The sequence below is a fragment of the Rosa rugosa genome, chromosome 1 (assembly GCF_958449725.1).
Source record: "Rosa rugosa chromosome 1, drRosRugo1.1, whole genome shotgun sequence".
Taxonomy (NCBI): Eukaryota; Viridiplantae; Streptophyta; class Magnoliopsida; order Rosales; family Rosaceae; genus Rosa; species Rosa rugosa.
In genome coordinates, this window is record NC_084820.1 from 24243534 (window position 1) to 24387712 (window position 144179).

The 144179-nt window shown below is 40.3% G+C and overlaps 6 protein-coding genes, 4 long non-coding RNA genes and 2 pseudogenes across 14 annotated transcripts; 7 read left to right on the top strand and 5 right to left on the bottom strand.

The window, feature by feature from the left end:
- The first annotated feature begins 7326 nt into the window (after window positions 1-7326).
- LOC133724343 (probable glucan 1,3-beta-glucosidase A) lies at window positions 7327-11093 on the top strand. Of its 3 annotated transcripts, none has more exons than XM_062151043.1 (9): window positions 7327-7555; window positions 8456-8565; window positions 8685-8804; window positions 8898-9092; window positions 9326-9481; window positions 9610-9779; window positions 9935-10084; window positions 10194-10546; window positions 10691-11093. In XM_062151043.1, exons 1-9 carry the CDS (start codon window positions 7390-7392, stop codon window positions 10873-10875), a joined length of 1605 nt encoding a protein of 534 aa, XP_062007027.1. In that variant the 5' UTR covers window positions 7327-7389; the 3' UTR covers window positions 10876-11093. The 3 variants fall into 3 exon arrangements, with proteins under 3 accessions (XP_062007027.1, XP_062007029.1, XP_062007028.1); XM_062151045.1 differs by having other exon boundaries at window positions 7467-7569; XM_062151044.1 differs by lacking the exon at window positions 7327-7555 and having other exon boundaries at window positions 8365-8565.
- A 570-nt stretch (window positions 11094-11663) lies between these two features.
- On the bottom strand, window positions 11664-24396 carry LOC133735885 (uncharacterized). Of its 2 annotated transcripts, XR_009859326.1 has the most exons (6): window positions 24179-24396; window positions 14217-14514; window positions 14006-14077; window positions 12410-12474; window positions 11853-12150; window positions 11672-11773 (listed from the first exon to the last, which is right to left on the bottom strand). It is a non-coding gene; the product is annotated as an uncharacterized LOC133735885 (long non-coding RNA). The 2 variants fall into 2 exon arrangements; XR_009859328.1 differs by lacking the exon at window positions 11853-12150 and having other exon boundaries at window positions 11664-11773.
- Window positions 24397-26120: 1724 nt separating this feature from the next.
- On the top strand, window positions 26121-26709 carry LOC133724345 (uncharacterized). Its single transcript, XR_009853631.1, has 3 exons — window positions 26121-26291; window positions 26397-26517; window positions 26635-26709. It is a non-coding gene; the product is annotated as an uncharacterized LOC133724345 (long non-coding RNA).
- A 1578-nt stretch (window positions 26710-28287) lies between these two features.
- LOC133724988 (glucan 1,3-beta-glucosidase-like) lies at window positions 28288-51493 on the top strand (annotated as a pseudogene).
- Window positions 30648-47396, top strand: LOC133724344 (uncharacterized). Its single transcript, XR_009853630.1, has 5 exons — window positions 30648-30919; window positions 31040-31129; window positions 31651-31716; window positions 32382-32472; window positions 46993-47396. It is a non-coding gene; the product is annotated as an uncharacterized LOC133724344 (long non-coding RNA).
- Window positions 51494-52702: 1209 nt separating the features above from the next.
- Window positions 52703-57352, bottom strand: LOC133724996 (uncharacterized). The gene is made up of 4 exons (XM_062151982.1): window positions 54235-57352; window positions 53809-54149; window positions 53622-53745; window positions 52703-53010 (listed from the first exon to the last, which is right to left on the bottom strand). The coding sequence occupies exons 1-4, from the start codon at window positions 57350-57352 to the stop codon at window positions 52703-52705; spliced, it is 3891 nt and encodes a 1296-aa protein (XP_062007966.1).
- A 2943-nt stretch (window positions 57353-60295) lies between these two features.
- On the top strand, window positions 60296-65804 carry LOC133724346 (uncharacterized). Its single transcript, XM_062151047.1, has 4 exons — window positions 60296-60713; window positions 60803-60863; window positions 60974-61118; window positions 65388-65804. The coding sequence occupies exons 1-4, from the start codon at window positions 60515-60517 to the stop codon at window positions 65643-65645; spliced, it is 663 nt and encodes a 220-aa protein (XP_062007031.1). The 5' UTR covers window positions 60296-60514; the 3' UTR covers window positions 65646-65804.
- Window positions 65805-69524: 3720 nt separating this feature from the next.
- LOC133726232 (FCS-Like Zinc finger 5) lies at window positions 69525-71093 on the top strand. The gene is made up of 2 exons (XM_062153775.1): window positions 69525-70010; window positions 70621-71093. Exons 1-2 carry the CDS (start codon window positions 69655-69657, stop codon window positions 70781-70783), a joined length of 519 nt encoding a protein of 172 aa, XP_062009759.1. The 5' UTR covers window positions 69525-69654; the 3' UTR covers window positions 70784-71093.
- A 7613-nt stretch (window positions 71094-78706) lies between these two features.
- LOC133724348 (uncharacterized) lies at window positions 78707-82635 on the bottom strand. Of its 2 annotated transcripts, none has more exons than XR_009853632.1 (4): window positions 82053-82635; window positions 79921-79974; window positions 79503-79627; window positions 78707-79310 (listed from the first exon to the last, which is right to left on the bottom strand). It is a non-coding gene; the product is annotated as an uncharacterized LOC133724348 (long non-coding RNA). The 2 variants fall into 2 exon arrangements; XR_009853633.1 differs by having other exon boundaries at window positions 78707-79346.
- Window positions 82636-82900: 265 nt separating this feature from the next.
- Window positions 82901-85890, bottom strand: LOC133724347 (inositol-3-phosphate synthase). Its single transcript, XM_062151048.1, has 8 exons — window positions 85584-85890; window positions 85384-85452; window positions 85116-85251; window positions 84763-85010; window positions 84371-84597; window positions 83795-84276; window positions 83627-83689; window positions 82901-83276 (listed from the first exon to the last, which is right to left on the bottom strand). The coding sequence occupies exons 1-8, from the start codon at window positions 85769-85771 to the stop codon at window positions 83157-83159; spliced, it is 1533 nt and encodes a 510-aa protein (XP_062007032.1). The 5' UTR covers window positions 85772-85890; the 3' UTR covers window positions 82901-83156.
- A 38680-nt stretch (window positions 85891-124570) lies between these two features.
- LOC133726312 (chaperone protein dnaJ 20, chloroplastic-like) lies at window positions 124571-125322 on the top strand. The gene has a single exon (XM_062153866.1). It carries the CDS (start codon window positions 124639-124641, stop codon window positions 125146-125148), a length of 510 nt encoding a protein of 169 aa, XP_062009850.1. The 5' UTR covers window positions 124571-124638; the 3' UTR covers window positions 125149-125322.
- A 12157-nt stretch (window positions 125323-137479) lies between these two features.
- On the bottom strand, window positions 137480-141795 carry LOC133726397 (D-ribulose kinase-like; annotated as a pseudogene).
- Between the last annotated feature and the right edge of the window lie 2384 nt (window positions 141796-144179).

Genomic DNA, 144179 nt, shown 5'->3' on the forward strand with positions numbered 1-144179 from the left:
GGGAGGAAGTAGAAGTATATCATTCAGTCTCATTAGCCTCCTTTATATAGAGGTAGGGTTTACATCAAAGTACATAACTAATGAGTATTTACATGGACATCCACATAGATAATAATATTTACAACACTCCCCCTTGGATGTCCACCAATAAATGATGGTATTGGACGCGTTTATTGTTGCCTCGTTAAAAACCTTGCTAGGTAACAAAAACCCAGTGGAACAAAAATAGCCCTGGTCGAAGGACAAAAAGAGCACAACGCTCATATGTCCTAGGTAGCATGCTTCTGGATGCTCCCCCTGATGAGAATCTCCCCCTGATTGTTGCAAGCCTCATTTATGTATGCGATAAGCTACATGTACCATGTATAGTAGTTTGATGTGTCTATCACCGAAGTGAGACCACGTGTGCTTTGCATATAGGGGCTCATCACAAATTTTCATACCTGCAAAGTTTAAGCAATAGCAACAAAACTAGACGATTTTCAATAAGCCTTACCTCATATGATAAGGTTAGAAACAATATCATATGCTCAAATTCATACACAAAGTAATAGCTAAACAATATAAAGAAATTGACACATTTAACTTTGTATAGTTTAAAACATTGAAAAATCATCATGGCATACCTAGCCATACACATCAATATCTTTGTGTATTAATATGTCTCATATAAGCTCTTCAAGAGCTCTAAATAATTCATAACTTTGTGAAAGTTAGAATATGTTGCAACATTATAATCATAATTCGAATTCGATAGTAGTCTCGTCATAGTACTCATTAAGGCAATTTAGATCTCGTTGACTAGAACGAAATGAGTACATATGAGCTAGCTTTAGACTCTTTGATTCCATGAGTGAGCTTCAGGCTCTTTAAACCTTTCATGGACTTGCATTTGAATCATTCATGTATTTGAATCCCTTGAGGATTTGATAAGCAATGCGCTTATAATGACACTTTGCTTTTGAGATTTTGCTTTTAGCAATGTGTCTTTAAGATCTTCACAATATACGATGACAAGGTGCCATAAATCTCTCGTCAATATAACAGCTATATGTAACACTGTACTTATAGAAAATTGTCATTCATATAAGAGAAGATATTCATAATCTCATGTCTCTATAAATAGACATTGTGTCATAGTGATTTATCTTCACTTTTGATAAATACCCTTTTGTAACTTGTAGGGTTAAAAGGTCTAAGTATTTCATCACGTTTCAAATATTCAATTTCATTGGAATTGCCTCTTTCCAATTTGGCCAATAATATACTCTGTCGACATTCATAATGAAACGTGGTATAGCATCAGTACAGCCCTCAATGATTTTTGGTAGCTACCATATGTAAATTATCATCGATGATCATTAATCATAGATCTCACACGTTCTTATATGCATTCATTAGCTATAATAACCTTATTGATATTGGGTACCCATGCCACTTCTGGGGCATATATTGTCACTTCTAGGACAATCATCTCTCATAGATGAATTATGTAAAGAATGTGGATCTTTTTACTTATAATCTCCTGTATAGCATTATAGGGCTTGTATAAACTTCCCTCTTTTAGAAGCTTATAACTTTAGACCTGGTGGATACGTTCCACACAAATTCACGCCGTTATTTAAATGACAGTAGTCTTTCCTCCCCCTAACGGCGGGAAGACTGTCTTATTTTGACCATGCTCAGAAAGATGCATTAAAAAATCTATCACTTTCTTTAGTGTGAAAATGTTCATTGGCTGGTGGCGAACCCAAACCAAGTTTTAGGTCAAAAATATTTTGTCCATTAGCATCAACCATATTGATTTATTATTGTATCACTAAGACATCATTTCATAATGGCGTACTTACACCCTTTGTATGTGTAGTCATATTAGGAGCTGTGATATTGTTTAATGACATTCTCTTCAGGAGAACCATGTCAACTGGATACACTTGCATCCCACAAATCAAATGGAGTCTACATTGTTTGTATTAATATGGTTGGTCTCAGGGACATTAATCCAAGCAGATGCCTCCGTATTTAGCATATAATTTCGTCACTATCTTTTATCAAATCACTAGCTTAGATATTTCTCACGATCAAATTGAGATGGTGGATAAATATCTCACACCAATTCATGTCGTTCTTCAAGAGCAATCTTTCTCCCCCTCATGGCAGGAGGATTGTCTCATTAAAGTGACAACTCGCAAATATGCGGTAAATAAACAATTTGATTGTGAGTAATGTCAGTAGTCATCAAAACTTGTAAGTGATTCCATGCGACATGGTAGACAAAGATGACGTAATCGGTCAAGCTAAAATAGTGTATTTGGTTCAATGAACTTCTGTTTCATAACATTATATGCCTTAATTTACTGTAGAAATTTGACACAGTATATATGAGATAGCAAAAAGTCTTCTCCAACTATCTTGAAGGTACTTAGTGCGTCAATATTTCAAATTTGGTAACATGATAGTAGCTCATTTGGAGCCATAGATCAAGAGCTACAACTCATAATATGAGTGTTACCTTAGCTTGAGTAAACATTAATTGTGAAATATTGACAATTGGAATGGACCAAATTCATTTTGAACTGCTGGCCAGAATGATATACTCAAAATTTTGAGTTAAAGACTACAATCCATAATAAAAAAGTGACTTTATCACGTGGAGAACCTCAAGTTCTGCGTCACATATAAATCTGTAGTCATAAAGAGGAGGGACTTCAAGCCCTCATATAATTGGAGATCCAAGAAACTTGAGGTTTCAATTTTTCAATTTATAACAACCTCTTAAGGAACATCAGGTTCCTAGATAATCGGATTCAGAAACATTTAGTTTCAATAAAAACTCAAGAGGTTACAATAAATCTGAGGAATAACACAATAGTGCTTTCAAGTTGCTTATTGTAAGCAAAAGACGTCAGGTATGTTAGATGAATCTCAATGTTCTTATTAGTCATTGCAATTTAATTTGACTAGTGCCATTTTGAAAATGGCTTGATAAAGACTCATATAGTGTGCAAAGTGCAATAGACACACGCCCAATTTGTAATTTCCTCATGTGTGGATGTTAGGACAATATTTACATTGACTCCTGATTTCTCTCTTGCCATGATCCACTTCTGGTGGCATTTCATGGTGTAGCCATGTCAATCAGCTTTCTTGCTATACAATGAGATCCATGAGACGGAGAGGTTATACATCTCTGGTAATATTGGAGGCATAGGATGCAAGAGACAATAATATGTGCTCTTCTGGAGCCATCAATTAGATATGTAAGATCTGAGATGATTGTTATATTATCTTCATGACCATAACTTAGAAATTAGGGACTTTATATTGTCATCTAGTGAGTATGATCATCGAGGAACTTCAAGTCCTCATGTAATTAAGGATCAAGGAACTACAGGTTCTGGTCTCTTTTAATTACAAAATCCACGATCACAAATTTGGGGTATACTTATACTCATTCGTCATAACCCAACGGTTAAATATCTGCTTACTTTTAAATTGGTGTCAAAATAATCCCCTCAAAGCTTCAGGTTTGAGGTTAACCCAGATTAAAACGTTATGATAAATTGTCTATATATTCACTCAAAACTTATGGCTCGAGTCTGCACAATTAGAACTTCAGGTTCTAAGGTGGAATGCTTTAAGCAAGCATAAGGAAGAATGTATCAATCGACATATGAAAATTTACTCAAAACTTCTAGTTCAAGTTGACATAAAGTCAAATAAACTACGAATGAATTATATGTGTAATCGAAGCTTCATGTTCGAATTTATTTCTATGAACTGCAAGTTCTAATATTTCGTAATTTGAACTTCGGGTTCAAACAAATTTGGCGCTCGAAACTTCAGGCTCGAGGTGACTATAGTGAAGCTTCAAGTTCACTTTTAACTAATTTATATTTTATACTCAAAGCTTCGGGTTTGAGTTTTACTGTTAGAACTTCAGGTTCTACTATGAAATTTTGAACTTCTGGTTCAAAAATATTACATTCGAAATTATATGTTCGAGGTATAGGACTGCTGGTCCGTATGAGTAACAAAAAAAATTAATTTAAAAGATAAATACTATAATGAAAGTACACAATAAAATAGAAAAATTGCAAGGAGGAAAAATAAATAGATAAACTATGCAATAAAATTAACTGTGGAAACTTCTGGTTCCATTAATGAAGAAATTACACAGAACTTCTAGTCTGCTTAACTTCTCAAAATGATAATCTTTTTTCTCTCTCCTCTAATCACACAAGAACATAATTTTATCTTGTGGAGAACGTAGCTTCTAGATTTAGCAAGTGTTCAAAATTGAACTTCAAATTTATATTGTCTTGCAGAGGAGGGAACCCCAATACCCAAACATTTTAAGGAACTTCCGACCCTCTTATAATTATTGGGGATAAAAAATATGTGAGTTCATATACTCGATTATATAACTCTGAGGATCTTCTGGCCCTCGTAATTGTATAAATTTGAGAGACTTCATGTCACAATTTTCCAATTTACATTTCATGATCCTAGAGGAACTTCAAGTCCTCATATGATCAGGGATCACAATATGTGGTTTCGATCATTGTATAACTCTGAGGAACTTCTGGCCCTCGTTAAGCTTTGAGAAAATTTTAATTACATAACCTTTGAAAAATTTCAATAAGATCAAGAACATGATTTCGATCTATATTCAAAGGTTCAAAGCCTTAACCAATCGGGAATTGTGTTAGCCTTTCTTTGCTCGGCTCATATGGAAGCATGTATCTGCAAACTGTAGTATATACATAATCAATTGTATATATTGATCGATTTCTTATGTTAGACGATAAAGTCTAACATAACGTCTTTAGCAAAAACTAGCCATAAAGATTAATCATATAGCAATAAACCAACAGTGTGCCATTAAGGAAGAATAGAAAAAGGGACAGAAGAAACCTTATCAACCAAGGTAACCTTCCTTCACATAACCCCTGTGCTTTATACATATCTATGTAATTACAAAAAGAACAAACGTATTCGATCATCTGATTCAATCATATGAACAAACATATTCATGCATGATTCTAAAAAGAAATTGGAATTCAATAGAATCAAAGGCATGCTATTTCAATTATCTAGACATGCATAGTGTGTTATGTAGATATATATAGATCATTAAATAGAATCAAATACATGTACAGTAACTATGACAACTCAAGAATATGCGTACAGAGGATTGAATCATGCATCATAAAATAATTGAGGGATTTATAGAATTATGCCATGAAATCTATAGATAATTGATCGCCGATCACCACATCGCACAATTGAGGGATAATGGATGCAATTAGGTCATCCAATTTTGTGCATATCCTCGTGGGTGGTTTGGATAATTGAAATATAACAAGCAATGAACCATGAAATGCAAATCAAACATATATATAAGTTATTGATCAAGAGCATCGATGAAAATAAAAAAAAAACAAAAATTGCTCAGCGGAGCGTGGTGATAACGTGTTATAAAGTTGAGAAAATATGGAGAGAGAATAGTTGGGAGGAAGTAGAAGTATATCATTCAGTCTCATTAGCCTCCTTTATATAGAGGTAGGGTTTACATCAAAGTACATAACTAATGAGTATTTACATGGACATCCACATAGATAATAATATTTACAACAGAAAAATAAATTTCATCACTTTTTTGGGAGGCTTTTTCCAACAAATAAATCATCGAAAAATGTTTGTACATTTATTTTTATGGGTAGCTTTTGTTGCCGATTGATTCATAGTAAAAAGCATGACTTGTAGGATTGCTTCATTCGCTTGTAATATCCACTTTTCGATCACATATGAGTATATCGACATTTCAGCTTTTAGGTCGTATGAATATATCACTAGTATGTTGATATATATATATATATATATATATATATATATATATATATATATATATATATATATATATATATATATATATATATATGAGGGTCATTCCACTAAGAGATTTCTTTTTTGGCCATTTTAAGAGATTCCTTGTTGGACCTACTTTTCGATCACATTTCAGCATCTCGATCGATTGAATTTTTAAGTCTCAATATGTAGTTTACTTATGCAAATTTTTAGCTAAATTGATGATCATTAAGGTATCGAAATAGATTAAATAATTTGGTTGCAAATTTGCAGAGGTGATCTACTCATATAGACCTAAAAACTGAACGGTTGAGATTTGAATATATGATCGAAAAGTGATAACTGATCCCTTAAAGTTGCCAAAAAAAGGGGATCCCTCACTAGAATATATATAGCCCTTCTAGTGAGGAATTCTTTTTTTTTTTTTTGCCATTTTAAGGGATAGCTCATTAGACCTATTTTTCGATCACATATTCATATCTTAACCGTTCAGTTTTTAGATATATATGAGTAGATCATCTCTGCAAATTTTCAGCCAAATTAATAATCATTAAGGCATTAATAACTTCGATTTACAATTATGAACACGAACGGTTCACGTTGGATAGATTTAGTTCGTTCATTGATTTAATCTAGTTAGATACCTTAACGATCATCAATTTGGTTGAAAATTTGCAAAAATGATCTATACATTAGGACCTAAAAACTGAACAGTATAGATAACGAGATACAATCAAAAAGTGGATCCCACAAGGAGTCCCTTAAAATGGCCAAAAAAGGGGCTCTTAGTGAAATGACCCTCATATATATAGACTAGTGATCTATTCATAGGACCTACTTTTCTGACCATTTTAAGAGATAGCTTGTAGGACCCACTTTTCGATAACATACCGACATCTCGACCGTTGTTTTGGGCTCTCTACAAGTAGATTAATTCTACAAATTTTCTGCTAAATTGATCAAATAAATGGCGAACCGAATCTATACAATTTGAACCATTCATATTTATTATGGTAAACTACAATTATGAATAACTCAATGATTTTTAATTTGACTAAAAATGTTGTTTAAGTGACCTAATTATAGAGACCTAAAAATCTAACTGTCAATTCTCAATATGCATGTGATTAAAAAGTAAGTCTCACAATTCATCTCTTAAAAGAAATGATTCCTACGTGAATATATATTCCGAGAGTAACTTACGCCGAGCTTCTTTTGGGTGTGTTGACAAACTGCTGCCACTCATTTGGGATTCAAACAGAGAACAAATTAGATGGAGTTAAGTCCGTCAATGCTATGGTGAGTGGACAAGTGTCCACTTACACTCACATCAATGCTTTGAAACCCAACGAGATTTTTCTCTTGATCTCTTCTTTTCTGGACTTGTTGTTGTTCTTTTTTTTTTTTTTGATGACTCTTTTCTGGACTTGTTCCATTCCTTTATTTCTTCCTCCTTCACTTGGAATCAACTTTCATCTTTGTAAATTACATTATAGATTCACACTTCAGATTTGTTACATGATTTCTAGATTGATTACTCTTTTCATTTTCCTTATTCTTTTTTTTGTTTTTCTTAAGTTTTGCTTGTTGAATCAATCTCAGTTTCGGGCATGTGTTTCTCATCTTCTTAAGGTTGGATGGTGCGAAGACCAAGGACCAATAGATCAAGGAGTCGCCTATGGAGGTCCGATTGAGAACGTAAATACATATTTTGCTCTCTTTCTCTATAATCTTTACAATTTCTCTTTCTAAGAATGGAAACAATTTTCAGACTATTATTATTTTGGTCATTGGTGTTTGAGAAAAGTCTAGAACAAGTTCAGTTTAGAGAAAAATGCATATGTTAAAATCTACTAGCTTCGTACCAGTACAATGCATGTGTTATAATAGTGAACATAGAAGTGGCTTTGTTACCCAAATCATCATAGAAGTGGTTTTGTTGTATCATAATAATATTTTAAGATGATCCTATTATGAGGTTCTACTGTTTAAGATGAATGGTATTATGAACATTTTATAACTTGGTGAAGTCGATGACACCAGACTTGGCTTTATAGTGTTAGCGTGTGTGCGCACCAAAATTTATTTCCAATTGCTGGCCCACGAGGTGAGTGGAAAATCATTTTTGTTTTGTCATAGAGTGGAAAATCATAAGAAACGGCAAAACACTACACATCCATCTTGGTGCAACTTGGTCTCGATGCATTGCAGCCATGCTCAGTATGAAGCACCCAAACCTAAAGGCACCATCTATAAGACTCTAACCACCCTAACCATGTAATCCCTTGCTTTCAGCTGGAAACAAAATGTTCTGATTAACTAAAGCACAGCAGCCCCATGGTGTCCCCATCCTTGACATATTAACTTCCATCCTTGACATATTGACTTGAAACTATTTGATTAGTTAAGTCAATAAAGTTTGAATAGTATACTTATCTTGTACATGCTTTAACTATGCCAAACTTTTGCTACTATATATGTAGCTGAGGTCTTTCCATTTCTCATTGACATAAGAATATGGCATACTATAATATCTACCCTGTTTTGGCTCTTTACTTGTCATGTTTTGTTTCTCTTTCATCAGCGCAGAACTTGAAGTTGCCATTAAAATCTGTGAATCTTGGGAACTGGCTTGTTGTAGAGGGTTGGATGAAACCTTCTCTCTTTGATGAAATACCTAACAAAGATCTTTTGGTAAAGTAGTTTCTGCTGGCTAGTAGTGTTTTGTCTTAGTTTGTTCCAGTTCTTTAATGGGATATTCAACCATATTGATCAATAATTTGAAGCTTTTGATTTTAATGATGTATTAAAAGGATGGGACAAAGGTGCAATTGAAGTCCACAAAGCTTCAGAACTATTTGGCTGCAGAAAATGGGGGTGATTCCATTGTTGTTATTAATCGCACTGCAGCCTCTGATTGGGAAACTTTCAGGGTGAGCTCTCCAGATCAGTGGTGACTTAGCTTTAGCTTCACATGTACTTTCCATGCTTCAACTGATTTTTCTTCCTTTGTGTAACAAATACAGTTGTGGAGGATCGATGAAAATTCTTTCAACTTTCGAGTATCAAACAAGCAGTTTGTGGGATTGTCACGCCAGGGAACCAACAGGATAGTAGCAATGAGAGATGCACCTGGTGACACCGAAACATTTCGGATTGTAAGAAAAGATGGCGAGCCAAATAGGATTCGCATTCAAGCATCCAATGACTTATTTCTCCAGGTACTTTTCCCTCTGGTAGCATGAGCTAGCAAATTGAGTTTATATCAGATATTATGTTGTTAGATCAGCACGTGTTTGAAAGGGGCTGCTCTAGTACTTGATGTTAATTATATGACAGACAATACGATCAATATTCCATTAACTGTAAATTAGTTATAATTTGGCTTGAACTTTTATAGATTGAATAAAAGAGGAATTAGAAAATTAATGACACAGTTTTTTGTTGTGATCAGGCAATATCAGATACGGTACTGACTGCAGATTATGGAGGCTCGGGTTGGGATGACGGTAATCCATCTGTGTTTATTATGACAATAGTAGGCTCATTACAAGGTGAATACCAAATAACAAATGGTTATGGTCCGGATAAAGCCCCTCAAATCCTGCAGGTAAATTTGCATCTTAACAAAAAGATCAGCAAACTGATCTGATGTAACTCAACTGTTTAAACAGATAGAAGAATGCAGTCAATACTAAATGGTAATTGACGTTAAACCCACCTATGCTTAATATATAGGACCACCGGAACTCTTACGTCACTGAAGAGGATTTCAGATTCATGTCATCCAACGGCTTGAATGCTGTGAGGATACCAGTTGGATGGTGGATTGCATATGATCCAACACCTCCAAAGCCTTTTGTTGGGGGATCATTGCAAGCCTTGGACAATGCTTTCACTTGGGCACGGTAAGTACTGGGTACTGAAAAATCATCAAACATTTATAAGCACACACACTAGCACAGAACATAAAAAAAATGGTACACAACTACAGATAAACCACAGAGAGGAAAATGCTTCAAATTAGTGTAATTACTGTTTTACTCCTTGAATATATATGCAGAAAATATGGGTTGAAGGTGATTATAGATCTACATGCGGTTCAAGCTTCCCAAAACGGCATGGAACACAGTGCAACAAGAGATGGGTATCTGGAATTTGGAGATTCCAGCATACGGGACACCGTGAAAGTTATAGATTTCCTAGCAGCAAGGTCTAACGCCTTTAAATTCTCACACACACACACACACACACACACACACTCACTCACTCACTCACACACTCACGCTAATGAGGCGAGATTGCAACCAACAAATGTGCAGATATGCTAAAAATCCAGCTCTCGGAGCAATTGAGTTAATAAATGAGCCTTGGGCACCACTCGTGACTCTAGACACCCTCAAAAAGTATTACAAAGCTGGTTATGATGCAGTAAGGAAGTACACCTCAAGTGCTTATGTGATCCTATCAAACCGCTTGGGACCTGCTGATCGAAAGGAGCTCCTCTCATTTGCCCAAGGCCTCAGTAAGGTAGTCATAGATGTGCATTACTACAGCTTGTATTCAGACATGTTCAACGGTTTTAGTGTGCAAAAAAACATCGATTTCATCTACAACCAACGAGGTTCTGATCTCGCTGCTGTGACCACTTCTAATGGACGCCTCACTTTTGTTGGTAAGACATGATCGAAGCAATCAGTACTTGTTAATCTATGACTATTTTGTTTGCTTTTTCTTAAAACAAACAAAAATTTACAATACAAAGGCCTGATAAGCTACATTGGTTGAGGCTGTGCTCCGTACTTTGTATACTCTACAGGGGAATGGGTTGCAGAATGGGCAATAAATGGAGCATCTATGCAAGACTACCAGAGATTTGCCAAAGCACAACTAGATGTTTACGGCCGTGCTACTTTTGGATGGGCGTACTGGTCTTACAAGTGTCAGCACAATCACTGGAGCCTCAAATGGATGATCGAGAATAACTATATAAAACTCAATTAGCTTATTCTATAATCTGGAATAATGCTGAATCAGCTGTCTTTGGACTCTATCAAAGAAAAATGAGGAAAATAGAATAGTTCTTTTATCTCTGATGCTTGATGTGGTTTTAAATGCTAATAACCAAGCATTCTTGTACTCAACCTATAAATATTTTCTGTTCTTATGGAACAAACTCGTTTCAGTACCGGTATTATTATTTTTCAATTAATCTTGTGGAAGCAACAGTCTATCTGCAATTATTTTTCAATTCAGTTCAAGGATGAATCACCAACATAGGTTGTGGAAGAACTGCTAAAACCTGGGGTGCAACCATGTTAATTTTATTGGATCAATCTTGTTTACAATAAAGCCATTGATCTAAAGCTTGGGGAAGCCCTACACAAGTGCCCCAACAATACCACTTCACTTTGTAATAGCGAAAATTTATAAGTGTGCAATATTAAATTATAACCTAATTAGTCAAAACAAATAAACGTGCACACCCCATGTATATTCAATATATTTCTATCAGAGCAATCAAATGAAGTGGGAGCACTCAAGCTCTTAAATCTTGTCCACTACAGATTTTCTTAGTTTTTATATCAAATGTCAGAAGCTGAAGTAATGAACATTAAAAAAAAAAATGCTACTTAATTATTTTCTCCTTATTTCTGGAGTTGAATTAAATAATTAATGCAACCAAATGAATCTTATCACTGAGGAAATTGGAGTTCTTGATTGAGATAAAGTTAGTGGTTGCTTTGTCAGCACTCTAGATAGGGAAACATAAGTCAGTTAGAAGGACTTACCTAAATTAGGGCCCTTCACTTGCTTAATAAAATGTTGAGGCGTGAAACTTTTTGAGTCCACAGCTACTTGTCTTCCAGCACTCTATGTTGGATTCGTTCGTAAAGAAAACCTGATAAATATCAGAAAATAAGAAGATGAACCAATGTAATCAATATTGAACTAATACAAACCCGACCAGCTAAACTAACCAGAATGTCAACTGCACAAGATCACAAGACCTCTGTAGATTTTAAAGCTAAAGAAAATAAGGAACCAGCTTGCAGCCAGCCCCATATAGGCTCTGGAGCTTACTAGGTGTCAAAGGATATATAAGGGGTTAGGCATCAGGACTGACTCTGAAATTAATACCAAGTATTTGATCGTTAACCAAAGATTTGATCACAGATATGTTTAAACTTCTTGTACCAATGACACTTGCTTCTAACATATACGTTGCTGAAAACCATGAGAACCATTCAAAAGCGTCATCGATAATAGACATGGAACCTGAGTGTTGACATCAGAAGTTAGAGCAATTGGTATATAACTGGAAATTGACAAATAGTATTTATGCTTAAATGACCCATAAGATGTACAAATAGTATATCCTCTTCCATTACATCCTTAACAGTTTCTGGTATTACTTATATTTCATAATTTGTCAGAAGGTATGGATGAATTCGGAAAAATTCATTCTGCCATCTACATATATGGATACATACCTCCATTACCTGGTACGGGGGAATGAAACGGATACTGAAATTACCTTGATGTATGGTATAGATCAACATATCCTTCAGCCAAACACAGATATGTGGGAGGATTATTCTGCTGAAGAAGAAGACAAAGAAAATGGATCAGAACTTTTACCATCTACTTATCATGTTGGAAGTTATAAAGGATATTTCTAGCTCAGGTTGTTCATCAAGTGTAGATGACTGAATTTGAAAGCCAAATACTGATAAGAAAACATGTCAAGAACATTGAGAAACAATGTATAGATCTCTAGTTTAAAACTATTCATTATTCACAACAGATAAGCAAATCTGCATAAACATAAATTTAGTTCCTCAGCCATTAAAGTTATACTTGTAAGTAGATACTTATGCAGGGAAAAAAAATTAACGCTAAAATTAAGTGAATGAATTCCATGTAATATATTTTCTACTGTAATAAAGGAAAGGATGTAGGTCTATATGTTCAATAGTTACAGCCACATACATGTATTCACCTGAAAGTAAGGAGGAAAGGACAAGTGACTTGAGAAGTATGTGAAAGGAAGTCAAATAGTCCATATCGACAATTTCGAACAGATCAGAGTCTACAAAAACTAAGTAAAAAGCCAGAAGGTGGCAGTTCATAGGAAGACATATCTTATGGGATTTTCTTGAACTTCCCTTGTTTTGGCATGGGATTTTAGGAAAGTAGGAATGGCACCTTAAGTATGACTATTCAGTAACTACAAGTGCATCAATATAAGAGACGTACAGCATGGGTAGTGAGACTGAGTACTGACTATACTGCTCCAATAGTAATTCAAAGCTCATCTAGGATGTCTAGAAGAAATCCATGATGAGATAAACACCTACGAATTTAAATAAAGAGATCTACGTACATACATTCCCTTCATTCAAATTCCTTTTCTCAGTTTCATCTTCATGTTCACTACTTCACAAACCTGTATTATGCAAAAATAAAGACCACCACAAGAATCATCTGTAGAAAATTATACTGGTGACAAAGATTTTTGACACCAAGTTTAACGCTTCTTTCTGATAACTTTCCTTTCCTTCAGTTGTCTCTTTACTTTGATATGAATCCTGCAAAGATTCTACTTGGCCTTTACCGAATAGTGCAGAAGGTATTACAACTCGTATATCACCTATCCCATTCACCTAGCAGATGAACGTAGAAGAAACAAACAGACCGGAGAACCCATTTAAAGTTACCAATTCCGAGTTCAACTGGATTGTTAGTTCCCTAGTGAGTTTTACCATAATAATACAATTCAATGCATTTGAAATGAGGACAGAACCTTTGTGGTTTTTCAGGCAAGGGATTATTGGTGCGGCATTAAATTTTGGGCATGATTATTCGTTAATGAGGTTCATTTTGTAAGTTCTTGTTTTAGGTTTGCACCTCCCACTAGTCTTTCAAGTATATTCGATCACTCACAATTGACTTTTACAAGGAATCACAGGAGTTGCACAAGGAGTCTAAATCAGATACATACTTCTACATTCTGAGTAATGATGAGCGATCTGGTTCCATCATCAATTTATGATTACATACAGTACACAAATCATTCAAATAAACCTAATATATATATATAGCAGGATATTGCAGACAATTCAAAATGTACCTCTTGAGATTTCTGAAATACTTCCACCAATTTCTTCAAAGCCTCTTGATCACTTGCTAGCTAGTAACTACTCTAAAAACAAGATACAAGTAAGAGATATATGAATTTTCAAACAGAGAAGGAAAATGAAATAAAACCAAAATTAGAACCTTTACTTTCTCCAAAGATAACCAAACAAAGCAAAAAATCAAGAACTGCAATTGGATCAAACCTGCCAAGACTGAACGTTTAATACAGTCTCAGGCCCAAATTAAAGCAATCCAAGCTGTGCGGCATCGAAACCTCGCGCTTCTGAGATGATCAAGCATGGCCTGGGAGCCTTGGCGAATGTTTGGGTCGAAGAAGAAGAGGTGATCGGTGGTGTTTGGAAGCGAATACAAGCGAAACGTTTCAGGGTTTGGAAGTTGAAGAAACGTCTCGGAGAGTGTCTCGAAATTGGGGGTTTCAGAGGGGTCGAGTGGATAGTTGGATAGATTCAGGGGTTTACACATTTTCCCGCCATTTTGAGCCTAAAATATATATATATATATATATATATATATATATATATATATATATATATATATATATATATATATATATATTGTTTTAGAAAACTGAAAATGTGAGAGAATTGAGTTGTATTTTCATGGGGAAATGATTATTTACCCATTTTTTGGCTTAATTAATCCCATTTACCCAAACACTCTAAGAGATTGCCCGCTTACACAACAATTTTTATTTTTAAACCCTACTTACCCAAAACTCTAAGAGTTTGACCTGTTTTCTTCATATTTTTAGACTGTTTTGCCCTGATCAATCTCTCTCCTCTCAGTCTCTCTCTCTCTCCCCCTCACCAATTTCTCTCTCCTCCCCCCTTACCGATTTCTCTCTCTCTCTCTCTCTCTCTCTCTCTCTCTCTCTCTCTCTCTCTCTCTCTCTCTCTCTCTCTCTCTCTCTCTCTCTCCAGACGACGTCAGATCTCTCTCTCCCTCCCTCCATCCCTCCAGCAGGTCGCCCACGACGCCGGCTCTCGTCATCGCCGCGCCGGAAGTAGTCGTCGTGCTCTCCGCGGCCAGGCTCGACGCAAAGCCGACGGTCCTCGTCGCTTAGAAGCTCGGCGAGGCCGGGTTGGACCTTCTGAAGGAATCGACGACCGCCAGTAGAATCGGGTACGTCTTCGATTTGCTTCTGTCTCTCTCGCTGGCGACTGATCATCACGGAAATCGCAACTTCATTGTATCTCCGGTCCCGGGCTGCAATCGGAGTCAAATCAGTGTGAAGGCAAATGGTCAACCGGAATTGTGGGCAAAATCGACAACCGGAGTCGAGATTATTGGGGGGCAATAATCGTCCTATTGGGGGGCAATAATGTGTCTTAATTGTTGTAAAGTCTCTATAATTGTGTTCAGTGATATTTTCTTTTGTGTTTAAAGACTGCTTCTAATGTGTTTTGGTATTTCTGATATATTATTGGGGGGCAATAATCTATTTATTGCGGGGCAATAATCTATTGGGTTTTTGTCCATTTACCCCATTTCTAGGGATTTTTTTCCCACTAACCCCATTGAGTTTTTTTAATTCCCTCTTACCCAATACACTCTAAGGGAGTCTTCCCTAATACCCCATTAAGATTTTTTTTTTGTTTTTAATTTTTTTTTAATACCATTTTACCCCTCACCCCTTATTTACTTAGAGAGAGAGAGAAAATAGAAGAGAGAGAAACCATAGGAGACTTCGCCGGAGCCCGTCACCGGTCGCCGGAATCCGGTCACCGGTCGCCGGATTCCGGTCACCGGCCGCAGGATTCCGGCCAACTTTCGCCGGATTCCGACCAACTTTCGCCGGATTCCGATCACAGGCCGCCGGATTCCGGTCACCGGAATTTGTTGAAAATCTCACCGGAAAGGTTTTTTGGCCCCCAATAGACATCTATTGCCCCCCAATAGACCTCTATTGCCTCCTATTGCCCCCCAATAGACGTCTATTGCCCCGATAGTCTATTGCCCCCTAATAGACGTCTATTGCCCCCCAATAGAACTTTCGGTAGCCGAAATAGGAACTAATCTTCCTAAAATTTGACAGATAAAACTTTGATTAAAGAAAAAAACGAAGAAATTATATCAATTTTAAAACGTCTATTGCCCCCCAATAGACGTCTATTGCCCCCCAATAGACGTTTCGATTACCGAAATGAGAACTAATTTTTCTAAAATTACACAAATATAACTTTAATTAAAGAAAAAAAAGAGGAGATTACATTAATTTAAAATATCTATTTCCCCGCAATAGACGTCTATTGCCCCCCAATAGACGTCTATTGTCTCTCAATAAAACTTGTTTTTTCCTTTTTTTTTCTTTCCTTTTCGACCTTCTGCCCCCTATTTTACCAAAAAAGTAAAAAAATAAAAAAAGCAAGAGGGTTGCAGCTCAATCATAAAAAAACAAGTCAAGGTATGGACTATATGCAGGATGAGTAGGCTCCAATCTTCAAAGATTCTCTAATACTAGTTGTTGCAAGTCCATACAATAGATAATTAAGGAAAAATAAAAAGAAAAGGAGAAAAAAAAGATGGCTGCTCAGAAATCAAAAGATTCAAAACACCTACTATTCCCCTCATCTCATCTACCGGCCTTTCTCAGCCCCTCACTCTCTCCACTCCTTATCTTCCTCCTTCGCTCCTCTTCTTCTCCTCCGTTGAGTACATCCAGTGCGACGTTTCCAACGCCGAGGACTCCAAGGCCAAGCTCTCGTCGTTGACCGACGTCACTCACTCACTCACCTCTTCTACGTCACCTGGACCAGCCGATCCACCGAGGTCAGTCACCGCTTTGGAGTGGGATGAGATCGAGTTTCCGGATGCTACTGGTGGACCTGTAGCTCGAGGTGTTCGACGAATCGCCACGGCAGAGGAGGACTTGGGAGTGGAACCGCCGTCGTCGTCGACGGAGAAATTGTCGACTTTGAATTCGGCGTTGTGGTCGTTACTATGATCGACGGTGAAGTGGTGCTGGACTAGGACCAGCCAGTCGTCGAGGTCGACTCCAATCTGGATAGAGTCGTCGAGGTCGATTCCTCCGGTGACGAAGCCGTGGTGGGCGGCCCGAGTCTGGAGGAAAGGGAGACGACCTGGGTCCAGCGCCGGCGGGGAGAGAGAGCCTGGGTCGTGCGCCGGAGCCGGAGGTCAGTAGGGAGAGAGGGAGGGGCATAGAGAGAGGAGAGAGAGATCGGGATGTGTGAGAGATTGGTGTTGAGTGGCAATGGTTGTAATTGTTTAATTGGGCTGAGGGCAAAATGGTCATTTTCTATTAAATTGTGTATGTGGGAATAAAAATCTGTTGCTGGGGTAAGTGGGATAACTTTGGCTCATTTTGGGGCTTTTGGTCAAGATTATTGCGGGGCAATAATATATTTGTTTTGTTATTTTTTGGAGGAATATGGGTGATCCTTTTGTTGTTAGGTGCATTTATTCTTGTTAAGAGGCCACCCGGGAAGCCTAGGGTGAAGCGGTTCAAGTGAAGTGGAGAGTGTGAAAAAAAAAAAGCCAATTCGTTGTGGACTTAAATTCACCAAGTATTGAATTTGAATACCTGTACTTTTGTAAACTAATTTAAAACCAAACTGAGTTACTTCTGACCATCTATAAAAAAATTATTGGGGGGCAATAAATTTTTTTTGACCTCCCAATCCTAATTATTTTGGTTAATGAATCTAGCAGCATTTTGTTGAAATGACCTGTAATAAATGAACCACAGTTAAGACATTATTGCGGGGCAATAATCTGTCTATTGCCTCCCCATAGACCACCCCAAAAATCACTAGTTTCTATCATTGACAGATTATTGTACTTTAATAAACTCAAAACAACATAAGACTTATCAAAACTCTAATTTCAGTGATTAATTAACCACAGTTAAGAAATTATTGGGGGAGCAATAATCTGTCTATTGCCCCCCAATAGACCACAATTTTGACGTCGTCCGAGACCTGCAAGCGAAGCCCAGACCCGATTCCAGCGTGGAGCTTCGGAGCTTCCTGGACATCTGACGAACAAAACCGGCGAAGCCCAGACCCGATTCCGGCATGGAGAGCTTCCCGGACATCTGACGAACAAAACCAGCGAAGCCCAGAGGGGTTGGGATCGTGGAGTTGGATGGCGTCATCCTCTGGTGGTCCGACGGTGGGACAAAGCGGCGGCGGTGGAGGCCGACATCGACGGTGGAGTGGTGGGCGTGGTGGCTTAGAGAGAGAGAGAGAGAAAGAGAGCCTGAGACGAGGTTAGAGAAAGAGAGAGAAAGAGAGAGAAAGAGAGAGAGAGAAATCGATGAGGGGGAGGAGAGAGAGATATGAGTGTAATTTGTTAATTAAAATGAGGGCAATACTGTCAAACACTGTTAGATTGGGTAAATGGGGTTAAAAAACTCTTGGTGGAGTAAGTGGGCAATTTTTGGGCTAAAATTGGGTAAGTGGTCACGACCCCTATTTTCATTGATAATAGGGGCCTTTTTATATAGAAGATTAAAAGCAAAGAATCTGGATCTTACAAGGTAACTGAATGATACAATGATTGAAATATCTCCGTAGATATCGGTAAGACTAACCCTATTACAACTCAGACAAGTAATCAGAGTTTGGGTCAGACACTAGGTGTCCTTAAACAGTCCCCCTTGTGTCGCCCAAACGTGGTGCTCCTCTCGTTGCCTCGTCAAAAACCTTGCAGAGTAACAAAAATCCAGTGGAACAAAAATAACTTCGGTCAAAAGAGAAAAAGAGGATAACACACCCTTCACGTTTCAAGACCAAACATGTAGACATCTTCCCCTGATGTCTACATCTCCCCCTGATGACAACAGTCATGGGAGTTCGGATAACTTCCGAAAATGATGCTACCAACATGTTTCTCGAAAGTGAAATTTAGGTAATGACTTAGTGAACAAGTCTGCCACATCGTCTTCAAATCGAACCTAGTTTACTTTGATCTTGAGGAAAGTCTGTTGTTGCTGATGATGCTTGGTGTTGTCGCCTTTGATGTAGCCTTGCTTCATTTGTTCAATGCAAGCGGCATTATCCTCATAAATGCTCATAGGCTCATATGTGGTAAACTTCAAACCACAATTGCTTCGAACATGCGTAATTATGGATCCAGTCCATATACATTCACGAACTACTTCGTGAAAAGCAATAATCTCTGCATGGTTTGAAGATATAGCGACTAGGATCTATTCTGTAGACCTTCAATATATCGCGGTCTTACCCATGGTGAACACATAACTCGTTTGGGAACGACCTCTGTGTGGGTCAGAGAGGTACCCAACATCAGCAAAACCTTCCAAAACACTAATGTCGTTTTGGGATGGGAATAAAGGACGCAGGCTAGTGTTGGCGGCGTTCCTGTGATAAATCCATCATCTCTCTGTAGGGATAGAACAAGCCCATATCACCAGTCAAATGGCGTCGCGTTGGCGCAGAGTTATATCTAGCTAACAAGTTCACTGCAAATGAGATGTCTGGTCTTGTGCATTGAGCTAAGTACAATAATGCGCCTATTGTACTCAAGTAGGGCACTTCTGCCTCTAGCACATCTTCATCATCATCCTTCGAACGAATAGGATCCTTTCTAAGATCAAGACTACGGACAATCATGGGGGTGCTTGAAGGTTTGACATTGTCAAAATGCCTAAACATCCATCAACACGGTGCTCAAGTTCCAAACCGAGGCAAAATCGTGTTCTCCCAATATCCTTCATCTCAAACTCAGATTTCAAGTGTTCAGCGATTTCCCTTAACTCTTTAAGGGTTTCCAATGAAGATCATGTTACCAACATGAACTGTGATAGAATTCGAAACTTGTCATAAAGACGCGCGGGCATATCCCTTCCCAATCAAGTAGTCACTTTAGTGAGCGATTCAACCACATTGCAAACGCGGTCCGTGGTCTAGAGCCACTTGACTTGAGTGAATGAAGTCCACCAGGAACCTTGATGTATATTCCGTATCTAGATCCCCATAAAGATACGTAGTGACCACATTCATAAGCTACATGTTCAGTTATTCGGAAACTATCAAACTGACAGGGTAGTGGAGTGCAATGACATTCATTACGAGAGAATATGTCTTCTCGTAGTCGATTCCAGGGTGTTTTGTGAGAAGCTTTGAGCTATAAGGCGAGATTACCATCTCTTTTTCTCATCACGTTTTCTAACGAAGACCCATTAGTCAATATGTTTTATGTTAGGAGGTGTTGGCATCACTGGCTCTAAAAACCTTCCTCTTCATTAGAAAATCCAACTTAACATGGATCACATCTTTCCGTTTAGGCCAAATTTCTCTACGTTGGCATCATTCATCAACGGAGAGTGGTTCGATATCATCGGACTCAACGAACTCATGCGCAATGAAATGTGCGAATACATCATCAATCATGATGGAGTTTTCAACCCACGTCTCATGCACACTAGTGTAATTTTTAGATAGCTCTATATTCTCAGGAATAGGTTCTGACGTTGAGGCATCCCCCAACGATAACTATAATCCAGAACATTCTCATGAGACGGATTTTGAGTGTCAATGATCAAAGGATTGGTTGTGCCAAAGTATCCTTCAAACCCACGGGCCTCCCACGCATCCTAGCTGGGGCCATGGCCTGTGATGCCAGAGTGCCACTCTCTACAGCATTGATGTCATGCCTACCTCCGTAGGGTGGTGTTGCATCCTCTCGTAGGGACGTCCATCCTTGCAGGCATGTTTGCAGCAAATATGTGTGATCTCGTCACTTTAGCGGGGATCAAGATGAGACATAGTGGGGACAGACTACGACAATTTATGTCGTTCCTGTTGAACATCCGTGTTCTTATCTCCCCCTAACGACGGGAAGACTGTCTCATCAAAGTGACAATCCGCAAGACATGAGGTAAAGAGATTGCCTAGTAAGGGTATTAAGTGGCGGACGATTGTTGGAGTCTCATATCCAACGTATTTGCCCATTTGTCTGTGAGGACCCATCTTAGTGCGTTGTGGCGGCGCAATAGGCACATAAATAGCACACTCAAATACGCATAAGTATGAGATACTTGTACCCAGACTAACTGTAACGCAGAGATAGATTGAGTGGCGGTAGGTAGTAGACGAATTAGCATAGTTGCAAGCGATATTGCATAACCCAAAGCTGATATAGGGAGATTGGTGCGCATTACCAATGTCCAAACTACCATCATAGTCGTTTTTGTGAGACCATTTGGGTGTGTACATGGGAATATGATGTCTAATATCAGTCCCAGTGATATGCAATAACCATCAAAAGTCTTCGATATAAACTCTCTAGCATTGTCAAGTCCAATTGACTAAATAGGATGATCTGGGGAGTGAGCCCGTCGTCATATAATATATGCTAGGAGTGTAGTATAAGCAGCATGACAAATGGACAATGGCACAACACGTGACCAGCGTGTTTGCATGTCAACGAACATTATGAAATGTTTAAATGTCCGCAAGTTGGTTGAATAGGTCCACAAAATCCCCTCGGATTCTATGTAAGAACATAATAAGTATTTTCGTATCCTTTGCATAGGACAGTCTCAGTCCTAATTTCCATAAGGAATAGGCTTTGTAGAACGAGTGAGAGGCCTTAGAAGCAACCAATGAGGATTTTGGTTGGGCCTGAGCGTCTGAAAACGCTATTAGAAGCAAAAATGGTGATTACATCACCTTTCATGGCCTCATGGCTATGGGAAACATAATCCATGGTGTCATGACCATGGGAGACGCCTACCATGGCATCATTAGAGTGGACAGGGGCGACCCTAGGTCGGAGCCGGCGCCAGAGGCAGCGGCGGCGGTCACACTCAGTCCAGGAATCAACCTTTGATTCTTACTTCGTTTTACTCGAAAGAATGGATGTTCGTGTGAAATCTTTAGCAGACAAATCATCATATCATGACTAGGATGACATATCCTATCGTGACAAAGCCAATAGGATGACCTATCCTATCGTGACAAAGCCAATATGAGTCTAAATCCAAGAGATCTTCTCTCATAACTTTATTGGATTTGATGGCTCGAATAGTGGTGGGACATAAAATCCACGAGAGAGACACATAAGTTTCTCGCCTTTGTTCGCAATCATTAAAGGTATTGCAAATGAACTCTTTTCCGTTCTCTACATGTGTTTCTACATGAAATCCATTGGCACGAATAGCTCAATAAGGTTCGATTCGCCCTAGGAGCATAGAAAGTTTTTGTGACAGTAATCAATGTGCCATTTGGCAAGTGAAATTTGGACCATTCCATGTCTTTGAACTAATTCTGATGACCCAGCCATCGTGGTCACAAAGTAATATATTCAGAATTTCAATTGGAGTCAAAATGAAAAGAACTCAAAATTTTATTCATAAGCAACAGAGTACATCATTGTTTCTTAACCATTGTTTCTTAACCATTAAGAGAATCTAATCCAAATACTAGCTAATGCAAAACAAAGGTATTCGTTTGACTTCTTTCGGTAACTCCAAAACCAATATGACCAGGTGAGTAGAGAGATGTCGGTGGAGCAAAGCTTGCTTAAGTAGCACTTATCTGAAAACCTTCCTACACATCTTACTCACTTTGGATGAGCCTAGTTGAAGAAAAACTAAACCAATGACATTTAGTACAAAATATATGGCAATTGTCTATTATGTACATCTCTTGGAAAATAAAGACTTTATTCAAAATCGCCAGTCTCTTGATCTTGACTTGATTTAAAGTCTTCAACCCTTAGTTCGAGATCACCTTCTTGATCTTCTTATTCCACGTAGTGAGCTTCACAATATGTTTTATAGGCAGTGACAATACTCTCACGAGCTCTACAAATGTATGCCCAATGACCGAATGATCCGCATCAAGAACATACATCTCTGTGCTCATGCTCCCTTGATTGAGGCGCTTTGAAAGCGTCATTAGGATGACTCTTAGTGTTGGTGGCGCCACCAACATCGTCAGAGGCGTTACCTCCCTCTCTCTTTCCACGTTGACCTCTTCGGTTCCATGTCAGCCTATTTTGGCGGTTACCTTCCTCATTAGAGCGAGAATATGGACCAGAATGTCTAGAATTGTCCCTAGATTTAGGGTTTCACTCTTGGCGCCATCTCTTAGGGTGGCAACTATAATTGGACTCCAGAATAGGCTCTATTCCCACATGTCTTGAATTATAGTTCTTCACAAGGATGTTGTCATACTTTTTAGAGACGTTCATAGCTCCAATGAGCTCATGAAACCTTGGGATCCATCCTGCAGTAACATCGATTCGATAGTTCTTAGCAACCATTAAAGTAGAGACGGGGAAGGTAGAGAAAGTCCTCTCAATCAACATCTCATCTTTGATCTCTTTACCACAGAATTCCATTAAGGATTTAATGCGAAGTGCTTCTGAGTTGTAATCAAGAACTGTTTTGAAATCACAGAAGCGAAGGTTATGCCATCTCACTTCTAGGTCAGAAAGTAGGGAGTCACGGACGTTGCCAAAGCTTTCTTCGAGTGAGACCCACAGCCTTCTGGGGTCTTCTTCATTCAGATACTCGTATTGGAGAGAATCATCCATATGTCAAGTCATTGGGATGACAGCTTTCGCCTTATTTGCCTCCAAGGCTGCTCTATTTGCTTTCAAAGCTTAAACTTGCTCAATAGTTAGCATGTCCTGGCTAAGCTCAAGAATCATATCCAGGAGTCCTTGGGCCTTGAGATGCTAGTGGACATCACGAACCCACTTGTGATATCCAGAGCCAGTTATTCCCAATGGAGCAAAGTCCAGTTTGTTCAGGTTACTCATTTTGAAAGAGAACAAGAAAAAATGGTTAGTTTTGGAGCAAAAAGGCTACTACGAAAACAATAAAAATTTCTGAACGTAGTCGCTCCTAAGAAATTAGAAATTTCTGAGTGTAATCGCTCCCAAGAAATTTGATTCCAAGAGGTATTGGATTAGATTGAAACAATAATGTAAGTGGTCGATCATAAATTCTCAACAAACTCTAAGTTTAAAAATCTCAAAAAGCTCCAAGCGTAGCCCAAACCCCCACAGTTCGGCTTAGGTCTCCCCACGAAAGAAGAAGGGGGGGGGGGGGGGGGTAGAAAAAGAGAGGTTGCAAGTCCCGGAGAAAAACAAAAGGAATTGAAATCTTAAAGAAAAGTACATAAAAGCGGGAACTTTAATGAAAAATTACCTTGAAAAGGACAAATGGGGGTCGCCGGAACTTTTGATGGGAAGTTGGCCGGGAAAAGATGCTTCTGGCTGGTGGTGGCCGGAACTGTCCTAAACAGTTTCTGTCCTATTTTTCTGCCTGCGGTTCAGCGACTTAGGCTGCTAGTTCAGTCACTTTAGACCAGTTCTTGAGGTTTTGCTTCTTGTTCCTGAATCTTGGCTTCGAGGTGCTACTGGTGATCGAGTTTGGTGACCGTAGACGGTCTGGAAGGTGGCGAACCAGTGGAGGACGGTTTGGAGCTTTCTAAGGCTGGTGTTTTCCAACTAAATCTAATGGTTCTGCCGCCGGTTTTGGACTCTTGGGGTCGAGGGCTTCAAGGTATGCGGCAGAGGCATAAAGGGTTTCAAGGTTTTGTATTCGGATTTAGGGTTTTGTATTCGGATTTAGGGTTTTGGCTTCTTGAATTAGGGTTAGGGTTTCGTGTTGATAACGTGTTTTAGGAAAACTGAAATTGGGAGAGAATTGAGTTGTACTTTCATTAATAATAGGAGTCACTTTATATAGAGGATGACAAGCAAAGAATCTGCGTCTTACATGGTAACTGAATCATACAATGATTGGAATATCTCTGTAGACATCGGTAAGACTAACACTATTACAACTCAGACAAGTAATCAGAGTTTATGCCAGACACACAAACTAGGTGTCCTTAAACCTTAAACATAATATATATATATATATATATATATATATATATATTTTTTTTTTGAAAAACAGCCTAAGAATTGTGTGTTGTTAGCGCCTGCCACGTGTCTCTTGTTTTTTTTTTCTTTCCCAATGAAATAAATAAACTTACAAAACAAAACCTTTACAAACACTAACTGCCTCATCAAACCAAAACGGACGGTTGCCATGAAACTGTTAACTTTTACCATAGTTGTTCATTTGTTTGATGCAATCGAGTGAGTACACTATAATTTTTACAGAAATGATATTTATTGATTGATGTAACTTTTGAACTGTTAAATCATATATTTAGATTGCCGACTGTATGTAAATAAAAGAGAGTTTGGATGCTCACATACATACTGATTGGGATGCAAGTAAAGAAATCTTCACTTATCATTTTTACTTTTATTGTTCCTTTTTTTTTTTGGCTCAAAAAGAGGGTTAAGAGAGGCAAAAAAACCTTCTTACCGTCGCATGTTATTAAGGAAAAAAGAGATACAAAGAGAAGGAGATAAAGTCAAATCCTCTATACTAGAACACAACATACGTTAAAGAAAACTAGCTAATGAAAACGAGATTGAGGAAAACCTACACAATCACTATTGCAAGTCATCGAAACAATGAAAGATATATAAGTCAAATCCCACCAAACTAAATTCCTTGGGAGCATGAACAGCTTCACAGCGTAATACTTAGAACAATCTCCACTCATCAATCACTTTAATATCTTGTTGCGTTACAAATCTTCGGTACCAAATTCAACAAATGAATTGATGATATAGTGGATGCACCAAGAAAGGTCATCGATTTTTCGATATATCTATATCCAGAATCAGACCAAACATATGTATAGTTGATTTATATATATGAGATTATAAGTTATACATAAGATTTGCGGAGTTTGCGAAGCACCAACGTAAACGCCATCACAAAATATATTCAAGGCTATAACCCAGTCAAGAGTTCGGAGATTAAACAGTTCCTGTACGTCTTTTAGAAAGTACAAAAACTCCAGTTCCTTGATGTGCTTGACTTGAAGTAAAAACAAATTGGATGTGGTCAAGTACTTGGCAATATATACAAGTTGCTTGCTAGTCAAGTCAAGTGAATGGGTGTTGATATGTACAATTAATTCATTGTGTGAATGCATGACCTTGCCAAACAATGGGTTCCTTGTAGTTGTATATATATGTAGCTCATGAATAGTCCCTCAATGAAATAAAGATGGCATTTTATCACTTAACCATTTACCATGTTTTGAGTCTTTACCTCTCCTTTGTTGCTTCTCTTTCCTTGGCACAGGAGTTAAAGTTGCCACTTAAATCTGTGAATCTGGGGAACTAGCTTGTCGTAGAGGGCTGGATGCTATTAGAACTCTAATAATATACCCAGGAAACATTTTTTGGTACAACTTAACTATCAGTTCCTTTAGCATTAGCCCAACTTATCTACTAATTAGTTGTCGTAGCTTTTAACAACAATAAAAGCTTTTGATCTTGTTGATTGGCAGGATGGGACTCGAGTGCAATTCAAGTCCACAAAAATTGCAGAAGTATTTGTCCGTGAAACAAGGTGGTGGTTCCACTATTCTTGTTGACAAGCTTGAACCCAGTGCTTGGGAAACTTTCAAGGTACCATTTTTAGTTCAACTTTTGTTTATTGGTGTACCAAACTATGCTTAGTTCTTGTGTTCAATGCTTTGATTGTTGTTTTTACCTCTGTTTAATCAATAATGCACGCACACGCAGCTGTGGAGGATCAGTCAATCATCTTTCAGCTTTAGAACCTATGATCAACATTTTGTGGGAAGGTCAAAGGTTAGCTGATGTGCTCATATTTTCCTATATTTCTATGCCTCTTAATCTTGGTTTTTATGTTTAGTTCTCCTTATTTATGATTCATTTACATCTTTTAGTGTTTTTGTAGGTTTGTTCCATAGAAAGAAGAAAAGAAGCCAAAATGAGCTAACAAGGATTAAAAGACGCCCAGGTCCCAGAATCTGTCTATGCAGAACATCCAACTTCCTCGAATTACTGGGAGTTACTCAGATTGAATCAGACAATGAACCTTATATGCATGGAAAGCTACGGATGTCTACTTTCTGCAGAATTTTACAGATCTCGATTTCGATACTTCTGGAAAAAGTTATGATTATTTGAGTGAAGATAGGTCGGACAGAAAATCTGCTCGGGAATTTACAACCATTCGTGGAGAACTCAAGTTCCGTGGCACAAAATCATCAATCCTAATGTTTCAAGGAAGTTAATTCAGATGAGTATTAAATGATGAACTTATTCCTACTTCTACAAGAGATATTTCAAGCTTTTCCCATTCCAAATGAAGAAAGGAATCTAAATCCAAGTTTTACAAGGAAACATGAAGCCAAAGATGAGCAGAAATCTTCCCTATATAAGGGAGCACGAATTTACATGAGAGGGGAGTCTCGGAGCACAATGTAGACGCCTAAGGAGCGGAGACGACTCATCCATCTTCCCCATCTTTTCCCTTCCATTCTTTTTATGTATTTCCTATGTTTTATTTAGTTATCTTTTGCTAAACCTTTTTCTAGGGTTAAGATGATGCTCTATCATGATTGTTTATGTACTTTGATATTATATTGATGGATTTATAGTTTCTTTATGATGAATTCTTAGTCACTATTTGAATTGATGCTTTATGTTTAAGTTCTTTGATTGATCACCTTAGGGCTTTGCATATAGTAATTGGAAGACAAATTTGAAGCAGACATGCAATATAATTTGATTAGCTTCTTGTGATTAAGTGTGGTAAATTACATTATTACTTGAGAAAGACTAATAGTTTGCTTGATTCCCTTGTTTTCTAAAGCGTAATGAGTCTTGCATGTTAAATTTATACCTGAGAAGGATAAACTGCATAGTTAGGATATAAGATCTTTACCCGAGAGGGAGAGCATCATAAACTTAAGGAAAACTATGGTCTAGAGTACCTGAGAAGGACTTAGATACGGGAATTATCATCTAAAGAAACAAAAGAATCTATTAATTGCATTGAAACATAAATATGATTGTTAATGGTTGATTCTAAAACCCTAAGTTTTATCATTATTTATTTATTTCTTTCTTTCTTTAATTTTCACATTATTTGTTTAGTCGAAAACCTTAAAATCATATCTTCTTTAGTTTGATTGTTTATGTGTTTTTGTGTTTGGATTAATTAGGTTAGGATTTAAATTGATTATCAATCCTCAGTTGGAACGACCTCGTACTTGCACGTACACTATACTAACGACGACTCGTGCGCTTGCGAGTTTTAATTAAAATTTCACAACATTAGCAGTAAGGTCTTAGCAAAGAGAACCATGTAAGAACTTGGCGACATTGAGATATTTCAGATTGAGACTGAAACTAAGGAACCGCAAGATGAAAAAACCTTTCGAGTATGCATTCGAGCATCAAATGGTAACTATGTCCAGGTAGGTACATTCTCTAATCAAGATTTAGAAGCGGCTAGTATACTTGATATATCAGTGTGTTAGTAAATGGCTTGCCGACATGACAATCATCCCTGTGTATGTTGTCATTAGGCAAAACTGGAGAATGAAGTGACTGCGAATTATGGTCCAACTGGAGTATCAGGATGGAAAGACAGTGATCCATCTGTCTTCATTATGACAATAGTAAAAACTTTACGAGGTGAATACCAACTCACCAATGGTTATTGTAACGCCCCAAACTGCACCTCTCCAGCTTGAGCACGTCACAGTGCCGCGACTCTCTGAAACATAAATCGAATGCTTGATCCACATTCTAGAGAACCGCAAGGTATTTTGTTTTAATTTTTTTTTTGTAAAAACACAGCGGAAGCTTACAAATATTTTTGAGGTGAAAATATTTGAGTCGCTAAAATTTATTTCAGTACGTTATGGTTCAGAAGAAGCTTCCAAAGTCCTGCAGGTTAGTGAACGTTTATCTTTACCAAGCAAGAATTAGTAAATCCATATGCATATATGTATAAGTAATCAACGTTCAAAAAATCGCTAGACACTAGTCGGGCGGTGGCCGAGGGACTAGCGCCTAGACGCCTAGTCGGATGCCTAGGCGGTTTTAATTTTTTTTAATTTTTATTTTGTGTTTATAACATAAAAATATATTATATAAATAAGAATATGAAAAATAATAAATTTGATTGAGGTTTCATGATCTTGGTAGTGGGAATTTGAGCCAATAGCAAGAGTGTAGTGAGGTTTCACGATCCTAGTGACAAATAGAAAATGTCAAATCCCAACCATTGATTAAGGGTAAGAAACACAACAGCCAAACATCATGACCTTAGAATTGAGAACGGAGAGGCCACGACCTTTTCACTCAACAAACTTATCAATTCCCTCTCTCTCTCTCCCTCTCTCATCAGACTGCTCAAGATAAATTTCCCATATTGTTCGCTTGCCTACCAGAGGCAACACTCTAAGGAAACAATTGTTTGCGGCTGCCGGCGATTGGTTGAGGACAGAACTCTTGATTTTGGGAATCAAAACGTCGTCATCGAAGCGGTGAGATGCAGAAGAGGAAGATGAAGTAGAGTTCGGATGGGCGCAGGTCGACAACGAGAACGGAATTGAGGTAGAGATGGTGGTGGTCGACGGTGGCCATAGGAGTGATTTGGGAGAAACAAATAGAAACCCAGGCGAATATATAGCAAACCCGCCTACTCCGCCCAGACGATTATGGCCGACTTGGCCAACTAATCACCCGCCTAGGCTGACTAATCGGCCGCCCAAATCCATGTCCGCCTACCTCGCCGAATAGGTGTTACTCGCGGTGGTCAGCCACCGCCCAGCGCTTAGGCGGCCTGGGCGGCCGAGTTTTAGAATACTACTCTAATCTATGCTTCATTTATAGAATCATTGGGACACTTACATCACTGAAGACGATTTCAAGTACATGTTATCAAACGGCTGGAATGCGGTGAGGATCCCAGTTGGATGGTGGATTGCATGTAAAGATCAAACACGGACATCGCCTTTTGTTGGAAGAGTTAGGGACTCTTTTAAAAGCCTTGGACAATGCTTTCACTTGGGCAAAGTGAGTACTGGAAAATTGATCATCAAACAACACACGTCCGTAGATATACTTGCATACATAAATGCACACTAACACTATGCCAAAAAGGCCTTCAGACGACACACTTCAGACGACATAAGTATTGTTTTATGTCGTCTGAGTTTTTCAGACGACATCATTTTTTTTTCTGTCGTCTGAATATATACTAAAACCATACTGGTTTAATTTGGAAAAATGGTGAGCATTCAGACAACACATTTATGTAGTTGTAGAAGGTGATGATTTCCTATCTCAAATTTGGAGGGATATCCAAAAGTTGATTGAGTCTTTTCCCTCTCAAATAGCCAAGGCCTTAGTTGACTAGAAAATATTGTGACATTGAGACAACATTTAAGTGTTGTCTAAGTGTGAAGGTTGTTTTAAAATTTTCCAAGTTATTTTGACTTGGGCTTTTTGATTGAGCGGGATTTTTGGTGCTCCAAAGGTTTGGTCTAATTTATCATTTTTCTTCGTTTTTCTTACACAAACTCTCTGTCTATCTATTACTTTTTTTCTTCTTCTCTCCTTTGTCTCTATTTCTCCGTAAGACTGAAACCCAAAAAATCAGAAACGCACCAAACCCAAATCTGAATCACACATCCCTTCCCGTTCGTCTTCTTCGTCATTCTTTTTTCTCACTCTCTCATATCCCGATCCATTGCCTCTGAAATTCAATCCAGGCCCAAAAACCCTAATACTCAAAACACAAATCCTAACCCCTCAGCTCCAATACCCCACATCTCTTATGCTCTCCCCTCGATTTTGTACTTTTATGTTCTGTGAATGTGTGAATTGACGACTATCTCAATTTTTATGAGGTTTGAGTTGATTTTTCGATCCATGATAGATTTCCAATTGCCCGGGCAGAAATTTTGGTTTCCAAATCGGCAAGCTGAGCATGAATCTTATTTTCAGTTCATCCTCGCGACTCTGCTTTGCCTCGTTTTGAAAGGTATTATAATACAACTAGTTTGCTTAGGATCCGAATTCTTATTGATAGTTTGTTGTTTTCTGTAATTTGGATTTTCATTTAATCGGAGGTTAATTTTGGTTAACTTTCGATATTTTATAGTGATTCTGTTGAGGAATTCAATGGGTTGCAAGTTCAGCAAATAATTGCTAGTTGTAGAGGTTTTGGTTTCCGGTACATTTGATTAAACTGGTGAGTAATATTGACAGAAATTTGGTATATGACTAGTACATTTAGTTTTAAGGCTGAGTTGTATTTGTATTTTCAGTACCAATTTGGTCAGTTTCTCAAGAGACTACTAGATGTTGGGTTGAGTGGTTTTATCAAATATGAATGATAAATATCATTACGTTTTCCCAACTAAATACCTAAATATGTTCATGCGTGGTAGAATTTGGGCCTTTCAATTGGTAGTGAGCCTTTTCTTGTGGGCATCATCAATTGTTTGAAAGTTTGGAATCTGAATGATTACACATGAAAATTGGATGATCTATGCATGTTTCCAACTTTGTTTCAATAGTCAGATGACTCGGATATAGCTTTTGTTATGTATAATCAATGGTATCAATGAATAAAATGTGTCTTCTTGGCTACTGATATTGAAAATTTGTCAGCAATATTAGTGTAGATTTGTCATCAACTTTCTTCGCTATGTCAGTTGTATACTTGAAAATTGTTCATCTAAGACTGAATTTGGTGGTCTCCTTCCACAGGGTTAGGGTTTGTGGAATTTGGCTGGTAATGTTGCTCAGTGCTCACTCTCAGATTCTTTCATTAAGGTATTTGAATGCATTAGGGTCAGTTTACTATTCTTCACTGCACAACACTAATTGATATGAATGTATTTGGCTTTGACTGTGAATTTGGTTTTCTTTTCTGTGCTTGTAGCTCCGCATTTGACTAGTTTCTTTTAGACTGGGTAAACTTTCGCTTTCTATTATCCAATTTGAAACTGAAATATATTTGAAAACAAAAACCTGTTTATTTGTTTCCATAAAAAATGTTTCTGGGTTTTGTTAATTTCAGCAAATAAAACTAAATGGTAGGAGTATTATGATTAGGTTCGGTGTGTAAAGATAGGACCTTTCATATTCTTTGAAGCATTATGGAGTGTTTATAGAATTGAGTAGTTTCATTTTCATTTTGCATCCCTATACGCATAATTTTTTTTTTTCTCTTTTACTAATGTTGGTATATAGAGTTTGGTAGTCTCGGGTGTTTTGAGTTTTCTGCGTTTTGATTTCTTCAGTTGGGAGAATTACTCATTTCCACTTTTGACTGAATAGTGACAATTGTATACATTCTGCAAGTGGTCTATGTTGGTGTGTCTTCGTCTGAGATGTAATCCTAAAAATATAATAGTTTTTGCTCTTTAGTTTCCAACAATGTAACCCTTATCATATATTGGTTTTGAGATTTATGCCTGACAATTGGTTTTAAACAGGGTGGATGCATGGGCATATCGATGGATTCCGAGAGCAAAGAAAATGCAAGACCAGATGTTTCAATCATTAAATATAATGGTTTTAAAATAGGTGAGCCTTCTTATTTACAATTACATTACCTTTTCTAATGTGGTATTGCATTGCATATTTGAGTCACAAGATTAGGGGCCCTTTAGATTAAAAGGTTTGATCAAAATGAGATCTGTAGCTTGAAATTGAGAGTTTTGCTGCAATTGCTTGAATGTATACTGTGCTTTTGGTTGCATTGGTTGTGTCACTCCTCAGTCCTCAGTAGCTCATTGTTTTGTTTTTGAATGATAGTAATAAACTTTTGGTGTTCATGTTCTGTTTTTGTTGAATAGGTCTAGCATAATAGTAGGTTCTACAATCTTCGAGGTCCTTAATCAAACATATTTGGTTTACTGATTTTATTGGCTATATAAAATCACAGACTAGAATCAAGTATCAAGCTTTGTGATTGAAAGTTTGAGACTTTAAGTTTGGACATTCTCTGTAACATAGCAGAAAAGTTTAGACTTGAATTTTATTGAAACTCTTTTTGCAGGCTTTCGTTTTTGATTTTCAACCTTAAGATCCTAAAAAAATATTTTAGTTTGTGATGTGATATTAATCTCAGCATGCTTCAAACAAGTTATGACTCAAATCCTCACCGGTTTACCCTCTTTCTTCTCTCAGATTCACGGCTCATGCAAAAGCATATATTCACTCAAGTTATATGTGAGAGAGATAATATATAAGAAAAACAAATAGCTCACATATAATAGAAAGAAAAAGCTTTTTCTGAAAATATTTTTTCAAGTATGATCTCATGAAGGATACCAACTACTTGCACAAATGAACTCAAGCCATAGGTTCAACTCTTATAACTCATCTCCACAGATCAAAGGCTGCTCTTTTCAAGGATCAAATAGGTCTTATAATTAAGGTTGTAATGGGGCCAAGGCTTAGGGTTTATAGAAACAAAGGGATAGGAAAATCACAAAGTATCCTAAAAACCTAGTAGAGCTCTTGTTGATTTAGAGAGACAATCTTGAAATTCCACCAAATAGAAACGTCATAGACTCCTTCAAAGTCTTTATAAAGGGCCAAATGTCATCATTGTCATGCTTCATTCTAAACTTCCTTTGAACACTTTGTGAATTGGACAAAGACCAAACTTTTCTTGAATAGGCCTTCACTTCAAAGCTAACTCCAAATCCACAATGAGGGGAACTAAAATCCATAAACACTTATCATATTTTTTTCTTTTGCCGTCACATATAATTTTTTCAATTTTTTTTTTCTTCTTCTCTTCTTTTCACGGCACATAGATACATATATATTTTTTCTATGGACAAGTCTTACCCCCACACTTAAACTTCCTTCTCTTCTCCATCTTCATTCTTTTCTTAACTCGTTATTAAGAGGCATAGAAATATAGGAAAATATGAGCACATCAAATAATCAAAAACTTGTTGGGAAATTTTAATTAAAACTCGCAAGCGCACGAATCGTCGTTAGTATAGTGTGCAAGTACGAGGTCGTTCCAACTGAGGATTGATAATTAATTTAAATCCTAACCTAATTAATCCAAACACAAAAACACATAAACAATCAAACTAAAGAAGATATGGTTTTAAGGTTTTCGACTAAACAAATAATGTGAAAATTAAAGAAAGAAAGAAAGAAACAAATAATGATAAAACTTAGGGTTTCAGAATCAACCATTAACAATCCTATTTATGTTTCAATGCAATTAATAGATTCTTTTGTTTCTCTAGATGATAATTCCTGTATCTAAGTCCTTCTCAGGTACTCTAGACCATAGTTTTCCTTAAGTGTATGATGCTCTCCCTCTCGGGTAAAGATCATAAATCCTAACTATGCAGTTTATCCTTCTCAGGTATAAATTTAACATGCAAGACTCATTACGCTTTAGAAAACAAGGGAATCAAGCAAACCATTAGTCTTTCTCAAGTAATAATGTAATTTACCACACTTAATCACAAGAAGCTAATCAAATTATATTGCATCTCTGCTTCAAACTTGTCTTCCAATTACTATATGTAAAGCCCTAAGGTGATCAATCAAAGAACTTAAACATAAAGCATCAATTCAAATAGTGATTAAACATTCATCATAAAGAAACTATAAATCCATCAATAAAACATCAAAGTACATAAACAATCATGATAGAGCATTATCCTAACCCTAGAAAAGGTTTAACAAAAGATAACTAAGTAAAACATAGGAAAAACATAAAAAGAATGGAAGGGGAAAAGAAGGGGAAGATGGATGAGTCGTCTCTGCTCCTTAGGCGTCTACATTGTGCTCCCGAGACTCCTCTCATGTAAATTCGTGCTCCCTTATATAGGGCAGATTTCTGCTCATCTTTGGTTTCATGTTTCCATGTAAAACTTGGATTTAGATTCCTTTCTTCATTTGGAATGGGAAAACCTTGAAATATCTCTTGTAGAAGTAGGAATAAGTTCATCATTGAATATTCATCTGAATTAACTTGCTTGAAACATTAGGATTGATGCTCTTGTGCCACGAAACTTGAGTTCTCCACGAATGTGTGTAAAATCCCGAGCAGATTTCCTGTCCGACCTATCTTCACCAAAATAATCATAACTTTCTCCAGAAGTATTGAAATCGAGATCCGTAAAATTCTACAGAAAGTAGACATCCGTAGCTTTCCAATGATATAAGGCTCATTGTCTGATTCGATCTGGTACTTTCCCAGTAATTCGGCGAAGTTGGATGTTCTGCACAGGCAGATTCCCAGTCTCAGATTGCACATTGCCTTTTCAATCATACTTTGCTCATTTTATCTTCTTTTCTTCTTTCTATGGAACAAACCTACAAAAACACTAAAAGATGTGTACCTACATGTACGTTGCAAAGCATAATTAGCTATAATCAGACACACTCATCGTACCGCCAGAGGTACCAACTATCGTCAAAGGAGTAACCCACAGATAGGCAGCCAGGCGGACCACGGCCTGAGCACAAGCGTTCCCCAGGATCACCGCTGACGCGCCGCCACGCACTCTGCCAAGACGGCATCAGAAGCTACTGAAACTGGGAACTGAAGCACTTAAGTCCCACATCGAAAACAAGGAGAAGATCAGACCTCTCCTCACCTATAAAAGGTCCTCTCTTCTCCCTTCATTAAATTACGCATTAACTCTCATTTATTACTATGCTGCCTATATATCAACTGACTTAGGCATCGGAGAAGTGAAGACCGCCCAACGCGGTCTCCCTCTGACGCCCTGTCTTTCACTTGGCAGCTAGCAGGAATTACCAAGCATACAGAGTAGTGGTCCGCCAGTCGGACCCGCGTTAAACGGAAGTTTGGCTACCGCCAGACTTTGAGCATTAACATTGGCGCCGTCTGTGGGAAGCCTTGAACAAGAGGTCATCCCATCACAACTACCATGACTAGCGGTAGCGGGGGAAACGCTGATGAGCAGGCAGACCAGTCCGCCATCCCTCAACCATCCAATCCAGCGGTAGGGGTTAACCGCGCACTATTCAATACCCCAACCAACCCCGGCGGTGAGACGGATCCAGGCAGCAGCCGCCCACCAGGCCAGGACCTCGCCGCCATGTACGAGTTGGCACTGGCGGACCTTCACAAGGCAAACAGAGAACGTGAAGAGGAGCGCAGAGAGAAGTCCGAGGCCCAAAAACAGGTGGCCGCGCTGATGTCACGTTTCGACGACCTGAAGAGGACGTTAGAAAGAACCGCCAACCCGGTACAGAGCGAGCATTCGCATAGTACAAGGCGTAGTCATCCCCACGCTGGTACATTGGGACCGGAACCGGTTGTACAGATGCAGGTCCCGCTGGACCCCCCTGAACTACTAGGGATGGGACCACCGCCCATTCCCCAACTCATGTTGGAGCAGGAAGCAGAGTCGGTACCACGCACCAACCGCTCGGAAATTAGGGCAAGAACTGAGGATGGTCCGCCTGCGCCAAGGCATAGGCAGACCCAGCGGGGTGTATATGCCGGACCCACTGGCGACGCAACAGCCCAAATTCTGGAGAGGATGCAGCAGTTGGAACAAAGGCTGGTCCGGGCGGAGTCGGGCGCCGCGCCGTCAACTCAAAGTCCACTTTTCACGTCCAGACCGGGACCCTTCACCGCTGAAATCCTACAAGCTATCAGGCCCGCGTACGCCAAAACTCCAAAGATGTCGCACTACAGCGGTGCAACCGACCCCTTCGTCCACATGGACACCTTCAAGAAGGTCACCAACAATAAGGGATTTGACGACCCCACTCTGTGCCACTTGTTCAGCGAAACATTGGACGGAGAGGCAATGAATTGGTTCTTCGAATGTCCGCCAGGATCCATCGATTCATTCAACGCACTGTCACATACCTTCCTCTCTCGGTTCATCTTACTCTCCGCCGGACATCATAACACGAGTCGGCTGTTCAGCGTCAAACAGGGAGAGAATGAGTCACTCAAGGCATTCGTCACAAGGTGGCGAGCGGCGGCATCTCAGTGCCGCGATCTGGACAAGTCGATGGCATCGGCGGCCTTCAAGCAAGGACTCCTCAAGGGACCATTCCTCTATCACCTCAACTACAATCACCCAAATGCGGCATATGACCATATCATGAGTGAGGCGGTCATTCACGCCCAGGCGGAATTCATTACATATGGAGAAGTCCCACCGCCACCGGCAACGCCAGCAAAGGCAACACAGCCCACCTCCAGTCAGCATGAAACCGTTAACAAAGCACCTGCCGCATCACCAACTGACAAGAAGAGGGAATGGCCACAGGGCCACTACCAGAACAAGCGGCAGAAGGATCAATACCACAAGGGCAACCGCCCAACCCAGGAGGATAACCGCAACAAGCAAACGGAGTCTTCTCAGCGGTATGCAGTCTTCACGGTCCTCACAACCTCGTACGAGGAAATATACAATCAGTGCAAGGATCAAATCCCACCACCTCCTCCAGCAAAATACCCAAAGACGGGCAAACCCAAAAACACCGGCAGATGGTGCAAATACCACGAGGACAGCGGCCACAATACCAACAGCTGCAACGCACTCAAGACGGCAATTGAGACCTTGTACCGTGAAGGCAAGATGGAACAGTTCAAGGTACGCCAACCGCCACCAGTGATCGCCAACGTAGAGACGTTGGGCCGCATTAACACAATCGACGGCGGTGCTCCAATCACGGGCTTGTCTCACAGGGCCAGAAAGCGTTACGCACGCGTTAATCACCCAAAGGAAGTCTGCAACATCCGTTACGAGAGATCCGCCAAGGTCCCAAAGGTTGGTTGGGAACCTATCACATTCTCTGAGGAAGAAGAGCGCGGGGTGCACCTACCCCATGATGACCCCTTCTTGGTCGATGCCATTCTTGGTAGGTTCTCAGTAGGGAGAATATTGGTAGATAGCGGGTCCGCTGTCAACGTCATCTTCAGTGGTTGCTACAGCCATCTCAAGCGGAATAACAAGTTGCTCCAGGATCATGAGCCACTGCTCAGCTTCTCTGGTGACGTCACACAGCCGCTCGGTTCTGACTACATGCGGTTGACTATTGGCACTAGTCCGTGTATGGCGGAGGTACATACAGAATTTATAATCGTTGATTGTCTCAGCTCATATAATGCCATCCTCGGACGACCGGCGCTCAACAAGCTTAAGTGCATTATCGCCGGGTACATGCTTCTCCTGAAGTTCCCCACGCCTAACGGCACAGGCAGTGTGAGGGGAAGCCAGCAGTTGGCGCGCGAGTGTTATTCAACGACCATGGCACGGTCAACACGCCGCCATGATGTCCTAACGGTGGGAAACCAGGCACCGCCACCAAATATCTTCGAGGACCCTAGGGATGAGGAGGAGAAGTATGTGAGGAAGGAGCCAGTCAACCCAGACACATCCTTGAAGGTTGTCTGCATCTCGGACGAGCACCCTGAACGGACGGTCCGTATAGGCGCCCAACTAGATCCAGAAGTTGAAGCAGAGCTCATTCAATTCCTACGTCATAACGCCTCCGTCTTTGCATGGTCCTACGCGGACATGCCAGGTATCTCCCCTGAGATTATCACTCATAAACTGACCATCAAACCCTCTTTTTATCCCATCAAGCAGAAGCGGAGGGCCTTCGATGAGGAAAAATATCGGGCAATCGGAGAAGAGGTCGCCAAGCTCCAGGACATTGGATTCATCCGCCAAGTCGTCTATCCCCAGTGGATCTCAAATTTGGTAATGGTCAAAAAGCCCAGCGGCAAGTGGCGGATGTGCGTTGACTTCAAAAACCTCAACAAGGCGTGCCCAAAGGATAGTTTCCCGCTACCCCGAATCGATCAGCTGGTCGATTCCACCGCCGGACATGAGCTCCTCAGCATGATGGACGCTTTCTCCGGATACAATCAGATCAAAATGCACCCCAGCGACCAGGAATGCACAACCTTCACGACCGACAAAGGCCTCTACTGCTACAATGTCATGCCTTTCGGTCTGAAGAACGCCGGTGCCACCTACCAGCGGTTGATGAACGCCATGTTTGCGGAGCATTTGGGAAAAATCATCGAGGTCTACGTGGACGACATGCTAGTTAAGAGCATAAAGGCCGGCGGACATGTGGCAAACCTCAGGATCATAGTAACCATTCTCCTGGCCTACGGCATGCGCCTCAACCCGGAAAAATGTTTCTTTGCAGTCACCGCTAGCAAATTCCTGGGATACATTGTCAGCGAGCGGGGCATCGAGGCTAACCCAGACAAGGTCCAGGCCATCCTTGACCTGGCGGACCCAGAATACAAGAAGCACGTCCAGTGCCTCCAGGGCAAGTTAACCGCCCTTTCTCGATTCATCTCTCGACTCACTGACAAGTGTGCCCCGTTCTTCAAACTCCTCAAAACAACGCACAAGAAGGTCATCGACTGGAATCCGGAATGTCAGGCGGCGTTCCAGGGCCTGAAGGAATATCTGGCGGCAGTCCCTCTCCTCTCCGTCCCTGTCCAAGGAGAAACCCTATTCATATATCTAGCGGTATCTGCATCAGCGGTAAGTTGCGCAATTGTTAGAAGGGAAGACCAGGATGAGCTCCCGGTGTTCTACGCCGGCAGGGGCATGAACGGAGCAGAAACAAGGTATCCCCCCTTGGAGCAACTGGCCCTTGCACTTATCGTTGCCGCCAGGCGCCTCCGCCAGTACTTCCAGGCCCACACAATCCATGTGTTAACAAATCAACCGCTGAGACAAGTAATGCAGAACCCTGAACACTCGGGGCGCCTCAGCAAGTGGGCCATCGAGCTCAGCGAGTTCGACATAGAATACAAACCAAGAACCTCCATAAAGGGCCAGGCAGTGGCGGACTTCATCGCTGAACTCACCGATCGTCAGCCTGAACCCGGTGTAGAGATGGTACCTGGAGCGGAAGTGGTAACCGTCGGGGAGGCGAGTCCCCTCCAGTCAGATTGGAGCCTACATGTGGACGGATCCGCCAGCACCAAGGCCAGCGGCGCCGGAGTCATCCTAACAGGACCCGGGGGACTGAACGCGGAGTACGCGTTGAAATTCAACTTCAAAGCTTCAAACAATGTGGCGGAGTACGAGGCACTGATCGCCGGTCTACTTCTCGCCATTGACTCGGGGGCTGACAGCGTCAACATATTTAGCGACTCTCAATTAGTCGTTAACCAGGTCAACGACAGCTTCCAGGCAAAGGACCAGCAGCTGGCGGCATACTTGGGATATGTCAAAACGTTGCTCAAAAAGTTCAACTTTCACACCATCACACAAATCCCCAGGGAAAAGAACGCCAAGGCTGATTCCCTGGCAAGACTGGCAACCGCCCAACCACATCAAAGTCCAGCGGACACAAGGGTGGAATGCCTGGATAAGCCAAGCATCACGAAAACCCTAGCGGAGATCTTCAACATTGAAATCAACCCCAGCTGGATGGACGAAATCACTGCATACAAGCGCAACGGCACACTACCAGAGGATAAAGTCCAGGCACGCCAAATCCAGCGGAGAGCAACCCGCTACAATATCCAGAATGGCAAGCTTTACCGCCAGGGGTTCACTCACCCCAACCTCCGCTGTCTGACCCCGGAGGAAGGAAAGCTCGTGCTGGCAGGAATTCACGGCGGGGAGTGCGGAAACCACTCGGGCGCCAGATCCCTGGCCAATCGTACAATGCGACAGGGCTACTTTTGGCCTACGCTTGGCGAGGACGCCCGGCAAGTGTCAAAATCTTGCCACAAATGCCAGCAGTTCGCCGATCTCCCACATGCGCCGGCTGAACCACTTTCAGTCATCATCGGTCCATGGGTCCACTCTACATGGGGACTCGACTTGATGGGAAAATTCCCAACCGCCAAGGGACAGTTCAAGTACATCGTTGTCGCTATCGACTACAACAGCAAGTGGATAGAGGCCGAGCCACTGACGGCCATCACTACCGCCAAAGTCATTCACTTCCTCTGGAAAAACATTTACTGCCGCTATGGTGTCCCACACACAATCATTACAGACAACGGCACACAGTTCAACAATGAGGAGCTCATTTCATTCACCGCCAATCTGGGCACCAGGATGAGCTTTGCCTCTGTCGCCCACCCACAAACTAACGGCCAGGTCGAGGCGGCAAACAAGATCATCAAGAAGCTGCTAAAAAAGAAACTCGACACTGCCAAGGGCTTGTGGGCGGAAAAGCTTCCAGAAGTACTCTGGGCCATCAGGACGACTCCATCTTCCGCCACTGGTGAAACCCCCTTTTGTATGACGTTCGAAACTGAGGCCGTTCTGCCTGTCGAGGTAGCTCAACCCACCGCCCGGGTCGAGTGCTACCACCCAGAGACTAACGGCGATGGCATCAACCTGGACTTGGACCTCCTCGAGGAAAAACGACACAGGGCCCATTTGCAAAACCTGCAAAACAAACAACGAGTTTCGCGTTTCTACAACGCCAGAGTCAAAGCCCGGAACCTCCAACTGGGGGACTGGGTAATGAAGGAAGTCATTCCAGCACCAACAAAACTCCGCCCAACTTGGGAAGGTCCGTATAAAATAGTAGAAGTCGTTAGCCCAGGCACCTTCTACTTAATGGACAAGGATGGCGTCACTACGACCCACCCTTGGAACACCGAACACCTTCGGTATTACTACAAATAGTCGTGTCCCTACCCAGGAGCATCTTGACTTAGCTAAATTTTTGTTTAATATTTAGCTAAGGGAAGCTACCCAACGGGTACATCCCCACTTTTGTTAACGCTGACCAGTCAGTTATCAATGAAATGAGGAATTATTCAAACCATTGTTACCAAGTCTAGCACTGAGGCCAGCTGGCAACGCCGGCAATCGTCAGCGGACCTCGTCCGCTACGTTGTGCACTTGGACCAATCTTAATTCCTTTAATTTTTCATTGATTGCAAAAGAAAATCCTAAGTCAAACTCTAGCGGTATAGACATGTCATCACACAGCGTCAAAAGTTCCATATTTCATATATTCGGGGCTGGGACTCCCCACCCAAAAAAATTGTTCCTTACATTCAAAAAAAAAAAAAAAAAACAAACACAAGTACATATATGAAAAGCCTCGGCGGCTACACGGTCAAAACAGGGCACGTCCGGCATGTCAGGGGTTGGCCTCGGCGTCGCCTACTTCGGCCTGCGACGGCTGTTCACGGCTTGCTTGGTCGGTCCCTCGAGCGGTGGGACTTGGCGTCTGAATGATCCCATCCGCCGGAGTCTGATACCCACTGCCTGAGCTGCCACCTGCGGGGGGACTGGGTACTGGCGGGGGTCTCTTCGCCGGCGCTACATTTTTTGCCTGCGGCGCCTTGGGCAGGGACGCCTTGGCCCAATCAATTGCACCCTTTGCTCGCAACAGCTCGACATTCGCCAGGGCGCCAGCCTTCGCCGCTTCATTCAGCGCGTCTTTATATTCCGCCGACTGCTTAAAATTCTCCACAGCGGCGGCGGCGGCTCGGCTTCCGTCATCCCTCAGCCGGGTCAACTCTCCCTCCAATCTCTTCACTTCCCCTTGCCTGGCGGCAGACTCCCGCTGCAGGATGTCAATTTTCTTCTCCTTGGCGGTCACACGCTCTTGCAGCAAGGCCTTGTCTTGCTCCAGCTGAGAGACTTTATCATTCCATTCTATGTCCCGCTGGATGGCGACGTCTAGCTTGCCTCGAGCGTCCGCCGCGTCACAGTCTGCCTTCATCAGGCGTCGCTCCACATCCACCAGCATGTCCTTGGCCTCCGCCAGCTCCCTCTCCAGCCTCTTCACCTCCTCTCGGAGCTGTCCCTCAATGCGCGGTTGCTTGTAGGCCGCCGAGAACATTTCATGCAGCCCAACCGCCAGATGCCCAAAGGCTGAGCTGAAGGGCGACTGCTCGATCGTCGTTGGCCGCGTCATCCCTGCAAGACCGCCGAACGACAGCCGCTCGCACAAGTGGTAGAGAAACTCCCGCTCGCTGTCGGTCATGAACTCGGTGAAGGCAGCGAACGAGTCCAGATCGCTCACGGGTCTCTCTCTCTCGGCCGTCACAGGAGCCTTCGACGGGTCTTGTCGGCTCCTCTTTTGCCTGTGGACCTCGAGGGTCTCGTCCTCATCCTCCTCCCCGTCCGTATCACACTGGCACCGCCTCCGCAGGATCGACCGGGTATCTCCAGTGGGCGCAGCCCTGGTCCCCTTCGGCGGTTGTCTCCCCACCGCAGCGGCAGCAGCCCCCACTGGAGCCACGACCTTTTCTTTCTGTGGCCCGCGTCGAGTGGCAACCACTCTTTCCTTCTGCGGCCCGGCAGAGGATCCCTTTTTCCCCCCGCCCGCTTGCCCATCCACCTGCACGCTGGGCAGACCGTCGGCCCCTAGGTGCGAGTGGTGCGGCATGGGCAGCGTCACCGGAACCTCGGATGCGCTCACCTCCAGCGTCTCGGGGTTCACCACTGTCATCTGGGCCGCCTCGCCTGAAGCATACATTGTCTCCAGGAAATTTTCTATCTCCGCACGGTCCATGGCTTTGTCAAAGGCGTCACGGCTCGCTTTGTTGCCTGGCGGAGTCTCTGAGAACATGCAAACAACCGTTAGCTTTAACCAAGTTATCAAGCGATACAAGGTGGCGGAAATCTCTTACCGATAGCGCGCGTCAGCTGCTGATCGACCAACAGCTCCCAGCCGGTGAGGAGACGGAAGTCCAACAAATTGCGGTTCTTCCAACAACCTTTGATGCGCGCAACCCGGCACTCTTCCTCTCGCGTCAGATTGTAGCGCAGTCCCGCTGTAAAACAACAGAAGGTGTCAGTCAAACGATTGCAACATATCTACATTAAACCGCCAACTATGTTCAGCGGAGATCGACGGACAACCTCGGATTGGCTGAAACTCCGACTTAATCCTAAACGTCGGCTCCCCCTGGTTGGACTCCGCTTGATACTCCCACCCCGTCGTCGCCACGCAAAACGTCCCCCGCCAGTAGGACATCGAGTCCCTCAAATTTTCTATCAGCTTGGGCGCTCCCTGTCGGCGGCTCAAGTTTACTTGCCCCCTACAACCTTGGCGCTTAACGTACACCAGTTCGTAGAAGTGCAAGACCTCCGCCACCGTCGGCCCCTCGCACCCGGATAGCCGCCACAAGGAGTTCATCGCCAGCATCAACCGCCACATGTTGGGACAGATCTGCCCAAACGCGAGGCCGAACTCACACACCAGGATCTGCAGGTTGGGCACTAGCGGCAACGTCACCCCCTGGCGGAATATTGCCTCGTGAACGGCGGCGAACCCCGCTGGAAGGATAGAGGCCTTCTCTTCCGCCGTCGGTTGACGAAGTTTCACCACTCCCGGCAAACGGTATGTCCGCTTCAGCCGGTTGACCGCGGCGGCAGTCATCCGCCCTCCCGCCTCGTCGACGGGGGTCCCATCGTGGAGAACCCACGCTGACTCTGTTTCCTCCCCCGTCACGTTTCCCCCGCCAGCGGAGCCACTGGCGGCACTATTACTTGCTAGCCGCTCCTCACTCCTCTCCTGCGCGGCAGCTTCCTCACCCGCCCTAGAACTCTCCGGTCGCGACGTACGGCCCATGACAACTTCCCAGGGTATGGTTTGCAGCGGCTCGATGTCTAACGGCTCCGGCAGTGAGGTTCCTGCACGGGCAGACGGACGCAACGAGTCAATAAAAACCCTATCCGCCGCACTGATTGACACGTCAGACCCGGAGTCCTCACTGCTCGAGATCTCTACGACGTTGGCCATCCCAAACCCTAAAACCCAAATCAGTTAGCCCACAGAAGGATCTAACCTACCCCTATATCAGAAACACCACGAACAACTCCCCAGAAATTACCAAAACATGAACAAACCCCCCTCAACCCAGATTCAACCATCTAGCAAAACCCTAACTGACAACTCTCTGTTAAACACCGTCCCCTACCCTCAAATTTCATCTTACACCCCCGACGAGCATCAAGAAACCCAGTTCAAACACCCATCCCAGGCACACACACCAAACCCATAAATCGACAAAAGCACGAAACCAAAGAGAAGGATAACCAGAACACTCACCTCGGTCGTGAACTCTCTGGCGTGCTGTTACTCGCTGTGCCCCGACAACGGAACTCTTTCGTCTCTCCGACCACGACAACTCCACCACCGCACGGCACTCTCTGCAAATCTCGGCTGGGCAGAGCTTGAAGACGACAAACAGTTCGAATGGATTTTCTGATCTCCTTTCTCCATACGTTCCCCCCCTTTTATGTCAACGTCAGAAGCTTTTGGGCCGTCCGCTAGAAAACGACATCACACCCCAGCCGTACACGTGTCCCCTGTCCGCGCTAACCCTCCGGGTTAACCGAGGCGTCGCCTCGGTTACGAAATCCATCATTACTCGCATTAATGACGAGAAGACGGCCGGACTGAGGAGACGCGTCTCCACACGCTAACCCTCTAAGTATTTGCCACGTGTCAAGGCGTATCACGAAAGCAATCCAGGGTACGCCCTTCTCCAAGTGAGTCTCCGCTGAGCGAAACCCCGCCAGCGGAACTTCTCACTTGTCCTCTCCAAGTGAGTCTCCGCTGAGCGAAACCCCGCCAGCGGAACTTCTCACTTGTCCTCTCCAAGTGAGTCTCCGCTGAGCGAAACACCGCCAGCGGAACTTCTCACTTGTCCTCTCCAAGTGAGTCTCCGCTGAGCGAAACCCCGCCAGCGGAACTTCTCACTTGTCCTCTCCAAGTGAGTCTCCGCTGAGCGAAACCCCGCCAGCGGAACTTCTCCCTTGTCCTCTTAGTGAGTCTCCGCTGAGCGAAACCCCGCCAGCGGAACTTCTCTCCAAGTGACCATCTCCACTGGGCGGAACCTCGCCAGCGGAACTTTTTCACTCGCTGTTATTCACGAAGTCTCCCAACCGCGGAACTTCTCCCTTGTCATCATACAAACGGGGCACCTTCCGCTACACACCTCTAGCGGAAACCTCTTTTATCTGGCAAGTCGCGTACTTTGTTCAGCGCGGTACCGCTCAATAAATTAACGCCAAAACACGTCCACAGGACGCTGTTTACTGCTGTGAACCAGCGGGGGGACTCACGCCAGCGGCGGATCCCGAGGCCACGCCTCATTCTGACAAATGACCGCCACGCGGCATTACAGTCAGATTGTCCCTACGGGACACGGGGACTAGTCAACAGTCTACGACGACCCTGATCAGGTACGTTGACCCCCGTCACTCGGGTCCTAAAGATTGGGTTCGCTACCCAACACCCTCTGCTCCGTGCAGCTCCCCCTCACCAAACAAATTTTGCGACCATCCGGAGGTCCATCTTAGCCGGGGAGTGGGGGACTCCCTGGGGGGCCTAGCAGGGGCCCACCCGAAAGGGTATAAAGCGTTTGCTCAGTAATATCCATGGTTGACAACGCACTGACGCTAATTATGCTTTTGCAAAGGTCTAGCGGAAGAAAACACTTCATACCGCCGGTCAACTCCCCAACCAAGATTGCCCTCCTTGACTGGGGACTTGGGGGACTTGTACCTACATGTACGTTGCAAAGCATAATTAGCTATAATCAGACACACTCATCGTACCGCCAGAGGTACCAACTATCGTCAAAGGAGTAACCCACAGATAGGCAGCCAGGCGGACCACGGCCTGAGCACAAGCGTTCCCCAGGATCACCGCTGACGCGCCGCCACGCACTCTGCCAAGACGGCATCAGAAGCTACTGAAACTGGGAACTGAAGCACTTAAGTCCCACATCGAAAACAAGGAGAAGATCAGACCTCTCCTCACCTATAAAAGGTCCTCTCTTCTCCCTTCATTAAATTACGCATTAACTCTCATTTATTACTATGCTGCCTATATATCAACTGACTTAGGCATCGGAGAAGTGAAGACCGCCCAACGCGGTCTCCCTCTGACGCCCTGTCTTTCACTTGGCAGCTAGCAGGAATTACCAAGCATACAGAGTAGTGGTCCGCCAGTCGGACCCGCGTTAAACGGAAGTTTGGCTACCGCCAGACTTTGAGCATTAACAAGATGTAAATGAATCATAAATCAAGAGAACTAAACATAAAAACCAAGATTAAGAGGCATAGAAATATAGGAAAATATGAGCACATCAGTTTGCAGGATGATAATGAGTATTCCCTTTCAAAAATTTGGAGTAGAGACATACAGTGTTGAGAAGGGATTCACTCTCGGATTACACTTTTTCTCTGAATCCCTGTGTATAAATCCGACATCTCCAGCTGCTTTCCAATTCGAGAAGCCTCCATCAAAGTCACCATCTACTGTTACGCAATATCAGGTATTCGACATGTTTAATTAAGAAGATAGGTCACCAATATGTTTACTTTGACAGCTCAAGAGGAAGAAGGTCAACAAAACAAGAAACGGTTATTGGTGATTGCTCTGATCACAATTCCTATGATTATGATCCTACTGAGAACAATGATGTATTTTCTAAAAAGGAGAGTAGTCAAGTCAATTGGTAATCTTCTTAAACTGTTAATATATATATATATATATATATATATATATATATATATATATATAGAGAGAGAGAGAGAGAGAGAGAGAGAGAGAAATGTTGAATCACTGTTTTTTTTTAATTTTTTACTTTAGTTCTTTCACTAAACCTTGGGAGAAGAATCTAATTTGTTCTTACAGAACTTTTTGTTTAGGGATTATAGACAAAATTAAAAGATCAGTTTATAGGCTATTAAATGTAATTCCAGCTACAGTCAGTTTTAACATCAATGCTCCTAATATGTCTACAAGTTGGAGAGGGTGGTTTATATATGTCTACAAGGTACAGACAGTTTCCGTATCTCTGTTTCCTTTCATATATGTTTAGAGCTTTTATATATTTCATAAGTTAGTGATGGATTAGATGCTTCATGATATTATCAAATTGAATGATCTGGTTTGCAACATTTTGGATAGTACAAAAAGATCATGCTTTTTCAATAGATATAAGTTGATTCCTTTTTTTTTACCCTTCTTCTTATTGCTCTTTGGTATCTAAAAATCCATTCTTTACAATCAGCAGCAAGACAGAACCTATGTATATTACATTTCAGAAAACTTAGGCAGGAGAGTGGTAAATTACATAAGCATTAATAACCTAAAGTACATTACATTTAGGTTTCAGATCATTGCTGGAATGCTCTCATTTGAGCTTCCGAGTTATTCATGAATTTGCCTTTTGTTACAGGAAGGATGAGACCTGGGTGAACCAGACAGAATTGTGAGGATTATGATATGCAGTGGCCTTCATCTCTGTTCAACTGAAGCCCCTTAGTTCGATTCAAAGTTTTCATGCAGATCGAGAAGAAAGACATCCAAGATTTCAGAACCAACCCATCTTTTTGAACGAAATTTACGAAAGAGGTGAAATACTACTTCTTTGAGTCTTTCATTTGTATCATTGTAAATAGAAAAACTCTTCTGCTTCTTCATCTGGTTAGTATAATAGGAAAGTAGCATATAATGAATTCTATTATTCTTTTGGATGACTTCTCTGTATGTTTCTTACAATAGTTTGGAACTTGATTCAGCTCCAGTTTTATGATAATGTCAAGTTCCACACTGTGGACTATGGTGATCTTTTAAATAATAAAATGGTCTGAGTTTATGCAAAAGGCTTGGTGTTCAGAAGATGCTCTGTAACCACTGCAGAAAGGAAAATGTAGTTAACCCAGCTTAATCTGAGATTGATTTATTTATGTTATTAACAGAAGTAGTTTTTGCACTATGTCCCATGCCTTCTACATTCTATCATCTGTGTTTACTATAAACTCTTTCAAACATGCATAGCACATAACGGTCGGAAAAGTAAGGTTAGCATAGTGTACCTCTCATTTACAGAATACTATATTCACTTACTGAAAGTACAAAGTGCACTTCTCCTATGCATTTGTATAGCATGCTATACCTTATTAATCTTGTGTAAGAGTCGCTTCACATTGTTGTCTACGATTTGATCTGTGTAGGCTGTTAATGGGTGGCTATGGATTGTATCTTGGATACCGAAAATGATATTCTGATTATGTGGTATGAAAATACAATCAACCGCAGCATAGAAGTAGTAACTGAAACAAGATTATGTTGTGATGATTTCAGGAGGAGAAGGCCAAGGTCAAAGACTTGCACCCCGAGCTTCTAGCTGGGATGTTCTTTTTCTTTTTGCTGGAACAACTGGTGGAGCAACAGCTCTTCTGACTTCTCACAAACCCAATCTGGGAAGCAGTTTCACGTCAATGATTTCTATCGATCTCTATTGCTCTACTGTGGTAGATGAAGTAACTACATGTAATTGTTTAGTTTCTGCAATTTTTTATTTTTTCTTGAGAGGACATCTACATTTGTTCTTGTTTTGACCATTGGATATGAGTCCTGGCCATTATAACCATTAGTATCCAGTAATTTATGCCAAGTTTCCAAACATTTTTGTTATGAATCTGTTTATTTCTATATAAGAAACTAAAATAGGCAACTATTACATCAAAATATCTTCTCGTCTAAGCACATGAGTACCCCTAGTATGTTTGGTCATGTTATATTAGTTCATTTCTACAAGAGTGCCATCTTAATTGAGATTTCCTTTTAACATGTTATGTTTGTTTCTCCCCTATTTTGGTGATAATCATGCATGCTTCTGTGTAGGAAACTGTCAAGGGACAATTATGGAGATTATGTGATCCCCAAGGGAAGCCACCAGGTGTAATATAATAGTACAACTAGCTAGTTCCTATATTTAACTTGTGTCTAGTAGAAATTTTTCCTTCATTAAGAATTTGGACTTGTTTGCAGATTCAAATTAGTAGATATGAGCCATTTTGAATTGATGCTCATGATTAGGTTTGTGTACATGAGATAATGATGGATTAGTGGAAATTGCAATGAATGCTTTTGGATGTGGATTTTATGGTTTCATGAACGAGTAATTTTAATTTCCAAATGCATGCATACCAATTGTAACAGGAGACTAGTAATATTTGTTATTTCAAATTGCAAGTTACAACAAAGGCACACCAAAACGTGTGGTTGCAGCTGCACAAAAACAACACAAAAACCAATAAGAAGTCTATTGTCTTTTTGACAATGGGACAACAGAAAATTGTAGTCTGAAAGGCAAAACAACAACATAAGTTAGTTGAAAGTATTGGCTAAAGTGTATAACAACAACAAATAAGTGTGATTGGACGTGATTACAGACAATATAAAACATGTACTATTAGTAGTCCTTTTTATATTCAGACCACAAATATTTGTCGTCTAAATAATCTCAAACGACAATAAATTGTCGTCGTAATGAGACTGACATAACAGAAAGAATATGATATCTATTGTCTAAACCATTTCCCAACATCACATATGTATAATTTCAAAATCTTTCACACAACACTTAAATGTCATACAAACCTATCCTAGAACGACACTTAATTGTCCTCTGATGCTCTTTACGACCACATATAATTATCGTTTAAAGTAAATTAGCACAACTTTTAATTGTTGTTGTATGAGAGAGTTCCCAAAATGCAAAACTCATCAGAGGACAGAACACTTCTGTCGTCTGATGCCCTCAAGAGACGACACCGTACTAGACGACACATTTTTGTTCGTTCAGACGACAGAACAGTTCTGTCGTCTGAAGGCCTTTTTGGCATAGTGTAAGCATATCCGCACGCTGCTATACATAAGCCACAAATAGAGAATGTAATGCTTCAAGTTAGAACTTAGAACTATTAATTACTGGTTCACAGTATTCTTTGAACATATGTGTAGAAACACTAGAATGAAGGTGATTATAGACCTACATGCTGTTAAAGGTTCCCAAAACGTCAATGATCACAGTGGAACAAGAGATGGCTCTCAGGAATGAGGAGATAAATACATACACAAGACTGTGGAAGTTATAGATTTCTTAGCAGCAAGGTTAATTTTATGTCATGCACCACATGCACATGTATATATATATCATGCATGTTACATTGCCAAACTCTAAATTGAGCACCAAATGAGTGCTGTGGAATAATAGTTTCATAACATAACAAGCTGATATACTACATCTTGTATTCAGACAAGTTCAACGGCTTTAGTGTGCAACAAAACATTGATTTCATCTACAACCAACGAGGTTCTGATCTCGCTGCAGCTGTGACCACTTTTAATGGACACCCCTCACTTTTGTTGGTAAGACATGATCGAAGCAATCAGCACTAGCTAGTCAATCTATGACCATTTTGTTTGATTTTTCTTAAAACAAAAAAAAATTTACAATATATATAAAGGCTTGATAACCTACATTGGTTGAGACTAAGCTCCGTACTTTGTATACTCTACAGGGGAATGGGTTGTAGAATGGGCAATAAATGGAGCATCTATGCAAGACTACCAGAGATTTGCCAAAGCACAACTAAATGTTTACGGCCGTGCTACTTTGGATGGGCATACTGGTCTTGTAAGTATCAGTACAATCACTGGAGCTTCAAATGGATGATTGAGAATAACTACATAAAACTCAATTAGGTTATTCTATAATCTGGAATAATGTTGATAAATTCAGCTGCCTTTTGGACTCTATCAAAATAAAATGAGGAAAATAGCAAAGTGCTTTTATCTCTGATGCTTAATGTGGATTTAAATGCTAATAACCAAGCATCCTAGCTTATACTCAACCAAAATAAATTTTTGTTCTTATGGAACAAACTTGTCTCAGTATTGGTATTATTGTTTTCAATTAATATTCTGTAAGCGACATAGCCTTTTGTTTTTGGACTTAAGACTCTTGTTTCCTCATGCATATTACAAGCATAAATATGTGATCCATTTAATCAAGGATTCAAATTTTGATTTTGGTACTTAATTCAAACTTCAGAAAAAATTTCAAATTCGGTGAAAATTTCGGTTAAAAATAACGAAATCATATTCATTGCATTTATAAAATTATATTTTTGAATGAAATTTTTATATAAACTAAACTAAGTCATAATAAACCTATTTACAACATAATCTCTCTAAAATTGTACATACATAATAGAGTTATGATATTTAATATGGATGAGTAATTAAGTAGTAGGTTGCTAAACTAAAGTTTTCATCTATATGACTATATGAAATTATAAATATGCTGTAAATTGATAATATGAATGTATTAAAAATAATTGATGGCTGGAACTCAGTGAGAGGCTTGGCTCTCACACATTTTTCACTAATAATTAGAAAAATCTAATATGAAAGGGAAGACTAATACCAAAACTACCTAGTGAATGAAAATGAACAAGTACTACAAAAGCAATATAAAAAATCAATATAAAGTACTACTAATAAGAGCTTTTAAGATGTGGTTCGATCCAGCTGGTTAGACTGCTTCCATTTAGTATCATATAATACTTCTACTCCCAAGTACATGAATTTTGATGTCAATGGTTTTTTGGAGTATCTAACTTTGATTGCAGATGAAATCAAAATGCAATATTTTCTCTATAAAGTAAAACTTATTGTCGGTGATATACAAAATTTCAGTGTCAATTTCTTATGGGAGCTTCTATTCATACCTCCGAAATTGGCATTTGGACCTCCTCACTTAATATACCTCCAACTTACTTTTACAAATAACCAATATGCTATTTGCACCTCCCTAATTTTCCCACAATGCCCATTGTCTAATAAAATCTATAAAAACCTCTTCTTCTTTTTTTTTGAAAATTCTCTCACGGAGTCCATGCCCATGAATCAAAGTCGCCCACAACAAGCATGTGATCCATGAATTCAAGGACATGCGGTATATATAATTTTCTGTAGTCAGAGCGTCTTGATACGTTTACATACTTTTCTATAGAGATCGAGGGCTTCTCTTCTTCTCCGTCAAATCATTTCTTTCCTCTGCTAGATCCTTGATCTCTTTCTCTAGAACCTTTCCTTTCTTTCCAAAAGTATGATCCAACTCTGCTAGCTTTTCTTCAAGTTTCTTGTCAATAGCATTTAGCTTTTCTAACAGTTTGTCACCTTTCTCCTTCATGTCATCAATAGCTCGGATGATTTTTTTTTCTTTTTCAAATCCAGCATCTTCTAGAAGATCAAATGAGGGCTTCAGTTGTTCCTGAATGACTCCATAGTTAGCAGGATCATTTGGATCATAGGCTTCAGAGAAACAAAAACAATCCCATGAGATTTGATAGCTCAAAGCTATTTGCAACAAAAAAAAAAGTTTATGGGGTTTTGCCATTTAAATTAGTTGGTAGGAGGGTTATGGAACTCTTTGAAACCCAAACAACATCACCATAATTCATCAAAATTATATTCTCAATCAGCTTTCCTATGTGGGATCGTTTCTAGATTTTCATTCTTTTATTGACGTTACAAAAAAAAAAAAATCAAAGCAAGAAGAAGACGAGGGGAAAGTTTATTTTCTCCCCAAAAAATCTTGGCATCCAATCAAGAAATGTTAATAAACGAAACAAAAACCACATAATTTCTTTAAGTTGAAGACTACTGTTGTTTTTTTTTTTTTGATTGAAAGTAGGATTTTATTAACTCCAAAAGAATACATCAAACTGGGGAAAACTATCCTCAATAGAGGACCCCCACATTAGTACTTAGTTAAGCAACATTAACTAAATCATGGAGCCAAGGAGGCCCAATCTCTTTGCAAAACATAGCCTGCACCCTTGATAATGCAGATCTAGCCAACTTATGAGCCACCTCATTAGATCTCTTCTTCACATGTTTCCAAGAGAGTACCTCGAACTCACTCTTTATCAATCTTACTGCATCAAGGATTCCTCCAATATCGCTTAAGTCCCAGCTAGGCACAGTCAGCCCATTGAGTACATTGAGTGCGTCCCCAAACACCTTAACTCTCCTCAAACCCAGCTCCTTACAATAACATAAGCCATTTCATAAAGCTAAAGCCTCAGTGGCCTCAGCTTTGATTGGAACCGGTAATGGTATGGATAGAGCACCAATTAGTCCTCCCATATTGTTCACTATAACAGCCCCCAAACCAACACATCCTCTCCCCGCATCCGTCGCTCCATCAAAGAAGAGTTTTATCAATCTTATTGCATCAAGGATTCCTCCAATATCGCTTAAGTCCCAGCTAGGCACAGTCAGCCCATTGAGTACATTGAGTGCGTCCCCAAACACCTTAACTCTCCTCAAACCCAGCTCCTTACAATAACATAAGCCATTCCATAAAGCTAAAGCCTCAGTGGCCTCAGCTTTGATTGGAACCGGTAATGGTATGGATAGAGCACCAATTAGTCCTCCCGTATTGTTCACTATAACAGCCCCCAAACCAACACATCCTCTCCCCAAAGTTTAGGTACTCGCTCCCTTCTTGTTGAATCTCGCTCTCTTCCTCACTCTGATGTCCTTGAATCGTTGTAGTATGCCCCAGCACCGTAGAAAGCTCTCCTTGCCATTCCACACATCTCTGCACAATCTGCCCAGGATTCACCTCTTCCTTACCATGTAACATGTCGTTCCTACTTTTCCAAATCCACCAACAGAGAAGCCCAAAAAATTCCAGCTCACTCTGAGTCCCTACATCAGCCACATGAACCAGCAGATCAGTAAAAGACGACTCCCTCCAATGTTTAACAAACCCACTCAACCATGTACCCTTCCAAATTTTTTGGACTTTTGGGCATTCCCAAAGGCTATGTAAAACTGTTTCACCTGGTCTACCACATCTACCACACCCATCATGAGAGCACACTTTGCGCCTAACCAGACGCTCAACACAAGGTAAGAATGCATGGCAAGCTCTCCACAGGAAAAGCTTGACTTTGTTAGGAACACCTAGTCCCCAGATAAGACTCCAGACATTATTGGAGTTTGAAACATCATTCTCCCTACTACACTCAGCTCCCCTATCCACCTGCCTCAGCTCCATCCCTAACCAATACCCAGATTTCACCGTATAATACCCATCCTTCGTATAATGCCAAACAGCCACATCTCCTCCACTACTTTCACACAAAGGAATAGAAAGTATCTTCTCCACATCCACAGAAAGAAACTTATCCTTAATGAAATCAACATTCCACATACCTGGTTTTTCCATTAACTGGTTCACCGTTGTAGCCGAATCCAAAAATCTCAGAGTAATCACCCGAAAAGACCAAGGCGAGGGCAACCACTTATCTTCCCAAATCCTCGTTGTGTCCCCATTACCAATTCTCCTCCGAATACCCGCACATAGCAGCTCTTTCCCCCACATAAGGCTTTTCCAAATAAAGGAATCCTTACTCCCAACCTGCACTGCTGCCCAATTACCATTAACTGCATATTTCTGTTGAAGAATACAATTAACTAAAGAATTGGTCTGAAACACAATCCGCCACACCGTCTTCGCCAATAAAGCCTGAGTAAAACACTCGATGTCCCTAAATCCCAATCCGCCTGCCAACTTGTTCTTGTAAAGCACCTGCCATGTACACCAATGTATCCCCCTTTTCTTCCCTCCATTTCCCCACCAATACTTCCCAATTTTGGACTGGTAAGTGCGACAGACACCCTTTGACAATCTGAACACTGACATAGTATAGGAAGGAATAGCCTGTGCTACGACCTTAATCAACACCGTCTTTCCCGCCTTTGACAACAACTTAGATTGCCAACCCTTCAAATGATAGTCGAGCCGTTCATGAATTTTTTTGAACATTTCTTTTCGATTCCTTCCAGCAACAATTGGTAGTCCCAGGTACCTTTCATGAAACGGGACCACTGGAACACCCAGCATTTGAATTATTGGGAGCTTCTGAGCTTGTGGCAAACCTGGCCCAAAAGAAATGGCCGACTTTTGAAAGTTGATCTTTTGTCCAGCCGCACTCTCATATAGTAGTAGACTCTGCTTTAACTGTGTCGCCTCCTGGATATCAGCCTTCCCAAATAACAAACTATCGTCAGTGAATAAAAGATGTGAAATAGCCGGCACCCCTTCACACACTTTAGCCCCATGAATCAGCCCTTCTCTATCTGCCTTTTGGAACAGCCCTGTCAACCCCTCGGAACACAATAGGAACAAATAGGGGGACAACGGGTCCCCCTGCAGTAGCCCCCTTGTCGGAGTAATTCTGCCCACTGCTGTACCATTCCATAAGATGCTAAACCACACAGACTTCACACACCTCATTACTAGAGCGACCCACCGTTCATTGAACCCCATTCGTAATATAATATTCTGAAGAAAAACCCATTCAACCCTATCATACGCCTTGCTAATGTCATGCTTCAACACACAATAAGGATCATCCCCTGTCAGCCGATTTCTAATAGAATGGACTACCTCAAATGCAGTAATCACATTATCATGGATGCTTCTACCAGGGACAAAGGCACTTTGATAACTGGAGATCACTTCTGGCAATAAACTCTTCATTCTGTTCACCACAGTTTTTGATATCAACTTGTAGAGGACATTACACAAACTGATGGGACGGAAATCAGTCACCACTTGGGGATTGTCGACCTTTGGAATCAGAGCCAATAAAGTATGGTTGAGCCTTGCAACACCTGCACCCTCATTTAAAACCTTTAAGCAAGTAGAGCTAATTTCATCCCCTATCACGTCCCAATAAGTTTGGTAAAACCGTGTCGGAAACCCATCCTCTCCTGGAGACTTATCAGGACTCATGTGTTTCAGTGCTGTCTCAATATCAATTCTGGTGAACGGTTTGGAAAGCCTCTGATTCATCTCATCGGTAACTCGCATTGGGACTGCATCCAAAACCAACTCCATATGATTGTGGCCCTCAGAGGTGAACAACATCGGGAAATAGGCCAAAAAAGCATGCTGGATACCCTCCTCAGAATCTTGCCACACCCCCTCACTATTAGTAATGCCCTGTATACAGTTCTTCCTTCCTCTAGTTTTAGCATAGCTATGGAAAAATTTTGTATTCTGATCCCCTTCTCGTAGCCAGGAAACACGAGACCTCTGTTTCCACAAAGATTCTTCCAGCTCTAGATATTTATTCAATTCACTGACCACCTCCTTCCTTTTAACTTGCACCCCATCATCACAGCTGTCAAAAGGCCATTTAGTCAGCTCCTCATTCTTCTTTGGGATGTGTCCAATTGTAGTTGCATTCCACTGTTGCAGTGCCCTTGAGACAAATGCCAATCTATCTGTAACATCTAGAAGTCCCCCATTACCAGACCAATTCTCCTTCACCACGTTCCCACAGTCCTGCTCTTTCGTCCAGAGAGCCTCAAACTGGAACCTTCTTTTAGCTCTCCCTGCTCTAAATCGTCCTCCATGTGGACCCTCAGCTAATAACACTAGCAGAATATGGTCCGAGGCCCCAACATCCACATGAGCCTCGTGAAATAGTGGGAACAGCTCCGCCGCATCCTGATTAATGAAGCATCTGTCTAGTCTCTCAAAAGTAGAACCACGCTTCCAAGTAAACAAGGGCCCTGAAAACTCAACCTCCTGCAGACCACACTCATCAACAACCTCCTGAAACCGCCGCATTTAAGCCACAGGTCTCTCACCCCCACCGACCTTTTCAGTAATACTAAGAAGCTCATTAAAGTCACCAAAAATAATCCAAGGCCCATGTACCGAAGCTGCAATCCAACGCAGGAGCTCCCAAGAGAAGTTCCTGAGCGATGTGTCTGGATTCCCATAAAAACCTGTAACTCTAATTACACCTCCTTCATGCTCAACCTCAATATCAATATGCCCCTGTGAAGACCCCAGAGGTCTCACCACCATGTGGTTCTTCCAACACATAGCTAAACCGCCACTGCTACGCCCAACCTTTCCTACAACACGTACTACACCCACCAAAGCCCAAATTGTAACAGATATCAGCCATCTCTTCCTTCCTTCTTTTAGTTTCCATTAAGAAAACTAGATCGGGGTCTTTTGCCTGAAGGAATTTCTTCAAGGCTCTGAAGGTGTGCGGGTTCCCCAATCCCCGCACATTCCAGCTAACACCCATCATTGCTCGTGATGGGCCCAAGAACCGGAGCCCATCACGGTTGTATCGTTACCTGGAACCATAGAAGAAACAGCTTTTCGAGGTGAACCCAGATTCCGGCCAGACCTGCAACCTCGACCACCAACTGGAAATCCACGTCGGCCCTTCCCTTTACGCACAAGTCCGCCTGTCCCTGATGCCGTATCCAACTCCGGTGTAACCATGGACGGTGCTATGCCTCCCAGTTGTAGTGACTGCTTCGGTGTCGCACTTTCGCAAGAACGAGCTCCAGACTCAGAGCCCGCTCTGCCACAGCCTCGTTTTCCTTTGCCCCCGCGGCCCCCACTACTCTTAGCTTTAGTCGTCCCCATCGGCTCATCCACCTCCACTCTAGCCAACCTAGACTCCGTCTGCCGCTCACCATCTTCGGGGTCGACATCAGCTTTCCCAGAAACCCCAACCTTAGATTTGGGGAGATGTAGCCTTCCTCCACTTGAGGAAGACCCGGAGCCATCCTTTGGTCCTACAACAGAACTTGCGATCTGGGCCTTGGTGGGCTGGGTGCTGCTTCTGGCCCAGTTGCCCACTTCAGAACCCACCAGGTTGTTAACTGTTATGGGCAGCTGCTTATCACGTGCACCACTAGAAGTTAAACATCCAGCCTTCCCGCCCAACTTAAAGTCGGTGGCCAAACCAGGAAATCCCTCAGACTCCTCCCTGACATTCCACTTAATCAATCCCGTAAAATCAGCCTTCGAACAATCCCCCAAATCACTCGGGATTGAATGCAAAGAGATATTGGGTACCACGTCAGCAATTATCCGGCGTCGACGTTTGACCGGTGGTACCTCCGCCGTATTCTCGCCCTTACCATCAATGTCCATCGCTACCCTGTCAACTCCATCACCCTCCTCGAATTCTACCGTGTTCGAACTGATCCCGTAATGTTAGTCTCACCTACATTCATTGTCCAGCCTTTAGGTTTAGGGATCAATCCAAATCTTTTTCCTTGCATCTGACCATTTGGATCAATCGAGTAGACATCCTTGGAAAGCGTTTTCCATCTTCCAAACCTTTCCTCTGGAATGACTCCCTCCTTGTGCAATAGACATCCTGAACTCACATGGTCTAATCTCCCGCAAAAGAAGCACAAGTAAGGCAGATGCTCATACTCCAAAGGAAATTTCTCCGGTGCGAGCCCGACTGCTAATGAAATATTAACCCATCTCTGCAAGGGTTTATCAACCTCCAAACCCACCCTGAGACGGAGGAATCTCCCACTACAATCTTCACCAACCCCTCCCCCCACAGGATAAAAGGTTCCCAGTTGTCGTCCAATGCGCTCTGCCAATCTGGGGTTCATGAAGGCAGGTTTAATACCTCGAACCCAGATCCAAAAAGCCTGAGAACTGAGTGGAATAGTCTTTGGATCAACTGTTCCATCAGTTGCGGAAAGCAAAAGCAGAGCATGATCAAAGGTCCATAGGCTCCCTCTTAACACTTTCCTCCGATCGGCATCTGAACCAAAGGAGAAGAGTATACGATCCGAATCTTCCCATTGAAAGATGGTTACCTCCTCCCTCAGAGCCCATAGTCTTTTCATAGTACTTCTTAAGGCTTCAAAACAAAACTCCTTATTAGTTAAAAGTCTACCAACCAACCAGAACTTGCGAACCACAATGTCATCCAGATCCGAGATTTGGATTACATTCATATCTTCAGCATCCTCAATCGCCATACGCTTCGTCAGATCCACCAAGGCCTCCTCCATGTTGCACAACCACGTTGAACAGAAGAACCAAATCACCCAAACCCACTCCACTCCTATCCGACACCACCACATACGCTAAGGTATGCCGGCCGAAGAAGGACTCAAGAGATCCACCGCCACTACTTCGAGCAAACCCTAACCCTAAGACTACTGTTGTTCATAGAGGTAAGAAGAGTTTTTTTCTTTCTCATCTTTTGTGTCTTTATTGATAATTTAACATGAGTTGACAAAGTCAACTATCACTTGAAAAAATGAAGAGGTCCAAATGCTAATTTTGGAGGTATGAATAGAACCTCTCATTTCTTATATATGCTACATAAATTTCAAAAGTTAAGAATTTCGCAGAAACTTTCGGGAACTCTTGATAGAAATGATATAGCATATGAGTTTAATTTCAGTACTTCACGATTACGGAAATTTCAATTATTGCATTTAATGAATGAGTTATTTGACTTAGAAAAAAAAAAAAAGAGAGAAAAAAACCTTCTCGCGTACCTCGGGAACAACGCTGGTGGCTCCCTAAGTCTGTAAATTTTGAATAAACCCTAGCATATATGGTTGATTCTACGTACAAGTAAATCAAATTCTCTTAGGAAACAACGATGTCAATGTGGTCACATTGCACTAGAATCCAACTACACATTGCACTAGAATCCAACTACTTCCCACCCGTTCTACCTAGAATATCATTCTCATAGATGGCCTCAAAGTTAGATTTCGATAACTTCAATGCCCTCTGAGCTAGAAGCAACAATCTTTGAACTTGGAACACCCACTTACCCAAAGTTCCAAACTTTATTCCTTTTTTACCACAAATAAGGGACTGTTTTGACTCCATTGAATTTGTCTTTGAATACATGACAGTGCAAATTAGTTCAACAGCTTCTTAAGCAAAAACCCCTGACTTCACTTCTGTCTCTGCGTTTTGATTTTGAAAACAATGTCAGCCACCTCAAGTTCCCTCTTCTCTCTCACTCCTGCTCAGTCTCTGGTTCAACCCAGAAAGCTCCTTCAATCCCCAGCCTCTCTTTCCTTCTCAGCCTCTCCTCTCCCCTCTCTCAAATCCAATCGCCAATCCAATCTCATTGTTTGCTGTTCTTCTCAAGAAGATGCCCCCAAAGACATCCCCATTGAATTGAGTAAGCACATTCTTGATTTCAATTTCACTGCTTTTCTCTGTTTTAGCAAATCATGCAGTGAGACTAATCTGATCTGGATCTTATCTCAGAATTCCCAGCTTTTCCTACAGTGATTGATATCAATCAGATACGTGAAATTTTGCCTCACCGGTGAGTGGTTTTGGTTCCTGAGCTGTTTTTGGTTGGTGGGTATTGGATGTTTTTAGTGATTGTTTGTAAAGTTTTAATCTTTATGGGTTTTGGGTTTTGGGTATTTGCAGGTTTCCATTTCTTTTGGTGGATAGAGTGATTGAGTACAACCCAGGTGTTTCAGCTGTTGCTATTAAGAATGTGACGATTAATGACAACTTTTTCCCTGGACATTTCCCAGAGAGGCCTATTATGCCTGGTGTTCTCATGGTTGAGGTATTACTGCTTAAATCTCATTCTATGGTTTTAGGCTCATATAAGTTACCCAAAAAAATCAGCAGTTGTGTTGATCGAAATAAGTCCTGTGCATTGTGCTTATTTACATGTGCACTTGATTATAGTGTGTGCTTGTGCATAATAATCACAAGCATTCAACATAAATACTTTGTCTTTTGATAGGAAACAAGGCTATTGATAACATGGAATTACAGAGCACAAAGAGTCCCACGTTAAAGGAGATTATAGAACCTCTTACCATCATTTGCATGCATTGTTTAGGGATAATTAATGCCATAAGTAATAACTATTGCTGCTTGACTTCTGTATTAGATTTGTAAATATCGCTGTGTTTCATATGTTTGTTCATTGGCTGGCTGATTTGGGCGTAGCAATGTTGATTTCTGGGATTGGGATACATCGGTGCACTTGTTTTGGTGTCTAAGTGTGTCCAACATAGGAGAGTATACTAGGCTTATGAGCAAGTAGAAATTTAGTCAGGAGAATGAATAGAGATTATTCGATATGCTATGCTAATATGCCTATTTATTGAAAAAAGGAAACTTAGAGTGGTTTTATGTAAAGCCTGTCATCGTGTACAAAAGCATATTCTCATATTTCAATATTTCAACACGCTCTTGGCTTTGCTTTTGTGAATTTGATTCTAAGAAAGATGCTTTTGCACAAGGTAGATTTCACATAATTTGATTGCTCTTCTAATTATAATATAAGTGGATAAGATGGGCATCAAAGTTTACTTGGTTCGATGCCAACTGTACTTGTATTTGGTAAACCAATGGTGCTTACTTCAATGTTTGTCTTATGGACAAATTTGATATAACACTGAGATATGATATGAAGTTTTCTTCAGCATAGAGATATTATATGAAGTTTTCTTCAATTATGTGCCTCTTTACCTCTTCTTTAGACTTCCAATTGTATGAGAATCAAGTTGAATGAGTAACCAGGGAAGAAGGATCCAGGACATTGTTTATTTTTCAATCCTGATTTACATGTTGAGACTGGTTTTTTCTAAATAAATTTGGCACCGACTCTCTTGCAACGGAGTAGAATTGATAATGCAAGAGTGTGCACTGTACCAGATTCAACAAAACATATGAAGTTCCAGGTAGGTTGGGGAATTGCATATGAAGTTCCTGGTTCTCTATAACTCTCAAGATCATTTATAAAAACCAAATTCAACAGCATATGAAGTTCCTGGTAGGTTAGGGAATTGCATATGAAGTTCCTGGTTCTCTATAACTCTAAAGATCATTTATAAAAACCAAATTCAACAGCATATGAAGTTCCTGGTAGGTTAGGGAAATGCATATTGATTAGGGAGTTAGAAGCCACACAAATAGCGAGATAGAGAACCACCCACCTGCTATCAAGAGAGAAACTGCCAATGAGTAGAACTGTATCATGATCCTATCAAATAAGCGATACTGTATCAAGAGTTGTTTGATTTTGGTAGGTACTTGTAAACTCTTTTTGCATCCACTAGTTCACTTGCCCTATGTTTTGTGAAGTCCACTTGTATGGGTCTGTTATATATATATATATATATATATATATATATATATATATATGCTTTATCAGGTTAAGGATATCCTTACCTAGGCTTATGGAACGGATTTCCAGTTTTTGGCCACTTTTTGATCACATATTTCATCTTAACCATTCAGGTTTTAGGTCCTAATGTATAGATCACTTCTGCAAAATTTCAGCCAAATTGATGATCGTTAAGGCATCCAAAACTGCAATTTACACTAACGAACTGAATCTGTCCAACCGGAACCGTTCGTGTACATTGTTGTAAATTGCAGTTTTGAATGCCTTAACGATTATCAATTTGGCTGAAATTTTGTAGAGATGAAGTTCTAATATATATACACCTTGCAAATTCTTGTGAGAGAGCAGCTAATGAAGTTCTAATTGTGTTCTTTCAAAAAGAAGATTTGTGTTCCTAACACAAGTATGGATTTACTATTTTGGTTGTGGTAGAAGGGGGTCTTTAATTCTAAGGCGGAGGGTTCTTTAAGTTCTGTGTGTCTTGTGAATTGTAATTTATGATTTCTTTACTTCACCACATTCCTGTTCTTGTTTCACGAGTGCAATGCATGATCTTGAGCAGCATAATACTTATCAGTGCATGGCCAGAACATATTTGAGAGAAAGACCCAATTCCATTGTAAAAATATACTGCTTTGTCTTTGGGCCAGCTCATGTCCATACTTCATATTCTAGCGATGAAAAGAGTTCCCGTATGGTTCTTTGTTTGTATTTGTGGAAATAGTGCCAGGTTAAGAATGTGTATAGAACACACTTTAATCTCTGTAACCATTTCAGAAAGAAAAAAGAAAGAAAGAAGAAGAAGTTGGTTTTCAGTCTATGTTTGGGCCTTGGGGACAATTTTGGTCGGGGCATATTCTGATTTAATCCATGAAATTTTAAGATCTTAGTCTATGATAAAGCTTTTCATAGGTGCCAGAGTAACTGAGCTGGTCTCCTGGATTTTGTATTGAGAAATATAATAGATTGTTTGACTAGTATTATTGTTAGCAAAAACCAAATGCTGGGTATTACAGGCCAAATTAGAAGGTAGAAATGATTAGAGTATATAAGTTCATCTTAAAACTAGTCATGGTCAGCTTCCCAATTGTCAAAACTTGATTGCACCCTAAACCCTAATTAAAAATTTTTCTATATTTCTATCAAGCAATTCAAGAAAGATTTATTTTATTTGTTTTTCATCTTTTCTTTTCATTATTTATTTTTCATCTTATTGAAGTTTCTGCTAGTAATTGTTTTCCTTGATAGAAATTGTAAATTCACTAGCTAGTTGACTAATTGACTTCGTTTATGACTATCATTTGTAGTAATCATATAACAATTTTCTGAAAGAACACCCTTTAAAACATTACAGGCAACTGCTGTCCTGTAAAGGGTGTTGTAAATCCTGGTCTACCTTTTCAAGTTGAAACTTTGCACTTGAATACACCTGTTTTCCCCTTCAGGGATGCAATGGGCCCAACTTATCAATGATTTGAATGGCAATAAACTATTTTCTGCATTCCATTTTGAGTACTATGAGATGGTACTGGGAGTGGGACTGTGGTTAGATTTTTTTGATGTACATCCCTCTTCTCCTATGATGAAGAAAAGTAAAGAAAAACAGTATCACCAATATGTATGTTATCTCTTTCCTATTTCATACTTTTTGGTTTCGATTATATTTGAAAGAGATGTTCCGTCTATTTTGTCTCCTCAAAAACTTTCTGATGACGAAATATATATTTCAAAGAGTTTTCAACTGTTCCTGGTGCTTGCTGATCAAATCAAAATCAATCCTCAGTGTCCACTTTTTTGCGTCATGTTTTTATGATTTATCAATAAAAGCTGCTTCTTTTAATATATAAATAAATCAACGTCAGTGTTTAGCTGGGTTAACTATATTTCCTTTCTGCAGTGGTTACAGAGCATCTTCTGAACACCAAGCCTTTTGCATTAACTCAGACCTCTGTTGTTGTAATTCTTTTAGCTTCTTCGTTGTGTTATTTAGGGGACACTTCAAAACAAATTTGTTTTTGGTATTCAGATTTTCTCTTTTAGCCATATAGATAGTTGGATAATATTTTGGAAATATGTGAGAGATGGAACAGAGATGAGATGGGATAAAACTATTATTAGTTAATCTATTGCTATTTTTATGAATCATTCTATGTACATCTTTTTCTCCTTCTCTGACATCTTTGGTCTCCATCCTCTCATCTTCCTTCTCTATCCTTAATTGAAAATGATTACAGAATGTTACCAAGCAGGCACTTAGTTTTCATTTCTAGGATAATCATCAAGATGCAATTTGCATTTCAGCAATCCTGCATTGACCGTGTGAAGTAAAACCATAGGAGACTAATTAAGAAGGGGTGGTTCTGGGTCATCCCTCATGAGTAACAACCAGAATATGAATTATGCAACTTCCTTAACAAATACAATATAACATTAGCTTGTGTTTAGCTGGTCTCTGATTTGATTGGTCACATTGACAGTTCTTCTAATTCCATACCTTTTCTAGAGCTGAAATTTTGTATACGTTGTCTTAAACTTTTCTAATGAATTGGTATACATTGTAAGATGAATACAGAAATTTAAAAAACATCAAAGCATTTGATATGTTCCTATAACTCTTTCTGCCTCATGGTTGCGTGGATTATCGGTGCACATGCTTTTTAGTGAGTGCTGATGAAAGTGGTTTTTTGGGTCCAGGCAATGGCTCAAGTGGGAGGCATAGTTATGCTGCAACCTGAAGTGGGAGGCTCTCGTGACAGTTTCTTCTTCGCAGGAATTGATAAAGTGAGGTTTAGGAAGCCTGTGATTGCAGGAGACACTTTGGTCATGAGAATGACTTTAACCAAGTTTCAAAAACGATTTGGAATAGCGAAGATGGACGGAAAGGCATATGTTGGAGGTGAGGTGGTCTGTGAAGGCGAGTTCTTGATGGCTAGTGGGAGTGGGACTGCTTGATGGTGTATGTTCTTTCGTTCTTTCGAATATTCAACTTCATAGTTCTGTATTCTGTTTTCTCTTTTGTTTTCTTCTTGTTTATCATTTTTGGACTTCCTGTGGAGTAAACTACCAATTCGAGAGTCTCAATAAAGACATCATGCTAAGAGTTTTTCTGAACTTGGTTAATTGCTGCCATCTGATCTTCGACTTGCTTTGAATTTTTTTATTTTCTTCAACAACTGCATAACTGATCTTTATGAGAAGGCATAATCATTAAGAAAGGCCTAAATCATTAGTCGATATTTGTGATTAGGCTTCTTGTGACGTACAAATAGGGTGATGAATAATGCATAAGCAAATTGCATCTCAACATGGTCTTGCCATTTCTGCAACTGTAAAACTTGAATTTAACTCTAATAAGTTGCATTTTTTTAGTGAGAAGATTCGGCCTAATTGTACAGGAAGGGAATACTTCTAAAAGAAACAATGTTAAGGTTGAGAGAGATGCAGTTCCCAATTACATAGAAGTTAACTTTGACTTAGAAGTGTTGTTCTTAAAGTCAGTTGCCCAAGTTAAATCCCATATTTTTCATTTCTATATATGTTAAAGCTTCAATTCATTGTTTGGCCTCGGAATTTCTATAAGAGTAGCTTTTGTAATCTTGTTTAGCCTCAATAGTAGCTTTTGTAATCCTGTTTAGCCTCAATAGTAGCTTTTGTAATCCTGTTTAGCCTAAACTAGCATACTTGAATCTTACAAGCAACAACTTCCTTGCATACAAAAACTTCATTGCCTTAAATTATCAACTGAAGTTTGATTAGCATTGTCAATCTCATATATAGTTGTAAGGCTTACTGATTGTGTATGGAACTATAGCTTTTGGCTGGGAGGGGGGACCTTCTGGAGCACCCAATGATGTTCCTGATGAGTGCACGTAACTTTATTTTCCACATAGTATCTAATAAGTGGACTCAAATGTAATGAGGGTGTTTGAGTCCTTTTTGAATCCATCATAACCCCCCATGCCCATCTCTTCTTTTTAAGTTGGTAGGAGACATCAATTATTACTTCTGAATATAATGGAATATCTTGTTCCACAAACCACATTTTAAATCTACAGCATTTTGTGGTTGTGTGGGCAATGCATACCCTCTGAATGGGTTTTTGGGCTCACTGCTGATCAGGTGTTGGAGACTATTTTCTCTTTTAGTGTAGACATGATGTGTTTGGAAAAGGTTTGGCACCTATGTTTGGTGACACTGTAATTGCTTTTGGAAAAACACCCCCCCCTTCTATCTTTCTTGAAGATTCTCTTGAAAAAGCAATTCAAGAAATGAAAACCATAAAGGAAGTTTTACCTATACTACACAAAGAAAGGTAGCAGTTTTCACTACTTTAGCAATAAGATTGAAATCAGAAATTGCTGTTCTATTGAAAGAACGAGTTTTACTGCATGATGTCAAATGACTATGGCTGGTCTGGGATCTTGTTGATTTTGGTCTTTAGTTGGCCCCCAATTCAATAGTTTTCAGTGCATTCAATATGAATGTTAAACAACATAATAAATTTTCCCGAAATTATCAGACAACTTTGGTCGAGCTTTACTACTTATTTTCAGCCATTTACATTTATGTACGTGTCCGTGGTAGAAGTCATTTAGCATGTCATTGATATGGTATTATCCTTTACTTCCAAAGGATTAGAGCTTCCTAAATTGAGATGTGTACTATAAGGAACTTCCTATTATGAATCAGTGGTGTAAATTAGTCATTGTATCCTTTGAATTAATAAGTTATATATTCTTAAAAAAAGAAGAAGAAAGTCCTGGTATTGACAATCAGAGTGGTAATGAGAATTAAAAAAATGATAGTATGCGAGTTGATCATGAAAAATAATGATCAAACAGAAGGTTGAAAGCGATATCCAGCACATAAATGTTGATTCCAATTGTCTCGTATCATAGTTTTCTCACAATAATCATTTGAATGGATAAATCAATAAAGAGCTTTTCTGAAAACAATGGCCGTGATCTCGAAGACTGATTAATTCCTTTTCTTCTAGATGATCAAATTTTGGTTAGTAACGCCCATTACAAACAAATCTACCTAGCTCATTGAAATCCCAATGATAAACTCTTGATTTACCTCGACGAAAGATTATATACTATCGCGTTGCTCAGCTAAGCACGTAACGGAGGGTTTGTATCACGGTAGGGCATTATGAGCAAACAAAGTATTTCTTATAAAGATGGAACATCCTAATCTATAGAGACTACAATAATGAAAATGATTGTAATGACAATCGAAGTAGCTAAACGATTTTTAATATATTGATGTTCCTTGTAATTGAGTTTTAAAGAATGGACTGTTTGAATTATAAAATTGTATTCAGTATGTGTACATAAAATAAATAAACAAATGCCAGACGTTTGTGAAAAAGAAAGAAATGTATATATATACTCAAATGCATGGTTGGTGATGTATCTTGTCCACCCACCAGTGTACACTTTGTCTAGGTTCGTTCAGCTCGTTCTTTGCTCAATGTTCTTATGCACTCTACCTTTCAATAATTCAAGCATAAAAGTATTAATACTATTGTAATATAAAGTATCTTTCCTAAGGATGTCATAAAATGCACTAAGGTAAAACAGACAAAAATAGAGTAAAAATTACAATGATAGAGAGATAAGGTAATTTTAACTTGCCCCTTTCCACTAGAGTTGTCGAACATTAACAAAGAAATGACCTGAGAAGGGTATCTAAACTAATGCATGCAGTGTTCTTTGCATCGAACTGTCGTTAGTTTGTTTTGCATATGCTATTCTTTGTTTCAAACTCTTGATAGTTCTTTGTTTCGAGCTTTAACATTCAGAACTTTTTATTTACTTTGAAGGCATGCTTAAAATTATCATTTAAGAAAATTAACCAGATGAAATATGGTTTAGTTTTCCAATTATCAAATAAACCGACAAATAAGATATTATAGGAGAAAAAACAGATGATATTTTTGTTAATCATTAAACTAGTCACCACGTGTGTTCTATTGCGTAATCGTGCACTAATTAATTAGCTTGGTCGAGAATAATACTTTAAAGGATGAAGTGGGTTAGAAATCACATAAATGATACAAGAGTTCGCGGTTAAGTTGGTTATCATGGACAATTTAATTGCGAGGTTAAACCGACGACCGAAGCACCGAAAATCGTCAGTGTTGGCCACCACGTTGCAGGCAAATTGTCAAAGCATTGGTGCCAAATGTCTATGTCTAATGATGGTTACATAAACAATTCAATAAATTGTGATCTCGAAAATGAACACTTTTAATTGCCAAACCATATAACAGAAGAAAAGTAAAATGAAGAAAATAAACACAATACAGGTCCTGGGTTCGAGTCACCATGGAGATAGAAGTGAAATCCTTTAATCATCTTAAAAAAAAACATGGAAAAAAAGAAGCCAAAAGTTTTTTTTTTTTTTTTTCATTCTTCCTAATTTATATACGTACGTACCAATCTAGATAAGTATAATTAAAGTTCAAGCCGTACCCATGATATGTATTGTTGTAGGAGTTAAAACACATGCTAATCTTATATTCCTTGATACCTGAGAGTATCATGCTATCAATCTATCTGAGATTAATCTAATAATCTATTAATTACACCATTAATTGAGACCTGACAGGTAAGATACCCAGCTAAAGAATCAAAAATTAAGAAACTCAGAAAGAAAGGGAAAGGCCAAAAAAAAAGAGGGCAAATTTATAAAATAAAAGTAAGAGACAAAAAACAAAGAGACAGGAGCATTAAGTAAAATGCTAACGTGGAGTTTTGTTGGCACTCAGTGGTCGCAATAAACGGCCCTGATTCACTCTCCCCCTCCCCACAATCTCATTTATCTTCCTCCTCCCACCTTCCATTCTCACTCCCTTTCCTCTCCTCTCTACCTTGCTCACTCCCTCTCTCTCTCTCTCTCTCTCTCCTCCCAAACCAGAAGAAATTCTGGAACTCTTAGAGCAAAAACCATAAGCATGTTGTTAGGGAAGCGTCCTCGCCCTCCGATTCGGAGAACGACAAGCATGACCGGGATCACCGTCGATCTGAACAACGTGGAAGACCAGGAGCCGACTGAAAACCCTAGCATGATGGATGTGCATGCATCATCGACGGTGGTGGGCCTTGATGGGCCTGTTAATTATAATCAGAGCCCTAACAGCTTGGGGTATCATGAACAGCACCGTTTCTTGGCCATGTTGTCACCCAGAACCAACAGCAGCAACCACAGAAGAAACTCGGCCTCCGACCTAGTCGAAACCGCTCACTTCCTCCGCACCTGCGGCCTCTGCAAACGGAGCTTGGCTTCCGGCCGCGACCTCTATATGTATAGGTATGTAAAGTGTTTGTTGATTCAGAAATGTTTTCTTTCTTGTTTTCGTGTTTTTCTGATTTGAGTTTCGGATCCTCTGCTGATGAACCTTTTTGGTGTTCGAAATTTGAAACAACTTAGTTTTGGATGTAAGCACGATAATAGTGATTTAGTACTGAAGAAAATAAGCAGAGGATCATGTTTCTTCTTGTGTCTGTTGCTATCTTCTTTAATTTTTGGATTTTTCTTCCTTTTTTCTGTTTTCTGATTTCATGGTGCTGTCACATGTACACCAATGATAATATCCATATTGCAAGCAATAGTTTCACATATGTAAAGAAGAAAAGAGAAAAAAAAGCAACCAATAATTAAGTAATTAGTGTTTATGAGATAGTTTTAGTATCTCTTTTTAATTCTCAGATTCACATTTCATGACTTGCTAAGTGATCTTGCTCAAGTATTCTGAGTTTTTAAAATTTGATGTGGGATTCAGAAGGCCCAGAATTTTCAAATATCATGTGGGTTTGCATTGTTATATTGCTACCGGCGATCGATGATTTAGTTAGTAACTTAGTATATTATTATTTTTTCTGGTAATGGATTAATGAAAGTGAAAATGAATTTACTGCAGGGGAGACACAGCTTTTTGCAGCCTGGAATGCAGAGAGCAGCAGATGAAGCAAGACGAGAGAGTAGAGAAGTGTAAGGGGGTGGCCTCGAAGAAAGAGGACCGCCATGCAACTCGATCGAGTTCCAAGGCCTCTGGTAAAACCCAGACTGTGGCCGCTGCTTAATTAATCAGACCCAAAAGGACTGGAGATCAAAATAGTCGATCATATTATGTATTATAGTTATTGCACTACTGGTGCAAACCTCCCATTTTCTCCAAGATTAATGAATTGCCCGGCCGGCCCCCATTGACGTTATTTACATAATAGTACTATATATGTTCTTACTGCCCTACACAGGTCCATACCTGTTGCAGCTCTAGCTAGCACATATGTATGTATGCAAGATGGTTATGTAAACTTAAATGTAAAAAGGTCCGTGGGTGCATTTGTTTTGTTAATGCAAATGGGACAGGCCAAATCGAGCTAGTTGCAATTTTTTTTCTTTGTATATTCTAATTAACCATGTGAAATTGTCAACCGGATTAGCTTCCAGCGTTATACTCTAACCGGTAAGTTAACTGTATTCAAGAAAACCCACAAATTCTGCCAAACCTGACTAGCCGCTCATACTTGAAAAGAACCGTGGCTTCCGCTCCCGCCACAAACTCGTACGTCATTGGAGCAAAAACCTACCAAACTGGGGCCTAGACAGCATGACGGATCCAAACCTGTGCTGCCTTCCCACGACGCACCGTCGGACTATCCAGTGCCATCACCTCTCCCAACGTTGCTCCGATCAACGCCATTGTACCTTCAGTGAAAAGCTTCGGCTGCAGCCCTATGATCTCAACCCATACCGGAATGGATTTGATTTGGACCGATGTAGCTTCACCAAACCCATCAAATTCCGCTGCTGCGAGGTTTCCAGAAAAACAATGGTCCACCGTTCAGTACAAATTCCCAATCCTCTACCGTCGAAAACTGAAAGATATAGCGGTCTCTCTGTTCTCGAATCCTCAACCGATTTCTGTGCCCCCAAACCAAGGCTATAGTGCCCATGAATGCCTTCGGATTTTCGCGCCGTTTTCCCGTAACAGACATCAAGCCCCCAATGGCGAAATGGTGAGACGACACCACCGTTGCGCCCACCGGACCAAAGGAGGTCCTACCCTACTCCGTGATTGCCAGAGATGCTACCAAGCGAGCTGAGACTTCATCAACCATGGTGAAGCCCTAGATTTTGGATGCTGAAAAAAGTGGAGGCAGAAAGAAAAAATCTTAGCTCCGACTTATTCTCCATTATTTGTAACCAACTCATGGGATTAGTAAATGGGAATGACATATGCATTCCCAATCATCATAGCAGACCGAAGGATAGTTCTGGACAGTAATAACTCAAAATGGGAGCAAGTAATTAAGTAATCTGGAAGAGTTACATAGGACTATATATTTAGTTTGTTACTCTGATTGGAAAGTACTTCACCTTGACATTAATGAAGTTGGATTTTATATATTTGCTTGAATATGTTTCTGTGGGGATTGCTTCATGCATCGGTTTCCTACTTTCCTTTTCAACGAATTTCATATTCAACAATTATTATTCATGTCTTTGGTAAACAAACCACAGCTTTAAAGCCTTAGCTCTCCTCTCGCCCACATTCAATTATTACCAAGATAATGCCTAACACAACAGTTTTGTCGTCCAGCCCAGAAAATGCCATCTTATGAAAATGAAATTATTAAATGTACATGGTCCTTGATCTCTATAATCTTCGGACCTTCTAGGGTTCGACTTCACATTCAGCCACCAGTTCTACACCCCCAAAATATACATATAATACTGTGTGTTCACAGTTACACAAATACAAATACGTAGTGTCTTTCAAAGTGTGGACATCCGCAAAGAAATGTAAATGTCTCCCTTATAATATATGTTAATCGTTTACGATGCAATTTAATGATCTAAATTGTCTATTTATTATCTATTTTTAAAGAATTAATTAGAAGTTAATTAAAAAACTATTAGTTATACGGTGATCAATTAAATCGATAAACACAAGGCTGATCTTAGAAAATTATACATATTGATGATTATAATGATAGCAAAGTGAATGAAAAGTCAAATATTAATTATTAATTTTTCATAAAACAACAACTCATAGAAAGATTGGAAATGAACGAGATCAATCATTGAACTCATTGGAAATTATTTTATACACCGACGGTGCAAATGACCCAACAATTATAAGATGATCTCAACCCTTGATATTTATAATTAATATTTTTATTAATAACCTAAGAGTGTTTATGTCGGTACAAGTGCATGTCGGTGCACTGAATCCTCCCCCGTCTCATAGTTAGTAATTTTTTCTATTATACACGAATAAAACACGTATTTACGTTTTTTTTTTAAATACTTCTGTACTTCGTATTTTTAAAAGGGACTCGTTAAATTTCTCGTACTTTTGAAGTCAAGAATATTATACACGTACTATACACAATTTTTACTTTTATCCGTATTTTACACATATTATTGAACAAAAATAAATATAAATTTATTTTTATTAAAAAATTAATAATTTTAATTAATTAAAAATATTTTGCCGAATTTTTCAACGTACTATTTGATAAAATATCCGAATAATACACGTATGTATTTTTTGCTTTACACGTCTCCTTTTTTACTAATATGGTGTGTGTGTGTATATATAGTAGGCCAAAACCAAAAGGAAAAAGTCCACAATTGGTTGGCACTTTTTCTTTATTCACTTGTGATGAACGCCCCAATATCCTTATTAACCTATTTGCTATTTGGTACTTGCCAAATCTAGTGACAGGTGCTTGTGTTTTTCCTTAAAAACAAAACAACAAGAACCAAATACTAGTGAGTGACTAGTGACGGTCACCTTGGTGTTTTCACAAAAGTCTCCTTTCCATTCCCAGTAGTTTCCCACATTTATTTTCATTTCTTACTTTTCTCCAAATGAAAGTGGATTTCATCTACATTTCATTTTATGAACAAGAAAGAGTTTGGGGAATCTGTGGCATCGTCAGCTTAGAATGGACGCTTCCTGAATGAAAATTGAAAGAGATTCATTTGGAGTTTTATGTTGATTGATACATGGGTTGGTGTATATGTGTTACTATGCGACCCCTCGACATTCACATAAAGCTCCCATCCTTTTTGTCACACTGGGACCATTCACCCACTTGGTGCTAGCTCAATGCTCATCTACCTCAGCCTCAATTATAAATTTAACTTTGTGCAAATAGTGAGGTTAGTCTTGTATAGAATCATTGATTGGAATTTGGATGTGAGTTTGGAGAATATTGATAAATATTAGTAAATAAATTGGCAGTATGTTCTGCAAAATTCCTAGTAAATCCACATGATATGAATAGGATTTAACTTGGGGTTCAATGGAATCAGGCCTAGGGTTCAATTATATTTATGTGAATAAGTTTCAGGTTGGATCTGGATCTTAGAGCATTTATGTAGAGGTCCACGTTAATTGAGCTAAAAACAATATATAGGTCAAAATCCAAACCGTACTGCTGGTATGTGTTTCTACTCAATCATTCGTTCATTCTTATATCTTCTTGGAAGGGATTTTTAGTAAACAACCTCAAACTTTGTTTTCAACTATGAGAAGCCTTTAGTCCGCAAGTACTTTTTATTAATGTATTAATATATCAAGTAGTTAATCTAATTTATATGTTCGATTTCTTTTTTATCGTACACTAGCTCAATCTTGTATGAACGCTTTTATTAATGGTTATTATTTTCTTCTTTTTTGCATGTGATAAGATTTTAATCTAATATCTATTACAATTGTCTTCATTATTAATTGTTATGTTGTAAAACATAAAGTACGAGAGTTTGAGAAAAGAGAGAAATGACGCAGAGAATAAGATGTCTTTCTATTCATCTCACCATGAGGTTTATATAGGACTATCTTAGGTATACAAAAGGTAACTATTAACGATTACATGAATCACTCGTTTGATTACAAATAAATCAAATGCAAATTATATTCTGTTGATTACCAATCAATCTTAATTGGTGTAAATCATGCAACACTAATGCTATAACATGAATAGCCACATTAATATTTACAACACTCCCCCTTGGCATGGATATTCCATGTCAATAGTGTTGCCCCTGTTGTGTGGTTCTAAGTTGCCTCGATCGTCAAAAATCTTGTCAAGTAATAAAAATTCTGTGGGAAAAAACAACTTTGGTCGAAGGAGAAAAAGAGCACAACGTGCGTGAATGTGGAGTAGTCGAATCACAACAGAGATAGGTGAAGTCTTCTTATCAGCATAATAAGTAGGTAGTATGTCTACGAGAGGGATGCATTAGAGTTGCCACACCAAAACCTTGCCTGGTAAACCCAGTGGGAAAAACCCGTGGTCGAAGGGAAAAAAATGAGCAAATGCATATATGTCGAATCAAAGTATCTTCAGGATGCAGTAAGTGGGCTGACCATGCCAAAGATGTGCCTCGTTAAAACCTTGCCAGGTAACAAAATCTAGTGGGACAAAATAACCCTGGACGAAGGACAAAAAGAGTACACGATGGTCAAGTGGGTATGCTTCGGGATACTCCCTCTGATTTCGACTCTCCCTGAAAATTACATGTTAGGTAATTCAGATAATTTACGTAGACCAATACCTTGTACATGCTTCTAGAATGTACGTAGACTTTGGTAGTGACTTGGCAAAGAGGTCTGCACGATTGTCTTCATATCGAATCTGCTTGACTTCAATCTTCTGATGCTCCTGTTGTTGCTGATTGAAGAAGAACTTCGGTGCAATATGTTTGATGTTGTCTCCTTTGATGAAATTCGTCTTTATCTGCTCGATGTAAGCAGCATTATCCTCGTAGATAATGGTCGGTTCATCAGTGGTGGAGTGAAATGTAGTCCACATGTGCTTCGAACATGCTTTGTAACGGCTATTAGCCATATATATTCACATACTATTTCGTGAAGAGCTCGAATCTCAGCATGATTCGAAGAGGTAGCAACAATGGTCTCTTTCGTAGACCTCCAAGAAATTGTAATAATCCCATTGGTAAAGACATAACTAGTTTGGGAATACGCCTTATGCGGGTGTGATGGATAGCCCGTGTTAGCATATCCAACAAGGTGAGCATTATTCCAAGGATCAAGGGGGTTTGTTCAATTCCTTTATGCGTAGGGATATAATAAGCCCATATCCGTTGCACTCCTAAGGTAGCGAAAAATGTCTTTTATGCCATTCAGTGGCTGCGTGTTGGCGCAGAGCTAGCTATATCTAACTAACAAGTTCACATCGAATGAGATGTCTTGTCTAGGGCATTAAGCCAAGTACAATAATGCGCCTATTGCACTTAGATATGGGACTTCTGGCACCAATATCTCTTCGTTATCATCTACAGGACGATACGGTTCTCTATAGACTTCAGACGACTATGGGTGTGCTTGCTTTTGTCCTCATTAAAGCGTCTTAATATCTTCTGGATGTAATTTGGTTGATGGACCAAAACTTTATCTGCACTGTGCTCGGGCTTCAGGTCGAGACAATAATTTGTTCACCCAAGGCCATTCATCTCAAATTCCAACTTCAGGTGCTTTGTGGTTTCCTTGATCTCTTCAAGAGTATCAATCAAATTTATGTCATTGACATAGACCGCTACAATTCCAAACTAGAAACTTGTTTCCTTAATAAACACCCATGGGCATAGTTTATTATTCACATATCCCATCCCGATCAAATATTCACTTAGACGGTTATACCACCTCCGTCTAGATCGTTTCAATCCATATAGTGAACGCCTCAAAACTAATGGAGAGCATGCTCAGTGGTCTAGAACTATTTGCACCAGGTATCTTAAGTCCTTCAGGAACTTTCATGTATATCTCTATATCACGATCCCCACAGAGATAAGTTGTGACCACATTCATAAGCTGCATATTTAGTTTTTCAGAAACTACTAAACTGATAAGGTAGCGGAACGTTATTACGTCTATTACGGGAGAATACGTCTCCTTGTAATCAATCATAGGGCGTTGAGAAAATCCTTGCGCCACTAGACAAGCCTTGTGTATCACAATCTCGTTTTCTCATTACGCTTCCTTACAAATACCCATTTAAATCCTACAGGTTTAACATGGGGAGGTGTAAGAACAACAGGCCCAAACACCTTTCTGTTTGTCAAGGAATCTAATTCAACATCGATTGCTTATTTCCTTTTTGGCTAGTCATCTCTTCGTTGATATTCATCAACAAAGCAAGGTTTAATGTCATCGTTTATTATAGTTTCGGTGGCCAGTACAAATACAAATATATCATCGATGATAATCTCATTCCGATTCCAAACCTCACTAAAATTTACCGAGATTCCTCTATTCTCGGGAGTGGGTTCAAATGTTGGAGCGTCCCCCAACATGGTCTCTTCTAGGACGTACCCATAATTCGGATTTATCTCGTGAAATGAATCAGTTTGAGATTGCGATGTCAAAAGGATTCGTTTGCGCCAAGTTTACCCTCTTCCAGGGATACGAATCATTCGAACCTAATGGTCCACCTCACTTCTAGGTAGAGACATATGACTGGTTAGCCGCCATGGTCATACCTCGTCCATCTGGGACACACATCCTACAGGGACGTCTATCATTGCAGGCACATTTGTAGCAGGTATATATGATCTCATCACTTTAGCTAGATTAGAGAAAGTGTCTGGCATATTGTATTCTATACTCCATAGATCTAGAATTGTTTGCACTTCACTATTTTCGTGCGGTTTGGGGATCAAGATGAGACATTGTGGGGACATTCCATGTTAATTCATGTTGTTCATCAGGAATGGGATGTTCTTATCTCCCCCTAACGGTGGGAAGACTGTCTCATCAAAGTGACAATCCGCAAATCTAGCGGTAAAGAGATCGCCTGTCAAGGGCTCTAAAGAACACATAATGGATGAGATTCATAATCAACATACATGCCCATCCTTTGTTGAGGACCCAATTTTGTACGTTGTGGTGGCACAATTGGCATGAGGACTGCATACCTAAATGTGCGTACATGCCCATCCATGGTCACCAGCTGTAACTCAGAGTAAGGTTGGGTAGCAGTGGGCCTCAACGGGACCAACAAGGCTACACAGCAGGTGTGGGACCAGCAGTCAATTCTTCCAGATCGATAACAAAGATCATGCTAATTATGGCGGTGGCGGGTTGGACCAGTGTTCCTTTCCACTTGGGCTTGTTGGACAAGGGCATTATAACATGGGGCCACGCGCTTTAACTCTGTGCCTTGGCTATGCAGCTCATGGTCATATAGTCCTTTTTTTTTCACGGCCGCAATTTCTCCTTTTGCGATTAGGTTCACGATGAGTAACATCATTTGCTTCAAGCAAAAGTGCTGCTCAGGTACCGACGGGCTTGGCTTGACCATTTCTCAACAGGAGGTTGTTGTTCATTTCAGTGAGCAACAAGATAGTGATCAATTTTGAGAATTAGTAAAGTGCCTCTTCTTGTATTGTTTTGGGCAGATGAGCTCGTTCAATATCTTGCTAATCATGTCTTGCTTCAGGCAAGAAAGCATGCCAACTTTAGATAATTTCTTCCAGAAACTTTCAATTGCTAAAATTTGACATTAAATCGTGGATATTACTCAACCCTTTCGGTAACTCCAATTGAATACGACCAGGTAAGGAGGGATGAGGTTTAGGTAGAGCGAGTCTCACTTAAGTACACAGCCTCATCCGAACCTTACCTAGACATCGCATCCAACCGGGTGAGCCTAGTTGGAGAAGATTCATAACATTTCATGACTTAATGTGAAAATATAACTAATGGGAACTTCAGGTTCTATAACATGGCTTGAGAAATCGGATTAAACATGTAAAATCTTCTGGTTTTATCATGTTTGGTGAATTTATATATGTAGGAAACTTCAAGTTCCTTCTATGGCTTTATCAAAACTACAGGTTCGATATTTATGCATAAACTTCTGGTTCATTAAGTACCTGCAATTTTTACACATATATTATAGTGCGAAAATTTAAACAAGTAGCAAAAACAATTATGAACAAAACAAGTTGGAATAATATTTCACAATTGCACAAAAAGAATTCATAATTTAAATGTCACAAAATCTTGCAATTAGAATGAATGCTTCTGGCAGAATATATATAAAATATGGTTAGAGTGTTGATAACGTGTTTCAATGTGCAACATTAGCGCAGTGGGGATGTGGTTCGTCTCACACAGCTTATGCCTGGGTTCGAATCTCACAGATAGCAAAGTCATTTTTGCCTTTTATTTGATGTGGTCTAGAAGGTGGACTGGGCTCGACCACTTGATAACTCGCGAAAGACCATAGAGATAGTGGGCCTGCTGGGCTTGAATTGGGCCTTCGAGCTCCTTGCTCGGCCCATTTAACTGCTGGCATAGTCAGCGGCTTGGCCGATGCATCTTGGGCCTGAGCTTCTGGCTCTGCTTAGATGGACTTGGGTTGTTGGCATGGTCCTAGATAGCGAGGGACCCAGAGTGTGTTATAGGGTTGTTGGGCCTTCTGGGTAGTCCGTGCGGTCAGCCCATTAGCAGCCTTCTAGGCTAGGCAAGGTGCTTTTGGGCCTTGAATTTAGTGGGTCACTGACATGGTTGCATCTGCTCTGCTGGGCAGGCCTTGCTGGTTTGGGCCTTCGGGTCAGCCACTTGGGCTGCAGAAACCAGAAACAACTACAGTCCTACCAACCCTAATTTTTGTTTTTCCAATCAATCAATCCAAAACATGAACAAATATACATATAAATATTCCAAGACTTGGGGTTCATGCATCATAGAGAATTTTTCATGTTCATTCTATAGGCTCAATAAGGATGAATATAAAACTCAAGATTTAGAAAACCTACTTGGTTGTAGAACTAGTAGGGTGATGTTGAATGAATGATGAATCGCCTCTTCTCTGCAATCCAATTAAGAGTTATTTGCCTCTTCTAGTTGGCAATCCGCAATCCGAATCCTAGAGCTATTCGTGCTGATAATGTGTTGTAAAATATAAAGTGTGAGAGTTTGAGAGAAGAGAGAAATGACGTAGAGAATGAGATGTCTTTCTATTCATCTCACCATTAGGTTTATATAGGACTACCTTAGGGAACTAATTACTCGTCTAATTACAAATCAATCAATTACTAATTATATTCTGTTGATTACCAATCAATCTTAATTGGTGTAAATCATGCAACACTAATTGTTATAACATGAATAACCTCATTAATATTTACAACATGTTATTCTTTCTTCTTTTTGGAGTACGATAAAAATCTTAACCTGATATCTATCACAATTGACGCTATCGTAGATCGAGGGCCACTTGAGTCATGCCTGAGAAAAATTGAACACTTTACAAATTGATTCAGTTCATCTAAAATAATTAACAAAGCCAGCTAACCCACAAAGCAGTATAAAGTAGAATCTTACATACGTATGCTCTCTTACTTTTTCTTGACCATAAGACATAATTTTTTCATACTTCCAAAGAAGAAAATAAGGCATTCAACTACATCATCATAATGAAGACATCATAATAATGTAGAACAATAGTAGAACCAATAATACTTAAAACAAGCTCTTAAGTCTCCTTCTCTGAAAACCAACAAGGTCCTTTCATCATCACCAATATTATTCTAACATATATATTGCTTTTACATCACCATTATTATTATAGAGCTCTTGGACATAAAACAAAAGGGAGAGTACATTATAGAATACTTTGAGATCAATTTATTATGCTCCCTGGACCCTTTCAATTTCTCTGGAACTCCCAACTGTCCTATATTCAAAACAACAACACAATGATTTTAGTATCTCTCAATTCTCTTCAGTAGGTCAGTTTAGACTCTAAGGAGTTATAAACAATTAGATCATTTCTATAACGGCTTGTTTAAAAATGTAACAAAATCTTCAACATCAGAACTGCAAAGATCTGCTGTGATTTTTCTATACAGAGTCAATAGCCCTCCAGTTGGTTCTTGCTTTCTCAATAATGCAAAGGTATGGAAATATAACTTTATTTAACTATAAAAGCGTACATTTTACTGTGAGTTTATAAATGTAATGTAATTAATTAAAAGTTTAGGCAAATTTTGTTGCTTTCAAAGTACTATTGAACCGTATATAATAGCCAATGCTGGGGTTTTGGGTGTCATATCATTCCCATGCTTCCTGCTGAGGATTGGAAAGCTTTTCCCACTTGTGAATTTTCTAACTTAATTTCCCTCTATTTTAAGTATCCTTATTTTGGATTTATGGGTAACTTTGTTTCCAGTTTCCCCCACAACAATCCAGGTTTTCTATATTATATTACCCACCAAAACATATTTGATGATATAACCATTGGTTCAGGTGGATATAAGTCATATAACCATTGGTTTAAGTGGGTAACTGTCAAGCCCTAGAAATTGTGACTCAAATCCAATATAGCTAACGGCATCTACTTTAGGGGCACGACAAAAGTCATAACAGTTTTTTTCCGTCAGGGTATTTTTTTTATTAAATAAAAAAAATAAAAAAAAATAAAGACTCAAACAAACTTTGAGACAAGATCATAAACAAACTCAAAGGAAAAACAAAACAAGCCCAACAGTAGCCCATTAAGGGAGCAAAACCCTCCAAGAAAGGCAAAGCCAGCAACACCGGCACCGGCAGTCCTCCAGGTGACACAGAGACGTCACCGAACTTTCCAACAGTAGCTTGCCACTGCCAGGGCAGAGGTCAGGAAATTAAAGAGAAACGGGCGGAGGGATTAGAGGAAAAAAAAGAAGAGAGAAGCTCTCCTCAGCGAGAGTTTTTTTTTTTTTTTACTAAGCAAAAGTCACAACAGTTTGAATTAGATCTGCTTTCCTTGTGTATTATTTGCTTTCAAATTTGACTGCTTAGTATCAAATTTTTCAAAAACTGTGTTGTAATTTTTTTTCTTCATCATAACAATGCCTACATTCTAGACTTGTTTGGGAGAACATAACAAAGTTTTTGGACATGGCATTACTTTTACATAGTATTGAGCCATTGGCACACACGAATGTGTTCCTATTATAGGGTTTTGATCGAGAGAAGAATTCCAAGTCAAATGAACATGAAAAATTAATATAGTTTGAATAGGCTAAAACATCTCATATAAGAAAGAAAGAAAGAAAGAAAGAAAGAAAAAAAAAAAAGAGAATGAACTATCTCACTCAACCCTTCTTATGATGTTATTGAAGCTTGAACTCTGAACCTTCACAATGGTAGTTAGACCAAATAGACAACAGGACACATTTCACCCGCGAAGAAAAAATAATTATGTTGGACACCTTATTCAACATGTATTGCACGGGTATGAAGGGTGAACTACTATGTACTATGTAGCTAATCAACACAATAGAGTAACCATCCTGTATAAAAATTTAAGCCTATACTCGAACCTGATCGGCAAGGCAGAATTAGAATCGATAGATGAGGTAAAAAGAGTGAACATGCAACACAAAAAGCAAATTGGAGACACCTGAACTCCTTTCTCTGTGAGCTTCAAACTAGTGGGGAAACTATCATGGCAAGCTTTCGAAGCACATAACCTTAGGAGAAACCTTGGCCCGTCAAACTGCCCTGGCCTTCACATGGAGTACCAGAATATATAGATAAAAGTAGGAATCGACAAAGAAAATAAATGGCAGAACCTGTGAAACCTAGGAACCAGCGCTCTTATCAGAGTAGCAAGACACGGCTATTCTTATCAAAAGAGGCCCCCCTCCCCATGGGTGTTGATTGTTGAACCTCTTGGGACAACTAAAGAGACCTAACAGAACCCTAAACATATTCCATGATCAAGCTAAAAGATAAAAGACACATGGGACCAGGACCTCACCTCATGAATTATTGAAGAATCTGGTGGACCAGAAATTGGGCTATTTGGGAATTAAGTTCTGGTCCTGAACTTTAACAGCTCCCCACGTATTTGGAAAGCAGTTGAGCAAGATGGGACCATTGGAACTCCTTTAACATCTTTATATATGATTCAACTATATATTTCTCAGTCTAAGCTATAGCTACCTGAATGTTTCTGGGTTTTAGCTTCATATTTAATTCATGCGTTCTGCAGACAATGCACTTGAGATTTGATTATGCCATAGTTATCCCCAAGACCAAATACTTTTCGGTACCTCCCGTAATTCAGCTTTGGTGGTTTTGCAATCTTGAATATGTATGCAGAAGAAATGGATAATTAGGGAGAAAAGGCTCGGCTTAAAACTATGTATGAAAGGACGGTGCAAGATTAGGCACATAACTACTTTCCAATATTATCTATATATTTCAATTACAAAAGAGTTGCTTTGCTTCTCAATGAGCTAGAAGCAACTGCACTACACACATGCCATGGGAACCTTCTCCAGATAGAAAATTAAAAGACTACTCACACCATCTGTGAACAACAACAGACTAAATAAAAGAGAAAGCAAAAGAGAGCGAGATTAATTCTTGAACATTCTGAATCACTCAATTTTTCGAATATCTCTAGCTAGCAGGTTGTTTCATTTGTACTCCAAGATCATGTTGTTCTCTGGAGCCAAGCCAACACAAGCCCTCAGTATGTTCTCAAGCATTGCCCTCTGCTTTGAAAGTGCATTCACCACTGGTGTACCTGGTGGAACCTGTTTTCAACAACACATGCACCACCCTATTAATATTGGCACATTCTACATGTTTTGGTCACATTTTTTATCTGTACAAAGAGGTCATTAATCACTCATTCATGATTCACAGGACAACGTTACTAGATCCACCTCCTTTCCTCACGCTCATGTGAAGTGGCAATGGTTTCATTCATTTACAGAATTAAATGTCATATCAACTAATCCCCCTATCCTGGTTTTATTTTTCCCTTTCATTTCTGGATTTTTAAATAACACTGGATTGCAGAAACAGTGACAAAGAGCTATTGATGTGTACCAATAAAATCATTCATATCAGCAATTGGGAAGAGAATAAATAGTGGACTTACAAGAGGTGCCTTGGTGAGATAACTCAGAATAGTAGCCACAGGGTGGAAAGAGTGGAACTTTCCCTGTAAACATAAAGGGTCATACAATTAGTTTAATGATTATGAATATGATAAAAAATTGGGAACAATGTAATGTATAAATCATCAACTATTGAATATTAAACAGACCTCATCTTCAGATTTGAGCTGGATACGAGTGCTCAGCTCAGCAAGGAGAACCAAATCCAGAATGATAGGAGCAGCCAAGAGGGAGTCCTCACAGGTGTTGTGCATCACAATGGTGTTCCTCCCACCCAAGAATATCTCAGATGTGTACTCATCCATAGCTCTCTTGCTATCCGCCACATAGGGCACATACTTGATCACCACAACGTGATCAGGGTGCTCACCAGGCTCAAAGAGGATGCCATTGCTCGACACCATATCATCCACAACATTGCTTTTGGAAATTTCCTTGGATCTGAAGGTTTGTGGAGCTGAAAGGTTCATACCATCATTGTTTCCAAGATGGTTGTAGCTCACAATTGATGTTGGCTTGATACCAGCTCCAACTAGGAAATCAACCAGAACAGATTTCATTTTGGTCTGACCACTCTTAAAGTCATCCCCACCAATCAAAGTGTTCCTCCTGATGGCCAAATCAATGAGCCCTGCAACCATTAATCATTAGCAATGTAATTACAGTATAATCACATTTCAGTACTAAAATTCATCAAAGGGTAACTGGCTAGCTAGCTGGCCTACCTGGGACAAAAGTGTTTTGTGGGCTTCCATTGATGAAAGGGACATTTTCCATCACACAAGCTATGGCATACAAGGTGGAAGGGGATATCTCAGCTTCATTCTTGTCCACCGAACCCAAAAGGTTCTCAACGGTGTCGTTTAGCCCCTCAATCACATTACTGTACCTTTCAGTGTTGGCAGTCCACAGCACGACCACCTTGTCCACTTTGTTCTTCTCCTTGAACTCTCTAATTCACCACATAAAGTAAACCATATATTAGCACCAAAGCAAGTACCTTTCATCAAAACGACAAAACATCCACTTAATTAACACTATTGGAGTTGTACTAGCTTGTGCATGTTACACTGTTCTTTATAGTTATTAATTAGCAAGGATTTAGTCTCTTTAGTACCTAATGTCTTTGATGATCTGTTGGACTTGTTCCTGCTTAGTCCCTTTGATCACGTTGTTTGCACGCGAACCTTGATTAGCAGCAATGAAATCAGCGTCATAGATTCCAGGGAGTGGGACCATCGACTCCATGTAAGGCCTGAGCTGCTTTTGCAGATCAATGTCCAGGACTCTGGCCCTGGCCATGGCATCTGCTAAGTTCATATCACTAATGTCCCAACCCCCAAACACAATGTCATCAGGGTTCACCTGCATATACCCAATTTCATTAAAAAAAAAATCAATTAATCGATCACTGTATTAATTCATTAAACACACAACTAATAAGCACCAAGAATTTATGATGATTAATACCATGGGAAGAAGGCTCTTGAATGGAGCATAGATCTCTTCCCCATTGAAAGACCCAACACGAATGGATGAGGCTTGCGTGAGTGAGCCAAAGTAATTGGCTTGTTGCACCTTGTCCTTAGTTGCCCAAGAGATTCCTCTGAAAATATCTTGGAATTAATAAAATATTCATATAAGGACAAACTCAGCTGAAACTGAGCACGAACGTCTTTCAAATTAAACAACCAATAAAAATTAAATGCAGGTGGAAGATGACGAGATTGAAACTCACTCTCTGTTAGCAATGACACCAGCAGTGAGGGTTGAGCCATTGTTTCCACCCCAGCCCACAAGCATTACCCTGTTAATTAAACACCAAAAATCAACAAGATTCAACACTCACCCAGAAAAAATCACAAACGAGGAATTCATAACTAATCATTTTAATTTCGTAAACCAAAAAAAAAAAAAAATCATGAACTGGGTACAAACCCTAGTTTGGGGACATGGACATCAGTCTTGAATTCGTATTTGACAGACTTGGGCTTAACAATCCACTGGTAAGTGCCCTTCCTATTCTCATGGACAAGCTCAGTGGTCTCGTAGGTGTACACGGAATGAATCTCATTCTCAGTGTACTCTACGTTAGGGGACTCTACCTTAAAACTCTCAATGAACATTTTTTCTGCTTTGTTTTTCGCCGGAAAATGAAACTCTCTCTCTCTCTCTCTGGAAATGCTACTGCTACCTCTCAATCTCAATCCTTAGGATTGTGCTGCTCCTTCACCGTAGCGCCAGGGCGGTATATTTATAGAGGGTGATACGCCGCTGCGGCTACACGTGGAGCAACCTAGTGGCCCGTAGTGCCCCCGTATTATTGGCCTTTTGGTTTAGAGAAGCCTGACCATGCAAAAACGTAAAAACACATGAGAGAAATTTAAAGGAAAAATGGAAAATGTTGGGGTTGGCACGTGAGTGGCCATACGCGTGGCGGTGATCTGACGAGCCCAATTGGAGAAAGCCTTGCGAGATCCACGGTGGAGGAAGGTGCTAGAAAACACTGGAAATCGGTCCGCGCGGTGTGGAGCGTGGCGTGACACGCTGGAAATCGATGCGTTTGTTGGCGAGTGATCGGGCATGAAAGGAGTTCGTGGATGGTTTTCAAGTGACACGTGGTGGATGTTGATGCAAGGGTATATTTGTAAACTTGCTCCGGTGCATTGTATTTTTCATCGTTTATTCCATATTAGATTGAGAAAAATTTGTCAAATATGCATTGTGGAATTTAATGATCAACCATTTTACCTTGCAGGGACTAAGATTTTAGAACTTTAAAATGGCAATGATGCACTGAACCTCAAGAGAGATCCAAGATTTTGGTCAAGTTTTGGAGGAAGCTTTAGCTTTGTTTCAGAAGTAATGGCTGCTAAATTTCAGTTATCTAAAATTCTGCACTTGAATAAGTTTTTTCTTCCTAAATTTTGTGTATTAGTATATTAACGTGTGAATAAAAATAATTTGGCTTTAAGTTTCAATTTGAATGGAGATCAAACTAATGATGTCCCCTATTATTAAGATCTACTTTAGCTTAATCAAGGCTTCTAATTCATTGATAACACTAAATCCCGCGGTAAAGCGCGGGTAAAATTTCTAGTTTCTATACAAAAATGGGAATTTATTTATGACCGAAATGAAAACTCCGGTCACTTTTTATAATCACAATATTAACGATGACATAATTATAAATTTTTTGAGAAATTTTGAAAAGATGGAATGTACATACTATTAATTAGAATTCCTTTAATTGTAACATCCACTGTTTAGGGTTTTTTTTTTTTCTTCGTCTTCTTCTTTTGAAAGGGGAGGCTAAACTCCATGCCCAGTTTTATTTATTAGTAATGAAAAATTAGGCATCATAGGGGACATAAAACATGAACTCCAATCCAAATAATACAACTTACAATAATTCTCATAGAGAATATCATGAATAATAACAGGAGTTCCATCTAGTCACACGTCATCAAGTAAACTAACCCTAGCAAGATGAGCCAAGCGATCTGCTACACCATTTGCTTCTCTAAAAATGCGTTGACCATGGACAAACTAAAATGCAGGCATGTAAACTTTACAGTCCTCCAACACTCGACCCACTTCAGATAGATCCTCCTATCTTCTATTTAGGACAGTAATTAATAGGATATAGCCACTTTCAATTTCAACTTCCGACCTACCTTGGTGAATTCCAATTAAAAGACTTGCTCTACATGCTTCAACTTCCATATTCAAAGTGGAGTGAGTATGTTCAAACGGCCTAGCTAAGGCTGCAACTCCCAAACCTAGATCATTTCGCACCACCACCCAATACCACCACTACCATCCACAGGACTAAAAGCCCCATTATTTATTTTGAGTCTACCTCTAGGTGGGCATTTTCACTTCACCGAAGGCCTTTTCATCTTCACACTTGGTTTATATCTATGCTTCTATTGTTTAGTTGTATCTATTTATAATTTGAAATATCTAACAAATTAAGAAAACTTAAAATAATATAATAAAAATATTAAAAACCAAAAAGACCTTGATTTGGAAACTAATAATATAATAAAAATAATTTTTTGAAAGGAAATTTGAAACGACACATATTTTGATGAAAATTGAAATGAGGAATTCGGACAAGCAATTCCTTCATGGTGTGTTTGGATGAAGGGAAAAAAGATGAAATTTAGATGAAACTAAGGAATTTATAATTTCTAAACATAAAAAATAACATCATTCTAAATTCATACAAAATGCTCTCTCTCTCTCTGTGGAAAGTGCCTTCTAGGGTTTTCTGTGGCTCATCGGTACTTTGGTCTCGGAGTGGTGGCTTCTGCCCTGTGGGCCTTCAGGCTATCGCTTCTAAATACTACTGGTTTTCGGGCTCTCTGATTTTTATCCATTCAGGGATGTGATAAGTTTCTTTGGATCTGGTGATGGCAGCCTGGGTGGTGTTGTTGGTGCTCCTGCAGGCTACGTGGTGATCGATGGTGGAATCAGCGACCCAGACTTTGTTGGTTTTGGGTGTCGGGTTCAATGTGGCAGCGGGCCTTGACGGTGTAGTAGCGGGTGAGAACGATTGTAGTTTGTCGGTGGCTTCTTGGAAGACTGGAGGTGATGGTGGCCATCACACCTTCTCTGGTGAGGATTGTTGCGGTCCACAGGAATGGAATACTGGCGGCAATGGCGGTTTGGCTTACGGCCATTTCTTCACTAGCGAGATTTGTACATATATGACCATTGCCAAACATTATTAGCTAGACATTTAGGTTGGCTTCAGGCCACTGCCACAAGCATTAACAACTTGAGCTCAGGTTTATTCCAGCATCACTCTTGACGCGCCGTCATGCGCCGCTTGAAGATGACCTCGCTGAAGCATCAGAAGACATTGACTAATCCTCATCAGCTCCATATACGAAACCAAATGGAAGGCACTCTTCCTTCCACCTATAATATGTCCACTCCTCTTTCCTCATTGGTTACGCATTAAATACTTATCTAACGTCATTCTGTCAACACAAATACATTGACTGACTTAGGCATCAGAGTGGCAAAGACAGCCAACCACAATCTCCTGACGCCGGTCTATTTTATCTGACAGTTGACTCTAACGCTTACCCACACTATATCATCTGAGACTCCGGACCTACATAAGATCCGACCCCTGTCAGAAATCTTGAGCATTAACAAGATCTGTGGTGGTCCGCCGGAAATGTTATGGGATGCAGGAAGTGGCGGTGGCAGTCCCGCTGTGTTGGCTGATGGCGGGCTAGGGTCAGACGATTTGTCTCTAAGCCTTAAGCCTTATTGGGCTTTTTTGGGTCTTGGGCTTGTAATTAAGCCTTGGGCTTTTCTTTTTAATAGTATGGTCTATTTTTTACTTGAATTTGAGGAAGCCCCTTCTGCGTAGGGAGGTCCCAGGTTTCTAGAATAAGTTACGATATTTTTTTCTTTCTTTTTTACCCTAACATTGTCTAGGTTTTGGTTCTCTTTGGTGCTATTACTATGGTAATTACATTAGGTTGCTCTAGGTTATCCTTGCGTGGCCCTCCTAGGCAAGTCATGTACGTGTACGTTGTTACCTACATTTGGTCATATTAATGCTTGACATCCTTCTCTAAAAAAAATAATTTCTAAACATCAATGATTCTAAACTAGTTCTCTCTAGCCTAGCGCCGCGAGAGAGGAAAAACATCTCCAAATTATTCCCTGCCCGGCGGCGGCCTGGATAGCATCGGCTTTGCCGAGTTGATGCTGTGCTGGTTGCCGGACGGGCGCTTCAAAGCCCTGGGCTGAGGTCGGGAGAGAAGCTGTTTTGGCTTGTGGCTTGGCAGACAGGTTTGGTGCAGGTTCGGGCGGCTTTTCTGGGCGTTTATGGTCGTTTCTGTGCTGGGCAGCGCGATCTGGTGGCACGGCAACCTTGCGGTCTTCTGGTGACGGTGCGGCTTGTGGGGCTCGCGTCAGGGCTGGGCGTTGCACTGCAGTGGCTTGGGGGGCTCGCAACGATGTTGGCTTGTGACGGAGCTCGACGACACGGTTCGTGGTGAGACAGACTCATGGGTGGCGCTGCATCGGCGTGGTCTCGTGGGTGGCGGCTGCAGGAACGGGCGTGGTAGTCTGGGCTTGGGTCAACCCTCTTGCTGGGCCTTAAGTTGGGCTCTTCTCTTTGGGGCTGCCCTATTGGGCTCTCTAATTTAGGCTGGAGTTTTTAGCCCTAAGCCCATCTATATGTTTTTTAGTTTGTCTAAATTACAATAATTCCTTGTATTAGGAAACTAAGCACCGATGTGCATCTATGTCTCTTTTTCTCTAGAGTAGTACCGATAGAGGATATTCACTATCTCTACGTATTTGAATATACAATGAGTAGGACTATATGTACGTACCACTTGTGGGTACTACCACTAGCTTCTTGTCTGTCTATAAATGACAGTGGAAGGGTATGTAATGACCTATTCTGGCTTGTGATGAATATATTAGCACCCGATTTGGGTTTGATTCAAAAAATGGCAATCTAAACTTAGAAATTATGAATCTCTCTGAGGAAATAAATGAAGGAATTGATTTTCTAATTCTCCACTTCAATTTTCATCGAAATAGATGTCATTTCAAATTTCCTTGCAAATTTTTTATATTGCTCAATTAGTTTCCAAAACAAGGCCTTTTTAATTTTTAATATTTTAATTTATTTTAAATTTTCGTAATTTTTTACACATTTCAAATCCTAAATAGATACAACCAAACAATAGAAATTGAAATTAAATGGAATTCTAATTGATGGAGTTGTGGATTCCATTATCTCAGAAATTCCTATAATTATCTCATCCAAACGCAGTGTCATCTCTATCCATAGAAAAATTCATAATTTCTAAGTTTAGAACGCCAAAGAAGGTTGTTCATGTTTAGAAATTATAAAATCCTCATTTTCATTTAAATTCCATATTCTCTTCCTTCATCCAAACGCACACTCTGACGAGATGGAGTGCTACATTGATATTATTTTAAATCATAATTTAAGAGTGAAGATAGGTAAGTTTCTATCTTATAGATCGGAATAAGTAGGAAGCGTTTAATTTATATCTCTGAACTCATACCTAAACAGAAAATGGTAGAGAGCACAACTTGAATTTACTATTTAATTGTATCTACCGACTTAATCCGCTCATCATCACGATATTTCATTATTTTAAATCTCAATCAGAATTTACTTTGCCCAATCGATTGTGTCTAATCCATATTGCAACTTTGGGTTTGCCAAGTTCAAGGTTGTTCTACCATTCGGTGCAGTTGTGCCATGTATTTTTAATCACACTTTCGGTTAAGATACAATTATTATTGAGAGCCCACATGTTTTTCAGCCCACCTCTTGTAGGCAACCAATGTCGTCCTAAATTTAACCACTTCAAAGAACAAAAATGTAAAGGTTTGTCTTAAAATGTTGTGGTGCAATATAGCAAGAACTTCTACATAATGTAGCACATGCACACATTTTCTGATCTGATGGGAAATAACTGTTATTTATTAACAATTTCTAGACCTTAATTAAATACCTAATTTCAAAGCTTGAAGCCTAAATATTGTAAGATTTACAAAAACAAGTAAGATGTGAAAAACGTTTACCACACTTCGAAGCATTTACTATTCCGGACTACCAATCTCATATTTCTAAAATTCCAAAAGGTAATATATATACTTTGAAGCATGCTAGAATTTACCAAAATTCAATAATGCTAGAGATGGAAGGCAATAAAGGAAGTGAAGTGACTAGACTCAAACAAAAGGAGTGAAGAAGGGAAATGAAGGCCATATAATTAGAGCAGTATTGTCATTGTCATGGTGATAGGCACAGATCAAAGGACAAAGACTCCCTATCTATGGCTGTATCTCTCAATCGAGGGCCATATATGTGCTCACCTCTCATGTCCACGAAATGGATTTGTGGTCATATACTAGGCACCACGGCTCCATGCGCACATCGAGTGGTCTTCCTCCGCCGAAAAGTCCATGGAAATGCTTTCTTCATTGTCACGCAGGGCTGCTACACCACAGTTCTTCATCTTAGGGTTAGGGTTTCTACCTGGTATACTGTTATTCTATCTGTAATTCTGGAAATCTTTCTTTGCTAATTTTATTTATTTAAGTTATTTTTATACCCACTCCACACATTCCATGATATTAATAACAATTAATCGAATGTATAACCTGTATAGTAAATAACCGATAGAGCACAGCTTATCAGGTTATAGCTCATTGATTCTTACTAATTGTAATTTGATAAATTTTTTGTGGCATTATTCTCATATGATTTGGTCCACATTTTGTGTTGGAGCTTTCTTCCTAATTAATTACAATATATATAAATATTTATATATATTAATGTAGTATTTACATCTATATCAAATTAAAGTGTCTCTTTGGGACATGAGTCATTACAGTACTGTTATTATTTGTATCAACATCAATATTAAACTTATTGGCTAGCTCACATAAATTTTCATTTTTTTTTGAAAGGTAAAATAATTATTAAAGAATAAAACCTCTGAAGCAATTAGAGTTTACAATGTCAAACAGCAAGTTCGAATAAGCTTTAGTAGGGACTCTTCCGGTCCAACTTACAACAGCAGAAGTATCATGACCTAGAGTAGCTATTGCATCAGCCACAAAGTTTGTTTCTCTTAAAATATGCTTGAAGGAGATTGAGTTAAACTGTGCAGCCAGCCTTCTTATGTCTTCGATGGTCTTGACAAGTCTCTTTAATTTTCATTCCTCTTTGGTTGTTTAAATATAGAAATTTCTTTGAGGCCTGAAAAACAAACGTGGTCCTGTCTCGTCATCTTCTAGACCCTCTTCTCTTTTTACTGTATCCTCAACTTCAACTCACGAACATTAAAAAAATTGTCAAACGTTGTTGTTATCCTACGAACATGTTCCGATCTAGGATAAGAAGCTCATGGACTTTCATAGACTTTCATATCATCGATTAAAGCATTTGCTCGTGGTCCTTTCATAATTTGTAGCTATTGTATTGCATAGTGATCGATTCAGCATTAAACTTCATTTTTTTTGGTAAACAAGCAATCTATTGAAAAGAACCGAAAGCAGATACAAAGGCAAAGGCCTGTACCAGAGTCCACCCCCGAACAAAACTAAACTATATATGGGGGAATAGGACCGGCATCGTACAACAGAATATGAAGCAAGGAAAGAGGGTTTCCAATCCGGGGGGCACACTAAGAGATTTAAAATAAGACTAAAAGTTTATAATCCAGAATCTTCAATGTAATGTTATCGATCAAGTTATAATATATATGTTGTACATGATCATTATAATTAGATGTAGATGACCTTACCATAAAGAACACACGTACACCAATAATGTCTTTAGCACTGTCAAGAAGGTGGGTCTTTGAGTCCTCGACCAAAACTTTTCAAAAAGGGATTTGGAATCTTGTATTGATTATGCGATTAAAGTGGAAAACTGGTGATGATTGTTTGTGCTTTTTAGTGCATGTTCTGGACAGCTCTCTGAAACCTTTGGTGAAGCTGAATCCCGTGAATTCATCATGTTTTCTTTTTCTTGGTTCAATTATTACCTACACCTACATATATTTTCATATAGTTTGTTTGTTTTACAAAAAGGATAGAAGAAAACGAAGAAAGAAATATAAGAACGACGCTTTCATAGTGTAGAATCTGGAAAAATAATAATTAAGCAGACCCCATGAATTTATTTGGGCATGAATCTGGATAAGTACTGATGGAAATTATAGATTCAAAAATATGAACATGTTTTGAAAATGGTGCTGTGAGAAGCATCTCTTGGAAATTAGCCAATTCTGGGAAACGGCTCAACTAGTTGCTCACGTTAACTTGAGGATTATTATCAAACAATTTTACTTCTCCCTGATTTGCCCAACGAGATACATCTTACCTAATGTCCTAGTTTTTTTTACAGTACACACAAACCTTTAGGTAAATAGGTTCTCAAACATTTCGTAAGATAAATCTTCGTTTAAGCAATCGAATTCTCATTTTTTTTATATACATCAATCGAATTCTCATTAGAGGGGTCTTCATCTTTTCGGTTTTGACCAGTCATAGGGATTGATCAATCTAGGTTATCTTTTCGATCTCAGCAAGTTCTCGACCTCAAAATATTTCTGTCAACCTAGCTAATCCTGGAAGGCTCTGGTTCTTTTCAAATGAAAGGTGTAGGTGTCTCTATGCATGATTTAATGCATGTGCATGCTCTGCAAAGTTTGGCATACATCGCTGTAGAAGTGCATAATTTGTTTACATCTTCGTTCACTTTACCTTTTGGCTAGTTTGGAGAATTCTGGTCCCCAATAATGTTTTCCAATGTTACTGTCTATCTAATTTGGATATCAGAGGCGGCTCCACAGGAGATTTTGATTCCAACTTTGCCATTTTTCACAATTGAACATTAGACCAGAGCTAATTTTTAAGAGCAAAATGCATATAAAGAGTACAATTTTTTAGGGGAGTGCAATTGGCACAATTGCACTCCCCAAATTACAATATGCACTCCTCTTTTATTTATTTAATATTTTTTACTTACATTTATACCTTCTCATTATACTATTCCACATTTGCCCTTATTCTCAGCTTCCAAAACACCTTGTCTCTCTAGCCTTTTCACCTACTCGATCTCATCTCTTTTTCTTTTAGTTTTCTCTCATCTTTCTTCTATAGCTAAAATGAAAAAAATTTCAAGAAGCAAAACCAAATTGATATTAGTATCTTCAATATCTTTTATATCACCTCCCAGCCAAATAGTTCCCTGTCCGGCGGCGGCCATGGATAGCGCCGGCTTCGCCGCGTCGTCTCTTGGCTGACTGCCGGATGGGCACTTTAATTAAAGCCCGGGGCTGAGTTCGGAAGAGGAGGTGTTTGCCTTGAGGTTTGGAAAGTTGGCTTTGATGGCAGGTTTGGAAGGCCTTTCTGGGCGGCTGTAGCTTCTGTGCAGGGACGGCGAGACCCGTCGGCATGGATCTGGATGCGGCTGGACGATGGGGCGGCGTGTGGGTCTTGGGGCTGGTGCATCGACTGTGGCTCGCGGGGCTCAGGGATGTGCTGGCTTGGTGGAGATCAGCGGCGTGGCTCGTGGTGCGGTTGGCATTGTGGCGGGGCTTGGGCGGCGCGGGTTCGTGGTGACGGGACCCTTGGGTAGAGCTGCACAGGCGGCTGCAGGTGTGGTGGACGGGTGGACTGGACTTGGGTCAACTCTGGCTTGCTGGATCTTGAGATGGGCTCTTCTCTTTGGGGCTGCCCTATTGGGCCTGTTATTTAGGTTAGGGTTGTTGTAGCCCTAATCCTTTTTTCTTTGTTTTTTAGTTCGTCTATGTACAATAAGGTTCCGTTTTCGGGACAGTCTAGGCACTTTTGTGCATTTAGTTTTTTGCATTTGGTCTAGTCTTGTCGACTTAACTCTCAGTGGATCTAGGTGTACACCAATTGAGGTCTCTAGGCAGCTAGGTTTATTGGTTAAAGAGTTAGGTTTTTAGCGTCTCCGGCGTAGTACCAAAGGGGGATCCCCGCTATGTCTACGTATTGATTGTACAATGAGTGGGTCTAGTTTCTATGTACCGCTGTGGGTACTACCACTATCTTCTTGTCTGTTAATGGCAGCGGAAGGGTATGTAATGACCTATTCTGGCTTTCGATGAATATATTTTCGCCTACTGGCTCCATTCTCAAAAAAAAAATTGTTGGTTTAGGTATATGAAGCTGCTATATCAAGTTATCGATCATCATCATCTCCAAAACAGAAAAAAAGTATTAAACTGCCCCGATTCATTGCCCATTGAATACGATGAAGAAGGATTGATACCAAAATTGATGTCCAATTTTAAAACATAAATCTTCTAAATTGATACCAAAATTCTACACTTATTTGAAATACAACAAATTTAATTTTGTTTTTTGGGTTTCGCTTTCTCAAGAATGACTTCATATGTTTTAGATGTTTTTATTGAGCTTCTTTTTACTCTTAAAGGCAGAAGAGAAACTCCTACAAATATATCATCTTCCCACCAACAATCAATCAATTACTGCAAATATATCATTTTCTTTTTCTCACCCAATTAAACCGTCTTAATCAATCATTCACCACCAACACTACTCTACCATTTCTCCAATGGCCATCGTCGCCAATGATTTCAACAGTCTAACACGAGTTCCTCTTCTTCCATATGCACAGACGGCACCATCCACCCCATCCCCCCCCCCCCCCCCCCCCCCCGACAAAGTCCCACCGGGGTCCAATCCAAAGACATCACCATCTCAACCCACCCACCCATCTCAGTCGGCATATTCCTACCCAAATCCGCTGACTCGACAGCTCCCCCTCCTCCTCTACCTCCACAGCAACGACTTTTGCTTTGAGTCGCTCTGCTCCTCCAGTCCTCCATCTACCACAACTACGTCTCCATTAAATTCATATCTCCAGCTTCACTACGATTCTTTGCTCTAAAAGCTCTGAAAGTAATAGAGTATACGAGAGAGAGAGATTGAAGAAGAATGTTGTAATATGTAAGGGTAACATCAGAAAGACGTATGAAGAACATATAAAAATTAAAATAACAAATTACATATAAGTTATTGACAAAAGATGACCTAATAAATACATCCCTTAAAGATTGAATTAGGGTGGTGCTATTCACACACCTATTTTCTCTATTCACACACCCCCTCTATTTTTCTATTACTTTAATTTAATTTTCTTTTACAAATTACCCTAACTACCCTCTCTTGCAATTATGTTTTCTTTTCTTATTTCTTTTTTCTATTTGGCAAGTCAATCATGAATCAACCATCATTACACAATAAATCAATTTTTTTTGCTACTAAGATATTATGATACTAAGATCTTCCAAGTAACACTAATTTTCAGCAGTAAATATGGTTTTGCTCTCCACATTGTTAGGTAAAAAGCTACCGGACCTAATTCAACATTGTGAAGAGAATGCCAATACAATAACTAGTTGGTTATTTAGAGTAGTAGTTATAGTTACTGAACTGAAATGTATAGATGGCAAAAAGTTGGTATGTATATAAAAATGAAATGCATAAACCATAGTTGGGGCTAGCTGCAAAACCAGAGAGTAAAAAGTTGCACATGAACTTACAGTAGCAAAGAGCAAGCTATCCTTATCTCAACACATTTAATTCCTTTCAACTAGAAGCTAATAAAAATAACAAAAAATCAATGTACCAGTCCACAACATTGCTTCATAAAAATAAAAGCTAATAAACAAGAGTAACTAGAAACATCAAAACCAATCAACCCTCAATAAAAAAAACACAAACTCTTGCTGAAACCCACCCCCACCCCCACAAGCAACCACTCCTTATCTCTGAAATCCCCCTCAACTCATATTTGTATAATTCTCCTATGGCAAAATCTTTCGTATTCTAGCATAATATAGTAGAACAAACCATGTCTATAATCATAAGGCTATCATAATTAGGCTGCTGTAAAATTATATAGTTGCTCAATGGATTCAAATACACCAAACATTTTCAGTTAGAATCTTACCAGGAATGATGGATTCAAAGGGACTCGAATGATCACTGAACTCATATTTTTCTCACATGTCTCCATTGCCAATCAAGTGTAAAATTTTCTCCAAAGATGGATCTAAATTTGAGAGATAGAATGACTATGCTAGAGAAGTTTTGATGGAAAAAGAAAAAAAAAAAGAATTGAAAAGAGTTTTGAAGTTCTCTGTGTCTGCGGGAAAATAAGGGTGTGTTAGTAACGTTTTATGAAACTATTTTTGTAATATTGGATTGTAGAATGAAAACGGGAAATTAAACTATAAGTTTTTACGATGTAAATACATGTTCGGTACAAGCTCAATTTTGTTTATAAAATATATCATATGAAGTTGCAAGCTCTTGAATCTTTAGTTCAAAAAGATAATTCAATCAAATGTCTCAACCTTAGTTGTTAATTCCTCTTGCCCATGAGATAATCCAATTATATTGAAGCATAAAATATCGAAGCTTTCTTCCTAAATCATCCGTATAAATTAGATCTGACACGTGAAAGAGGGATTTTCTAAATCCTTCATTCTTCTCTACTCCATGATTCTGCAAGTTTCAATTGATTGAAAAAGACGGGGAAGAAGAAAGTTCAAACAGCAGATAAAATAGATGAGATCATGAGAAGAGAGAATAAGTCTTAGTGGAAATTGTGGGAAAGAAAGAGAGAAAGATCAAAAGAGAGGAGAAGAGTTTGTGGATCTATGTGCTTAAAAGTATAAAAAAAAATAAATCACTTTCTCTAATTGCAGGGCAGGTTGTTTTCAGGAAACAATGAAAACGTCAAAAAGTCATTTCCCATATTTATTCATAGTTCCTGAATTGTTTCCTAAATTTTGTTTTCCTTGTTTTTCAAATTTAATGCACCGAACGCAAATTACATAAGTTTTTGAATTCGTAAAACAAAAAACAGTATCGCAAAATGATACCGAACGGGCCCTAAGGGTTTAGGATTTGGAAATGATTGAATTGCCAAATAGAAAAAGAAAAAAAAAAACTTAATTGCAAGAGAGGGTAATTAGTAAAAAAAAAATTGATTTAAAGTAATAGAAAAATAGAGGGGGTGTGTGAATAGAGAAAAATGGTGTGTGAATAGCACCACCATTGAATTAAACATATAAGGACTAAATCTTACAAATAAGGACAATTTGTTTTCCACTTGCCACATGTTATGAGTTGATTTATTTTTTTTACCCTTAACTACTTCTTTTGACTTGTAATCCCTTTATAAGGATTAAATCATTAAATCTTACAAATAAGGACAATCTGTTCTCCACTTGCCACATGTCATGAGTTAATTTACTTTTTTACCTTTAACCACTCATTTTGACTTCTAATTCCTTTATATTACTTTTTTTTTTTTATAATAATCTCTTTATATTACTTTGTTGCCATGTGTCAATAAGACATTTACAATTCTAACATTCATGCATAGATAACTAAATCTTAATTGTTTTCTTTAATCTAAACTTTTTTTTGTTCAAATCCTGTTGCTTGCTACTGCACTTGTACTGGTGTTATGCCACTGCACTCATCATCGCCTAATCCTGCTACTGCACTTGCTGCAGTCATACTCGTCCAGTTCTGCTACTGCACTCGTCATCGCTTAATCCAGTTCTGCTACTGCACTAGTTTAATCATGCTACTGCACTCGCTGCACTCATACTCGTCCAGTTTTGCTACTCGTGTTTTGCTACTGTACTCGTCATCGCCTAATCCTGCTACTGCGCGCACTCGTTGCACTCACACTCATCCAGTTCTGCTACTCGTGTTCTGCTACTGCACTCGTCATCGCCTAATCCTGCTACTGCACTCATACTCGTCCAATCTTGCTACTGCACTCATCCAATCCTGGTACTGCACTCGTCACCGTTTAATCCTGCTACTGCCCTCGTACTCGTGTTCTGCTACTGCCCTCGTACTCGTGTTCTGCTACTGCACTCGTGCCAAGGGCAGCCATCAGATCCTCACATATGTCATCTCTCCTCTTTTTCATGTGTAGCAAATCTCTGAAATTATATGTTACCAGGGTGTTAGAAACTATTCTGATGTATAACCAATAGTTAGGAACGATACTATTTCATTGCATCATGATTGCGTAATTTCAAAAACTAGTCTTTTATCAGTCACTGAAGTGAAAGTCGGGGCAATAAATCCTTACTAAGAATACAATTCTAGTTGACATAATTTGTCCCAAAATTTAACATGTGAACAAAACAAATGTCAATCCAGATCAACTATACACTAAGCAACATGCATAATCAGGAATTTCCAAGAAAGCGACAAAGGGCTGATCAAAAGTAAAACATGATTAGACAACTCTTCTGCTTATTTGCCAACCTAATTCATTGTATATCATGCTAATGGGAATAAGTAACTAGCTCCAACACGATCCAACATCTAAATTCAATGTATTAAGACTTACTAACAATCCTGAAAACTACCCAACCACAAATTATACTTGTACTAATGGCAAGAGTTCCTGATTATGCAAATTCATACACGGAGAACAACAAAATGAATCAAATGATAATAATTAAACAATAACACCAAACTAGTAGCAAAACCAAAACAAACCAATCCTGTTTTACAGTAGCAGTATAAGCTATAGTTTTCTCATCATTTCTACTGAAGAATCTCACAATGCAATAGCAGTATAAGTTTTAGTAACTTTTTTGTTTAGACTTAACATTTTATTTCACTTTTCATAAGCAAATGTAGCAGAATCATTTCCTCCAGCTTCAAAAGTTTCCTTAAAGAGCTACTTGCAATCAAAAGTTGCCTTAAAGAGCTACTTGCAACTTAAATGTGAATAAGATATCTGACCGAATGGTCTATACTTTGCTTTTGTACAGGACTAAAATGGAGAAGCAAGATTATAGACGTAAAAAATTGTAACAAATTTGTAATTTACTATGCCGGCCTTCCAAAACGAGAAGCCAAAATGCTTCAATATAATACGGGCACTTTCTCAATTGGCACGTAGCTTGGTTAGGTCTATACTCTGCATAAAAAAGAAGAAGAAGATGGCCAAAAGAGAATTCACAGCACCACAGGCAAATTTCAAGCATTTTAGTATTGCTACTTTCAAATACCCAGAGCTCAAACCACCTTTTGGATTCATCTGCACCGATCTTCTTTTTTTTTTTATTGTTTCACATATTTTATTGGGAGAGGTGGTCAGTTGAGCTATTCTCACTCTTAACCCTTGGTAAACAATAAACTAATGTATGAAACTTAGCATCTAATTTCTTATATAACCAAAGGCCAGTAATTCAACATATTTATGTTTAAACAACGACACTGAGTAATCAATCACTCACCCATCAGTCCTACTAATTTTGTTCACTCAAATTTCACAAAAGCTGAACAATTCCACATTTTATTTAACCTTAGAACACAAATAATGAATCTCACACACAGAATTGAAGATGAGCAATTCGACACCGTTCAGTTTAAACAATACCACTTGGGTATTCAATTCCCAATCTTACCCACCAGTCCCCCCAATTCTGGCCATTCGGGAGAGGTCGAATAAGAATCAAAAGCAGTAAAATGTTCATACAAACATTTTCACAAACACTTGGTGTGCACCGCATATTAAGCTGAGAGAAAAACCAAAAAGAAGCTATAGAGCTCTCGATTGAAATGCATCAAGAACAAAGCACCAGCAGCAAGAAAGCAACACTAGCACCCATAAATCAATAGAAGTACAAGAATTGAAATGCAGCAAAATCACCACACAAACAATCAAACAAGCATTTTTGCTGCTACTGCTAATTCGAAGAAACATAAACGAAGGCAGCGAAGAAACATAAACGAAGGCCTTACCTTATCGAGCTGAGCAAGGATTTAATTGTAGCTGCTACTGCTTTGGCCCTGTCGCTGGGTTTCTGCTACTGCGAAATTGGGGTTTGCTTGTTTGCTTCGTCGTTCAGTTTTTTTTTTTGTTTTTTGGAAGAGGGTATCAATTAAGCCGTCTCAAGCTAGCCCAATGGACATTAAAAAAGAAAACACCTAACCAGTCTGATGGACAGGCCCATACAAACAAAAACTAAAAAGGAAAATTAATTTTCTCCTGGGCTCCAATAGAGCCAGTATTAGAAAATTAATCCTTAAAACAATAAAAGCTAAAACATAGGCCCGATGAGAAGCCCAGGCCACTACCGAAACCCTAGTTGCTGCCGCCCAGTTTGCGCCGCGAGCCACACACAGTAGCCGAGGTGCTGCCGGAAACAGAACACCCAGAATTTCCGTCGTGATAAACCGATGCCAAACCAATTCCAAAATACAGATCAAAGGAGAACCAACAACTAAAGGAAAGAGATCCCTCACAAAAGCATCATTTTCTCCACCAACGAGACCAAGTAGTAACCATGGCTGCCGACAAGGATCAGAGATCCAGGACATAGAACTAGAACAAGAACAGTAACAGTAACAATGGAGAATGGGGGGTGAAAAACCCATGCGTGAGCACCCATACTCGCCTAGGTAAGTGACATGCACTTTGTGGTCGCAGCCATAAGGACCTTCTTGGTGGTTTTGGGTAGAGATAGGAGCTGTGTTGTGGGATTGATTAACTTTTGACCTGGAAACGTATGAAATTGCTTGACAGTGAGAGGAAAAGAAGAGAAAAAACGAGGAACAGAGTCCTCCTATTCTGGACATAGCCAGAACTACACCACAGAGGGTAACAAAATCACCACAAGGGTGAGAAAGGAGCTGGAACAGCTTGATGAAAGAGAAGATCAGTAGGGATGGAGAGAAATTGGATACAAGTCAGAGTTGGTATGGCCTCCCCCAACTCTTCCACCATCAATCTAGATCCGGAAGGATCAAGATTTGGGTAAGAGAGTGGGGGAGGAGGTGGGTTTGAATTTGAGATCTGGTTTCTCTCTCTAGTTTTTAGAGAGAGACGCTCTGAGCAAATGTGCGAGTTAGTTGGATCGTCGTTCAGTTTAGGTCGTCCGTTTTTGGGTATTAGATATTGGGTCAGTGGGCAAGCCTGTAAATTGTGATGAAACTAGAGCATTTTAGTCATTTTACCTAAAAATTGGGAGTCAGGCTTGCATCATTTGATTTCTGGGCCTGAGCTTATGTCCTTATTTGTATAAATCTTTTTGAAAGTGGGTTTTCTGTGTTTACATCTTTGGTTATGTGCTACTATGTAATTTTCTAAAACTAAAATTGATAGTGGGAGTGCAGATTGTAATTTGGAGAGTGCAAATTTGACTCCCTTTTTTAAAAGTCTAATTTTCATCTTAAGTACACTATTTTTTTTTTTTGAAGGAAAGAGAAATTTTATTATTTGTTAAAGGATGTTGACTTTAGTGTGCCTTGTTAAACTAGGATTAGTTCTATATTTGTAATATGAGAGAATTCCTACTTCAAGTTAGAATAGGAATCCTTGTACTCTAAGAAATTGTACTTTGTAATCCCTATATATAAGGCTCCTATTATCAATGAATAGATACAACAATTCTCTCTACAATCTTCTCTCGAATCTCTTATTCTAAAACACGTTATCAGCACGAGCTCTAACCCTGAAATCAAAAAGTCAAAATCCTAAAACCCGTGCAACCCTAGTCGATGCACCCTAGTAGTTGCACTTTGCTACTCCTCTGCAGCCCATGCTAATCACAGTTGTCGCTGTACCTGCTGCTGCAAGTCTTCCCAGCCAACGCTGCAATGCTACCTGCAATCCTACACAACTAGGATTGAAGCCAGCCTGCAATCTTCTACGAGGATCGAAGCAACATCAGCAATCCTGCACGTCTGCAATACTACCACGCAATTAGGATCGCAAAACAGCCTTCAATTCTACTGTAGGATTGATAGCAAGCGGCAATCCTAAAACCCTACACACCTGCATCAACATGCGCGTGTATCGACAATTTCAAGCTCCGAAATTCACAATTAAGTTTTCCCATTTTTGAAATTTAAATTTATTTTTATTTTTCTTCAGGGACTTCCTAAATCTCTTCTTCTTCATCCAATCTTTCTTGTAACGTGGGTTCGATTCATAAAAGCGAAACCCTGGGGATTTCAAGCTAAATTACGAACTAAGAGCGTTCGTGAGCATCAAAAATTGACCATTCAAGCATCATTGTTTGGGTCTAATCCAAACTTCTTGGAAATCAATTTCTTGGTAGCAAAGAGGCTCGAAAATCTTATATTAGTTGTCGTGGAAGTTTTTTTACTCCGAAACTAATTTATTCTCCTTCGTTTTTGAATGTCGAATGCAAACCTACAAAAACTCAAGTTCACTAAACTAGATTCAAATTATATTGGTTATCACCAATGGGTGAATAACGTCAAGAATCACCTCACTACTAATGGGATTCTGTGGAGTAGAGCTCACATAACATGAATTAATTGAGAAAACTCTCTCACCTTCCCCATTTCAGCATTGATGGTTGCAAAGCAATATAGGCTAGATGGATCACGAGATTTCATCAGCTAATAACTACTACGTCAGTTGCTGAGAAACATGACAATATACTCGTGAAAAACTATAATTCAAGGCACGTTGAAACTAAGAGCATTCACAAGGCGAATTATAATAGCGCACCTAAAGGAGGGTGCAAGGAGCGGAATCCTAAAGTTAAGGGACAACAAAATGGACGTATGGGTCCATACAACCGCCCTACAAAGGAAGGAAAACCGCCAGATTGATGCGTGGACGTACACGTGGCAAAGTTGGCCAGCCTGGGAGAGGCAAAGCCGGCGCAGTCGGCTGTGGTGGTGCCACCACCAACATCCATAGGGGACATCCAAATGCACAAAGTGCATCTCAATTAATGAATGAGGTATGCTATAGATGTGGATCTTTAGAGCATTGGTTTAAGCGCTGTAATGCGAGTGAAGAAACAAGCTGCACAATACAAGGTGTGTAAATGATATGAGAGAGCATGAGGCTTATCTCGCAGCTGAAGGAGAAGATGGAGATGACAATGACATCAATCTCACTATTGCAGACTTCAAATCTGGCGAGGGAAACAACAATGTTGATGCCGCAGATTTTGATTAAATAGTCTTCTATTTCTAAGAATTTATGCTATGGCATTTTGCCTTAAATCAATAAATGACAATAGTTATAACTATTTCTCAACTAGGCCCATCCAATTAAATGCGATGCCTAGGAAAGGTTTGATATGATAGAACGGTTTTACAAGTGAGCATAAGCTCCACTAAAATCTCGCCTTATCTTACCTGGTCACTACTAGATTGGAGTTACCGAAATGATTGAGTAACGACTACAAGTCTAGTTTTGATTATCATTATTTTGGATTAGATTTTGATGAGAAATTTTGATGTAATCGTTGGCTACTTTTAATAAATTATCGATTCTTTTATTTCATGTCTTGGACATATCTTAATTCGAACTTTATTATTCTAAAGATATTAGTGTACATACTAGCAATAACTCAACTACCACAAGGTGTTGATAACTATGCACAGGCCCCGTACGGGCACCCAAACACCAGGTCATGGGCCGGATTCTCTACCCACCATGACGAGGTCCACAATTAGCTATGCCTCTGATACTGGGGGCCTCGGGCCTGCTTGGCGCAACTCACCAAAGATTGCACCACAACCTTCAGGGATTGCAAATTGGTACACCACGTCCCACATCTAAGACATGAGAAATACCTTTCCCATGTTGAGATATATATATATCAGAGTCAACCACCTTTTTTAGGGTAATAACTTCTTTCCCTTACTATTACTTCATCCATATATATATATAGAGGTCCGATCAGGAGCGGACGTCCGCACTTTCGCTAAAGTGCGGACGTCGATGCAGCAGCGGCGGCGGCGGCGGCGGCGCGGGGCTGGCCGGAGGGAGGCCGGAGGCGTCCCAGACCTCTTCTGGGCGGCGTTCGAGGTCGAAGGAGGTTGGGCTTGCCGGTTTCTGGGCAGCCACCTCACCTGCACTTGCAGGTTCTGTGTAGCACCGCAGAACCGTCGCCGGCGACTCCACACGACCCCTCCGCACGACCCCCAGCATCCCTCCAGCAAGCCGCGCCGCGCCGTCGCTGCTCGATCGAGGCCGGAGGAGCGACGTCCGCACTTTTTCTGGGTTGCGGACGTCCGCTCTCGAACATCTTTCTATATATATATATATATATATATATATATATATATATATATATATATATATATATATATATATATATATATATGTCAAGAACCTCTTTTAAGCATCGGTGAGGTATAAACCGTCCGGTACTGTTTATTCCTTTAACGTTGTGTGCTGTTCGTACAGGGATCCGAAGTTAGATCGGTACCCCCAGCGGTATAGCATTCTGTGTGAAGTACCCGGAGAAATCCACCAGAAACAATTAGAGCCAACGGTTTCCATTTGGAAACACATAGTGAGAATGGACATAAATTCCTTTGCATCACCTCTAATGACTATGGACATAAATTGGTATTAGAGAAACTTATGTGTCGTTCTAGTGGGTTGTATGCAACCACTGTTTGAATCATTGAATCTAACCATGTCATGAGAGATGACTTATGGGATTTTGACACATATAGGCTTTGGCATGACCGTTTGGGACACCCAGGTCATGACATGATGATCCATATATTAAAGACTTCACACAGACATCGTTTCTTCAGAACGAAAAAAAGTAAGAATCAATGATCTATTCAAGGAGGGAAACATACCGCCGCCGCCTCTCACAGCGTCGCCTCCATCCACCACCGGCCGGCTAATGCCCACACCGTTATCCCCCTACGGCTAAAAGGTGGCTTTGACGCCACCCGTGCTAGTTTGTCTCCGCTCACTACTTCTCAAGTTAATTGTGACTTTGTGGCTCAACCAAAATCCTCATTGGTTGCTTCTAAGGCAGCCCATCTTTTGTTATGCAAAGCCTGCTTTTTAGCTAAATTTGGATCGAGACCATGCTATGCAGAGGACACATGTGTTCTCATTATAGAATCCTAGGGGATTTTATGGGCCGATTCAACCAACTTGCAGACCATTTAGTTGTTTTATAGTGTTGGTTGATGCGCAGATACGCTGGTCACATGTCGCGCTATCGTCCACTCATAATGCTGCTTATGATAAACTTCTGGCCCAGATCATATGGCTATGGGCTCACTACTCGGATCATCTCATTCAATCAATTCGACTTGATAATACTAGAGAGTTTCTATCAAAGATTTTCGATGACTATTGCATATCATTGGGGATTAATGTTGGGCATTATATCCCCATGTACACACCCAAATAGTCTCGCAAAAAGCCGCTATTAAACGACTACAATGGTAGTCCAGACATTGGTATTACGCACCAATATTTCCGCTTGGGGTTATGCAATATCGCATGCAGCTATGCTAATTCATCTACGACCTACCGCCAGTCACCTTTCTTTGCATTACAACTAGTGACTGGGTACGAGTCTGATATCTCAAACGCATATTTGAGTATGCAGTTTATTTGCCAATCGCGCCGCCACAGCGCATCAAAATGGGTCATTGGTAATGAATGCATATATATTTGTGTTGGATATAAGTCCGCAATGTAGAGCCCTTGACAGGCGATCTCTTTACTGCTAGATTTGTGGATTGTCACTTTGATGAGACAGTCTTCTCGTCGTTAGGGGGAGATAAGAACAAAAATATTCAACAAGAATAACAGAAATTGTCGTGGTCTGTCCCTACTATGTCTCGATCTCGTAAAAATGACGAGATGTATTGCCTGCAAGGATTGATGTCCCCTCAAGAGGATATGACGCCACCCAGAGAAGCTAGGCACTGCGCTGCCGCGATAGATGGTGGCATGGTGATGCCACAAGGTGGCATAATGGTGTCACAGGCTGTGGGTTCCGCTAGAGAGCGTAAGAGACCATAGATTCGATGGATTCTCGACCTAAGAAGAGAACGAGTTTAACACACCCTAATATATTGATCATTGATACTCAAAATCTGTCTCATGAGAATATTCTGGATTATGGTTATGTCTAAGAGACATCGTTGGTAGGGGTGGGCATAAACCGAACCGGAGGTCCAAAACCGGCCGAACCGGCCCGAAAAACCGGCTTGGGGACCGAACCGGATGAAATAAGGGGGAAAAAATGACTTGACCGAACCGGACCGGATTTCTCCGGTTTGGAAGCGGGTTTAGTGAGTAAACCGGCCGAAAAAAACCGAACCGATCCGAATAATTAATATTTATTTAAATTAATATTTTTATTTATATTAATATTATTTTGATAGTTGTTGAATTCTAATTGGTGGAAATCAAGTTGCACATACTTCTCGTTACACCTGATTTCTCTCATAGAAGCAAACCTTAAGTCAAGCCACTCAGCCCCTCATTTCGACTATGCCTCCCTCATCTCTCTTAACAGAGGACAAGGCCCAACTAATCCAATCAACACACTACAGCTTAATGATAATGTTGCCGGCTTGGATGAAAAGAGAACAAGAGAATTCTATAATGAGAATAGGTTATTTGACTCTCATTTAATGAACATATTAAACGAAAGCCGAACACAACCGAAACCAATCCGCACCGCACCGGAAAACGGTGTAACCGAAGTAAGCGGTGTGGCTTTTGAAAATGCGGTTGCGGTTTTGAATATTGCACAACCGAATGAAGCGGTTTGGTTGCGGTTTTGGCCTAACACCGATCCGCACCGAACCGCGCCCACCCCTAATCGTTGGGGGACGCCTCAATGTTAGATCCAATTCCTGAGAATATAGAGATCTCTACAAACTGCACTAGTGTACATGAGGACGTGGGATTATTGAGACCAATGAAATCGAACCTTGCTCTATTGAAGTGTTAATGTCTGAGATTCAGCGGTAGCTAAATCTGGGTTAACGCTGGCCCACGAGGTGGGCTGCTACTTCTGTTGCTCTTACTGTTTTCGCTATCTGTTAAATAAAATACACAGGGCGTCAGAGGGAGACCACGGTTGGCAGTCTTCTCTACTCCGATGCCTAAGTCAGTCAATGTATTTACGTTGACAAAATAACGTTAGGTAAGTAGTAAATGCGTATTTAATGAGGAGAAAGGAGTGGACCTTTTATAGGTGAGGAAGAGACTGATCTCTTCCTTGCTTTCGATGTGGGACTGATATGCTTCTATTTCCAGCTTCTGATACTTCAACGAGGTGATATTGGAGCGGCGCGTGGCGGCGTGTCAGCGATGATCTTGGGCCGAGCCGGAGCTCAGGCGATAGCCTGTCTGGTTGTGTTTCCGTAGGTCACACCCTTGATAGTTGTTGTAACTGCTGGCGGTGGCATGAGCATGGCTCAATATAACTAATTATGCTTTAGACAAATGCTCATGTAAGTACAAGTCTCCCAAGTCCCCAGTCAAGGAGGGCAATCTTGGTTGGGGAGTTGCCTAGCGGTCTGAAGCGTTACTTCTGCTAGTCTTGCCAAAGCATAATTAGCGTCAGTGCGTTTTCAGCCATGGACTTGTTCTGATCGATCAAACGCTTTATACCCTTTCGGGTGGGCCCATGCTAGGCCCTCCAAGGAGTCCCCCACTCCGCGGCTAAGATAGACCTCTGTTTGGCCGGTTGATTGTTTGTTGAGCAGTGGGTGTTGGGTAGCGAGCCCAATCTTTAATACCCGAGTGTCGGGGTTCAACTGCCTGATCAGGGCCATCGAATATTATGTTGACCTTTCCCGTGACTCTTTCCCGGAGGAGCAAAGCTTGACTGCAACGCCGCGTGGCGGTCGTTGTCGGTATGAGGCGTTGCCCCCGAGAAGTGCCGCTGGTGGGAGCCTCTCTGCTGAGAGTTAGTGGTGAGGAGCGCCTCTAGCGCAGTTTTGCTTAGCGGATACTTTCTCGCTGGAAAGGTGAAAGTGAGAGGTTCTGCTAACGGAGTTGCGCTTAGCGGATACTTTCTCACTTGAAAGGTGAAAGTGAGAAGTTCCGCTAGCGGTGTTGCTCTTAGCGGAAACTTTCTCACTTGAAAGGTGAAAGTGAGAAGTTCTGCTAGTGGTGTTACGCTTAGCGGATACTTTCTCGCTTGAAAGGTGAAAGTGAGAAGTTCCACTAGCGGTGTTGCTCTTAGCGGAAACTTTTTGTGCCGCTTGATCTGCATCCCTTTGATGGTTGGACTGGATAGGCGTTACCTCTGATATTGCACGACGCATGTCGGCTACTTATTGGGCTGGCGTGTGGGTGCACGTCTCCTCAGCACGCCCGTCACTTCATCTTAAATGCGAGTAAATGTTGTTTTTGTAACTGAGGCGATGCCTCAATTAACACGGATAGTGGGTAAGATAGTGGGGCACGTGTACGGATCTTGTGCGATGTTGTTTTTTGCCGGACGGCCCGGATTTGTTCGATGTTGACATAAAAGAGGGGAAAATTAGAGAGATTTGACACTTTTCTTCACGCTTCAAACTTGGGTCGTAGTCTTCAAGCTTTATGACATGTGAGAGTCTGCAGCAGCAAGTGTTCAAGTTTGAAGTGAGGGTATCGATTTAGGAGGAGAGAAGCCAACCTAGAGACAGAAGCAGGCATCTGCAAGCGCACACGGCGATTGTGCTTCACATATTTCAGGTTGGTCATCTCTGGTTCTTACTTTGTGCTTCTGTGTGCTTGCTCCTTTGTGTTTATGGTTATTTTGGATTTTTTATGAATTTTGTAATACTGTGGCAACATGTATGAGGGTCTAGAGGGGTTTGGTTTTGGTGTTTGGACAGAGGGTTCATGGTGGCTAATTTGCTAGATGGTCGAATCTGGGTTCGGATGGGTATATATTTTTTGTTTTGGTGGTTTCTGGGTTTTCTTTGCATGTGTGTTCTTGGTGTTCTTGGATAGAATCTGACATAGGGGTAGCTTAGATCCGTTTGGAACTAACAATTTGGGTTTTAGGGTGTTTTTGATGGCTAACGTCGTAGAGATCTCGAGCAGTGAGGATTCCGGGTCTGATGTGTCGCTCATCGGTTCAGATAGGATTTTTATTGATTTGTTGTGTCTGTCTGCCCCTGCAGGAATCTCACTGTCCGATCCGCTAGACATCGAACCGCTGCGAATTATATATCCGAATATGGGTGTGGATGTACCAAGCGGTGGCTGCCGAGCGGAGACCTCTGCGGCGGCGGGTGAGGATACCGTCGCTAGCCATCGGCGGGAGGAACGATTGGCCAGTCACAGTGCTGCCAGCGGTTCACATGAGGAGAGTGGCAACCCCGGCAATGACAGTACTGTGGAGTAGTCGTGGAAATTGTCTGGTGGGACGCTAGTTGACGAAGCGGGCGGTCCAATGTCGCAGGTGGCGATCAACAGGCTGAAGCGAGTGTTCAAGCTTCTCGGGGTGGCAAAGCTAAGGTTGCCATTGAAGAATGAGAAAGCATTGTCTCTGCCGGCGAGGTACGTGGACGTGCATGAAGCTGTGTTTTGCAAGGGGGTTTGATTCCCGCCTTCAGATATTATTGTGCGAGTTCGACATCGCCTTTGGACAAGTCTGTCCGAACATGTGGAAGCTGTTGATGAGTTTGAACTCTTTGTGGAGCCTGTCCGGCTGTGAGGGTCCGACCGTGGCTGAGGTGCTCCACTTCTATGAGTTGGTGTACATTAAGAGGAAATGGTGCAGCGGGCAAGTGAATCTGAGTCAGCGCACCGGGGCCCCTCGACTGATCGAGAACCCTCCGGATTCGATGTCCCCCTGGAGGGCAACCTACTGCCTCGCGACTGAGGGTTGGGAGTACGATGCGACCTTGAATAAAAAGGAGCCAATCTAAATAGGATGAAGGTGAAGTTTCAACCTATTTGAGGTTATTGCTGACTCTTTTGATTATTTTTTTATTTTTTTATTTTTTTGGCGTTGGTTGTAATTCCGCGGTGCTCGAAATTAACCCTTCTCTTCTTTTTGTGTTTGTGTAGCGGGGCTGCGATTTGTACTGACGCCGGAGGAAGAGTACTGCGTTGCGAGGATCACCGGCTGCTGGAAGAATCGCAATCTTCTAGATCTGCGGCTACTGACTGGCTAGGAATTGCTGGTGCAGTTGAACTTGACTCGGTTCCCAAGTAGCTACCTCTGAGTTTTGTGTGTGTGTGTGTGTGTGTGTGTCACGTTTGTCCTATCGGTACAACCTGGCGTTGGTTTTGTAGATCCCGTTCCCGGCAACAAGCTAACTCGTGCGGCGCTTGATAAGGCGATGGACAACGCTCAGCTAGTGGACTACTTAGAGGGCATGTTCTCTGCTGGCCTTAATGCGCGGAAGACGACCGTCGACCCCCAGACGAAGGAGGTCAGTCCCGCCGAGGCTAAGGTTGTCCTGGAGATGCCTCACCATTCCCACCTTCCTGCCGCGGGGGAAACAGTTGTACGCCCCACCGCTACCAATCCGGAGCGTGCGACGGTTAGCGGAAGCCGGCCGCGGAGAGGATTCCTAGCTCCCGGCGTGAGGTTCAAAAGGAGAAAACCGCGCCACTGAAGGAGCCCGGCTTGGCCGAGGCCGTCACTATAGCAGGCCTGGAGCCTAATGCCCCAACGAGGGCAGTTGCCGTCGGTGTAGCTCAGGGCGTGACCATTCAGAGGAAATGGCGGCAGAATGACAGCGAGGCAGGTGACGACAAGGTGGACAACTTGCCGCTTTCCGTGCGCCAACAACAAAAGAGGGCGCGGAAGGATGGTAAGGCGGTCACTGCTGCCTCTTGCGGGGAGGCGCCGTCGAGCGGTCTTGACTCCTTTGCCTCGTATGCCAAGTTTCTGACTGACAATGAGCGGGAGCTGCTCTTCAGCATCTGCGAGCGGTTGGGGAAATAGACGGTACCGTGTGCGACACTCCCCTGCAACAGTCGCCATTTAGCTCGGCCTTTGGCTATCTCGCAGTCGGGCTGAAAGAGTTGTTTTTGGCGGTCTCAAAGCCATCCGCCATGGAGGTGCAGCTGCGCGCCGAAGTTAACAGTCAGTGGCAGGAGCTGGTGGATGTGAAGAAACGGCTCGAGGAGTGCGAGCAGCAATTGTCAAAGGCGGAGGTTGACTTGGTGGATGCGCGGCGCAAGCTGGAGGTTACCGTTGAGTGGGATCTTGAGCACAAGACCAAGGTGGCGGAGCTGCAGGTGAAGACTGCTCGCTTTGGTGAACAGCTGGCGGCTAAGGTGAAGAGGCTGGATATTGTGCAGCGGGAATTTGCCACCCGATCTGAAGAGGTCAAGGGGCTGCAACGTCGGGCCAAGGGTCTGGAAGCGGAGACGGAAAAAGTAGGCGCAGCGGCTGTTGAGGCCTTTAAGCAGTCCAAAGAGTATAAGAACGCACTTACGGTCGCCGGTATAGCTGGTGCTAGGGCCAACTTTCGGAAGCTGGAGGCAAAGGGCGTCATCAACTGGGATAAGGCGGCCCAACTGCAACCGGCACCGAGTTAGCCATAGACCGCCCGAGGTGGACCGGACTCTTCCCAGCCCGAAGGTGTACGGTTCGGCAGTGAGTCTAGCCGGCGGACGGGTGACAGTTCCCAACAATCGCCGATGCTGATGGCCTCTTATGCCTCTCATGCCGAGTTCATGGCGGCCAACACCTGTGACGATGGCACGATGATCACTCCGAGACCTACAGCCCCCGGGTCCGACCAGACTAGCCGCTCAGTGGCACAGCCCGCCCTGGCATAAGGTGAAGGTGTTGCGGCTCCCCGAGCAGAATTAAGAGATGCTTAGGTTTTTGTTTTTCATCACCGTTGAGGCGTTTATGCAATGAAACAATGTTTTGGTTGGGGAGTCCCACCTGAATTTGATAATGAAGTAATGTTGCTATTTTTATCTCTGAATTTTTCTAAGTGTGGGATTGCTGTTGGCAAATACTTGTTCTTTTTTAGTGTTGGTATACCGCTAGAGCTTACTTATACTTTTGTCTGTCAATGAAACATTAAGGGAATTAAAATTGTTCTAAGTGCACGAAGTAGCGGACGTGATCCGTTGAACGTTGTTAGCGTTGCCAGTTAATTGTTTGTGCTGCGGAGAACAATGGTTTGAATAATTCCTCGTTTCATTGATAGTTGAGAGATCATCGTTTACAAAGAGTGAGAGTACAAAAATTTAGCAAAGTCAAGATGCTCGTGGGTTAGCGGTAGGATTACTTGTAGTAATACAGGAGGTGTTCGGTATTCCAAGGGTGGGTGGATGTGACGCCATCCCTATCCCTTAAGTAGAAAGTGTCGGGGTTGACGACTTCTACTATTTGGGATGGTCCTTCCCAAGTGGGACGAAGTCCGGTTGGCGGTGGAATGAGTTCCTTCATGACCCAGTCTCCAAGTTAGAGATTCCGGGCCTTGACTCTAGCGTTGTAGAAACGCGATATCCATTGTTTGTTTTGCAAGTTGTGCAAGTGAGCCTGGTGGCGCTTTTCCTCTAGGAGATCCTTGTTGAGGTTGATGCCTTCGCCGTTTGTCTTGGCACTATAGCCCTCGACCCTAGCGGTAGGTTGTATGACTTCAATGGGCAGGACGGCATTCGTTCCGAACATCATGCAGAACGGTGTTTCACCGTTAGTGGATGTTGGGGTTGTTCTGATGGCCCACAGAACCTCCGAGAGCTTTTCTGCCCATTATCCCTTGGCGTCATCGAGTTTCTTCTTGTCCAATTTCTTGATTATCTTGTTTGTCGCTTCAACCTGCCCATTGGTTTGGGGGTGCGCCATAGATACATAGCGCATCTTGGTGCCTAGTTTAGCGGTAAAGGTTATGATCTCCTCGTTGTTGAACTGTGCCCCGTTGTCTGTGATGATGGTGTGGGGGACGCCGTAATGACAATAGATGTTTTTCCAGAGGAAGTGTGTTACCTTGGCGGTAGTGATTGCCGTCAACGGCTCAGCTTCTATCTACTTGTAGTTGTAATCGATGGCAACGATGATGTATTTGAACTAGCCCCTAGCCATTGGTAATTTGCTGACTAGGTCGAGGCCCCAAGTGGAGTGGATCCATGGGCCGATGATTATTGAGAGGGGCTCCGATGGGGCATGAGGGAGGTCAGCGTATTGTCAACACTTATGGCAGGACTTGGAGACTTCTCTGGCGGTGTCGCGAGTGTGGGCGAAAAGTATCCTTGCTGCATAGTTCGGTTTACCAAAGATCTGGCGCCTGAATGATTTCCACATTCCCCTGCGTGTATCATTACTAATACAACCCTTCCTTCTTCTGAGGTCAAGCATCGGAAGTTGGGGAATGGGGTAGGTGAATCCTTGGTGGTAGAGTTTGCCGTTCTATATGTTATAAAGGGTTGTTCTCCGCTTGAGCTGCCGTGCTTCGACCTTGTCGGTTGGCAGTGTTCTATTGCGCTTGTGCTCTATTATTTAGTCCATCCAGCTGGGATTGACCTTTATGTTGAATATTTCCGCTAGGGTTTTGGTGATGCTTGGCTTGTCAAGGTACTCTACCCTTGTGTCCGTTGGACTTTGGTGTGGTTGAGCAGTTGCCAGTCTTGCCAGAGTCTGCCTTAGCGTTCTTTTCTCTAGGGATTTGTGTGATAGAATGAAACTTGAATTTCCTGAGTAGGGTTTTCACGTACCCTAAGTACGCCATTAACTGTTTATCCTTGGCCTGGAAGCTGTCGTTGACCTGGTTGACGACTAGTTGGGAATCATTGAATATGTTGACACTGTCAGCGCCTGAGTCAATGGCAAGGAGTAGGCCTGCAATGAGTGCTTCATACTCTGCCAAGTTATTTGAAGCTGTAAGGTTGAATTTTAGCTTGTACTCCACGTTCAGTCCCCCTGGCCCTGTCAAGATGATTCCCGCTCCACATGCCTTGGCACAAGCTGAGCCGTCGACATGGAGGTTCCATTCTGACTGATGTAGAATACCTGGAGCTCCGTTCATACCTCTGCCGATGTAGAATACCTGGAGCTCATCCTGTCCCTCTCTTCGCACTATGGCGCAGCTAAGCACCAATGTGGATACCGCGAGGTATATGTAAAGTATCTCACCCTATATGGGAATGGAGAGGAGTGGGATTGCCGCTAAGTATTCCTTTAAACTCTGGAATGCCGCTTCACAGTCCGGAGTCCAATCAATTTCCTTTTGTGGGTCCGCTTTATGGCTTTGAAGAATGGGAGGCATCTGTCAGTGAGCTTGGAGATGAAAAAGGATAGAGCGGTTAGCTTGCCCCGGAGGCTCTGAACATGCACCTTCCACTATGGGGATTTCATGTTGAGGATGGCTTGTACCTTGTCGGGGTTGGCCTCTATGCCTCGTTTGCTAACGATGTAGCCCAAAAATTTGCTAGCGGTGACGCCGAAAAAGCATTTCTCGGGGTTGAGGCGCATACCGTAGGCTAAGAGAATGGCGAATATGATGCGAAGGTTTGCCACGTGTCCGCTGGCCTTGATGCTCTTGACAAGCATGTCGTCTACGTATACCTCTATTATTTTGCCGAGGTGCTCCGCGAACATGACGTTCATCAACCACTGGCATGTTGCTCTGGCATTCTTCAACCCGAAAGGCATGACATTGTAGCAGTATAGGCCTTTGTCGGTTGTGAAGGTGGTGCATTCTTGGTCACCGGGGTTCATCTTGATTTGGTTGTATCCGGAGAAGGCGTTCATCATGATGAGCAGCTCATGTCCGGCTGTTGCGTTGACCAGCTAGTCAATGCGTGGTAGCGGGAAACTATCTTTGGAGCATGCCTTGTAAAGACCTTTGAAGTCTACACACATTCGCCATTTTCCGCTGTGCTTTTTTACCAAGACCAAGTTGGAAATCGATTGGGGATAATTGACTTGGCAGATGAACCCAATGCTTTGTAGCTTTGCGACCTCTTCCCCTATTGCACGATATCTTTCTTCGTCGAAGGCCCTTCTCTTCTGTTTGATTGGATAGAAGGATGGTTTGATGCTAACTTGTGCGTGATGATGTCAGGGGAGATGCCTGGCATATCCGCGTAGGACCATGCGAACACAGCGGTGTTGTCTCGCAGAAATTGTGTGAGTTCTGCCGCTATCTCGGGGGAGAGTTGGGCGCCGATGTGGACTGTCCGCTCAGGGTGCTCGTCAGAGATGCTGATGACCTGTAGAGATGTTTCTGGGTTGACGTGTTCCTTTTTTACATACTTCTTCGCGTCGTCTCTGTGGTCGTTAATCCTATCTGTCAGCGGCAGATGATTTCCTACCCTTAGGATTTCATGACGGCGCATCGACTGCGTCACCGTTGTTGAGTAGCATTCTCGTGCTAGTTGTTGGCTTCCTTTCACACAACCCGTGCCGTTGGGTGTAGGGAACTTCATGAGAAGTATGTATCCGGCAATGATGCACTTTAGCTTGTTGAGTGTCGGTCGGCCAATGATGGCATTGTAAGAACTGAAGCAGTCGACAACAATGAACTCGGTGTGTACCTTCGCTGTGCATGGGCTGGCACCGATGGACAAGCACATGTAGTCAGAACCGAGTGGTTGTGTGACGTCGCCGAAGAAACTAAACAGCGGTTCGTGGTCCTGTAGCAGCTTTCTGTTCTGCTGGAGTTGGTTGTAGCAGCTATTGAAGATGATATTGACAGCAGATCCGTTGTAAACGAGGATCCTCCCTGCTGACCACTTGTCGAGTATGGCGTCGATCAAGAATGGATAGTCGTGGGGGAGATGTACTCCGCGTTCCTCTTCCTTGGAGAAGGATATGGGCTCCCACCCAAATCTTGGTAGCTTAGCGGATCTTTCATAGCTAATGTTGCAAACTTTTTTGGGGTGGTTGGCGCGCGTATAGCGCTTCTTTTCCCTGTGAGACATGTTGTTGATGGGAGCGCTGCCGTCAATGGTGTTGATGCGGCGCATGGGCTCGATATTGGCGGCGACTACTGGCGGTGGTTGTCACACCTTGAACTGATCCAGCTTGCCATCTCGATACATGGTCTCCATTGTTGTTTTAAGGGCGTTGCAACTGTTGGTGTTGTGACCGTTGTCTTCGTGGTATTTGCACCACTTGCCGGTGTTCCTTGGTTTTCCCACTCCCGGGTATTTTCTTGGGGGTGGCGGTGGGATTTTGTCCTTTCACTGATCGTATATCTCTTCATATGAAGCTGTAAGGACTGTGAACACTACGTACCCTGGGAGGATTCCGCCTGCTTGTTACAGTTGTCACCGTGGAACGAGCGATTCGCCTTGTTGTGGTATTCTTGATCCTTTTGCCGCTTTCCCTGGTAGTTGTTCTGCTGCCATTCTTTCTTTTTGCAATTGGGGTGTGGCGGGAGTCTTGTTAGCGGTTTCCTGTTGGCTGGAGGAAGGCTGAGTTGACTTGGCGGCATTTGTGGAGGTGATGGTGCCTTTCCGTATGTGATGAATTCTGCCTACGCGTGGAGGACGGCCTCGCTCATGACGTGGTCATACGCGGCGTTTGGATAATTGTAGTTGAAGTCTGCCATTGTTTTGTCAAGGTCGCAGCACTAGGATGGCGCCGCTCTCCACCTTGTGACGAATGCCTTCAATGTTTCTTCTGCGGCTTGCTTGACGTTGAACATCTGGCTTGTGTTATGATGTCCTGCGGCCAAGAGGATAAACCGCGATAAGAAGGCGTTCGATAGTGCATGGAATGAGTCGATGGATCTGGGTGGGAGTTCGAAGAACCAGCTTATTGCCTCACTATCCAACGTCTCGCTGAACAGATGGCAGAGGGTGGCGTCATCGAATCTCTTGTGGTGTCCATATGGACGAAAGGATCAATGAGGCCACTGTACTGTGCCATTTTTGCCCTTTTTGCATGTGCTGGTCTGCCGGCTTGCAAGATTCTGGCAGTAAACGGTTCTGGTCTTGACGCAAAGAGTAGGTTTTGGATTGGCGCTGGGGCGCCTGCCTCGGCCCGAATCAGTCTTTGTTCCAGTTGTTATACGTTGCATTCTTTCCAGGATTAGGGTGGTTGCGTCGCCAACGGGTCCTGCCTGGAGGTTTCGCTGTGCCAACTCCCACCTGGGGGCAGGTGGGTTTCCCTCAGTTCTTACTCTGGTTGCGTTGCAGTTGGTGCGCGGTTGTGATTCCACCTCCTGTTCTATCATTAAACGTGGTGGAGGTGGAGGACCCATTCCTACCAGCTCGGGTGGGTTCAGCGGTGCTTGCATCTGTATGGTTGGTGCTGGTATCAATCTTCCGCCTCTGGTCGACTACACCTGGTACTTTGTGATTGTTCGCTTTGCACTGGGTTAGCGTTCGCCTCCAGCGCCTTCTTTAGTTTGTCGAATTTTGACATCAGCGTGGCCACCTGTTTCTGAGCTTCGGCCTTTTCCTTGCGTTCCTGCTCACGCTCCCTATTTGCCTTGTGGAGGTCTGCCAGTGCCAGTACATACTTAGCGGAAAGGTCTTGGCCTGGTGGTTGGCGGCTACCACTCGGGCGAGCCTCAGCTGTGATTTGAGTTCGTGGGATCTGGGGGGGGGGGGGGGGGGGGGGTATCCTGGGGCTCTATGCTGGGGTTGACAGGAGTATTGAAGAGTGCGCGGTTAATGTTAGCCGTTGGGTTAACGTTAGTCGCGGGGTTGGTGGGTTAAGGGTTGACGGACTGGTCCGCTTGCTCATCGATGATTTCCTCGCTATCGTTAGTCATGGTGATTGTTGTGATGGGGTGACCTTTTGCTCAAGGATTCCCACAGACGGCGCCAATGTTAATGTCTGAGATTCAGCGGTAGCTAAATCTGGGTTAACACTGGCCCGCGAGGTGGATCGCTACTTCTGTTGCTCTTGCTGTTTCCGCTATCTGTCAAATAAAATACACAAGGCATTAAAGGGAGACCGCGGTTGGCGGTCTTCTCTACTCCAATGCCTAAGTTAGTCAATGTATTTACGTTGATAGAATAACGCTAGTAAGAAGTAAATGAGTATTTAATGAGGAGAGAGGAGTGGACCTTTTATAGGTGAGGAAGAGACTGATCTCGTCCTTGCTTTCGATGTGGGACTGATATGCTTCTATTCCCAGCTTTTGATACTTCAACGAGGTGATATTGGCGTGGCGCGTGGCAGCGCGTCAGCGGCGATCTTGGGCTGAGTTGAAGCTCAGGCGATAGCCTGTCTGGTAGTGTTTCCGTAGGTCACACCCTTAATAGCTGTTGTCACTACTGGCGATGGCATGAGCGTGGCTCATTATAGCTAATTATGCTTTAGGCAAATGCTCATGTAAGTACATGGAGAATGCCAACGTAGAGAAAATTGGCCTAAATAGAAAGAAGCGATCCAGGTTGAATTGGATTCACTAACAAAGAGTAAGGATTTCGAGCCTGAAATGCCGACACCTCCTAACATAAAACCTATTGACATAAATAGGTCTTCGTTAGAAAGCATGATGAGAAAAAAAGAGATTATAGACTCGCCTCATGGCGCAAGGTTTCTCACAATGCCCTGGAATGAACTATGAGGAGACATATTCTCCCCTAATGGATGTCATTGCACTCCACTACCTTTTCAGTTTGGTAGTTTTAAAATAATTAAACATGCAGCTTACGAATGTGGTCATTACGTATCTTTATGGGCATCTAGATACGAAAATATACATGAAGGTCCCTGATGGACTTGATTTACCCAAATCAAGTGGCTCTAGACCACAGAGCGCGTTTGCAATGAGAAGTATCAGATTTGCAATTGCCGCGGCTTATGTTGATGAACATAATTGGAACCCTTGATGAGTTAAGGAAAACCGCTGAATACCTGAAATCCGAGTTTGAGATGAAGGACCTTGAGAGAACACGGTTTTGTCTTGGTTTAAAACTTGAAAACCGTGTCAATGGATGCTTAGGCATTTTGATAAAGTCAATAAGCACTCCCATGGTCGTCCGTTGTCTTGACCCTAAGAGAGATCCGCTTCATCCCAGGGATGATGATGAAAACGTATTAATGGCAGAAGTGCCCTACCTAAGTGCAATGGCGCATTATTGTACTTAATACAATATAAGACTGGACACCTTATTTGTTGTGAACTTGTTGGCTAGATGTAGCCTTGCGCCAACGAAACTCCATTGGATTGGTGTACAGACAATCTTTCGATACCTAAAAGGTACGATAAATATGGGCTTGTTCTATCCATATAGAAAGAAAAGAATAGACGACAAGATGGAATCAGAATCCATAAGCCCAAGAGCCGTCGTCACCATCGTCGTACACTGCTACGCAGCCTGTGTTCGCGCTACCACCAAGGGTGGTCGGCGTCCTCCCTCCCTCCATCACAACGATGGTGACATTTTGATGGGATTTGCTGATGCAGGGTTTCTCTCTGACCCTCACATAGGTCGTTCCCAAACAAGTTATGTCTTTACCATGGGAAGCACCGCGATATCTTAGATGGTCTACAAAGCAGACCTTTGTCGCTACTTCTTCGAATCATGCAGAGATTATTGCTCTTCATGAAGCAGTTCATGTATGCAAATGGTTGAGGTCCATAGTTGCAAATATTTGAAGAACTTGTGGTTTGAAGTCTACCATATATGAACCTACATGTATTTATGAGGATAATGTAGCTTGCATTGAACAAATGAAGTTAGGTTTCATCAAGGGCGATAATACCAAGCATATATCGTCTAAGTTCTTTTATAATCAGCAACAACAAGCACTTCTAAAGATCGAAGTGAATCAAATTCGATTAGATGATAATGTAGCGGACTTATTTACTAAGTCGTTACCTAAATTCGATTAGATGATAATGTAGCGGACTTATTTACTAAGTCGTTACCTAAATCCACCTTTGAGAAACATATGAAAAGCATCAGATTGAGAAGGTTATCCGAACTCCCATGATTGTAGCAATCAGGGGGAGGTATGATGTCTACATGTTTTGATCTCGAAGAGTGAATGACGTGTTGTACTCTTTTTCTCCTCCTCGAGGTTGTTTTTGTCCCACAAGATTTTTATTACTCGAGCAAGGTTTTTAACGAGACAACGTTTGAAGTGTCATCACCAAGTTTGAGCGGCACAAGGGAGAGTGTTGAAGGATATTGACTTTAGTGTGCCTTGTCAAACTAGGATTAGTTCTATAGTTGTAATGGAGAGAATTCCTACTTCAAATTAGAATAGGAATCCTTGTACTCTAAGAAATTGTACTTTGTAATCCCTATATATAGGGCTCCTATTATCAATAAATAGATACAACAATTCTCTCTACAATCTTCTCTCGAATCTCTTATTCTAAAACATTATTGATTCATACGATTACAATCGTAAATATGAGGGCATTTAGAACAAACTCTGGAGCAGTTTTGAACCATTCCTCATGAACAGGGAAGTACACAATTAATCTCTTGATTTTCTAAAAGAAAAACATCCTTTTTTTTTAACCATTTTCTTGATAAGTACAAAAACTGACTATTGAGGGTCAATAAATTATTTATTAACATTTGTTAAAGGATCTAAAAAGTTTTTATTGCAAGTCAGTATGTTACACATATTGTCATGAGTTTGTTAGAACATATTGATTAAAGAGTTTGAAATTAATTATAGAAAAACCATTTAGGATGGTAAAGAGAGAAGGAAGATGGATGAATCAAGCATCTGACTTATGATGATGTGGAAAACTTGATATTATAATAATTAGTTACAAACCTGAAACCACACAGCTGGTGCACTTCAGACCCAAAAAAAAAAAAAAAAGATACACAGCTGGTGCACTTGTATTACTCCCTAATATCCAGTCGTTATGTTAGACATATTGTCACGAGTTTGTTAGAACATATTGATTAAAGCTCTCATATATAAAGATCGATTAATGCTTTCATATATAAAGCTAGCCAGATTACCATTTTTTTCTAAGCTTTGTAATCATACTCTTATATTGGATATATGTCTTTCTTTTGTCTCTTCTTCTGCAATTCTCACTCTGTAATCTGTATTACTTCTTTTGTTCTCTAAATTCAGGTACCATGCTTACCAATTTGTGTGTCAAATAAAGATGAAATGCAATTTAGACACAAATTCATAAAGACTAATACTGTTCATGCATGCGCAATTCTCTCATCCTCAAAAAAACCAAACTTCATATTGTTTCAAAAATATATGTACACCTCTACTAAGCAATCAATTTTTGTGCGTTGCAGGGGCCATGGTGGCAGATTATTTTTTATAAAATACAGATTAACTATGAACTAATTATAACATTGAGGTAATAGATTTCTAGCTACATGGTTTGACAAGGTAAGGTAAGGATAGAAAGCCCATGAAAATCAATGTATGAGAGTAAATTACTGTTCTGTCATATTAGGATTAGGTTAAAAACCGGCCCCAGATAGAATGTATATATACTTGGATGTTAACTCGAAGTCCTTTCCCAGTACAAGGTGGATTATATATTGAGAAAAGAAAAGAAAGAAAAGAAAACAAGAACATGTTCATGTGATGTTGGACTGGCTTGTGGATTAATATTATGGCCGGTTTTATCCCGCCAGAAAACAAAACTTTCCTGTTTTAATGGAGAATCGTAAACCAAATACAAAATCTATTTGATGTTATGAGAATTTCTAAAGACTTATCTGTGTTCTTGGTTGCGGCCTATCGATTGGACCTTCTCTACTACTGGACAGATATAAAGGTTCATGACAATCTGGACAAATATAAAGGTTCATGACAATGCCAAAATATATAAAGTTAAACAAACAGATTGATAAACAAATAAATGTTAATCTTTTCACTTTGGTTTGATCCATTGAATCGATACTTGATCACGAATCTACTTAAGATATTCAATTCTCTATGTTAAGTTGACCAGTTATCAATGCAAACGTCAACAGATCTGACAATACTATGTTTTGATTAACATGTTTCATTTCCTGTTGGTTTCACGTAAATTTAAACCAATACTTAGTCTTTGACTCTTTTAAATCATTTTTCATTTTCTCTCTTTAATTTGCGACCAAACAACAAAATAATGCATCATTAAGGTGTCATATAAAACCAACCTAATAATTCTTGACCCGAACACTGAACTCTTCGTGTGTATTTGTAATTTTGTATTGTCTATGAAATATCCAGCCGCCAGCCTTTTGCATTTGCTGAGCTTACTTAAAGATCAAATTAGTGGAGTATGAACACCCCAAGTATATCAAACTTGAATTTGACGTGCTAATTCTGCAAAGCCTACGCACCAACTTGATATTCAAAGGCTCATTATAATAATGCATATGGTATTATCTTCTTGATATGCTTAGTCAGGAGATTAACCTCTTTATCGAGATGAAACATTGTTTGTATTAGATTAAACGCCACCAGCTATATGTAGAAGTTTCCTAGCGAGTAGTATAATTGCTTATGGTAATAACCAAAGATTAACAACAACAGGTAAATAGTGAGAAGGCGGCCGGCAGATAGAAACACGTTCTATATATAAAGTATAAACAATGAAAAACTCCTGCAAAATTCCAATTCTAAAGAAATATATCTTAATTGGTCGACTTGGCTACGGATTTAAATATAAGCGACGTTGTTTATGATGGTTAGATTTTGTTGGTTTCAGAAATGCTAGGTATATGCACGCACATGGAATTCATCAGCTACTTAATTGACCAACTCAGCAAGTAACCGAAAAACGGAAAAATAAAAAAGAAGAAGAAGAAGAAGCAGACAGCTATAAACAATGAAATGAATTGGTCTGGATTTAAAAATGAAACCAATTAATTACCTGTGGTCTTCCGTCTTCGTAGCCTGTTTTTCAAATATCTAAATCTTTGGTAATCTGTTTTTAGTGTTGTCTTGTAGGAAGAGATTGCTTAATCAGTCCTAAATGGGTTTGCTAATCTTATTTCTATTCAAACTAAAGAACGGCTAATTCCAACTAGCTAGCTAGGGTCGTGATTTTGAACACCGTATATGCATGTATAACACGCGTAACTTGAGTTTACACTAAGTTAGTTACTTAGATTGACCAGTATTTCACACGAACTCGTAAATAACATTGACCATTTACCCCAAGTACGTACAATATATGATTAGTACGGTCAGTTCAAAATTTACTGGTTAATTTTATTGAGGTTTTTAAATAACAAAATTGATGTAAGTCGACGTCGAGAACATGATACGGATTTGGAAATACATTATTTTAGTGTCAACTTATGAAACACGATGAATTAAAGTAAGAGTAATGTGTTAGAATTTGATCGACATTGAATGGAAAGGATAAACATGCACCACCATGATAGGTACAAGTTGCAATTACCATCCCTAATCTTCATCTATAAACAAAGGTCTTTTGGTGATTGTGAATTGGATTTGTCAAGTAAAACAAAACTTAATACTATAAACATTATCGATACGACATATATGGTCAATCAATCAATTGCAATACAGGCAACAACTGCGAGGAAACCACCACACAAAGGCAATGACATAGACTAAATTCCAAAGTCCTTATTCAACGGTCTCAATTAAGAAAAATTTATAGAATTAATTGTAACTTTATATTGAAAGGAGGCAACTCCCTCTCGTTTTGCTTCATATATAAATTACAAGCATGGGCTGTCAACTCTGTCACATACACATCGATCACACAGCATCTCTTTTCTTCTTTCTCTGTTTCACAGACGCAAATGAACATGGAAATCTCCTTCCAAATCATCAATCCTAAGCTAGCAACTATGGTTCCAATGCCATCTAACCAGAAAGCCTATATTTCATGCAGAGCTCATGATGGGTTCGCCATGCACAAAAAGAACAAGGCCAGCAACTTTTATGAGCTGCTTTCACTTGGTTCTGAGAATAACAATAAGGTAGGCTTGCATGAGATAAAGAAAGCCTACAGAAACATGGCCCTTCAGTTCCACCCTGATGTTGTCCCTCCCTCTGCAAAAGAGGAGTCTACAAGACGATTCATCGAGCTTCAAAAGGCATATGAAACCCTTTCAGACCCGGTTTCGCGTCAAATATACGATTACCAGTTGTGTTTGGGGAGCTCATCGGTAGGGTTGGGAGTGGAGGGATTATGTATGGATCAGGTGAAGAGATCCGTGTTCAGCAAGGAGGTGTGGGAAGAACAACTTCGGGGATTGCATAATAAGTCTCAAACTCGATCGGGGAGGAAAAGCTACAGGCCGATGTAGATTTTATTTCATTGTTTTATGAGATTCTTTGAATATTGTTTCGATTTATAAAGTTGTAATTATTTATGGAAGCTACTATTTTTCATCATTTTTCACAATAATACCGTGGAAAAGTGAAAAGTGATCAAACTAATGACAAGGTAATAAATGCAGAACGTTGTAAACTTAATTAGATATCCACAATCTTAGGTTCAAATGTTCTCATGGCACCAAAAGACACTTGTGTTAACCACTAACTAGATACATGAATAATTTACTTATTTGTTAAAGAAAAAACGCATTATGTGCTTTCGTCAAAGTAACTGACGAAGAGGGAGTCAAGGAATTGCGATTACAGCTCAATCAACATTTACTATCATTATTGTAATTGATATTTCTGTTATAATTCTCTCTCTATATAAAGGGACTATCAAATGAAATGAGTAGACCAATTTCCCATTATACATTTATACGTTATCAGAACGCTCAGAGCCAATAGCCAAGAAAAAAAAGAGAAAAAAATCCCTAGATTTTTTTTCTTTTTTCCGTCGACACCAGAAGAAAACAAAACCAGAAAAAAAAACTCAGATCTGTCAAGCCGAGCCATGCCGCGTCTTTCCTGATCAAGCCAAGCCGCACGGCCTAGCTCAGAGCACAAAACCCACCAGATCTGCATCTTTCTCCAAAAAAACATCGCTACACACGCCTACATCAACACGCGCGTGCGCTAGGATCGTTTTGTTTTTTTGAAACCAAGTATGTTCTCTTTTATTTATTTAATTTCATACTCCAGTATATTTAATTATTTATAATTAGAACTTTTTGAGCATGTTTGGTTAGATAATATTGATCTTTTTAAGCATGCCTTGTTATTTTATATATGTTTTATTATTTGTAAAAATTTGAGCATGCTATATTATTTATATATTTGTGAAATTTGAGCATGTCCTGTAATTTATATAACTTTCTGCTATAATTATTTTTAATGTGAAATTCTAAAGCATGTTTTAGCAACTTTTACTATTGCTCACTGCCCTATATAATTGTGATTTTTATATGCTATGTTTTATTCATTATTAAACATGCTATGGTTATTCCTTATTTAGTATGCTATATATAAATTGAGTTTTGCCATGATAATGAAAATTCATGCGCATTATAAATACATAATTACCGTGATAAAACATTTTCACATAGCATTGAAAGAAAAAAAATGTGACCATTACGAATCTTGGTCTTGAAATCTAATTTATATTCTTGGAAAATAATTCATGTGGCTGTCTTTATGACTGCGTAATTTATATATCTTCTCTCTTGTTTATGTAGATGGCTGATCCAATTAGACCTGAATTTGACATTTTGGACTCAGAAGGATTTGACTACCATCGTTGGGTTTCTGATGTGGAAACCACCTTTGTGGCAAAAGACTACACCGCCACCATCACCGACCCCAAAGACGATGTACCGTCTAACAAGGTGAAAGCAAGTGCCTTAATGTTTCTAAGGCGACATATTGATCATAGCCTACGCTGGGAGTACCTTCAGTTGAAGACACCCAAAGAATCGTGGGATGACCTTAAGGGACGTTTTGGGAACATTCATGACACTTTGCTCCTAAAACTGACCATTCAGTGGAATGAAATCCGCTTGCTTGACTACAAAAGGGTCAATGACTTCAACAAGGACATGTTGCATTTCTGTGGAAGGGAACTCACAGAAGATGATATGATCCAGAAGACATTTTTCACTTTTTCTACTTCAGCACTTATACTCGAACCAGTATAGGCTATGACAATAAAAGAATCACAACCTTCAATAAGCTGATCAACCTACTGCAAGTTGCTGAGAGGCATAATGAGGTTCTTTTGAACAACAATGCCAGGCCCGTTGGGACAAAGAAAATTCCCGAGGCTAATTGTGGCAAAGTGAAAGGTGGAAAGAACCCCAATGCAAAGGGGGTTGGACGTGCTGATCCCTACCCAGGTGGCAACAATGCACCACGTGGAAAGGGATATGGGGGTCGTGGTATGGGTCATAGAGGCCCTCCCAATGTATGGCGCAGAGATGGTGGTGCTGGCCCTAGTGGTCAGGGAAACAAGGTGCAAAAGGCACCTAAGAACCCTTCAGTCAAAAAGGAAAGAGTTGGCAATGAACCATGCTATAGGTGTGGAGTTATTGGGCATTGGTACAAGAACTGCCAAGCAAGCAACAGAGTAGCAGCCACTTACAAGAGGTATAGGGAGTCTAAAGAACAAGAGGCTCACTATATGGAAGAAGAAGGCCATGACCCAGACGTCAACTTTACAATTGCAGACTTCAATGGCAACAAGAAACTTGCTCAGTTAATGGATGCTCTAGATTTTGACTGATCTGCTTTATTTTATTTTCCAAAGACAGCTGTGAAGGCATAATGCCTCATTTTAAAATAGACTATTGCTTGGTCTTAAAGTTTATTTCAATAATGGTTTGATGAATTAGATTTCTGAACAAGACCTTGATTTGATTATCGTTGGCTTATTAATAAATTTTGGATTTTATTCTGAAGCATTGAATTTATTCGATTTTATTTACTACACATATTTACATGGTTCAAAATAGCACTATAAAGATGTAAAGCAATACATCTAGAGAAAAAAATTATTAGAATGGAAAGATTATCATTCTACCTAAAATAGAAATACTCTAAAGAATATGAGATATATTTTTCAAATTAAGTAATAATACTTCCTATTTACTTGTAGGAATGAATCGAGGAGAACTTGAGTGCTTAGTTGATAGTGGGACTATCCACACCATATTAAGGAATAGGCAATTATTCATTGAATTAATAGCCTATAATTCCTCTGTGACTACGATGATTGGATCATCACAAGTAATAAAAAGGCGAGGAACTGCCAAATTTTTGCTGCCTAACGGCACAATGTTTAAAGTCACAGACGATCTGTATGCACCAAGAGCTAATCGAACCTTGTTAAGTTTCAAAATATCCGTGCCAACGGTTATCATGTAGAAACACAATGTGAGAATGGAACCGAATACCTTTATAGTACCTCTAATGAATGTGGAAGGAAATGCATTTTAGAGAAACTAATGAGTCAATCTAGTGGACTGTACCTCATTACTGTTCGAATTATTGAATCCTATGCTGTCACCAACAATGAAATGTGGGACACTGACTCATACAGTCTTTGGCATGACCGCCTAGGGCACCCGGGTCATGACATAATGATCCATATTTTAAAAAACTCACACGGACATCCCTTCTTTCAAGTGAAAAATAAAATGGGACAAAAATCCTCCACACTGCAAGGTGTCGATCCTAGTACTGGTCAAATGCAACCATTGCCTTCTGAAGTACAAGAAGCACTACCTCCCTCCCATTATGCATCATTGACTATTTCAAAGGCATATCACTCGTTTTGCAAAGCCTGCTCTTTAGCAAAAACAGGATCGAGACCTTCCTATGTTAAAGATACAAAACAAAACATTCCATTCTTACAAAGGATACAAGGAGATATATGTGGACCTATCCATCCAGAATGCGGACCATTCAAGTACTTTATGGTTCTGGTGGATGCTTCGACACGCTGGTCACATATCGCTTTATTGTCCATAAGAAATGCTGTATTTGAAAAACTCCTAGCACAGATTATACGTTTAAGGGCTCACCACCCTAATGACCACATCAAGTCTATAAGGCTTGATAACGCTGGAGAGTTTACATCAAAAGCATTTGATGATTATTGCATGTCTATTGAGATCGATGTAGAGCATCTTGTACCCCATGTGCATAACAAAATGGTCTTGCAGAAGCCACCATCAAAAGACTACAGATGGTGGCTAGGGCACTGGTTATGTGCACCAACCTACCTATATCTGCCTGGGGTTATGCAATATTGCACGCAGCTTTACTTATTAGTTTCAGACCCACTGCTAACCAACCATTTTCTGTGTACCAGTTGGTAACTGGATATGAGCCTGACATTTCACACTTACGCATATTTAGTTGTGCAGTATATGTGCCTATTGTGCCCCCACAGAGCACGAAAAGGGATCCTCAGAGACGATTAGGTATTTATGTTGGATACGAATCTCCAACAATTATCCGCTATTTGGAACCCTTGACAAGTGATCTCTTTACCGCCAGATTTGCGGATTGTCACTTTGATGAGACAATCTTCACGTCGTTAGGGGAAGATAGGAAAAAAGATTTTCCAAGGGAACGACAGGAATTGTCATGGTTTGTCCCCACTCTGTCTCATTTTGATTCCCGCACTTCACAATGTGAAAGTAAAGTGAAAAGAATAATCGATCCTCAGAACATAGCAGATTCGATGCTTGATGCGTTTACTGATATCGCAAAAGTGACGAGGTCACATATACCGGTTGTAAATGTGCCTGCAAGGTTAGAAGTACCCAACAAGGGGCACGGCGCCACAGATAGAGGCACTGCAACCACACTTAGTGGAGGTGTGGTTGAGGCTTTGGCTCCCCAAAGGAAAAGGGGGAGGCCACTTGGTTTGACTGACAATCACCCAAGGAAGAAGAGGGCGAGTAAGGCACAAACCGATCCATTAATCATCAATGTAGAGAATCTCTCTCATGAGATTGTCTCTGATTATAGTTATGTCCATTAATCAATACTGGAGGACGCTCCGATGTTTGAAATGATTCCAGAGAACAAAGAAATCTCAATGGATAATGAGAGTGTGTATGAGTTTATGGAAAGATCTTCCATACACATTGATGATGTATTTGCATACACCGTTGCTCAAGAAATCATAAAGTACGATGATATCAAACCGCGCTCTATTGCAGAATGTCAACAAAGAACAGATTGACCTAAATGGAAAGAAGCAATCCAGGCAAAACTAGATTCTCTGGCAAAGAGACAGGTATTTGTTCCGGTAGTGCTAACCCCACCAAGTGTAAATCCTGTAGGACATAAATGGGTCTTTGTCAGAAAGCGTAATGAGAAGAATGATGTCTTGAGGTACAAAGCTCACCTTGTGGCGCAAGGTTTCTTACAACGCCCTGGAATTGACTACAAGGAGACATACTCTCCAATATGGACGTTATAACGTTCCGCTATTTAGTTAACTTGGTATTTTCGAAGGACTGGAAATGCAGCCCATGGATGTGGTTATTGCATATCTCTATGGAGATCTTGATTCATATATATATGAAAGTGCCTGATGGTCTTACATTACCCAAATCAAATGACTCTAAACCACGGAGTGCGTTTGCAATTAGGTTGAAACACTCATTTTACGGATTGAAACAATCCGGGCGGATGTGGTATACCCGTCTAAGTGACTACTTGATTAGGAAGCGATATAAGAAGGATTCGGATGAATTATGCCCCTGCGTATTCATAAAGAAAGCAAGTTCCGAATTTGCAATTGTAGCTGTATATGTCGATGATATGAACATAATAGGTACTCTTGATGAAATAAGAGAAACCACGAGCTACTTGAAATCCGAATTTGAGATGAAGGATCTTGGGAAAACTCGATTATGTCTAGGCCTTGAACTAGAACACCGAGTTTGTGGAATACTAATCCACCAGTCTGCGTATGTCCAAAAGATACTCAGGCTATTTAACATGGACAAAGCGCATCCTGCTAGCACTCTTATGATCGGTTGAAGTTTGGATGCAAGGAAAGATCCATTTCGTCCAAAGGAAGATGAAGAAGAGGTGTGGGGAGCTGAAATTCCCTATCTAAGTGTAATAGGCGCATTATTGTACTTCGCCCAATGCACTAGACTAGACATTGCATTCTCAGTGAACTTGTTAGCTAGATTTAACTCAGCGCCAACGCAGCGTCACTGAAATGGTATCAAGAATATTTTTCGATACCTAAAATGAACCATCGACTTGGGACTATTCTTTCCCTACAGAGAGACAAGAGGGACCGCAAATGAACTGCAATCCCTAAAGGAAATGTTGATGGCGAAAGCGCCACCCACTACACTGAAACCCCAAATAATATTTTGGTTGGTTTTGCTGATGCTGGGTACTTCTCTGACCCACACAAAAGTCGTTCCCAAACTGGTTATGTATTTACCATTGGCAACACCGCGATATCTTGGAGATTAGCCAAGCAAACCCTTGTGGCTACCTCCTCGAACCACTCTAAGATCATTGCTCTACATGAGGCGATTCGTGAGTGTATATGGTTAAGAGCTATCATTACACATATTCGAGAAACTAGTGATTTGAGTTCTACCACTGAAGAGCCTACTTGCATTTATGAAGATAATGCAGCTTGCATCGAGCATATGAAGCTAGGTTATATTAAGGGTGATAATACAAAGCACATATCGCCAAAGTTTTTTTACAATCAGCAACAACAGGTTCTCCTCAAGATTCAAGTGAATCAAGTAAGGTCTGAGGAGAATATGGCAGATTTGTTTACCAAATCATTGCCTAAGGCCATATTTAAGAGACATGTGAAAAACATAGAAATGCGAAGACTTTCCAAGCTCCCTTGATTAATGTAAGGATCAGGGGGAGGTGTAGACATCAGAGGGAGTCTAACACACACATGTCATCATCAAATGTAATAGGTGTGTTGTGCTCTTTTCCTTCGACCAAGGTGTTTTTTTCTTTCCCACAGGGTTTTTGTTTTTACTTGGTAAGGTTTTTAGTGAGGCAACAATTCATGAACCATTTCGTCTTTGACTTGGCACAAGGGGGAGTGTTAAAGGAAAAACACATTATGTGCCTTCGTCAAAGTAATTGACGAAGAGGGAATTAAGGAATTGCGATTACAGCTCAATCAGCATTTACTATCATTATTGTAATTGATATTTCCGTTGTAATTCTCTCCCTATATAAAGGGACTATCAAATGAAATGAGTAGACCCATTCCCATTTTACATTTGCATTATTTTATTTTTTAAAGGAAAAGGTAACATATATTAGATATAAACCACTACATGCAAGTGGCTTAGTGGTTCTTGCCTAGTTGGGTGTGCTTCCCAACCTAGGTTCGATCCTCAAAGCTGTCAAAGTGGCCAGGCACTGTGCTGCAATGCACAGTTGGAGCATTTCACATGCGCTGAAGGAGTTTATCTTGGGCCTAGGAAGCCTTTGAGTTCCCCTTGACAAAGTCAAAAAACAAAAAAAACATATATTAGATATGACCGAAGAGCATCCTGACTATCGATCAAATGGAGCTATAGCCCAGTTCATTTGGTCTAGTGGCATAGTCTCCCATTCGTAAGTGGAAGGTTGTGAGTTCGACTTACGAATGACTAGTTGGAGCTTTTGAGTATTTTATCTAAAAAAAAAAAAAAAGCATCCTGACTTTGTGAGGGAGCTATAGCTATAATTAACCTAGAAGATTATTTAAATGATAATCTAAGGCAGAACAAGCCTGTGTTGTTAGATATCCTTGTGAACAAGACATTGTATAAAGTTGAATATTGTAGATGTATGTATGACTGATTTTTCAGTTCAAGCATTGAATAAGTATAGAGACCATATTAAATCATATTTGGTCCGACTTATAATCTGTTAAAATTATGAAATTCAAACAAATGCAGTTATAAGGTATTATCTGATGTTTAGTTTGAAAATACAGTTAACATATGATGACAGTTTCTTGAGGAAAGAAACTGACGTGAATGACTAACTGTATATATGAATGTCAGATTTGGTCTCTACTGATACACGTGTTGTTTTCTCATTTTGAAATAGTCTATCAACTGAAAGAGAAAAATAAAGGTGGAATCAGGAGAAGAACCAAATGGACAACTCGAGTGGTTCAAGTAAGATTGTTGTTCACTTTCCTAGAATGTTTTACACAAAAAGTTTAATTTCATGTATTCATTATGAGATAGTCTACAATATTTACTGCTAAAAATTCACTGCGGTGATTTGTTCACGTTTGTGATTTAACTGCGGTGATTTGTTCATGATCGTGATTTAGAATATATTACATGTGTACTACACCAAACGATTGTCCAATTACTACAATAAAGCTTACTTTTTTGGAAATAAGAAAGTAATACAACTATAAATCGATAGAAGTTATTCTCATGCATCCTTGAAAAACCGGATGCTCTGCTCACCAATACAGACAATTGTGGTGTGTTGAGTCACAAATTACTTATGCATTTGTGCCCCACAACTATATAAATTGATTTGTCTTCCATGCTATTTCACCCTCTTTAATCCATTTTCTTTTATTTGTAGGAATCCATGCATTGAGAAGAAAATGATCAGATGAGCCTTGAAATGCGGAGTTTTGAAGCTAGAAGAATTGAAGAAGACATGGAATTTGGGCGAAAAACGTAAATGGGATTTTCCGGCAACTTTTTCAGCAAGCCGTCACTCGTGGAGGACCCTTTGTCTAGCCAAGGAGGACTATGGTTGTGAGAATCTCCCACCATTTGAAATTAGAACATCTCTCTCCACCTTGTTCTAGCCTTTTTGTCATCATACAATTTTGGGACCATTTGGGGGACAATGGTGTAAATGCATCTCTTGCATATCTTGGGACCAAAGGGACATAATTGATCAAAAGAGACCAAAGACCTTATCTTCATCATCTCTTCAACCATTCATCAATTCTCACTTCACTTTAGCTTCATCTTCTCTCTACAACTCCACCTCCCTTAAATTGAAACACCAAACTCAATCTCCACCACTTCCACCACCCATCAATTCCACAACCACCTCAACACTACAAACCATAACTAGCTACTCAAGGATTCATCATCTCTACACCATTAAGGAGCTAAAGTGAGCAAGGAGGAAGAGGCAACCACCACAACATCACACCATGACATGGGAGACCCATCTCCACCACCACTTCCACCACCATCAATAGTCACTTCTCACTCTCTATCTCTCTAATTACTTGATGTATTGTAGTATGTTGAAGCTTGTTTATTTAGTTATGAGTAAGTAGTGAACTTGTTGGGGCTAGGGTTGAAAGCTCTAGTCAACCTTGCTTGTAATTGATGTTTTGTTTATGATTTGAAGAAATTCATTTGTCACCTTCACATGCTAAATCAAAAGTTGAATGCATTTACTTAGACCTAATCAATTTGAGTTAAGGTGTTTGCCATGACATGAAGTTTTTGCTAAGAGATTGATTACCTTTACACAAAAGATCGAAAGCATGAAAGCACACCATGTGTGCATGTGAGGGTAGTGAGCTAAAATAACCTAGAGATAGGATTGGTTTGCTTGTTTGGTTATCTAAACTCTAACCTTTATGCATTTAGGGGCCAATGATTGAGACCTATCCGGTAATTGAATTTGTCCCTAGATAGTTAACTCTAGACTTATCCGGTTAGAGTTAATAAAATCAAAGGAGTTTAGGCATTAGTACTCTTATCCGGATGCTAAGAAGGTAATTGGACAATAGATTTTGCATCATTCATATTCATTTTCATTGTTGCATCAAGAGAGGTTAGTGGTAGACAATCCAAACTCTAACTCTCATCCATTTTTCTACAACCTTAGCTTAACTAGTCTTAGTTTACTTTCCTTGCATTTAGTTTAGCCAGTCAACCAATCACACAAACAAACAAACATTCACTATCCATCTGTGCATAACATCATTCACTTGCCACAACTTGTAATGAGCTTTGGTTTTGTGAACTTGTAAATTGTGTGCATTCTTTCTAGTTTTCCTTAAGTTTTCCCTATAGCTAGGAAAGGATTTACCAATCCTCGTGGATTCGACATCCTTACTCAATCCCCCTATTCTATAACTTGACACTTATATTTGAGGGTGGCTTCAATGCTAACATGGTGCTTGTTGTACAATAGTCCAACTGAGAGACACTGAGTTTACTGAAAAATGTGTGGTCGTCCAGAATACACTAATCGTTGTTTTATATAATTTTTTTTCCTTAAAAAATGTGGAGGATATACACTACTAAATATTCTAATCTCCTTTCTAAGAAGAGGAAAAATGTTTACAACCATTTTTTTTTGTAAGTCTGTCATCGTCTTTACTACTGTGTTGGCCATTCTTCTGTATGTTCTTCTTCAACAGCCTTTATTTCTTGGAGTTATTCTTCCAATAATTTGGTATAGAATTGAAAGTTGGCTTCCATCATTCAACGATATGTTATGTCTTAACTACATGCATATAAACTTTGCCTGGGATCCCTTGGTAAAATTCGAACAAACTTGTACAAATTAAGAAACTTGATTGTCGTGGTTGGAATGATGATAGTCACATGTGTGTTTTTCCTGATATTTCATGAGTGAATTTTCATGATTTAATAACATAGATAAATTTGTGTATCAGATAGGGATATATATAGGACAAGAAGCTTCTATACAAAGCAATACGTGGGGAGATTTGTCAATCATAAAAAAATATTATATTATGAGATATTTGAGTAAATTAACATAATTATGATCGAGAATTCGAGATTGCTCATGGAGTCCTGGACCTAATTTGGGTTCTATTACTAGGTAATACGGCCCAATAATCATCGTCATCCAAAATTTTGGTTTTTATTTTGTTGTTATGAATCTGTGATGAGAGGCTTTATTAACCAAATACTTCAATTTCCAATTGTACACGTGAAAATATAAGGACAGAATATGATTTTCTGGAAAATGGGGATTGCAGTGCACTGATCAATCCTTACTGGGCAGCAGAAACCAAAAATAATAAACAGAACACCAGATTTTGGTTACGCAGTGAAAACCTCAAATATGAGATTAAAAACACTGCGGAGCTCTTACTCTTGAGAGCCCAAAATAAGAATGATCTTATTATGAAGGATATGTTCTTTTACAGACTTGAATAGCACTAGCTCGGTTACAATGATTAGACAAAATCTACCACAAAGTTTGTCTTCCTTCTTGAACGTACTCCTTCACTTGAACGATCACCAAATCTTGCTCTTCTTTCTTCACAATCTCTCTACTGATCTCAAGAGAGTTTTATGCATATGAAAACATGATCAACAACACTTATACATGGACCAAGTGTTTTGACTTCTTTGTGAAGAATCAATCTCAAGCAAATATGGAAGACTCTACCAATATTCTTGCGTTCCCAAAAGCCTCTCTCTATGCCGTCTGTTTTTCCAAGCTATATGAATAGCTGCCGCACCAACCAAAACAATCAAAACAGATCCCCTTCTACAAGGAAAAACAAATCTTTTTGTGTTAACAAAATATAAACAATTAAGGAGACCAAATCCTAAAATATTTAGGAAATCATTACACCCTTTTACACACAGAAAAATATCTTCAAATAAATAAAAGATATTAAACCCATTAAGCTCACTACTAGAATTTTTGCCTTAGACATCGGCCAGAAACCGATGTTAAAAAAAAAACCGTCCGATGTCTTAGTGGGTGATGTTAAAGATCACGAACAAAAAGACATCGGTCAAAAACCGATGTCCAGTTCAAAAATAGACATCGAATAAGCTTATGGAACCGATGTAAAACCGTTATTATGATGACATATTAGTGTGTTTAGATATTGTTAAACCTTCATATTTTAGCATTTAATGCTTAATGAAGTATAGGTCCAATAGCAGAAGTATTCATTTTAACATCGTTACTCATATTAGAAACGATGTTTTATATGGTGTCAGACATCGGATTGTTTTCATTTTGCCTGCGGTTTGTGAGGTTCACGCATATTTTCCATATATCCCACTATTTAAGATTCAATCTACATTCCTTAGTATTGTATGAACGATGTGCAATATTATAATAAACATCGTTTCCTTTTATGAAGTGATGTCCATTTTACTATATTACATCAAGTTTAAGGTTAACGACGATGTCCATATTAATAGTAGACATCTTTTCCCAAATTGTAAATCGATGTCCATTTTGATTCTAGACATCGTTTCCCAAATTGTAAATCGATGTCCATATTGATGCTATACATCGTTTTCCAAATTGTAAATCGATGTCCATATTGATACTAGACATCGTTCCCTATAGTTTACATCGACGTCCATTAGTTTTTTTAACATCGCTTCTTACTCAATACGTCGATATCCATGAAAGACGAGACATCGATTTTTGTTTCGAAACTGATGTATTATCTCTTTATTGACATCGTTTTTATAGTTTAACACTGATTTGAAACAGGTGTATATACATCATATCCTTTATATGAGATGATGTCCAGAAAATTTGTAATTGCTGCTAAAATCAATGTAATCCACATTCGACAACATGAAATTCCATATTAATTGAATATGGGGCATTGCATTAATTTCAGTCCAACATCAGAATTGTTAATAGTTCCAAAAATAAGCAAAAACACCCCAATCTACATCAAGGCTAGCCCAAAACAAACCATTAATTGCAATAACTATATATATGCAGTTTATTTCACCTGCAATTGTACAACGTTCTACTTCAAAATGGTTCTACAAAATCTAGCTAGCCTTACTCAAAATCACTTTGGTAGAGTCAGCATCTATAGCAAAGTCTGCAAGTAGTCAGCTACTTCAATGTGCACCTCGTCAAATTGTTCTTGGGTGTATCCTTTCCGAGTCTTTGTTGCCGCTAAAAACATATAGAATAACATAAGTCATAATCATCAGGTAAAAGGGTTCGTGATTATAGAACAAAGATTGTATATTCAACTAGTCTAGTTGAATATACAATCTTTTCTACAGAAGGCATCTCATTGTGTACTGCTTTTTTTAGGCGAAAGATTGACAATGCTTCCACAAATTAGGATATAATCATATGTGCAAAAGATACTACGTACTCTAACGCACCACTCATATATTTATTTCCTCTTCCCTTAAAAAACAAGTATCTTGGAGCCATATTCGGATCTGCCACAGGAAATCTCTCACCAACTGATTGCAGTGGGTAATAGTCTAGAGGAGAAGCTTCCATGGGATCAATATGTTCACTCAATTTCTCCAGTTGCTCGTCAGTGAAAATTTGTGTAAGAACTGCTCCACCAGTATTTGAAGCACCTCCAACAAGCCACTTATCATCAAGGCGATGACTATACACCCTAAACCGTGCATCCTCAATCCTAGTAGTGCTCAACAGTTTTATGGCAAGTGTTGAACCCAATGAAGCTACCTGGATACAAACTTTTAGACTATTTGCTAAATAATCAATAGTGGGCATGTGTACATTTGGAAGCAACAAGATCTCAGGAAATTACAAATGCAAGACAACTTATAAAACAACATTTTGACTGCATTGTACATAACAATGTTTGCACAGGATGGGGAAATGCAGAAATAAAATAAGGTGTAAGGAGTTGAGGGAAAAAAGAAGAAGATAGAAGTCATATGATTTGATGACCTAACCATTAGGCAATGCCCTAAAGAAGTTTTTGACTGAGTAAGAAGGAGCACAAGGAATTCACAGCTTTCCCAGGTTGTGTTGCACGAGCTGCTAAAAAAGCTGCTATACTATCAGTGGTTCCTGTGCATATAGCACAATCAGTACTTGGAAAACCTGCAATTACATATTTTATATCTTATCAGGTTAAACTGCTATAAAACATGCTTAAGATACGTACTGCATGGCTTGCAATATTTCGAAATCATAAGTCTTAACCTGAACAATTAATAGAACCTAAATAAAAAGATACAAAAATGCATTGCCCTATCAGAGACCTTAGAAATTTGAGCACCATTTTTCAGTATACAATTGTACAACTACCACGCTTAGTATAATGTTTAATTTAACTAGCCGCATCAGGAGCACACCAACTCAGCTGAATGGTGTTTTTTTTTTTTTTTTTGGTGCTAAAAAGTAAAAAAAAGTGTATAATTAGAATTCATTTCGCATGAACTTTTCTCGAAAGCTTTCCTAATATTGTCAGTTGCTAGTTGCTACTATACAAGGTCAATGATCAATACATAAATGGACAACTGATTTGCCTCAAAGAACTTGTTTAAGTGTTATTATTATGCCAATTGCAAGAAAATTTTACCAAAATCCGATCTAATGTCCTCTTTCAAATGACCGATTGAAGTTCCAGGAGCTCTAACAGAAGGTAAAAGTTGTGAATAGGGCTGAGAGAGTAACTAGGGTGGATAGGATTCAAGCTCAGGATCATAACCAACCTAAAGCATATAAATGGAACTACATTATCCAAACATAGAAATTTAATGCTTCAAAGCTAGAAGATGTAAACATAAACTCGAGAAAAGGGTTACAGAAACTACCTTCAAAACATTATTATAATCAGACACTCCGAGTTTTCCATGAAGAAGCCACAAAAGCCAATCTGCTTGGTGCAACAATAGTGCAGATTTTTTATTTGGATCATCATTCTCCCACTAGGAGACAAGCTTGCACAGAGTAGAGGAATCAGAGCAGATTGTATGGTTTGGAGGAGCAATGGATTTAACCGTCGGTAAAGCATCAAGGCAGCTCTCATTGTAGAGGAAAGGTCTCCATAACTGCTCTCCTGTGTTGCTGCATAATCAAAGTCAAATGCCAACTTTGAATTTAATCTTGATGTGGAAAATGGAACTTTACAAGTGATTCATAAGCATCAAAGCCTTAAGGTATTTACCTGTCAACAATGAGAGTAGTTGTAGAAGTCCCATCAATGGAAATGAAAGCAATCAGTTTACGAAGATGAGATGGAATGTCTCCGAGAAGTGAGAAGAGTGTGGCCTTCCATGAACGGGCCCAATCCATTTTTTCTTCACTCTTTCTAGACAATGGAAAGAAAATATCAGTTACTTGGGCAAGCAAAATTAGTGAAAATATTCAGAAAAGTAATTGATTCTTCTTGTCAGGTCCACAGTACTTAATTAACTCCTTGATCTTTTAGTTATCCAGTTGTATGTTGAACCAAAGTGTCCAATTTTTTAACAGCTTTTTGATTCATCTTCCACAAAATTCTGAAACCAATATCTACTGCTGGAATTCTCTCTCATGAGTCATGACAATATCACTATGCTGCGTCAAGCGCAACCTATGTTCTAGGTCCTTTCTTCATAAGAAATTCTCATTTGACAACCTCTCAGATATACTAGAATTGACAGAACACATATCAGGGATCCTCTTCATTTCACTATCATCTATGTTAAAGTAATACACACACACATACTCCTCAGTAACACAAAGCTAAGATTGATTGCTACCCATCAGAACAAATGATTCCAAGCATTTTATTTCATCAATACTTGATTGAAAATAAACGAGCCAAGAACCAAAACATGGAATCCTAAAGCAAATGTAGCATACCAAAAAAAGAGGGTTTCTCTCTTTCCCTCAGCATGAATTATCCCTCGTTTATCGATAATGGCAAACCTCGCTCCAGAAGTCCCAAAGTCCAGTCCCAGATAAAGCCACTCCCCAACTTCAGGTTCACCTCTACTGCTCCCAAAAGCCATTGGCCTTGGACCTCTTAGTCTTCTCAGTTTGATCACAGCTCTCTGGTATAGTTATTTACTGTAAATGCATGATCCATAATCATGGGCACAATCCTGAGAACAATAGGTTTTTATGATTATATATCAACTAAGCATTAGACAATATCTAATGGAAGGATAAAAGCATAAATACTATTACGAGGTCCCAAAACAAGAGGCCTTACCATAAAACTTGATCAGACAATTAACGCACCTCTACAATAAGATTTCAAGTAGGCAGTGGTCCATGAAATGTGCCTCAGGATCCAGAGCTGAACACCAAAAATACAGCCATTGCAAGGATCCATAGCAAGAGACACAAAACCAGCATTTTGTCTTTGGCTGAAAGAAGTTTAGCAATCTGGGAAGGGATCTGGCAGGGTCATCAGACTCTGAAAGACAAAATATAAGATCAAAGTCCCCAAAGATTCACAGTCAGAAAAATCAAAGTCTTATAAACACAACAACAGTATTAGATATCTTTATATCTTCCTTCTAGACATTTTCTAAGCAACCAAAGGTGCACTGATTATGACTGCATAAAAAGCTCTAAAACAGCCCACTTGCAGCCTGAAGTATCCAAAATCCTCACAGACTCGCAGTCACAAGAATCAAAGTCTATCTACACCAAACAACATAATCAGATATCTTTTGCGCTTCTTTCAGGCATTTCTACAGTAACAAAAAGCTTACATTATGAATAAATCAAAAGCTTTACAACAGCAACACTTGAGCAAACATATGTAACAAAAATGGATCTAAAATCATCACAGACTTGCATTCACAGGACTCAAACGTCTGTTTAAGCCAATCAAAAGTATCAAATATCTCATATCTTTCTCTTTCAAGCATTTTCTCAGTAACTAATGTTGCACATTATGAATTTATCAAAAACTTTACAACATCACCACTTACCGAAACGTAATCGAAGCAACAAATTATACGGAGGTGTATTTTTAGCAAAACATGAAGCAAAAATCAATTTCAAAATCGGATTGAGTTAAAAATAGACCAATATTTAGCACAATATACAAACCTCCAGCAATCATTGAGGCAGAAATGATGTCCTCACAACTGTGTAGCTTGAGAACTGTCAGCATTGGCAGTCTTCAACCAAAGAAATAAAACCATTAAGTAAGCTAAAGAAATCGCAAATCCTAAAACCTGGACATCCTTATATGAATTTCTATCTTCAACCAAACAATATTCGATCTACAACCTTCAATATCAAATTCGAACAATCCAACATTTAACATGCAATCGCTAAATCACCAACAAACACCGCAAATCAAAAATCATATTGGGGTTTGGATGGTATATACAAAGGAAAGGGTGATGTCGACCTCTTCGAGCTTGTCGGGGTACAAGGAGAAGTAGCTGTCAGCAAAAATCTGGTGGTGCTTGAGCCAGCGGTTCACCTCAACTCTCTAAACCGCTCCTTGAGCCGCTGTACGGAGAGGGCGTTGGTCTTCCACAAATCTCCACGCTCGCAACAGCCATCGATTTTCTTTATTCGACAGAGAGATTGAGAGAAGGATTCTTCCCCTTCTTGCAATCTTATGAGATCTTAGAGAGAGAGAGAGAAAGAGAGAGAGAGAGAGAGAGAGAGAGAGAGAGAGAGCAATTGCCAGCAGTTAATGAGGGAGAGACAGTAGCAGGAGTGAGCGGATGAGAGGGAGGCGATGGTGGCCGTGAAAAGAGGGCGGAAGAGAAGGAGCAGAGGGCTAGGATTTCTGGAAAGAGCCCGACAAAAAATGGGTCGCCAGTTCTTTCAGAGATAAAGTGAGTAAGGATGAAAAATGGGCTGCCAGGGAGAGTGGGAAAACTGACCTAAGTGTGTAGGAAATGAAAATTTTGTTTCCCCCCTGTCTAAATTTTTAACTTAGTCTTTTCCGCGTTTTTTTTTAAATTTCAGAATCAAATTGTAGACATCGGTCAACAGTAATAAACGATGTCAATTATATGCATATAAATCAGAATTTGAGGAATCGATGTTAATGACATTTTTTTACATCGCGTGAATTCCTCACCGATGTAATTGTCGTGATGTCTAAGAGCAAAATTCTAGTAGTGGCTGCAAAGATATTTTCCCGTTTTGTATGGAATGCCAACACACCAAGTTGATCAAAACTTGTACCTACAATCTCCCCCTTTGGAATTCCTATACAAAACATAAATTAGGACAAACTCTCCCCCTCAACAAGTACAGGAGGAACATCACAACTCTTCATCCATTCATTCCTGAAACATTTCTCACACATTGGTTAAAATGCATAAGATAGAGTAACGTTATCACAGTTATGAATCTGCTTTCTCCCCCTTTTTGAATAGGAATGACAGAGGTAACTTACGTAGCGGAAGCAATGTAGAAGGAGGATCACAAATAGATGGGGCATAGTAGATACTAGCCCAAGTCGAATCAATCAGAGGAAGGTAGTCCAAGTATTAATACTACCCCTAAGTGTGATCATGCTATGAAAGATGCAAGAATGAAATGCAAACACACAATGAGTGGGTTGTATCCAAATGCTAAGAACAGATTTAATTCGCATAGCTTTTCCAACAAGAGCAATAACACTTAACCATAAACAAGAGTGCAACAAAATAAGTTCACACGAGTGAATTGATTCCGACAATCACAAGGTAAGATAGAGTGTGATCGAGTATTCTATACCTCTTGTTGTGAATAGTGAACATATCTCAAGATGGGGTGTGTAATATTTGTGGAAACCTGAAAAGCAAGGCTCACATACGAAACACATTTAAGCACATAAACTTTATTCCCCCTTATAACACTGTGTGGCATGATTTTGAATTTTTCTTTTGGCCTTTCACACAAAGTAACATTTTTGCTCAAGAAGACTACGACCCATGTAACGAGTATTATGCTAGCAACTCCCAAGTCAGATGACTTTAGGGTACTAGATGTAACAAGGACATCCCAAAGAGCACATCTACTCAAGTCAATAGTTTCACAATCCACCGGGGTGACCAAACCATTCCCGTTTCTTCCCAATCCTCATATCGTTCGTCACAACCGAGGCCTGTTTACTTTGGGAATAGCCTGGCCATGCTCCATAAATCATTCTCCTTTTTTTTTTTCTTTTTTTTTTTAAGGAGCAGCAAAAATAAGGAATAATTTCGAACATGAGAATTGAGAACAGGCCAACCAACAAATATGACTTACCACCACTTAGAGTATGTGTGCATGTGAGGATTCAAAGTGATAGAGAATATGTTGTTCAAGCTCACAATTACAGAGTGATGCAAGAGAAAATTCAAAACATGCTAGGCACCTCATTGCACACAGATTTAAGGAAAAGACAATGGCCCTTGTCAATCTAAGTTCAAAATAATATGTCAGACACTCGGGGATACAAACCACTATTTTTCAATCCTGAATTTCCAAAAACTGAACCTAACAATGCAGAAACCTAAAATGCACCTATACTATCATGAAGACATACACCATGAATGCATGCAAAATGGATCAAATGAAGTGAGAGTATCAATACTTAGAGCATCCACCAACGGTGCTTCTAAGTGATTCAAATTGAGTTATGTCTAACGGCCTAGTAAACGAATTAGCCAATTTGTGTTCAGTAGGAACAAAAGCAAGCTCAAACATATTATCAAGATTATCCATATGAGAAGAAAAATGATTATTTGAACCTTTTTTAATCCATATTTGCTTA

What these genes read in the sequence shown, in the direction of transcription:
- LOC133724343 (XM_062151043.1), top strand. Translation starts at nt 7,390, where the DNA reads ATGATTTCTAGATTGATTACTCTTTTCATTTTCCTTATTCTTTTTTTT. An exon ending in ATAGATTTCCTAGCAGCAAG is followed by an intron (nt 10,085 to 10,193) that starts GTCTAACGCCTT and finishes ACAAATGTGCAG; the next exon opens with ATATGCTAAAAATCCAGCTC. An exon ending in TGGACGCCTCACTTTTGTTG is followed by an intron (nt 10,547 to 10,690) that starts GTAAGACATGAT and finishes TATACTCTACAG; the next exon opens with GGGAATGGGTTGCAGAATGG.
- LOC133724996 (XM_062151982.1), bottom strand. Translation starts at nt 57,352, where the DNA reads ATGCGGCGGTTTCAGGAGGTTGTTGATGAGTGTGGTCTGCAGGAGGTT. An exon ending in CTCTATCCATACCATTACCG is followed by an intron (nt 53,746 to 53,808) that starts GTTCCAATCAAA and finishes TGTTATTGTAAG; the next exon opens with GAGCTGGGTTTGAGGAGAGT. An exon ending in TGCAGTAAGATTGATAAAGA is followed by an intron (nt 53,011 to 53,621) that starts GTGAGTTCGAGG and finishes GTTTCTCTGAAG; the next exon opens with CCTATGATCCAAATGATCCT.
- LOC133726232 (XM_062153775.1), top strand. Translation starts at nt 69,655, where the DNA reads ATGTTGTTAGGGAAGCGTCCTCGCCCTCCGATTCGGAGAACGACAAGC. An exon ending in CGCGACCTCTATATGTATAG is followed by an intron (nt 70,011 to 70,620) that starts GTATGTAAAGTG and finishes AATTTACTGCAG; the next exon opens with GGGAGACACAGCTTTTTGCA.
- LOC133724346 (XM_062151047.1), top strand. Translation starts at nt 60,515, where the DNA reads ATGTCAGCCACCTCAAGTTCCCTCTTCTCTCTCACTCCTGCTCAGTCT. An exon ending in AGACATCCCCATTGAATTGA is followed by an intron (nt 60,714 to 60,802) that starts GTAAGCACATTC and finishes ATCTTATCTCAG; the next exon opens with AATTCCCAGCTTTTCCTACA. An exon ending in CGTGAAATTTTGCCTCACCG is followed by an intron (nt 60,864 to 60,973) that starts GTGAGTGGTTTT and finishes GGGTATTTGCAG; the next exon opens with GTTTCCATTTCTTTTGGTGG.
- LOC133724347 (XM_062151048.1), bottom strand. Translation starts at nt 85,771, where the DNA reads ATGTTCATTGAGAGTTTTAAGGTAGAGTCCCCTAACGTAGAGTACACT. An exon ending in AGCTCAAATCTGAAGATGAG is followed by an intron (nt 83,690 to 83,794) that starts GTCTGTTTAATA and finishes TTATGTTTACAG; the next exon opens with GGAAAGTTCCACTCTTTCCA. An exon ending in ATCTCACCAAGGCACCTCTT is followed by an intron (nt 83,277 to 83,626) that starts GTAAGTCCACTA and finishes TGTTGAAAACAG; the next exon opens with GTTCCACCAGGTACACCAGT.
- LOC133726312 (XM_062153866.1), top strand. Translation starts at nt 124,639, where the DNA reads ATGAACATGGAAATCTCCTTCCAAATCATCAATCCTAAGCTAGCAACT.